Consider the following 144,179-nt stretch of genomic DNA (forward strand, 5'->3'; position numbering starts at 1 on the left):
AAGCATTGTGTTATCTGTCTGAGCTGGATTTAAATCAATTTCCTCTTAAGAATATAATATTAGCATTTGCAAATAGACTTGTTAGCATTTGAAGCAAGGATTTCACGCTACAATCTATATTGTAACTGATGTTCCTTATTTAGCCAGTGGGAAATTGTCTTGTGGTGAACTGAGGAAATTTAGCCATTCCCTCCTTCAAATAAAATATCCTAAGTCACTGCCTGTGGACAATTTTGTGGCATTATCTTTTCTGCCAAGCCAGTAGATTAAAGATGGGCAGTAACCAAAAAAAAAATCAAGAAACAAATGTGGAACAGATGTTTATGGATCATTAAGCGAGACAGAGCTAGACATTTAAATATAAATATATCTTTGATTGCTTGTTCCATGTTCAGTTAATATTTCTTTTGAGTAAAAGAGCTCATTGTCTTTCATGTTCAAGTACGAGTATACTCCATCAAATGATCACAACATGCCTCCTACTAGGTGTTCAATTTGGTGGGAAAAGCTGAACTAGATACCAGGCCGCAAATTCTAAAATTACATAGCCAAATTAGAAACAAACATGTTCAAATAATTATGTAACTATGCCAACAGATTATAACTAAGATACCAATACTTATGAATCAATCCAGTTTCTGAAAATAGATGTGGTTTTTAATATTGACCTTATTATAATCTTTCCATTCATTTGAAATCACCTGCATAGAATGAGCAAAGTAAGGAAAACACATACGGTTTGTGTAGAATTTTCAAATGTGATAAATGACTTTTTTCAATAACAAATTTCCTCTTGAATGTGGCCTGTATGTGCTCCACATTTGTAATGGGTCAAAGGGGCTGACCTGCTGACCTGAGCCACAGTAACACCGAGAGTAATTAAATACACACACACACACACATCTCCACATTAAATAATACACTATACATGTATACTTACCTTTACAAACGCATACACAAAACAGCATGACACACAGGCATACTGATATTTCTACAGTATGCCTACAGACAAGCTAGCATATGCACTAACCAATAAGCAATTATACGTCAATCAATGCACATGATAGACCATGTGATCTGCAATCTTATGAATGTTGTTCATTCACTAACATGCATAATACATACAAGACTCATATGCTTGTTCTTTTGAATATATTCCCAGTACCCACCTGAGGGTTATTACTGGGAGGCAGTTGACCCAAGTTCATCCTTGTAGAGTCAGGCAGTTGCCTATGGATAAAAACAAAACCTGATTGACATCTGCAGCAATATGCTGATTATGCCTGAGCCCAATCTCAGCTGAACCACAGGCCTCTGGCTTCTGGCACGCACTCTCAATGGGTGACCTATTTCAGGCCTAAATATAGGCCAAATGAATTTCCACTGATATAACTTAAGTTCAGGATTTTTTCTATGTCACTCATAATCATCACTGTATAAAGTGGAGTGATAAAAGAACAAGTGGAGAAATTTAAGGTTTCCATTGGGCTGCCTATTTTTTGCATTTTACAAATTATTTCTGTTGTCCAAATCATATGAGCCCATGCAGTCTTGTGAAAAATAATTACACTGCTATGCCAGCTCTTCACTCTTGAAAGAGCTTACTCAAGCTTGAAAATAGCTCCAGTGGCATTGTCAGTCCACAGAGATCCTCTTAAGTGGCCATTTTTTATGTTAGTAGGCTATCCAACCATAACAGAAACACAGGCAAGTTGAATTCCAATCTCACCCAATATCCATTTACCTACACATTTTCCACAAGGTTGAATAGTGATCGTCGCAGGCATTGCCGTTCTCTAGCAAAGGGACACTAAGGTCAATTGTACTGCTCTTATCATTTCCTTGGCCCAGTTAGATCATCATATCTTAGGTCTGATCAAACCTGGCATCTTCTTGGTCTACATGGCTCAGTTCTAATGGAAGTACCTATCTTCATTTGGTTAATGTCTTAATATTTCAGCATGCTTATCACATGAAGATATCCTGTGAATTGTTTTACTATTTGCAGCGACACAACTAAGTGTGCAGCTGAAGGGAACCATGACAGGGACACATGGCATAAAGAATTGTGTTGGTTACCAAACTGCAGACACTTCCCCTAATGGATGATTTAGTAATCCTGGTTAACCAACAACTTACTGTTACTTCTACTTTACAGTCTCAGCACAGAAAGCAAAAGAGCAACAGACTGATACGCACATACATACACTATGAGTATTTTTCAACCATAGTATAATGAGAGCAGGCATTCATGATCATAATAATGATTTCAATATGTTCAAATCACTAAAAGTGGGGGTAGTCTAGCCAGTCTGAAAATACTTGAAATGTATTATATCATTATATTCTTGTAAACTGGGGATACTGTGATACTGTGGGTTTTTTTCTCACCTGTTCCCCAGTCCTCCAATTTTCTCCCCTCCTCCTGAAGATAGAAATTTACATGAGCATTTTGACCATGAAGGACATCAGAACCAAACCTAACCTTGTGTCTGATATGTACACACAGTCACTTTGGGTTAGGATGCTGAACAGTAATCAGAACACAGTACTTGGTATTTTCACAACCAAAGAACATTAAGCTGTCTGTAATACGTAACTGCCACTCTGGATGAGATGAACCAACCAAGGAAAGAATATGGATTGAAGTTAAATGCTCTACCCTTACATAGAAACATAGAAACTTGGAAACTAGGAGTAGGAGTAGGCCATTCGACCCTTCAACTTGCTCCGCCATTCATCATGATCATGGCTGATCATTCAGCCCAACAGCCTGCTCCCGCTTTCTCCCCATATCCTTTGATCCCTTTCGCCCCAAGAGCTCTATCTAACTCCTTCTTGAATGTTTTGGCCTCAACTACTTTCTATGGCAGCAAATTCCGCAGGCTCACCACTCTCTGGGTGAAGAAATTTCTCCTCATCTCAGTCCTAAATGGTCTACCCCATATCCTCAGACTGTGAACCCTAATTCTGGACTCCCCCAACCTTGGGAACATCCTTCCTGCATCCACCCTGTCTAGTCCTGTTAGAATTCTATAGGTTTCTATGAGACCTCCCTCATTCTTCTGAACCCCAGCGAATATAATCCTAACCGACTCAATCTTTCCTCATATGTCAGTCCCGCCATCCCAGGAATCAGTCTGGTAAACCTTCGCTGCACTCCCTCTATAGCAACAACATCCTTCCACAGATAAGGAGACCAAAACTGCGCACAATATAATTGCAGCAAGACATCCCTGCTCCTGTACTCGAATCCTCTCGCTATGAAGGCCAACATACCATTTGCCTTCTTTGCCGCCTGTTGTACCTGCATGCTTACCTTCAGTGACTGGAGTACGAGGACACCCAGGTCTCGTTGTACATTCCCTGCTCTCAATTTATAGCCATTCAGATAATAATCTGCCTTCCTATTTTTGCTACCAAAGTGGATAACCTCACATTTATCCATATTATACTGCATTTGCCCACTCACTCAGCTTGTCCAAATCACACTGAAGCATCTCTGCATCCTCCTCACAGCTCACCCTCCCACCCAGCTTTGTGTCATCTGCAAATTTGGAGATATAAGACCATAAGACATAAGAGCAGAAATTAGGCCATTTGGCCCATCGAGTCTGCTCTGCCATTCAATCATGGCTGATAAGTTTCTCAACCCCATTCTCCCACCTTCTCCCTGTAACCTTTGATCCCCTTACCAATCAAGAATCTATCTATTTCGATCTTAAATACACTCAATGACCTGGCCTCCACAGCCTTCTGTGGCAATGAATTCCATAGATTCACCACTCTCTGGCTAAAGAAGTTTCTCCTCATCTCTGTTCTAAAAGGTCTTCCCTTTACTCTGAGGCTGTGCCCTCGGGTCCTAGTCTCTCCTACTAATGGAAACATCTTCTCCACGTCCACTCTATCCAGGCCTTTCAGTATTCTGTAAGTTTCAATCAGATCCCCCCTCATCCTTCTAAACTCCATCGAGTATAGACCCAGAGTCCGCAAACGTTCCTCATATGTTAAGCCTTTCATTCCTGGGATCGTTCTCGTGAACCTCCTCTGGACCCTCTCCAGGGCCAGCACATCCTTCCTGAGATACGGGGCCCAAAATTGCTCACAATATTCTAAATGTGGTCTGACCAGAGCCTTATAAAGCCTCAACAGCACATCCCTACTTTTATATTCTAGTCCTCTCGAAATAAATGCCAACATTGCATTTGCCTTCCTAGCTACCGACTCAACCTGCAAGTTAACCTTAAGAGAATCCTGGACTAGGACTCCCAAGTCCCTCTGCACTCCAGATTTCTGAATTCTCTCCCCATTTAGAAAATAGTCTATGCCTCTATTCTTCCTACCAAAGTGCATGACCTCACACTTCCCCACGTTGTATTCCATCTGCCACTTCTTTGCCCATTCTCCTAAACTGTCTAAATCCTTCTGCAGCTTCCCCGCCTCCTCAATACTACCTGTCCCTCCACCTATCTTTGTATCATCTGCAAACTTAGCCAGAATGCCCTCAGTTCCTTCATCTAGATCATTAATGTATAAAGTGAAAAGTTGTGGTCCCAACACTGACCCCTGCGGAACTCCACTAGTCACCCGCCGCCATCCTGAGAAGGACCCCCTTATCCCCACTCTCTGCCTCCTGCCAGACAGCCAATCTTCTATCCATGCTAGTACCTTGACTCTAACACCATGGGCTCTTATCTTACTGAGCAGCCTCCTGTGTGGCACCTTGTCAAAGGCCTTCTGGAAGTCCAAGTAGATAACATCCATTGGCTCTCCTTTGTTTAACCTACTCGTTACCTCCTCAAAGAATTCTAACAGATTTGTCAGGCATGACCTCTCCTTGATGAAACCATGCTGACTTTGCCCTATTTTACCATGCACTTCCAAGTATTCTGAAATCTCATCCTTAATAATGGACTCTAAAATCGTACCAACAACCGAGATCAGGCTAATCGGCCTGTAATTTCCCGTCTTTTGCCTCACTCCCTTCTTAAACAGGGGGGTTACATTAGCGATTTTCCAGTCCTCTGGGACCCTCCCTGACTCCAGTGATTCCTGAAAGATCACCACTAATGCCTCCACTATCTCTTCAGCTATCTCCTTCAGAACTCTGGGGTGTAATCCATCTGGTCCAGGTGATTTATCCACCTTCAGACCTTTCAGTTTTCCTAGCACCTTCTCCTTGGTAATGGCCACCATACTCACCTCTGCCCCCCAACTCTCTTGAACTTTGGGGATATTACTCGTGTCTTCCACCATGAAGACTGACGCAAAGTACCTATTCAGTTCCTCCGCCATTTCTTTGTTCCCCACTACTGCTTCTCCAGCGTCATTTTCCAGCGGCCCAATGTCCACTTTTGCCTCTCTCTTACCCTTTATATATCTAAAAAAACTCTTGCAATCTTCTTTTATATTACTGGCTAGTTTACCCTCAAATTTAATCTTCTCCCTCCTTATTTCTTTTTTAGTTGTCCTCTGTTGGTCTTTGTAGGCTTCCCAATGCCCTGGTTTCCCACTGCTCTTTGTCGCATTGTATGCTTTCTCTTTAGCTTTTATGCTGTCCCTGACTTCCCTTGTCAGCCATGGTTGCCTCGTCCTCCTCCTCGTATGCTTCTTCTTCCTAGGGATGAATTTTTGCTGTGTCTCCCAAATTACTCCCAGAAACTCCTGCCATTGCTGTTCCACTGTCTTTCCTGCTCATCCTCCCTACAGCCCTGTTCCTCATCCACACAGGGAGCAAGTACCTCGTACTTGTTGGGTAAGGTCAAGAGCTGAGGCTCCTCTTTTCCTGAACTTCCTCTGTTCATTTAGTTCCCTCATCTAAATCATTAATATATATTGTGAATAGCTGGGCTCCCAGCACTGATCCCTGTGGTATCCCACTAGTCATTGCCTACCATTCGGAAAAAGACCCTTTTATTCCTACTCTTCGTTTCCTGTCTGCCAACCAGTTTTATATCCATCTCAATACACTACCCCCAATCCCATGCGCTTTAATTTTATACGCTAATCTCTTATGTGGGACTTTGTCGAAAGCCTTCTGAAAGTCCAAATAAACCACATCCACTGGCTCCCCCTCATCAACTCTACTAGTTACATCCTCGAAAAATTCCAGTAGATTTGTCAAGCATGATTTCCCTTTTGTAAATCCATGCTGACTCTGTCCGATTCTGCCACTGTTTTCCAAGTGCTCAGCTAGTAAATCTTTTATAATGGACTCTAGGATTTTCCCCACTACCAACGTCAGGCTGACTGGTCTATAATTCCATTTCCTCTCTACCTCCCTTTTTAAATAGCGGGGTTACATTAGCTACCCTCCAATCTGTAGGAACTGTTCCAGAGTCTATAGAATCTCGGAAGATGACCACCAATGCATCCACTATTTCTACGGCCACTTCCTTAAGTACTCTGGGATGTAGATTATCAGGCCCTGGGGATTTATCGGCCTTCAATCCCATCAATTTCTCCAACACCATTTCCCTACTAATACTGATTTCTTTCAGTTATTCCCTCTCACTAAGCCCTGTGTTCCCCAACATTTCTTGCTATGTTATTTGTGTCCTCCTTTGTGAAGACAGAACCAAAGTATGTATTTAGTTGGTCAGCCATTTCTTTGTTCCCCATTATAAATTCCTCTGTTTCTGACTGTAAGGGACCTACATTTGTCTTCACCAATCTTTTTCTCTTCACATACCTATAGAAACTTTTACAGCCAGTTTTTATGTTCCCTACAAGCTTACTCTCATACTCTATTTTCCCCTTCTTAATCAATCCCTTGGTCCTCCTTCACTGAATTCTAAACTGCTCCCAATCCTCAGGCCTGTTGTTTTTTCCTGGCCAATTTGTATGCCTCTTCCTTGGACCTAATGCTATCTCTAATTTCCCTTGTAAGCCATGGTTTGGCCACCTTTCCTGTTTTACTTTTGCACCAGACAGGAATAAACAATTGTTGCAGTTCACCCATGCGCTCTTTGAATATTTGCCATTGCCTATCCACCGTCATCCCTTTAAGTAACGTTTCCCAATCCATCATAGCCAACTCGCGCCTCATACCATCGTAGTTTCCTTTATTAAGATTCAGGACCCTAGTCTCAGAATCAACTACGTCACTCTCCAGCTTGATGAAGAATTCTATCATATTATGGTCGCTCATCCCCAAGGGGCCTCGCACAACTTGATTGCCAATTATTCCTTTCTCATTACACAATACCCAGCCTAGGATGGCCTGTTCTCTAGTTAGTTCCTCAATGTAATGGTCCAGAAAACCATCCCGTATACATTCCAGGAATTCTTCCTCTACGGTATTGTTACTAATTTGATTTGCCCAATCTAAATGCAGATTAAAGTCACCCATAATTACAGATGTTTCTTTATTGCATGTGTCTCTAATTTCCTGTTTAATGCCATTCCCAACATCACCACTACAGTTTGGGGGTCTATGTACAACCCCCACTAATGTTTTTTGCCCCTTAATGTTTCTCAGTTATACTCATACAGATTCCACATCGTCAGAGCTAATATCTTTCCTCACTATTGTGTTAATTTCCTCTTTAACCAGCAATGTAACTTCACCACCTTTTCCTTTTTGTCTGTCCTTCCTAAATACTGAATACCCCTGGATGTTCAGTTCCCATCCCTGGTCACCCTGCAGCCATGCCTCTGTAGTCCCGACTATATCATACCTGTTTACACCTATTTGCGCAGTTAATTCATCCACTTTATTGCGAATGCTCCTCGCATTAAGGCACAAAGCCTTAAGACTTGTCTTTTTAACATTACTTGTCCCGCTCCTACTATTTTTCACTGAGGCCCTGTTTGATTCTTGCCCTTGATTTCTCTGCTTATCACTTTTCTTATTCCTCTTTCTGTCTTTTGTTCTTGTCCTTGATTCCCCCTCCTCTGACTCCTTGCATAGGTTCCCATCCCCTGCCATTTTAGTTTAAACCCTCCCCAACCACTCTAGCAAATATTCCCCGTAGGACATCAGTCCCGGTCCTGCCCAGGTGTAATCCATCCAGTTTGTACTGGCCCCACCTCTCACAGAACCGGTCCCAATGTCCCAGGAATCTGAAACCCGCCCCCTGACTCCACCTCTTCAGCCACGTATTCATCCGATATATCCTGCTATTTCTACACTGACTAGCACGTGGTACTGGTAGTAATCCTGAGATCACTACCTTTGAGGTCCTACTTTTCAACTTACTTCCTAACTCCCTATATTCTGCTTTTAGGGCCTCATCCCTGTTTTTACCTATGTCGTTTGTACCAATGTGTACCACGGCCACTAGCTGTTCACCCTCCCCCTTCAGAATGTCCTGTAGCCGCTCTGAGACATCCTTGACCCTAGCACCAGGGAGGCAACATACCATCCTGGAGTCTCGTTTGCAGCCACAGAAACACCTATCTATTCCCCTTACAATTGAATCCCCTATAACTATTGCTTTCCCACACTTTTTACTCCTCCCCTATGCAGCAGAGCCAACCATGGTGCTGTTGCTGCTTTCACCTGAGAGGCCATTCTCCTCAACAGTATCCAAAGTGGTATATTTGTTTTACAGGGGAATAGCCACAGGAGATTCCTACACTGCTTCCTCTTGCTCTTGCTCTTGCAAGTCCTCTTGCTCTGCCTGGTGGTCATCCATTCCCTTTCTGCCTGTGGACTTTTAGCCTGCAGTGTGACCACCTCTCTATGCGTGCTATCCATGATACTCTCCGCCTCGCGGATGCTCCACAGTGTCCCCAGCCGCCACTCCAGCTCCAAAACCCGAGCTTCCAGGAGCTGCAGCTGAAGATACTTCCTGCACACATGCTGGCCCCGGGCACTGGAAATGTTCCCAGCTTCCCACATAGAGCAGGAGGAACACACTATGGCTTTGAGCTCTCCTGCCATGACTTACCCCTTTAAATTAAATTAAATCTTTTGGAAGATACTTAATATCAAATAATATCAATTACTCTAGGGCCCTTCTTCCCCGATCCTCGTTGTTACAGAATATAGCCCTTGCAAACGATGAACCACAAAATAAGTCCTTAAAAACTATAAGCGATAAAAGTAGTAAATACTTACCCGACCGTACCCACCGTACTCAAAGGATCACCTTGTTCCCTCCTCACCGAACTTCCTCAGTCACCAAACTCCAACTTAAGCCTCTACTGCAGCCCAAAGCAGCACTCCACTGCAGACAATGTCAGCACTGTAAGATAGCCTGTTTTTATACTCTCTGAATCTAGCCTCTGAAAACCTGTTTAAGCCAGTTATCTAATTAACTAGTTGTAGCTGCAAGCAGAGCCTGTATAAACCCTCTTTTAAAGCTGGCCTAAAACTCGCCTTCTTCCAACCCAAACAGCAACTTTTGGTTAATTACTAATTAAAGAAAGACTAGACTTTAGATAGAAATTAACCCTTAAATTCCCTCAGTCACCAAACCCCAACTTAAGCACTCTACTGCAGCCCAAAGCAGCACTCCAATGCAGACCATACCCTTGTATGGTTGAAATAATACATTGTGCATTTTGCTCACTTAACTGAAAATTTCATTCTTTGCAATGGTTACATTCATAGTTACTGACAATGTTACTACCTCTTACTTATTATTATCCATCACAAAACTAGTTTCATGTCTCGTCTTAGTTTTGAATTTATTGATTAATTAATGAACAGAATTAGACAACATTGTAATTTCAGTTTCAATAGAGACTGTTCCTATGAAACATTCCCCAGCAGACATTCCCTTTCCAGCCACCTGACACCTTTAAAAGGATGGAGAGGAATCACTAATTCTGTGCTTGACAAGCATTACACAGAATACTAATGTTATTTTCGAACTTGTAGGCAAGGAAGGAAATACAATGCACGTGAGTTTCAAAATCTGAATCTTCCATTAAGCCATGGATCTATGCATTAGTCCAAAACTTGTTGGGATTTTAAAGTTTAGGAAATCTGTAAATTCCATTGGATAAAGACTTAAGTCTGAACTTTCACAAAGGTGGAGAGGGTCTCTGGCATAGCCAAAATGTACCAGAGCCCCGATTCCGGAGGTCCCTCTATTTTTGCACAAGGCGAGGATTTGAGAGCAGGTTGCACTTTGAACATAAAGGCAAAGTAGAGTGGATACTGGAAATCTGAAATAAAAACAGAAAATGCTGGAAAACCTCAGCAGGTCAGGCAGCATCTGTGGAGAGGGAAACAGAGTTAACGTTTTGAGTGCAAGTCTGAGGACTGTTAGCTCTGTTTCTCACTCCACAGATGCTGCCAGACCTACTGAATGTTTCCAGCATTTTCTGTTTTTATTGCACTTTGAACATGCACGGTTCACAGAGGCAGCTGCACGTATAAAACTGCAGCCACTTTCAGTCAAATGCAATTTTTCTCAGTATGGAGTGTGAAATATGACTTTACACTTTTCAGGGGAAGATCTAAAGTTTGCAGAGTTCTTTGGAGGGGTAGGGTATCCTGTTGGATAGGTCCAGGGACCCCTTTGGATCCCATTTAAAATTTGCAACAACTGCCACAAAAGTTCAAAAAAATTGGCCACAAGTGTATGGCTGACACCCAAGAAATTTGGAGGGTGGGGCTGGTGACCTTGGAAGGGCAAAAGCACTTTCCCCTAGTGACTTGGACACCCAGCTGGCAGGAAAGAAAGTGTGTCAGAGAAGGGAGGATTGCACATCATGCCAAAGAAGAGCCAAAATGGAGATCACACCTTCACACATTGGCACCTTAGGGGAAAGTGAATGTGACCAACATGAGGCCAGAGAGAGGGCACCAGGCCAGGAGGTAGAGGCAGTGCAACGTGCACAAGAGAGGAGAAGGACGAGGAGGAGGACAGCCAAGTTTTACTCTGAGGTAAGGGTTTACCGACAGCACAGGTCATATCTCAATATGACTAAAAACCAATGCAGAAGGCAGCTCAGGCAATGGTACAACAACATCTTGAATGACAATCTGCTGATCCTTATGCCCTGCCAGTGGCTCTCAAGGTTACCGTGGCTCTGAATGTTTATGCAGCTGGCTCTTTCCCTGGGTCAGCAGGAGAACTCTGCAGAATATCACAGCTGCATCAAGACAGCCACTGATGTCCTGTATGCTCGGGTCGGGGGAGCACATTCATTGCCCGCTAGATGTGGCTTCACATGCAGAGGGCTAGGAGGTTTTCATTATTAGCAAGCTTCACTCAGATGCTGGGATTATCAACTGCACCCACGCCACCATAAGGGCCCCAACTCATCAACCTGACACCTTCAAGAACAGGAAGTACTTCCACTCCATGACTGCGCAGGTGTTCATGCACGTCTGTGAACGCTACCCTGGTAGCTGCCACAACTCATTCACACTGGGGAATTCCCTGCTGCCTCAGCTTTTTTAAGCACTGACACAGATCCGTGATTGGCTTCTGGGAGACAAGAGGTACCCTCTTAGGGAGGTAGCTAACGGCCGTCTTTATGTTGCCACAAATGGAGCCCAAATGAAACTATAACAAAAGCCATGTGGTTACCTGGAGTACAGGCTACTGGCATTTTCAAAATGAGCTTTATGTGCCTTGACCACTCAGGAGGAGCTCTGGTTTTGTGACAGAGAAATCATGTCGAACCAATTTGTTGGAGTTCTTTGGTGGAGTAACATGCGCTGTGGATAATGGAGAACCTGTAGACATGCTGTACTTGGATTTCCAGAAGGCATTTGATAAGGTGCCAGATCAAAGGTTATTGCGGAAAATAAAAACTAATGGTGTAGGGGGTAATGTATTAGCCTGGATAGATGAATGGCTGGCTGGCAGAAAATAGAGAGTATGCATAAATGGGTCTTTTGATGATTGGCAGGATGTGATGAGTGGAGTCCCGCAGGGGTCTATGCTGGGGCCCCAAATTTTTACAGTTTATATCAATGACTTGGGTGAGGGGAGTGAAGGAATGGTAGCAAAATTTGCAGATGACACAAAGATAGGGCGGAAAGAATGTTGTGAAGAGGACATAAGGAGGTTGCAAATAGACAGATAGGCTGAGTAAGTGGGCAAAAATCTGGCAGATGGAATATAATGTGGGAAAATTTGAAGTTGTTCACTTTGACAGAGTAAAAAGAGAGTATTACTTAAACAGAGAATGGCTGCAGAATCCCGAGGTACAACGGGATCTAGGTGTTCTAGAACATGAGTCACAAAAAGTTAGTATGGAGGCACAGCAAGTAATTAAGAAGGCTAATGGAATGCTATCCTTTACTACGAGAGGAATTGAACATGATGTTTCCACTCGTGGGTGAGTCCAGATCTAGGGGGCACTGTTTTAAAATTAGGGGTCACCCTTTCAGGATAGAGATGAGGAGAAACTTTTTCTCTCAGAGGGTTGTGCAACTTTGGAACTCTCTGCCTCAGAAGGCAGTGGAGGTGGGGTCATTGAATATTTTTGAGGCGGAAGTAGATAGATTCTTGTTAGGCAAGGGAATCAAAGGTAGATGGGAATGTGGAATTCGAAACACATACAGATCAACCATGATCTTATTGAATGGCAGAGCAGGCTTGAGGGGCCGAATGGCCTACCTGTGCTCCTATTTCGTATATTCGTATGTACAGTATTCCCCTGCAACATTGTCCCAAATAGTAGTGTTGTGCTGCATGCTGCACAATATTGTGCAATGGAGGGGCCTACAACTAGAAGGGGAAGAAACCGAACCCAGAGCTACAACATCTGAGGAGGAGGACGATGATGATGATGATGAGGAGGTAACACCTATCCATTCTCAGGAATATGACACAGAGGAGGATAAAAGAGGGCAGCAATGGCAGAGCAGCTGAGGGACAGGCCCATTTAGCTATGGCTGATCCTTTGCAGGAGCGTTCTAATCCAAAATAGGTCCACCTAAAGAGCTGACACTTAGCAGCAGCCAGTCCCTGGTGAGCAGCTTCCACATAATAAACCTTTAACATTGAAGTCACAGTTCCTCATGGATATGCCCATCTCCAACAAGGGAGTAAGCCAACATCAAAGAATTTCAGTCAGTTATATAGATGTGGCTGAAACTATCTCCAGCATAAACCTTGGCCTCAAAATATTGCACAAACACAGCTTAAGACATTTTTCACAACCTGGACCCTTCACATTTGTGCCAATGGCTGTCAATGATACAGCAAAGACAACACCCTTTGCATACTCAAACCATGCCCACTATGCTGAGAGCACCAGTAGGAAGCATGACTTCACACCCAATAGGTGTGATTATGTGCCAACAGAAATGCAGATAATGTACATTGTGCAGGGTGAGGCCATAACTGTGCAAGCCTACCTCCTAAAATTTACTTCCGCATTATCCATGTGCCACCATGGTCCAGTTTTAGGAGCGTGCGACATCTGCAACATGCAATGCTGCCAGAAACCTCGGCACCCTTACAAACTACAGCCACTACCAACTGAAAGGCAAAGGCTTCCAATGTAGTGGAGAGAGCATACAAATACTCTTCTTCCCTTGAGCATACAAGGCATCTTGACCTGTGGAAGATCCACTTAGTTGACTGCATAGCACTCACGTGCAGATGATGTCCTTGCACCCATGCATGAAATGCACCTGTTATAACGTGGCAGGTGATGTGTGCCAGGCAGACCAAATCCACAAGGGAAATTTGGCCACGCTATCACAACAGTTTTGCAATTTGTATTTATTACAAGAAGATTTGTGCACTGAATCCAGAAGTAATGAGTCCACTAACACCTTTAAATATTCTAATGGACACAGCAGACTTGTGCACAAATGGCTGGAGGCTTCTCCAAGGCCCCACAACATAATCTTTCGACCTTTTTTGATCTGTAAATTCCATTGTTCTATGTGTCAATGGAAATTTATTTTTCCCATAATATAAAAATATTTCATGTTGCCAATGTGGTCAGTACCTTTGGTAAAGATAAACACACTGCTTGGCCTTGCTTATCTTGTTAGTTGTAAACATCCTTTCATCCCTTTGAAACCCAAATAACCTCTTTGCTTATCTAAAAGCACAAATTTCCTTCTCACCCTACATGCTAAGCACTCATCCATGTTTACTCATTAGCATTTCAAATGCCTTTTACCCCTAACTTCTTTTGATAATTTCAAGCTTGCAGTCTATCTGACTCTAATTCAATTAAATCACACAGACAGAAGCATCTACACTCATACCCAAAAAACCCAATTTACAATAAACCACAATAATATAATGAAAAAAATGTTAGTTTCATGACAGACTTGAAGAATCCATCTGATTGTTGAGTCAGATCATTGAGCCTGCTTTAAAATCAATTGTTGATGGACAATAACTGATGCAAGGATCATCTCCATCCACAACCATTGGTGTACTTCATCTAAAGGACTGGAGAAGGAAGAAGCCTTACAATGCCCGACATATGGTCACATTCTTACTCCTAATGATGTCATTGCAAGATTTCTTTATTTATTCGTTCATGAGGTGTGGGTGTCCCTGGCTCAGCCAGCTTTTATTGTCCATCCCCAATTGCCCTTGTTCAGAGGGCACTTTAAGAGTCAACCACATTGCTGTGGATCTGGAGTCACATGTAGGCCAGACAAAATAAGGATGGCAGATTTCCTTCCCCAATGGACATTAGTGAGCCGGATGGGTTTTTATAAAAATTGGCAATGGTTTCACGGTCATCATCAGACTTTCATTGGAATCTGGCATGGTGGGATTCAAACCTGTGTCTCCTGGGCTTCCAAATTACCAGGCTAGTGACAATACCACTACGCCACTAGCTCCCATGTTGAGATAAGACCTCAACATACAATCTTCAGTGTCACTGGTAAGAATGACCTTCATTCTGTTAACATTATCATTGAGGTTTTAAGAGTACAAAGGCAGAAAGAGATATCTTTGACTTTGAGGTACTGGAAGTTGGAAGAAGATGAGGGTGCTGAGATGCTCTTGATTACCTTCAACCCTTCTTACTAACCTCCACAGCCTTAGGTTGACCTTCAGGTGGTGTTGCTGGGGCTGTCCATTCAAGCAACTGCTGTGCCAACAGTGTGACTGTCCTGTAAAGGGAATGGAACTCCTCATATATTCCTTGGATGTCAGTGCTCATACACTGAGTGCACTGATCCAGGCTACTGAGTGAGCCGTGCACCCTTTGCAGACCGAGCCACTGCTCTTGCATCCACTCTGACTGTTTCTGCATGTGTCACTCCACGTGAGCAAGCATTCTCTTATAGTTGAAGCTCATGCGCTTGAGCCCCTGAGACAATGTGAGGTTCATCAGGGCGTTGGACTCCTCCAGTCGAAGTGCACGAGTTCGTATTGCTTCAGGGAACTTTGCCAGATGTCCATATATCTGCATCTGATTATCCAAATACCATGCCCCAAAAGGTGATTCCTGCCCAGTGGAGCATCATCCTCCCTCCTCCGAGGGGAACTGTGCACAGATGTCTCTGACACCTCCTCCTGCACTCCTGTGCTGTGACTTTCACCCTGTGCCACCAACCTGTACGCACGCATTATACCCTCTGATGTGTTGGGATCTGTGTGTGTTAATATGAGGTGACACTGCCCCCTCAGACATCTCTTCTTCCTTCTGATGCCCAAGGGATGAGGTGGGCTGGGGAGGAGTGGGGGGTTGGGGGTGAGGGGTGGGGGCAGGGTGGTGGTGGTGGGGATGAGTGAGCAGTGCTGAAACTTGTGTGAAATACAAAATGACATATTTAGGTATAGCCCTTCTTGCTATGAAAGCACCCTCTGATGCACACCATTGCTTTTAACAATGCTAGCACTGCCCTTATCATGCAACCCCACTCTTGCACTTCCTCTCATGTCAATGTCCCCTTGTGCTCAGTAAATTAACAGCATCACCTGCGCCATTAGTACCATGTTCCAAAGTGTGTTTATGGGCAATGCTCCATCCCTGGCAGCTAGCCAGACTGGCACCCTGGCTACCTCCATGGCTGTCTCCTCAACATTCTTAATCGTCCATAGACTCATGGCCCCATCCCCCAGTCCAGGCCATCTCCCTGGCATTCTGGGCCCTCTTAAACTGCAAAAATATGAAGAAATGTTAGCCTGATGGATAGCATTGCCAGGGAGAAAACTCTTGAACGTGTAGGTGCATCAGTGTATTCATTCACATCTCTACTGTGTGCACCTACAGGAGTAGCTTGGACATAACAAAGCCTCCATGCTGTAGCAGAGGTATGTGCCAACTCTACCTCCTTAGGTGCAGCATTCAGATGTGAACCGTCACTTGGACCTCTGTGTCCTCATGCCAAACAACTCACCTTGCCCTAAAACAGGAGGTCATGGAACTTCTTTCTGCACTGTATCCATGATTTTCTTTGGTCACCTGTTGCACTCATAGCAGCTGCTATTTCTTACCATGCCCTCTTTGTGGTTGCAGGCAGATTACATCGGCCAGCTGGGTGCAGTATCTCTCTCTGTCTCTGGTCCTGCTCCACCATGGAGGTCCTGGCTGTTGAAACAGAGCACAGAAGCTCCCGTTCGTTCATCATTCTTTCCTCAGTGATACATTCTGCCTTTAAAAATTTAAATCGAAAAGGCTCATAAGACATCCAGCTTCGAACGGTCTCACACACATATGTGTGCTTACATACACTAATCATGCTCTCCATGTCATCAAAGTATTCTGTTGGGGTGGGGGAGGGGAAATGGGTGTGCACAAATGGTAGAATGAATGGTGTTGCTTTCTCTTCCAGGCATCATGCTGTGCTCCCAACCAGTAACTACCCTACTTGGCTTACTCCCTCTGAGTATCACTGTTGTGTTATGACAGTGTGCAGCTGTGAGGGACCTGGTCAAAGGTCAATTGAATGGGTGCACCCTGATAGATGGGTGGCAAGAGGGTAGATGGATAGGCAAAGGATCATGGCGAATGTAGTATGAATCAATCATCCCCTGAGGCATTACAGTAACCTTTGTTAATGCAGAATATTGTTAGCAGCTAGTGGTGCCAAGATGCTGCCATCTCCACAGTTGTATCTTCTGACTCTTGTCCATGCTTAAAGTGGTTGAGCATACTCCTTCACTACAATTTGAATAGGTAGCAGCGATGACTTCTTTTTCTATGGAAAGTTCTTGATGGGCCACCTATTCCTGCGTCATCAACCATTGACAACTATTACAGTTTGAACTCACCTGACTGCTCAGTGACATCTCCTCCAAACCACAGCAGCAACATCATCGACTTCCTGCCTCAAAACTGGACCTCCTTACTGGCCCGCTTTTTATTTATGACTAAGTCGTCCAACCCATGCTGGACCTGCCTCCACCTCTCCTCTATTTCCCAACTGATGTTATACCCTCCTCCCAGAGTGAAAATCAGAAGGTCCGGGGCACTGTTTCAGGAGGCGGGTTCGCCCGACTCTGTGCTCCCGACGAGGGATTCTGGCCTTAATTGTAATTTATCTGTTTTATTTAAATTGAGATTCTGTGTAAACATTAAGATTACAAACTCAAATTAAAGGCATTTAATTATATATGTAAGGATCTTGTTTGGTTTCAAATCAGGTTTAACAAAAATCATTTTTGCTTAATTTTTATGGGTGGTTAATGAGAAATGCTACCAGTATTCATTGGAGTAGTGAGGGAAGTAACAAATCTTTAATAAGAAAATGACTATTTGAGCCTGTTAGAAATAGATTAGTTTTGCACATCATTAAAAAAAACATTGATGTGCATACAATCAGGACTATATATTTAATTAAGCCCATATCTGGGTCGGAGATCCAACAGAATATGAATTTGGGAAGTATCATTGATTTGAACCAGATTCAACTCTCAAACCCAAGCCAGATTTCGAAACAGGCTATGGTAAGCTTTGCCTTGCGGTATTGGTTGGCCAGCAATTGGAATGGTTCAGATCTAATTTCCAATTCAACATAAAGATCAAACCAAATCACACAAGGGATCCTAGGACAGTGTGGTCACCCTTACCACATCTGGAGCACTTATCATAGAAATGTGACATTGTTGGTGGTGCATCTGCAACAGATTTAAACTCTTTTTGTGCTTAATTTGTTGCAACATATAAAATGTGCATAATTTTAGGAGACTACAAATGATAAAATGGAAGGTGTTTTTTTGCAATTTACTGCACCCAATAAGGAAATTGGGAACATGGAGGTCTACGAGAGATGTAGTATTGACACCCAAATACATAGTTTATACAGAGAATGATGTTTGTGTGTAAGAAAATGAAAAGAAAGCATTTACATAACAGATTCACAATCAAAGTAAGCATTCCGGAATTATTTATTGAAACATTTCTCTGCTCTGTCACTATATACACAATTTTGTGTATAGGCTACTTCCCAACACCTTTTAAATATTACATACATCTGATTGATATGTTTCAGTATCTATATTTCTGATTTACCATTAATCATATAAATATGTATCTTTATAAACACATCACAAAACAGACTTATTTACTGCTATCATCAATAAAATCTGATTTTGTTACTTAAGGGTGACAATGTTAACTTCTGTGAAACTATACAATTGATATGACTTCCAGAATCTGTTAATAAACTTGATTTTAATACACATATTAGAATATCTACTATCCTGTTTCAAGTCCAGTTGAGCCAAACTGCAGGTGTCAGCCTCAGGAAGAAGCTCAGCTAGAACTTTGCATACAAAGAAGATGTCACTTTTTCTTCAGTCTTGTTGCTCTATATCAAATTCTGCTTCAAGAGTAGCCAACCAATTTAAAAGCTGTAGTTTGCCTTTCAACATGCTGCTTTTTGTTCCGGGATGATTTCCTAAATGATACATCATATAAGAATCATGGGGGGAATTGCTTGCCCTCGCATTTCCATTCAATGGAAGCAATACATAGTGACTTTCTAAGCACCACACTGAAGTGACGCAAAATGGTGTCTCCTTTGTATCCAAATTGGGAATGTCCTACATACAGGTTCCAAAACCAGCAGTGAGATGCTAAATTCTGTCTATCATTCCTTTTGTGGAGATCAACATTGATCATTACTGTTATCCAGAAAACTGCTCCATGAGGGTCATGGTCAATGACAGCAGATTATGAAATATTCAAACTTGAAGGACAAATTGCTGTAATAAGGTTCAGGTTGCAACCGATGCAGAACTTGTTGCAGTTGAACTGTTTATCAGTGGTTACATGATGACCCCTTGCCCTAACAGCATGACTATGACCTTCTAACAGCTTGGTTCAAATATCTTATTTTCCTTCTGCAGTTCAAAACCATGATTGTTGTTAGCAAATAATACTAGTATTGTCAAAAAATAGTTTTTTTTAAGGTTTCAGAAGTGAGCAGTTTAAGCAATACAATAAATAATTGTTAGACAATTGTGAAATATGTTACTGGGCTTTTATGCAGAATCTTACCCCTGCAGCATTTGTGGGTATGTATTATAAACAGTATTTACTAGCAAATTACCTTTCAGATGGTGTCCAGTATTTAGAAAGATAGATCTTTGAGTTGCTCATTATTTTAAAAGTTGCCTTTAGATAGGTTAAATGTTAAATTTTACTGAATATTCATAATCAGCAGAATTTCAATCCAGAGTAGATACAGTTTAAAATTTTGGTTGCGGTCATTCAATTTGCTCTGAAGTAGAATGTAGTTATCCAATGAATATGTAGTCTCATGTAGTTACAGAAATAAAACTAAGGTTTACAGGAAAATAATATGAGCAAAGCAAAACCTCAGCCTGAATGAAGTTTTTAACATTGCTTGCTTTGAACTGGTTTGGTACTAAATTGACTCAGATTCTGAGGCTATACAAATGTATCTTGTTCCTGAGTTTGTGCAAATGTGAGGCTGAGACATGGTGCTGAATGAACCTAAGCAAGAAATGACCAGTCCAGTGTTGGGGCAGTTTGTTTTATCAGAGAATTGTGAAATTCAGAGCATTCTATGATTTTGGGTTGGTTTAGTTCAAGAGCAGTAATGATATCTTCAAACCACGTAAGTCATCGACCAAAGATGGATATACAATGGAGTTGAATGTACAGAAGCTGATGTTTGGACTACCATTTATCACCATATTAAAATGGTTACTTATTGGCAAAATGTCTTTAGAGGACATATGGTAAAACGTGATGGTGGGGAAAGGGGAAGAATAAATGTAAATTAACAAAGAGTCCACTTGCCAACCAATCAGCACTCTCCTCATGAAGTATAAATTGTTCCCTTTACTGTTGGTTTATCTTGCAACCTGTCCTGATGAGTGCAAGATGAAAAATTTTGATAGCATGTCCCTTTCTCAGCAATATTCAAGTTTGTACTACCAAATGACTATTAAACTAACAAAATACTAAAGTTCTTATAACCACCAATGAAAAATGTTTAGTTATTTATTAAAGATTACACTCATAACTATGTATTTTGAAACCTTGTGAGCTCACGCCTATGTGTAAAGCACTGTTCAGCTTATTCTTCCCAACAAAATATATTATCCAGTCCATAAAGCTCTCCTGTGTAATGTACCATGCAATCAAAAGAACTTCCTTATAGCTGTTTATATTCCATATAACAATGATGTTGGGTCCACAGATCTCCCCAATGCAGCACATTATTTGATCTAAAGATCTACTTACTATAATGCTGTTTAATCTACAGAGGTCTAATCCAATAAATGTTGCTGTATAATACAGATTCATCCTCAGTATAATCTCTTGTCCACCATAGAGCGCCTCATTGAGATGCACAGTTCAATTCATAGAGTTCCTCTTAATGAATAATGCTGAGTTCGACCATCTCCCTAATGTAATGCAATAAGCAGATCATGTTTATCTGAAGATAGTGTTGAAAGGCGGACACCTTATACATGGGCACATATAAAAAGGAAAATGGAAATCTTGATCTTGTTTATAGATGCAGGCCTAATCTGTACTAGAAAAATCTATACCAAGATAATAAGTGACCACTCCTTAGCATTGGTTTAGACAAAGGCTTTCCTGGCAAGGATTTTGCTCATTCTTTTAGGAAACTATTGGACTTCTGGACAAATATTTTGGAAATCAGATCTGTCCACAAGGTTGTTTATCATGATAAAACTTTTCCTGTGAGTTTGCTGTTAAATTTGACCATCTGAGGGATTTTCAACTTTTTTTCAGGTGTACAATGGAAGGAATTATTTGGGGTAGAAAGAAGAATTTAAATTTCTTTCTGAGAATTTATAGGATTTAATCCTAAAGTCTATAAGTTTGTTCAGGTAGATGTTGGAAGCTCTGCAGAACAGTTTGGCTTTTCCCAGAAAGTGCATACTAATTATTTGTAACGCAGTTCCGTAACTGATCCACTTATCCCTCTTGTGGAAAGAGACAGCTTCACAAATGTTCTGGGGATGTGAAAGGACAATATTTGCAATCAAGGAATAATTGAATGTAGTATACAGGAAGCTATGATTGATTTAGTTATTATTGTAGAGCAGTGGTGGAAAAAAGTGGCTGTGCAGGGAAATGTTTATTCCCTTCAGAATTTTTGCAGAAAATTCCAAAGGGAATTTGGAAACCCTTGTAGAATGTTTAAACATACATCTGCACCTGAGCTCACTAATTGATTAAAAATAAGATGATCTAAACACACAAAGAAGGAATTTTAGAAAATGGCCCAAATTCACTATCATTTAGAACTTTTTAATAAATCTGATTTTTTTAAAAAAATTCATTCTAATTTCAAATAGAAGGGTTCAATCTAAATAATAGGGAAAGGGGATGCAGTTGAATGGAGTCAGCCCGATAACATATGGGGTCAGACATTTAGCCAGATTTCAGTCCCCAAACACGCAGTTAGTTGCTGCAGCTGTGTATTACATTGCTTCAACCTCTCGTGTTTCAATTAACAGACATAATGCTGCCTGAATGGCGCAGGTCTTAATTACGTCTGTTGCCAGCAATTAGTGAAGATGTGCTGAAAGTTGTCTTGAACTTTGCCTAATTCCAACACAAATGCATTAACCCTTCATTATTTTCCAATGCAGCACAACCCACTTCATAAGCACAATTGTATGGGAGCATTTGTTTATAAGGAACATTTTCACAAGCATTGTTTCATTCCCCACACATTTTTAATTTGATTTACAGATCAGTTTACAGGAGGTTGCTTCTTTACAGGCACAATTATTTGAACCAGAGAAAGTTCCCATATTAGATTAGCAAATCCAAACAGCACAAAAGAGTCAAGAGCTTCCTTGCATGTAGTTCGCCAAGTTCTGTGATCATCTTGATAAGTGCTGATTCTTCTTTTGGTGAAGGTATGTTGTCCTATACATCCAGAGACTGAGCAAATTTTGTGTGCCTTTCTGCTATTTCATATGGCACACCCAATGTGACAGCCTAATACACTTATCACCTAAAAGGGTTATTTAATGACTTTTGTTCTTTGCCACTTGCACAGCATTGTCCCCATCTGGATGAGTGCACAGTTGGTTGAGAGGAGCATTTTAGAAGTAACAAGGTTACTCCTAAATGTATATCTGTCTTCAGCATTGATTAGAAATGTTTGCATTTTCTTCACAGTGAACTCAAATAGATACACTGTACTTTCTACACTTTGTTCAAGTTAGGTATTGTAATCGCCAACATTACAGTTTTGCAAAATTGCAAAAGAAAAAGAAAAAAAAGACAAATGAGCTTGTTTCTCAGAAACTTAAAACAAAGTTCGTCTGTTAAGGGCCTATACACAAAGCGATGTTGGAATGGGCCATTCTTGAAATACTACAGTATGTCCAACTGCATGATGAGAAAATTCTGAACACATCAATATGGAACTCAGCACAGTAAGTATCCAAAAATGGGACATAATACTCCCAAGTATTGAGAAAGGTAAGCAATCTTTCCTCAAAACTGGACAACATATTTTGTCCACATTCATTGCAAATTATGTCTGTTGCTGCAAGGCATTTGTTCAGTTTCTGGAAAAAACAGGATTTTGTATTTGCTCTGTAACCTGTGTAAAAGGGCAAATATCAGCAATTCTAGACAATGATAGAGACCCAATTTCATTTTTATCTTCTGTGCTCTGTATAGTTTAGCTAAGGTTTTGCTTATCCCAATATCACTACAATTTCGGAGATTAGTGGTTTATGGCTGCTTGTAGGGCAGTTAACTTAGGAAGATTAGTAATAATATGCTTTGGAGACATAATTTTACTGTTGCTGGTGCTGACATCAATTTACTGTAGAGTGCCCAGTGCATAGTGCTGTATGTGTATGGACGACTCAGGTAAAGATTTTTTGTTAAATATTGCTTTTATACCATATGCACTGACATTTGTGAAGAACTCCCTGGGACAGTCCCATATTGTCTGGTGTCACACGCATTCTGAGGCTGCTGGGAAGGAGTGGAGCCAATCACATGCATCCCATCCATTCCCGTGGACAAGAACTGTCTCTCGCTGAAGGCCCCATTGGGAGAAGAGGAGCAGAGTAAAGTGCTTTGGGAGGCATTAAGTTTCTCAGGGCCAGCTGCCAGTCTGGGGGAGGCAGAGAAGTTGTAACCATAAAGGTTATATGGGTTGTGTAATGAGAAGGCATTGTAGGAGCTCTGTTGGACATGACTACCACTAAACATGTGAGATGAAGAGGTGTTAGAGGTAGGACTTCCTGTTTGCATGACGTATTGAAATTGGGAAGCAGTAAATGGTGGCAGTTGACTGCTGTAAGCATCCATCTTGTTGTTGCCTTGTAAAGAAGAAGGGGTGGGTACTGCAGAGATTAATGAAGAAGTCCTCTGTGGAACAAATGTTTCTGATGGTGGTTGAGAAGAAGCACTGGGACCTTGTAATCGATTGTATCCACCCTCAGCTAGAGCAGGATAACTCTGCAGGGTAGCCATGTTGCCTCGGGCACAGGCTGGATATTCAGAGAGGTTGAGATTGCAGAGTTGGCTCTCCCTGCAGCCAACATTAAAGGTGTTGGGGGCCAGATGGAAAGTAGGCGGGGAGCAGGATGGTGACAGGAGATGGGAAGATGCTGAAGGGGATGGAGTTCCTGGGCTAGAAGTTGTTGGAGATGTTCCTGTGCTACCTCCTGAAACCAAAACAGAAAACACCAGATATTGAAACAGTTTCCAATCTTTTGCAAGTTATCCCACAAGTAAGGATGACTTCATAGCCCCATAGGAAAGTGTCACTGATGTGCAAGGTTAATTAAAATTTTATTCACAAGTAAAATTTATTTATTTCATTGTTGAAATGTAAAACATAAGATATAAGAGACCAAGAATGAACAAAGGACATTTGATAAACCATTCTATTTGTATCCCAAAGATTATTCATCATAACATATCACACCTATAAATTTTCAATCTTCTTTGCAATCAGATCTGTTTTCAGTTTGTTTGCAGAAGTTAATCAACACACCATTAACTGTTCTTTCTGATATTGTTCCATATGCTCATTCCATGGTGGAAAAGATTTTTTTTCTGATTTCTCATCTCAGTTGAATCTGATAATTTTAACTACCTTCTAGTTCTACACTCAGAGCCCAAGTCTAATAGCTGAACATTACCCATACATTCATACTTCCCAGCTTTTTAAAAATCCAGTGTCATTTTGTTTTTCGTACAGCCCTGTTTCTGCTTGAAAACAGGGCCAGAGCAAGCAGGAAATAAAGGGACAGAAATTGGACCTCAATGTGCCCATTTTTATTGGCATAATACCAATGCAACAAGGCCCAATTTCGGGGATCAATGCACTGCAGCCACCTAAAACATGCATTCAGTCCCATCCATCTGGAAATGAGGAGTCTAATGTTTGTTTTAAGTGTTGAAATTGGTCTGCAAAATGAACAAGGTAGGAGCCAGGACTGCTCTGTTCAGGATTCTTCAGTATCCACCAACAAAAAGTGAACTTTTTAAAAACAACATAATGTAAGCATTTGTTTGGAGCCAGGAGGATAACACTGGACCCACAAAGTAGGTAGTAGACTCCACCACACTATCCATCATGTGGTGGGGACTCAGACAGTCCAAACTATTCAGCAATTGCTGGTGCACAGAAATCAACTCCCTCTTAAGTGAAAAGCAAAATACTGTGGATGCTGGAAATCTGAAACAAAAACAAAAATTGCTGGAAAAACTCAGCAGGTCTGACAGCATCTGTGGAGTGAAAGACAGAGTTAATGTTGGGTCCTTACTCGAAACGTTAACTCTGTCTTTCTCTCCACAGGTGCCGTCAGACCTGCTGAGTTTTTTGTTTTTGTCCCTTTTAAGTGATTTCTGCACCTCAGCCTCCTTCAGCAGTGCTAGAACATGTGTTGGATTTAGCTCATTCATTTGCTTCCCTAACCACCTCCACCTGCTCCTGCAGTAAACATTGTTGTGCTGGCTGCAGTTAGCTGTATGTCTTTTTGCAAGATGGAACACAACTCACATTGCTTCTCTAGAGAATCAAAGCTTTCTGACGGTACCATTACTCAGAGAACTGCAGATATATAGTTCTGGCATGTACGCTGCTATCGTTCTCCCGCTCGCTGTTTACTCCTCCCTCCTACTCCTCCTCCTCCTCTTCCTCTCAGAATGGGATTTCTACATAGACCCACATGAAGAAACAACTACAGTTCTAAAAACCCCTAGTTAGCAGCAACTACAAGGGCGTGCAAATCTTTTGTCAAAAGAACACAAAATGCTGTTTAAAAACATTGTCCTCATAAACCCTGTATAGTTGGACCTAGGAATAGCTGTGGACCCCTTGAAATACCATTGATGTCGGCATATAAGTCAACCTTTGAAGCCTCAAAAAATCCTTCCAAAAACAGTATTTGATTTATATGCCAAGTATAAAAGTGAACCGCTGGTGTGGGTGGTTGTCATCTTTGCCGTTCACCACACAGGGTCTGCTCTATATGAGTGTGTCTTAAACTCCTTGCATCTTTGCAACACAGCCCATATCACCTGCTCGATCCCTCTTGCGCCAGGTTATAAGATACCAGTGAGTAAAACATCCATTTGTGGGGTAAAAAATTGAGGCTGATTACTAATGCCTAATAGTAATAGATATTGTTATTATAAAATAATAATAGCATGTTGTAGCTGAAAAATGGGGCCTTCTCATACACTGGTCAACTTATATGCCACAATCTACAGTGGTCATTTGAAATGGTTGCCTGATGACCTGTAACGCCCATGATTAAACGGACGGAGCAGGAGGTGGTGTTAATCAAACAGTGAAGTTGTTAAATGGAATGGGTGAGTAATTGCATCACTTGATGCTGATTTGAATGTATTGGCCAATGGAAAGGAAAATTGGGCTGGGTTTATATATTGCAGCTGACTCGCTACTGTCCGCTTTGTGTCACTCCTGTATGGAATCATAGAATGCTTACAAGCATCAGGAGGCCATTTGGCCCAGTGTGTGTGCCGGCCCTGCAATTTTTTTTCTTCAAGTAATGATCCAATTGCCATTTGAAAGCCATGTTTGAATTTGTTCCTCTCACCTCTGACTTAGAAGATTGTAGGTTCAAGTCCTACTCCAAGACTTGAGCATAAAAATCACAAGTTACATTCCAGTGCAGTACTGAGAGAGTTGGAGGTCTTTAGGTTGAGATGATAGACCGAGGACCATCTGCCCTCTCAGGTGGATATAAAAATGCTATGGTGCTATTTTGAACAGCACGGGAGTTATGCCAGTGACCTGACCAATATTCATCCCTCAATCAACATCACAAAAACAGATTATATGGTAATTATCATATTTTTAAAAATTCATTGGATGTGGGCATCGCTGGCCAGGCCAATATTTATTGCCCATCCTAATTGCCCTTCAGAGGGCATTTAAGAGTCAACCACATTGCTGTGGGTCTGGAGTCACATGTAGGCCAGACCAGGTAAGGACAGCAGATTTCCTTCCCTAAAGGACATTAGTGAACCAGATGGGTTTCTTTTACAACAATTGACAATGGTTTCATGGTCATCATTAGACTTTTAGTTCCAGGTTTTTTATTGAATTCAAATTCCACCATCTGCTGTGGTTGGAATTTGAACCCAGGTCCCCAGAGCATTACCCTGGGTTTCTGGATTACTAGTCCAGCAACAATACCACTACGCCACCGCCTTCCCCATTGCTGTTTGTGGGAGCTTGCTAGGCACATATTGGCTGCTGTGTTTCCTACATTACAATGATGACTACACTTCAAAAGTACTCCATTGGCTGTAAAGCGCTATATGATGTCCTGTGGTAGTGAAAAATGCTACATAAATGTAAGCCTTTCTTTTCTTTTGTAATATAGTGCCAGTGAATGCAGCTTTGTGCTATGGGCTTGAACCTAGGAGACCAGATTGAGAAAAGACAGAATACTCTTGGCCAGACCAAATATTATGGATTGTTACTAAAATACAGCATCATCTAACAGAATAAAGTAACTATGTAAGATGAATCAAAATATAAAAATAAATCAATCTGCCAAACTTGGATCTACTCCAATCCATGGTTGAAAAGAAAACTGCATTTTATTCAGCTTTTGGCACTTGTACAACATTTTCCCAGTGACTTTTTTTCTGTCTTTTCTATGACATCATAAAAGACTGTCTTAAGCAACGAGGATTTATTACACATATAGAATGTGTCTCCAATTGAAAACAATGGGAGAGTGTGAGAGAAGTAAAACCATGCGTTGCTCTGGGCAGTATGAAATTGGCATACACAAGAATACTCAATTGGTTTTAAATGAGAGGAAAACACAAGTCATATCCATTGCCAATTAGGCCAAGGGACAAAATAGTCCACTATTATTAGAATTTGACTTGCTTATTCCTTTGCATTAATACAATGATTTCATATTGAATCAATTCAAAAGTATATATAATTGGTTTTAACACTACATTTAAGAATTTGGGAATATCATAGAAAGATATTTTGCTTATTCCATAATCTACACTGAATCTCAAATACAATATGCAACAATAATCTACCTGCAAATAAATATTGGAAAGAAAATACTAACAATGCACCACGGCATCTAATAGTAAGTTGGAAGTTCCTCCACCATTATTCTCCAAATGGTTAAAAGTATCAAAATGAGTTGTATTATCTGGGAGATGCACATTCCTAGGGAAAGGGGAAACAAGTGAAGAATACCGTCTTCATGCAGATCTAGAAGCAGATTTATTGCCTTCTCTCCCAGCCGGAAAATTGTGTGTGACTCAGAAAGGAAAAATAATTTCAAAGTAAAAAGGAAAAATATAATTAACATTTACAATGAAAGAAATGTTGAAATAAATTTTGCAAATTAGAATAGGCCAGTTCCGAACTACACAAACCAAGATAACACTGTATGGCATGCATTCAGTGTCTATACCATTAAAATTCATCTTAGTATGATCATGAATACAACCATAGCAGCCTAGCCTAGCAGATGCAATACATACTTCTCTGTCAGATGGACAAGATGTTGAGTTATTCAATCTGCCGCTCAAATTTGCTGGCCACAATAAGATTGAGCATTTAATTTTCATACTGTCTGCACAGCAACTTTCTAAAATTTTGGCAAAGAACCTCAAAGTAAGGAAAATATAGTATAAAAACAAATGGCTGGAAAAGCTCGGCAGGTCTGGCAAAATTTCTGGGGAGAGAAACAGAGTTAACGTTTCGAGTTGAATATGGCTCTCCTTCGGAACTGAAGGGAGGTAGAAATGTGATGGGTTTTGTACTCTTGGAAGAGGGGAGAGGGAGAAAGAACAAAAGGAAAGGTCTGGGATAGGTTAAAGGGCAAGAGAGATTTTATAACAAAGATGTCATGAACAAAAGACAAAGGGAGTGGTAATGGTTATAGTAAAGAAACAAATCATTGGTCCAGTGTACATGCTAATAGCAGAATAATGGGCAGCTCCATATGAAAGCAAAAAACATGATAACAAGATTCAGACTGGCCCTTCTGGCAAAATAAAAAATCAAAATGGAGGATGGAATTCATGGTCAGAAGTTACTGAACTCAATGTTGAGTCCAGAAAGCTGTTGGAAGATGAGATATTGCTCCTCCAGCTTGCGCCGGCCTAAACTGGAACATTGCAGCAAGTCGAGGGCAGAAGTGTGAGCATGAGAGCAAGATGGTGAATTAAAATGGTAAGTGACCAAAAGGTTGGGATCATCTTTGCAGACTGAGTGGAGATGTTCCAAGAAGAGGTCACCCAGTCTGAGTTTGACCACCCACTATAAAGGAGACCGCATTGTGAACAGGAAATACAGCATACTAAATTGAAAAAGTACATGTAAATTGCTGCTTCATCTTTTCATGCCTCGTCCCCTTCCCATGGCACCTTCCCATACATTTGCAGGAGGTGTAACACCAGCCCTTTTACCTCCTCTCTCCTCACTGCTCAAGGCCTCAAACCCTCCTTCCAGGTGAAGCAACAATTTACTTGTACTTTTTCTGAAGATCAGAATGAGGGAGGCACCTTCTAATAAACACACGTATAACCTGAAATGATTTTTTTAAGTGGTGGAGATTAATAAAACTGAGTGCTGTTATTTACCACTTTGTACACTTGGAAGACTCTATCTTGTTAAATTTGTCACAAGCTATTAATTCCAACTGGCAGTTGTGTTTCACAGTCCACTAGTTTCAATGCTCATTTGACAAGTTTCTGAATTTGGAATTCAAGGCCGAGGGCGATCTAATATTTGAAAACTCCAGCTTCTATTTTGAACTGTCTTCCAGTCTTGCAGGGGGACAGAAACAAGGGACATTACCACTATGCCACCACCTCCCTTAAATGAGTATTATGCATCTATCTTTACTGAAGTCACACTGAGATACTGGATGGGCTAAAAATTGATAAAGAGGAAGTTTTAGAAAGGCTGGCTGTATTTAAAGTGAATGAGTCGCCAGGGCCGGATGGGTGCATCCGACGATGCTGAGTGAATTATGGATAGAAGTTGCGGAGGCAATGGCCGTAATCTTCCAATATTCTTTAGATACAGGGGAGGTACCAGAGGACTGGAGAATTGCAAATGTTATATTCTTATTCATAGAAGGATAAACCCAACAACTACAGGCCAGTCAGTTTGATGTCCGTGGTGGGAAAGCTTTTAGAAACAATAATCGGGGGGGGGGGAATTAACAGTCACTTGGACAATTGAGGATTAATTAAGGAAAGCCAACACGGATTTGCTAAAGTCAAATCATGCTTAACTAACTTGATTGAATGTTTTGATGAGATAACAAAGGGTTGGTGAGAGTTGGTAAATTTAAAATTTGCAGATCACACAATTGTTTAAAGTATTGTGAACAATGAAGAGGATAGTGATAAAAGGACAGATAGGCTTGTGGAATGGGCGGACGCGTGGCAGATGAAATTTAATCCAGGGAAGTGTGAAGTGATACATTTTGGTAAAAACAACAGAGAGGGGCACTATTTTCTTCTTTCATGGGATGTGGACATCACTAGCAAGGCCAGCATTTGTTGCCCATCCCTAATTTCCCTTGAACTGAGTGGTTTACTAGGCCATTTCAGAGGGCAGTCAAGAGTCAACCACATTGCTGTGGGTCTGGAGTCACATGTAAGCCAGTACAGGTAAAGATGGCAGATTTCCTTCCCTAATGAATGTTCGTGAACCAGATGGATTTTTAAAACAATTGGTGATAGTTTCATGGTAGCCATGGTAGCCATCTACCATGGTGGGATTTGAATCCATATCCCCCAGAACATTAGCCTAGGCCTCTGAATTATTAATCCAGGGATATTCCCACTCAGCCACCAACTTCCCAATAGAAAGGGTACAATTCTAAAAAGGAGGCAGGAACAGAGAGACCTGAGGGTACATGTGCACAAATCATTGAAGGTAGCAAGGCAAATTGAGGAAGTGGTTAAAAAGGTATAGGGGATCCTGGGCTTTATAAATAGAGGCATAGATTACAAAAGCAAGGAAGTTATGATGAATCTTTATAAAACATTGGTTTGGTCTCAACTGAGTACTGCATCCGATTCTGAGTCCAACACTTTAGGAAGGATAACAAAACTTTAGGGAGAGTGCAGAAAAGATTTACAAGAATGGTTCCAGGGATGAGAAACTTCAACTATGTGGATAGATTGGAGGAGCTGGAGCTGTTCTCCTTGGAGAAGAGAAGATTAAGAGAAGATTTGATAGAAGTGTTCAAAATCTTGCGGGGTCTAGACAATGTAGACAGAAAGAAACTGTACACATTGGTGGAAGAGTTGAGAACCAGAGGATGCCAATTTAAGATGATTGGCAAAAGAACCAATGGCAACATGAGAGAAAAAGTGTTTTATGCAACGAGTGGTTAGGTTCTGGAATGGACTGGTTACTGGAAGCAGATTCAATTATGGCTTTCAAAAAGGAATTGGATAACCACCTGAGGAGAAAAAAATTTGCAGGCTCCAGGGAAGGCGGGGGAGTGGGACTAGCTAAATTGCTCTTGCAATGTGCTGGCAGGGATATGAAAGATCGAATGGCCTCTTTCTGTGCTGTAAGAATTCTATGAATCTTTGTTTCAATTGAGATACCAGTGAAAATTGTTGTGAGGTAATAGGACTTCAGTAGAAAAGTAATTGGAGACACATCCTGACAGACAACTTCTTACCAAAGTCACAAATGTCATCCTTTGTGACTGTGGCAAAGATAAAGCATCTCCTCACATCTTTCATAACCTATCTGCTGCTTTTGACCACACCATCCTCTTCCAAAGCCTCTTCTCCATTACCCAGCTGGGCAGAATTGCCCTTGCTTGGTTCTATTCTTTTTTACCTCTTCCTCCACCCACACAGTTACCTGTGTTTTCCACCAGGTATCTTGGTCCCCTTCCTAGTTTGCATCTACGTTCTTCCCCTTGCCAACACCATCCAAAAACACAGTGTCAGTTTCCATATGTATGCGGACTGCAACCAGCTCTAACTCAGCACCATCTCTCTTGGTCACTCTAAATAGTCAGACTGCTTGTCCAACATCCATGGATGAGAAGAAATTTTCTCCAACCACATCATGGGAAAATCAAAACCTTTGCCTTTGATCCCTGTAATAAATTTTATTCCCTAGGTACCAGCTCAATCCCTCTCCCTGGAAATTGTCTGAGACTGAAGCAGACTGTTTGCAACCTTAGTGTCATACTTGACCATGAGATGAGCTTCCAAATGCATGCTCATGCCACAGCTAAGTCCACATGTTCCCACCTTTATAACATTGTCTAACCCCACCCACTTCCTCAGCTCATTTTTGGCTGAAATCCTCATCAGTACCTTTACCTGTAGACTTGACTGTTCTAATGCATTTCTGGCCTCCCACATTCTGCCTTCCATATACTTGAGGTCATCTAAAACTCTGCTGCCCGTATCCTAACTCAACCAAATACTGTTCACCCTTCACCCCGGTGCTCACTGACCTATGTTGGCTCCCAGTCAAGTAACTTCTTGATTTTAAAATTCTATTTGTTGTTTTTAAATCCCTCCATGACCTCATCCCTCCCTATCCCCGTAACCTTCTACATCCCCACAATGGAGGGTACCTTCTTCCCTCCAATTCTGCTCCTTTGAGCATCCCCAATCTTAACTGCTCCTCCATTGGCGGCTGTTCTTTTAGCTGCCAAGACCCTAAGCTCTGGAATTCCCTCCCCGAACCTCTGCATCCCTCTTCCTCTTGTTCCTCCTTTAAGATGCTCCTTAAAACTTACCTCTTTAACCAAGCTTTAGGTCATCTGCTTTAGGTCATCTAATATCTACTTGTATGGCTCAGTGGCAAATTTTTAAACAAAATTTGTGAAGCACCTCGAGTTTCACAGGGCTTTCTAGTTTTATTACATTAACGGTGCTATAACACTACAAGTTGTTATTGTTAAGAGCTAATCAAAGAGTGACAATGGCCATTTGAAATTCTGTAGCCTGTATAGGCGAAAAAAAACCTAAAAATACAGGTAAACATTACCTTGTTGCTTCTGCATGTTGGTAAAATCCTCAAAGGTGAGGGTCCGAACAGGAGGTCTCCAGAAGGCATATGTCTCCATGATGGCTTCTAAGCCAGTTCTGCTCAAAAGAAAGCAAAGAGGAAATATAACTGTGTATGGCTTCAACACACATCAATCTCCCTATTGTCCTGTTTCCAGCTGGAGCATTTTTTTCTCACACTGTTCCAGTCAGATTTATGTTCCAGCGTTTTCCACAAAATATATTCTTAACCCCTTAACCAGCTCACTTTATAGAGCTGGAAATCGTAATTTTGAGTCTCAGCTCTTCTAAACCCTTAAGCTGCGAAGAGGTGTTGTTCAATTTTGCAATTTTTACCTTATAAGGCCCTTGTATTATAATTGGTCTTCCATAATTATTACACACATGTTCTAAGTACACTCCCTTATTTCTTAAAATAATTTCTTAAAATAATTTATTTAAATGTACATGGCTTACAGGCAGGTTTTATCAAGATATTTTAGCTGGTGTTTAATCCAAAGGCACAGCACTGTAAAATAGACAGGATTTTGGTTTAATGGTTCCACATCATTAAGTTCTGAAAGATAATTGATGTCAATCTAACTTTTCACACATTTACTGTCCATGAATTACTTCTGCCTTCCTATTTCTTTTGTATACCTCTGATCCTACAACAAAAGAAAATAATAAGTGCAGAAGTAACTTTTCTACTAAAAGGGTGTTGAGTACGTGGAATAGATTACAAGCGATGGAAGAAGAAACCTTAATGAGTTTCAAGAAAGAACTCGCAAGGTTCTGATCAGGATTTAGGATTATTAGAAAGGCACCAAGGGAATACAGTGGACAGGGGGGTTAGATAGGCCAAAGATCTTCTCCTGCCTGAGCTATTTTCCTATGTAGCTTACCTACATGAGTAGCTATTGTTTATAGAAGACTGTGGCCCAATAAGAGGGGCATGACTTTGAATTCCATTTCTTCTGACAGGAAAGGTGACTGGGTGAATCAGCTGCAGAAACTGGGAGAGTGAGGAAAAGAGGGAGGGTGGGACGCAGCACAAGATAAAGCATTGGGAGCAAGTTGTAAAATTGCATAGAGAGTATTCCGCAGAACCAAGGAGGTGTAAAAGATAATAAGAGTGCAAACTAAAGTAAGAGGACAGATGTAAAAAGGCAGGGTCACAAGCTTTACATTGGAGAGAGGTACAAAAGAGGACAGGCAAACAGAGGAGACTGTTCAGCACAAACGAAATCAGGTGATGAGGCCAGATGATTTTGTGGGAGAGGTTTAAATGAGGTTGAAAGAAGACTCTAGAGAAATAAGTCATTTGAAAGACTTTGCAATGCTTAGTTTGATTAATTTTGTATTGAGGAAGCAGGCTGACAACCAATGGGATTCTGTGTGGATATATCTAATCACAAGTGGGTGGGTAGGTGGTTCACGCTATAAGTAAACCTGATGCTGGCAGAAAAAGTGCCACTGCTAACCCACGCTTGTGATTACTCCGTTGCATCTGTTTCATGTACACCTCAACCACATAATCAAACCCAGCTGAAACACATTACGGTTATAACTCTTTCTGAGGCAATGTATCTAATAGTAAGCACGTACTGGAAATGTGTTTCCATGGAGGCGTAGTAGCAAAACAATTTCTTAGTAAACAAGCAAAACAGGAGAGGGAATAAGCAAATTTAAAGACTAAAACATTTTTACATCTGTCCTCATACTTCAGTTTGTCCCCTTATTATTCTTCACACCTCTCTGGTTCTGCAGAATACTCACTATGCATTCTTACACCTTTCTCCCAATCCTTTAACTTGTCCTCCTTCCCACTCTCTCTCTTTTCACCTGATTTCCACCTGAAACGGTGAGGTATAATAGAAGCATAATAGTGTGTGTTAATGGAAGGCCTCCAAGTGTAGGCTGTATATTTTTCTTATATGTAGTTGAAAATGTCAACTGCTGTGTATAACATTGAATTTCTACATGAAGTTATTTCAAGCCTGTCCAGATAGAAAACTGTTGCATTCCTGATTCCTGTTAATCTGTACCGTTAACCAAGTCTGCCTTTAATCTAACTCAGGCTAATTCATGTATTTCACCAGACCAGTCTCAGAGGATTTCTGTATTCCCTCTGCTGTCTCACACGTTTGCAAGTCCTCATTCAGCAAGTAGTTTTACTTCCATCACCATCTATCCTACTGAAGCTCTGTCTAATTAGAGAAGCCATCCATCACTGTGTTCCTATAGTATGTGTGTGTTGCTATTGCAAACACCTCAGGCCATATGGAATTGTAGTTGGGTTGGCTAGTAGTATGGCAATAGTAGTTGTACATTCCAGATATCCAGGTGATGTACTCAGAACTCCAAGTTTAAGCTGCAGACTTCATCTCAACAATTAATTTATATATATTCAATAATATAAACAATCACAATTGATTTCCACAGGCTGTAAAGTTTTTGAAGAAGTATTACATGACAGAAATCAAAAATTGAATACAATCATAATGAATCAACTATATCACACTACATGAAAGAGATAGCCAAATTTATATATACCCCTTTTACAGTGTGATGTTGCATAGTATCAAAGAAATTACAATGGTTTTAGTGGAATGAAATTATTATTTGTTAAAGATTATAAATAGCCTGCAGCTAATCATCACTGCACAAAATAGCAGAAATGGGAGTCATCAACACTGCAAAAAATTGTGAAACATGGCAAGGGTTACTAATACTGGACTTTGCAAGATGGTTATGTTTTAAAATGCCTCCTTTAACTTAAAGTGAAACAGAATGTCCTGGATTGGTGGATGGTGAGGTCATACTAAAAATCTCCACCCGTAAACTGGCCTATCTGGCTACCATGAAGAAGAAACTCAAACAGAAACCTATTGAAATATTAAATGACAGTTTCCACACTTTTCCACAATAACTCACAGTGAAGGGACAGATGCTTTGGAGACACAGGGAGAGGTGGGGGGCTACGGAGAGAGAGAGAGAGATAAAGCCTCAACTATTTACAATTTGTATCAATGACTTGGATGAAAGGACTGAAGGTGTGGTTGCTAAATTTGCTGATGACACAAAGTTTGGTAGGAAAGTAAGTTGTGAAGAGAACATAAGGAGTCTCTAAAGGGGCATAGATAGGTTAAGTGAGTGGGCAAAAATTAGGTAGATGGAGTATAATGTGGGAAAATGTGAACTTGTCCTTCTTAGCAGGAAGAATGGAAAGGCAGCATATTATTTAAATAGAGAGAGATTGCTGAACTCTGAGGTATGGAGGGATCTGGGTTTCCTGGTACATGAGTCACAAAAAGTTAGTATATAGGTACAGCAAGTAATTAGGAAGGCAAATGGAATGTTGTCATTTATTGCAAAGGGAGTGAAATATAAAAGTAGGGATGTTTTGCCACAGTTGTACGGGGCATTGCTGAGACCACATCTAGAGTACTGTGTCAAGTTTTGGTCCCCTTATTTAAGAAAGGATATAAATGCATTAGCAGTTCAGAGAAGTTTCACTCAGCTGATACCTGGGATGGTTCTTGTAATGCTACACATCTGCCAGAAGTGCATTGTAGGATAAGATGAGTTGTAAGACATATTCAATTTTGTTAATTAGTTAAGGTAAAAGTACATTTTCTTTAGTTTGGTGTATTAGTTGCCTGTTGAGTAATGTTTCAGCTAAATTTATTTTACTTTATTTGTTACAGTAAAAGTCTTAAACACATAAGATTTTGTCCTTCAGTAATTTCCATCGGTCACTGAGAAAACTTTTTAAAAGTTATCAGCCTCTGTGGGGACCTTAATGCAAGTTACTGTAGTTTTGGATTTTAGGAACCTTTCCACTCCACTAGGTCACTTTACTATACACAGTACTTCAACAACCGGAGCTGCAATCTCTTCAGTCAAAGATGTGGAAAAACAATGGCCTAAACCCCTAAAGCTTCCACTAATCTGTGGTGGTTTTGGTGGAAATTGGCTAAAGCAGTGTAAAAGATGAGGAATTTTAAGCACAAGTTACACTGAGCATAAATCCAGTTTCTGCTTTCTTTAACACTGGCTTAAGAAAACTTCAGGCCAAAGTTGCACCCACCCAATCTCCTCCATGAAACTGACCACATAACCGTTCAAGAAGGCTCTTAAAATTAAGGGGTTTTTAAAGCATAAAGGCACTAATTTTTAATGCACTAAGGTTCTTAAAGTTACTAAATACTTAAAATTTATGATGAAACTGACTACTGTACACCAGTGAAACTAGTAAATGTTTCAGTATAATTTATTTGAATAAAAACCTCAGTAATTGAAAATTAGGTTACCCTCAGACACATAAAAATGCTTACACCTTGTGATAAACCCATTTTCAGCTGTATTGATAGAACTGCACCAGCTTGCCACTCTTAAATACATCAACAAATATTTTTCAATGCAAGGAATAAAAATAAACAATTGTGTTCTATTAAACTGCCTAATTGTGGCTGAAATTAAATAATGTATTTCCATTACTTCATTAAATAACCACTGGAAAATTAAGTAATACTTTTATTAATACTGTTATACATTGCAACAATGGAATAACCTAAATTAGTTCATGCAAGATTATGCAAATGAGTTTCAGCAGAAACTTGAATCATAATTTTACTTCAGAAAACAAGCCTAATTTCAAGTGCAATTTTCCCCTGTATTGCCAGTTGTGCCCAAATCAGAAACTTTATCCCATTTTCTTATAAATATTGCAGAAATCCCACAGCCCTCAGATTTGTAACAGTTTCCCTTTGCCAACTTCTTGTTTACTTACATAATATTGCATGATTGAGTTGAACATTGCAACAAGTTCCAAACACAATTACTACTAGGTTGAATTTACCTTCTATGTTAAGTATTCAGTCTAGGCCTCCATGATATCATAGTATTTGTCAGTAAGCTTCATTCATCATTACACCTTTACTGAAAACTAAGAGACACCCATATAAACAGTTGTATTTTGTTGCTGAGGTGTAGGACAGTGGTAGAATTGCTTTTAATCTGTAACATGATTTATATATTGTCAGCGCTGGCAAATCCTTGCTTTGCAATTATTTGACTTTGTTTTTCATTATTATTTTTGTGTATGTTTTGTCTGCTGATGATAGATGATTGCAACTGATTTTTTTTTACACTGTTGATTTCATTGGGTTCTACATTGATCAAAGATCTCAGACTGAGAAGCAATGGGGTTCTTCTATATGGTAGAATTCCTCAAATCTCAAGGGGCTAGCAATGAAACCAATGTTCTTGCTCCATTTATTCATTTCATATCATGTATCAACAGAAAATGATTCCTGTCCACATATGTACGGCCATTGTCATAAACTCATGCATGTAAATTATAATTATTTAGGGAATTGACATGACTTTCATCTTGACACAGTGCACAGTTCTTCCATTCTTCAAACTCTAAACATAAACTGGGAACCTGAGGCCCAGGCTAATGCTTTAAGGGGGTGGGTTCAAATCCCAACATAGCAGCTGGTGGAATTTAAATTCAATTAATAAAAAATCTAGAATTGAAAGCTAGTCTCAGTAAACCATGACAACTATTACCAATTGCTGTAAAAACAAATTTGGTTCACAAATGTCCTTCTTATCCAGTCTGGCCTACATGTAACTCAAGAATAAACCACAATGTCCTCTGAATTGGCATAGCAAGCCATTCAGTTCAAGGGCAATTAGAGATAGGCAACAACTGCTGGCCTTGCCTGTGATGTGCATATCTCATGAAAAAATAAAAAAGGAAAATATGACACATTCTGAACCAGAACTGTTAAAAGTTGTATTTTTTTCATATAAATTAATGCCAGAGACGTAGGCGAGTTCCGGATTTCAGCATGCACCATTACACTCCATTTTTTTTAAATGACATGTATATTGGATTAAAACTGAGGGGAGGGTGGATCTGGTTAGAAAATGAGACGATAAAAAGATGATGGAGTAATTGGTACATCAGATTTCTGAGTGTAAAATCACAATTAAGGCGACTAATTTTGGATTGCAATTTCCTGCGCCCAATCCCTCCCGCTGTGTGTCGGTCACCAATAGACAGTCAGTCGGTGACTGCAGAATTCCCGGGGCACCGCCTAGAACAGGCGCCTTGATTATTCTAATCATAACTCTTGCCTGAGGTCACCAATTTGACTGGTTGCAACGGTGGCAACGTCCAAATTGGGGAATAACTGAGCCGTGCCCGTGCCGCGCATGCATGGTTCAGTTTTCCCTAACCAGTGATTCTTAAAGTTTTATACAGAAAACCCAGAAGCACTGTGGCCTGCTGGCGCCCGCAATGCCCCTGACCTGCTTCCCCAAGACCTACCATAGGACCGTTGCCAGCGTCGGCAGTAGCCCTGATTGATGACCTCCAAACTGGGAAGCGGATTCAGCGCCTGCATCTCGTTGGCTAAATGCATTTGAGGCCCGGCACCAGTCTGAAGCGACGGATCCGTTAACTTGCTGCACGTTTTCCGTGGCAAGTTCAGTTTTTCGTCCTAAGAATTAGATTAACTTCAATTTATCTTTATAAACAGAGAACCATTTTCAGCGCTGCAGAGTGTCAACTGAAGCTCAGCATAAAGAAGTTAACTCAAAGTCTTCATTTTGTAACAATGTTGCTCTCTCTGTGTTAGTTCTCGTCCCTTAAAAATCCTGCTTGGTGTAAATCATTTACAGAGTTTCATGAGAACAACAAAAGATTTCTTCAATATTGGCAGTTTAATTGGTTCCACATGCATCCTGTATTATGTATTAGGGTAATGTCTCTTTCCTTTTCCATCCTCAAATATTTTGGGCCTGAGAAGAGCTACAGACGTTTTATTAAGTGTTTTTTAATGTCATTCATTCTGACTCTGACATTTTCATTTTTTTTTGTTTGCTTTCCCCATGTGGAATGTTATTTCTGTCTGTGCTCAAGGAGCTAGTTAGGATTGATACAAATGAGCTGGGCGCTTGGGAGACACCCAGTATAAATCTGTAACCATGCGGGTAGGAAGATTCTGACTAATTTTCCAGGGTTTTTATGATTCAACCACTTCAACCCAGTTTTTCCACTTACAATGATCCAGTTTTTTAAAAAAAATCCTAACCCTTTTCACATCTCTTCCTGTTTACTCCAGGATTCTCAGGGTTTACTACGTTGCACAAAATTATTTCTTCTTTTTTACTTTCACTGCAGCAACCCAAAGGAGACATTGTCTAACATTTTAAAAATGGATCATCTGAGGACTGAGTAAATACTTTACTGTTTTGAGAAACTTGGGCTGCAAAATTCAGATGCGTTGCATCCCTATTTTCTACTGGTGCTGTTTCAGGTCCAAAATAGCGTCTACATATGCGTGCACACCACTGTCGCAGGCCGCACTGCATCTTACTTGAGGTCGTTCTCGCAGGAACTGAGAGCTAGCACCGGAAGAATGCAGACTAAGGAGACTGTGAAACAAAAACAAAAAATGCTGTAAAAACTCAGCAGGTCCGACAGCTGTTAACGGTTCGAGTCCGTATGACTTCTTCAGAGCGTGACGTTGGGTCAGCATTTCATGCTGATTTGATTCCAGTGTTGCCATTTTCAACCTCTGCTCCAGCTTATGCGCTATCTTAACCTCGCACAGCTCAACATGGTTTCAGCAGCTGGAAGAACCCAACCCCCACAACACCACCGTGCTATTTAAAGATATCATCAACTACTTTCAAGTTGGTTGCAAACTGATTTCTACAAGCCACTGCTTAGTTAGTGGACGTGCTTGGTGGTTTGTACTACTAGGTTAGTGGTCTACATGGAGGGGCACATGATGAAGGCCTTGCTTTCACTTCAAGGGCTCTACTCACACCACTTGCTCCCAGTCATGGGTGCTATAGCTTCTATCCCCCTTGGCCTGCAGCATGACAGAGAGAAAAAACAGGCGACACAGAAGAGGACAAGATGCTTGAAGAAGGGCTCTCAGCAGGAGGCTATATCCACCCAGGGTTTCAGAGAACATTTCTCCTCCCTAGCTTACACCAGGAACAGTGTGCGCTCCATCTCATTTTCACTAAAGAGGTGCTTTCTGAGTTTGCCATCTGTTGCAGACAGACCTGCAACTGCAGAGCAGGATGGGCAATGGCATTGCCAGTGACTGTGCAGGTGACTATGTCCTTTAACTACTTCACACTGGGCTTCTTTCAGGCTGCATAAGGGGAACGCCTTCAACATTTCCCAGTTTGATTTTCACCGCCATATATGGGAAGTCCATGCAAAGAGAAGAGAATACGTTACATTCTGTCTTTCCAGGTAAAAGCAGGAAGAGTAAGCCCATGCTTTTGCCAGGAGAGCTTGCTTCCCTGTGGTGCCAGGTGCTTCTGATTGCACACACATTGATTTGAGAGTGCCATATCTAAATTCAGAGATGTACTACAACCCCAAAAAGTTCCATTCCCTTAACATCCAGCTGGTGTGTGACCATACTCAGTACATCACCTAATATCCTGGCAACAGTCATTAGCCATAAGCATTTAACCCACAAGGATAGATCAGAGGATGACTACAGGGCAACAAGGGCTATCTGCTGACATCTTGGCTCATGACGTTGGTGCACAACCAGTGTGCACATGGACAGCATGAATACGATGAGAGCCATGTAGCCACAGGAAATATCATCAAGCAGACCATTGAGATGTTTAAGCAATACTTCCACTGCGCCAAAGGAGTCCCACAGTAAGAGCACAGGTCACACAATTTGTCGTGGTCTCCTGTATCCTGCACAATCTCACCATCATGAGTTCAAGGCCTTGTCACCAGGTATGCAGCTAGCAGATGAGGAGTAGGCAAAGGAGGAAGAGGAGGAGGAGAGATCACTCCAATGATGGTGAACACCGTTTCCTCTATGGTTGTAGGTACATGTATCTGTGCCTGTCCCTCACCTGTTAGGTGTTGTTGCTTGTAGTTATGTGACACCTTGCCATGCAAGAGAAGGGAAGTGTATTAGTGAGTTTGATGCAATGCATTTGAGTGATGTGACTGACATGGTTAAATAGCTGGCATTATGTGCAAGTTGTGATTGTGGGTGTGAGGCTTGTAGCAGTGCTAAGTATGTGAAACTATGAATATGAGGTGGGCATCATGATTGATGGAGATTGATAATATGGGAGTGAAGTTTTGGTTTGAGGGGGAGGGGGTCTGTGGTGAATTAAGTATTGTCTGAGGCTAGTGATTCAGGTCTAAGGATATGGTATTTGAAGGTGAATGCACTGACCTGATCACTCATGAGAGGTCATTGAACTTCTTGTGGCACTACATCCAGGTCCTCAGGACTACATTCCTGCATTAACCGCAATGGATGTCTGCTCCCGTTGCCCTCCGAAAGTTTGGAGGATTTCCTTGGCCAAAAGCATAAAGCATCCCAGTTCACCTATATACATAATTGCACGCTGTGTGGGCAGAATAATACGGAGAGGGTGGCCAGGCGACACACCCCTGCCGGAATCCACGTTAGCATGCAGCCGACATGCTCCATGCTGACCTGTCCTGCAGCCATAAAGTGCTTTGGAATTAATTAACAAGGGATGAGTGGGACTTCCACCCTTCAATGGGGCAGAAGTCCCATCCTTGGGTGCTGCCGGCCAATCTGATTGGCCAGCAGCACCAGGAAGGCATCAGCAACAGCTGCCAAGAAAAGAGGAAGATCGATGTCCATGGATCTTGGGCCGGGAGGGTTTGGGTAGGATAGGTAGAGGGGCGGAGGGAGCAGGTAGGAAGGAAAGGGATGTTCGACCTGAGGGCGGGTCATCCCACGATTGGCCAAAGGCAGCTCCCTTAGAGCAACCCCAGCCCCCTTCCTTTCAGCCCTTTTAAACATTTAAGTTTAAAAAGCAGGCTTCCCACTCCCACCCTGCTGCCCACACCAAACGTTGTATGGCGTGGGCAGCTTTTTATCAAGGTCAATTGGCATGAAATGAAGCCTAATTGACCCTTAGTTATTCATTTATAAATGGCAGGCGGCCTGCTGATTTCGGTGCCCACCCACCACACGTATTATGGAGGAGAGCTTGAGGGTGGGCAGGAAGGTGGTGGGATGGGTGCCCACCCCATTTTACATAATCCCCCCACGGGAAACACACCCACTAGGGGCATGTAAAATTCAGCCCTGTGATGTTGCTGATAAGGTCACATTGTTAGAAATGCTGGACTTTACAAGACAGTTATGTTTTAATTGTCTCCTTTAACTTAAGGCAAAATTGGGAATTTTGGGAGCACCCTAGCTCAGAGACATGCCTATGTGGTCTAGTTGCCATGGCGGTGAAACTTAAACCAAAACCTATTGAAATCAAGTAACAGTTTTCACACCTGTACAATAACTCACAGAAAGTGGACAACTGCTTTTTGAGACACAGAGAGTGGAGAAACAAAGCGGCTACTGCTGTGAAGAACACTGAAGGACTGTTTTGTGTTAACAACCAAGTAGGATGCTTGTGGGAATTAGTTTTCTGTTCAAAAGGAAGGGGGCAGAACCGATAGGACTTTGGTGATTTAAGGAACAAACTTGCTGGTGGAAGTCAGATTTGGGAGACTCGGATTGAGTGGGATGACTTTTGAAGGACACTGGAAGGAAGTTTTGACCTAGCACAGCAGAGAGAAGTGAACCTCCTGGAGAGCCAGGAGTAACTTTGTTCTTATAGTCCTTGTAATGCTACAGATATGCCAGAAGTGCAGTGCACGGCATAAAGGGCTGCAAGACCTTCTCAGTTGTGTTAGTTAATGCAAAAGTATCCTTTCTTTAGTTTGGTTTATTAGTTCCCTGTCAAGTAATGTTTGATTTACTTTGATTTTAGTTTGTTTGTTACATTAAAAGTCTTAAAACATGAAATCTTTTCCTTCAGTTACTTTTGTTGATCACTGGGAAATTAGTCTCTTTTACAATACTAATGGTCTCTACAGAGATCATAACAACACGCATTGCCATCCATAGTTGACGTGAGAAGGTGGCGGTGGGTTCTCTTTAAGTGCTACCGTTCTTGTCAGAGGCTGCTCCCAAAATGCTGTTAGGCAAGCAATCCCTTGATTTTGCCCCAGCATCAATGAAGTAGAGGTGATTTGACCAAGGTGGTGGTAGCACAGTGGTAATGTTACTAGACTAGTGATCCAGAGTCATGAGTTCAAATCTTACCATGGTAGCTGGGGGGATTTAAATTTAATTAATAAATCTGGAATAAAAAGCTCATCTCAGCAATGATGATCAGATTGTCATAAAAATGTCCTTCATGGAAGGAAATCTGCCATTCTTACCAAGTCTGGCCTACATGTAACTCCAGATCCGCAGCACTAAGGTTGAATCTTAACAGCCCTCTGAAATGGCCTAGCAAGCCACCCACTCATACCAAACTGTTAAAGATTAGTAGAAAAGAATAAAATTGGATGGATCACCCAGCATCAATGGAGGACACTGCCCTGTTGACCCTGTAAAATCTTCCTCATTAATTGGGAACTTGTGCAAAAATTGGGAAAGTTGGCCCACAGACCAGTCAAACAATAGCCTGACATAGTCATACTGCATCATACTGTACAACCAAAGTCCTAGACTCCTCCACCACCAGCACGGCGGTTGTCCTGTTCCACCAGTGATTCCACACACCAACAGATAAGGTCAAAGCTCTGCAGTCCTGTCTCCAGTCACGAATGCTGCTAACACTGGCATTTAACCAGCATTGTGGAAAATTGCCTGGTATGTCCTGTGCACAAAAAGCAGGGCAAATCGAATCCAGCCAATTACTGTCCCATCAGTCTACTCTCAATCATCAGCAAAGTCTTGGAAACTGTCAGCGACAGTCAAGCAAGTGGCACTTCTTCACAAATAATGTGCTCCCAATGCACAGTTTGGGTTCTGCCATGACCACGCACTCCTGACCTCATTAGTGCCTTGGTCCAAATATAGACAAAGGAGCTGAATTCTAGAGATGAGGTGAGAGTAACTGTCCTTGGCTCCAAGGTGGCATTTTACCACGTGTGGCATTGAGTAGCCTTACTAAAATTGAAGCCAATGGGAGTCAGGGGAAAACTGTCCACTGGTTGAACTAATGCCTAGCACAAAGGAAGATAGTTGGTTGGAGGCCAATCACCTGCTCTCCTCTGTCATTAGCTCGTGTCCATGTCTGAATCACGGTTGTCATAAGGTCTGAAGCTGAACAGTTCTAATGGAACCCGAATTGAGCATCAGTGAGCAGGTTATGGGTAAGTAGGTGCCACTTGATGGCACTATTTATGATTTGTTCCATAGGTTTACTGCTGATTGGGCCGGTAATTGAGTGGATCACTGTAAATCAACATGCAACTTACCTCAGTTGTAAATTTCATCAATACCATTTCATTCAGCTGAGAGTAAGTAGACTTGTGTGACTGAACCAGCTCCCTTCCAATGAAATGGAAGACCCATGTACCAAAAACAGCCCAAACTAACCAGCAGCAAATGGAATTCGTTCTTAACAGGAAACAGCCTTCAGACTGCACTTCGGCCCTCTGATTGGAAAGTAAAGGTCCTGTTGCCTCTTTTACAAGACTGCACAACAGCACAATTAATTCAGACTAAAGAATTTGCAAACAATATTGATGAAATTCATGGCTGAGGTAAGTTGCATGGTGGTTACAGTGGGCAAAGCCAGAATAAATATCCAAATAAAATTACAGAAGTAAAATCCTTTCATAACTTATTGTTTGATGTTAATCCACATATTGTTTTCTTTTTATTTGGTTCTTAAATGATTTTATTAAATGTTTTGGCAGTATCATAATCCATGAGTTTACTGTGAGCTTGTAGGATTTCTTTTATTCTGATTTACTTTTCCTTAATTCTTCCTGCCATTCTTCAATATTTGTGATTAGAAAAATGTGGTCCTTTATCTTTTGGAATGTCTGTTCCTAGTTTTTGAATAAAATAGTTTGGTAGATTTACTGTGATCCACCCAATTACCGCCCTATCAACAGTGAACCTATGGAAGGAATGGTCAATAGTGCCAATATGTGGCACCTACTCATCCATAGCCTGCTCACCAATGCTCAGTTCAGGTTCCATCAGAACTATTCAGCTTCAGACCTTGTGACAGCCCTGATTTCCTCATAGACACAAGAGCTAATGATGGAGGAGAGCAGGCGATTAGCCTCCAACAACCAACTATCTCACTTTGTGCTAGGCATAACTTCAGCCAGTGAACAATTTTCCCCCGACTCCCATTGGCTTCAATTTTAGAAGGGCCACTCGATGCCACACTTGGTCAAATGCTGCCTTGAAGTCAACGCAGTCAGTCTCACCTCAACTCTAGAATTCAGCTCCTTTGTCTGTGTTTGGACCAAGGCAGTAATGAGGTCAGGAGCGAGTGATCATGGCAGAACCCAAACTGAGCATTGGAAGCCCATTACTCGTGAATAAGTGCCACTTGCTTGACTGTCGCTGACAGCTTAGTTGAAAAAAAGACAGACACTTTTTATTTAAAAAATGATGACTAAATTTAGGAAGCAACATATTTTTAAAGGATCTTTAAGCCAGTTGTTTGTCAGAGTGGGCAGGGTAACATTTTGAAAATTAATTGCTTTTTACTTTTGAACCAAATAAATTTCAAATATTTCATAAATTGTTGCTTTCCCCCTTTTATGCGGTAATTTTTATGCTTAAAGCTTCCTGGTTTAGTTGAGTATATGATGCTGCCCGATATTTCAATCAGTAAAATGTGCAATCAGCAAATGTTTTCCAAGGACTGAAGAAACCGGATGAAGTAGCAGAGAGCAATGCTGTGATGTCACTACATAGAAATTCTAAATGAATACAATAATGAAATGCTGGCTGACAACAGTAATGAATGCACAAAAGCACTGGTCCCCCAAATGTAAATCAAAGTTTATCGATTATGTGCACATAAAAGTCAAAATTTGTTCTTTCCTGGGCAGAAAATTGAAAAAGAGAGATCTCATGGAATTTTTCCATATTAATACTATAGGTATTGGACGTGACTTAAATACCTCAACTGTTGACTTGGCAGCTCAAAGCAAATCGCCATGAATGATATTTATTATGCCCTTTTTAATTGGGAGCATTTCCTCCCACAGTTTCACCCTATTGAATATCCACCATTTACTTTCTGTCACTATAATTTCTGGCTGAGGTGGAAAATGGGGGAGTTGTGCCCATATAATCAATCTGGATCCATACATGTCTGAGAGTACAGCCATGTATATTTGAGGAGAGAGCGGTACTCACAACTTTACCCCCCTTACCCCACCCAGTGAAATGGGATAGTGTTGACTAATTGTATTCCATCCAGCAGTCTAGCCAACAATTCATGAAGCTCACAATGACAGTAAAATAATTCTAAGGTTTCATTTCAGTTGCAAACTGTTTTGAGAAATCCTACCATTTTTAAGATGTGGACACATGGTAATTTGCAACATAGCGCACTTTGCAACATAGCGCACCATCTGGTATAGGCATTATCCAATCGGTGCTAAATTAATACCAGCTTGTGTGTTGCAGAAATATTCTGTATACTGTACATCAATTACTGGGTATTTAAAGATATGAAACTGTTAAATCATTCTTTCAGATGTCCCTATATCATTAGACATACACTTCAGTACATTCGGTGCTGGTTATTTCAAATAGCTTTCAGCACATTAGAATCCATCCCTGAACAGTAGATTAGAAAAAGGTTTCTATCACAATCTATTATGACAGAACTATATAAGCAGAAAGTTTCCAAATTCAAAAAGTTATTAAAAACTGCTGTACAGTTTTCTTTTAACTGCATCTGTACAGTCTTCAAATGCATGTAGAGTTCTTTAGAACATCTGGACCTATATTTTGTAACTGTAACTCAGTTGTTAGCAACTAGCTATGGACCAGCACAAATCTAATAGTGTTTTCAATATGCCATTAATGCTAAAAAGATGGGGGTTACTTTTAGCTAGTCGTAAAGAATAAAATTTCTGCAGGGAACTATTGATTCACTTTTAAAGCCCAGTCATTGTAGCGCTTAGATGTAGAAACTCACACAAAGAAGCAATATTACCACCAAGATTCAGTTTAAAAATGAACTAGTTAAGGTCAACTAGGACCAACTGTGACATCTATTGTTTTTGTTTCATTCCACTCTAACTTTGTTTTGCCATACCATTGAGTTCATTAACTTCTCTAAGCCATTTCCTTGCTGATATCATTACCATTCCATGTTTAATCAGAAACTTTATGTGTACAAACATACATGGCCCTGAAGTTGCTGTTAACATAGAACTTTTGTCCCATTGCATGCAAAAATCTTCCATGTAACTAGGCAATAAAGCTGTTAATCTGATGACATCAAATTCTGGATGAGCTGTATAATCACCTAGAGGAACTGCTCTCACACTGCCTAGTTTCACACTGGTTGCAGTATAAATGAAACCACTGTGCAGACATCTATTTAAAAACATTATAAAGTTAACAACAATAACATATTTATACAGCACATTTGACATAAAATGCCCAAAGCAGTACACAGGAGCATTATAAAACAAAGTATGAAACCAAGCTACGTAAGATGATGTTGGGTCAAATGACCAAAAGCTTAGTTGAATAGGTAGGTTTTAAGGGGTGTCTTAAAGGAGGAAAATGAGGTAGAGAGACAAGAGAGGTTTAGGGGGCGAATTCCAGAGCTTAGGGCCTAGGCAACTTGGGACGTGCAAGAGGCCAGAGTTGAAGGGGTGCAGATATTTCAGAGGTTTATGAGGCTTGAAGATATCACAGAGACTCGAGGCCATGGAAAGATTTGAAAACAAGGATGAGATTTTAAAAATCAAGATGTTGCTTGACCGGGAGCCAAAGTAGGTCAATGAGCACAGGGGAGTTTAGTGAATTGGCAAGTTAATACACAGGTAGCAAAGTTTTGGATGATCTCAAGTTTATGGAGGGTTGATTGTGGTAAATCAGTCACGAGTGTGTTGGAATAGTCGACTAAAAATAACGAAGGCATGAATGAAGGTTTCAGCAGCAGATGAGCTGAGACAGGGACATAGTTGGGTGAAGTGACGGATGTGGAAATAGGCGGTCTTACTGATAGCGTGAATATGTGATCAGAATCTCATCTTGAGATCAAATATGATACCAAGATTGTGAACAGTTTTGTTGCTAAGGAAAGGGATGGAGTCAGTAACTAGGGACCAGATTTTGGAAAGGGGACAAAAAACAATATCTTCACGTCTTCTCAATATTTGAGATAGAGATTCCAGGTGATCCCTGTTCTTCACTTTAACTGTATGCAAATCCATTACCTTCTAAACAATTTCAGCTTTGTAATAACACTCAACTGACAGTATAAAACTGGAATCAGGATCCAAACTGACTCAGAGCAAAGTCGAGTGGAAGTGGAGCTTGATGGTCCAGCTGTCCTTATTCAGATCGATTTGTTAGTGAAAGAAGCTTGAATTATTTTTCAGCTCTGGATCAACACATACTCATCAATACTCATCATTACAGAAAGATAATTCAGTCAACCTAACATCTTCAAAGTCTGTCCACTGAAACCAACAAAAAATTCCCCAGATTTTGTGGTAATAATGACGACCAGGCCATCAGTGCTCACTGATATTATGCAGTAAATTAGATAACAACTTCTGGCATCCACACGTGCAGTTAAAAGCAGAAATCCAAAAGTTGCTGTCAGAGATACCCTGCTCCTTGGCAGGGTGTGCTGCTGCAGTTCTCATCTACAATGGTGTGAACACCCTGTCCTTGTCCACAAGTTCAGCACTAAAAGTGTCTGAAAGCATTCAGTGGTAAGTGAGACTTTAACAATGTGATAAGTCATAATGACTGATGACCAACCTTCCTGACCCTCAAAAAATAATTTTACAAATGGGGAGTTTCATTCCATCAAAAGAAAATTAATATTGGGCAGCAGATAGATGGGAACACCACCATCTGGAAGTTCCTCTCCAAGTCACTCACCACCCTGACTTGCAAACATATTGCCGATCCTTCACCGTCGCTGGGTCAAAATCCTGGAACTCCCTCCCTAACAGCACTGTGGCTGCAGCAGTTCAAGAAGTCAGCTCACCACCGCCTTCTCAAGGGCAACTAGGGATGGGCAATAAATGTTGGCTCAGCCAGCGAAGCCCACATCCCATGAATGAATAAATTAAATATAAAATTAATTTTGTTTTAATTTTCTGTCTGTTTCTTTCGTTCTTTCCCTCAATTCCATCTGTATTTCCAAAACTTCATTTCCCTTTCTGTACATCATTGAAATCTAATCAATATTTTCTGCTTTATATTTCCAGGTTTGGACTCTCATGCCTCAATGGGGATTTGTCAATCTGATTTGCTTCAGTGTTTCTTTTTCTGCACACACGTTACAAATGCCCTGTAGAGGACGTTGCTCTGGAACAACTGATTCAAGGTAGACTGCGCCTCTAAGGCCATTCCAAACTTTGTAGGCAACTATCACTGAGGTGAGTAGCATCACCACTGACTGCAAAATTGGACCTATTGTGAGAAATTAAGGACTTTATGATATTCAATTTCAATTTAATGTAAAATATAGATTGAGAGGCAAAATGTCAATAAAATTATAATATTGTTGCTATAAAAAGGGAACAAACTCAAATTAGCAATCTGTTCCAGAGGTTTATGGTGCCACGTTCAGGTCAATGCAAAATATTTCTGGATGAGCATTCATTCAAAGAAGGAGCATAACTTTAACAACGTGTATTCATATCATGCTTTAAATGTGGGAGAATGTCTCAAGGCATTTCTGAGGAGCATTATCAAAGAAAATTTGACACTGAGCCTTATTAGGGCAGATGACCAAAAACTTAGTCAAAGAGGTAGGTTTTAAGCAGCACCTTAAAAGAAGAAAGAGATGGAGAGACAGGTTTAGGAGGGAACAGCCACCAGTGTTGGAAAAATTAAAATAGGGGTGCACAAGAGGCCAGAATTCGATGAGGGCAGATATCTCAGATGGAGTGTAGTGCTAGATGAGGTTACAGAACTAGGCAGGAGAAGGCCAGGAAGGGATTTGAAAACAAGGATGGAAATTTTAAAATTGTGGTTTTGCTTAACCAGTAACCAGTGTAAGTCAGTGAGCACAAGGGTGATACATGAAAGGAACTTGGTGTGAGTTAGGAAAAGGGCAGCAGAGTTTTTGATGAGCTTAAGTTTATAGATTGTGGAAGATTTGAAGCCATCCAGGAGTGCACTGGGATCGACAAGTCTAGAATGAGTGAGTGAGTGAGTGTGTGTGTGGGAGAGAATGAGTGAGTGTGTGTGGGAGAGAGTGAGTAGGTGTGTGTGGGAGAGAGTGAGTGAGTGTGTGTGGGAGAGAGAGTGAGTGAGTGTGTGGGAGAGAGTGAGTGAGTGTGTGTGGGAGAGAGTGAGTAGGTGTGTGTGGGAGAGAGTGAGTGAGTGTGTGTGTGGGAGAGAGTGAGTGAGTGAGTGTGTGGGAGAGAATGAGTGAGTGTGTGTGTGGGAGAGAGTGAGTGAGTGTGTGTGGGAGAGAGTGAGTGAGTGTGTGTGGGAGAGAGTGAGTGAGTGTGTGTGGGAGAGAGAGTGAGTGAGTGTGTGGGAGAGAGAGAGTGAGTGTGTGTGGGAGAGAGTGAGTAGGTGTGTGTGGGAGAGAGTGAGTGAGTGTGTGTGTGGGAGAGAGTGAGTGAGTGAGTGTGTGGGAGACAGTGAGTGAGTGTGTGTGTGGGAGTGAGTGAGTGTGTGTGGGAGAGAGTGAGTGTGTGTGTGGGAGAGAGAGAGTGAGTGAGTGTGTGTGTGGGAGAGAGAGAGTGAGTGAGTGTGTGTGGGAGAGAGATAGTGAGTGAGTGTGTGTGTGGGAGAGAGAGAGTGAGTGAGTGTGTGTGGGAGAGAGAGAGTGAGTGAGTGTGTGGGAGAGAGTGAGTGAGTGTGTGTGTGGGAGAGAGAGTGTGTGTGGGAGAGAGTGAGTGAATGAGTGTGTGTGGAAGAGAGTGAGTGAGTGTGTGTGGGAGAGAGAGAGTGAGTGTGTGTGGGAGAGAGAGAGTGAGTGAGTGTGTGTGGGAGAGAGAGTGAGTGAGTGTGTGTGGGAGAGAGAGAGTGAGTGAGTGTGTGTGGGAGAGAGAGAGTGAGTGTGTGTGGGAGAGAGTGAGTGAGTGTGTGTGGGAGAGAGAGAGTGAGTGAGTGTGTGTGGGGGAGAGAGTGAGTGAGTGTGTGTGGGGGAGAGAGAGTGAGTGAGTGTGTGTGGGAGAGAGAGAGTGTGTGAGTGTGTGTGGGAGAGAGAGTGAGTGAGTGTGTGTGGGAGAGAGAGAGTGAGTGAGTGTGTGTGGGAGAGAGAGAGTGAGTGTGTGTGGGGGAGAGAGTGAGTGAGTGTGTGTGGGGGAGAGAGAGTGAGTGAGTGTGTGTGGGGGAGAGAGAGTGAGTGAGTGTGTGTGGGAGAGAGAGAGTGAGTGTGTGTGGGAGAGAGTGAGTGAGTGTGTGGGAGACAGTGAATGTGAGTGAGTGTGCGTGCCATGGGAGAGAGTGAGTGTGTGTGGGTGGGTAGGGGGGGGGGTGGGTAGGGGGCAGTGAGTGTTTGGGGGAGAGTGAGTGAGTCAGTCTGGGAAGTGTGGCTCACTCGCAGGATTCCCTTGCATCCTCACCCCCACATACCAACAACCACGTACAGGTGAGGGTGAGCATTGAGAGATTGGGATTGAACCAGACAAACAGACTCTGTCCCTCTCACTCTCTAATGGTGATCTTTATTAATCACTCTTTAATTATCAATGTATTGCTTTGACATTGCTCCATTTTTGCTCAGCAAGTTGCTTCTCTTGTTCATGCCATAGCTTTATTTTGAAATTCATATTTAACGTTGTGCCTTATCTTAAGTTAGCACATCGGCCCCTTCGATGAGAAGGAAATGGAAATGTGGCCCCCCCAGCACCCCCCTCTCCCCATCCTCCAGCGAAAAGGTTGAACAAGCCTAATGTAGATGATGGAATGTATTGAAACCAGGTTCGCTAGCAGTCTGTTTTATTTTGGTTTGTAATTGGATTGGCTGCTGTATAACTCCAAACTGGTGCAAAGTTGTGTTTTAAATGATCACCTTCCATTTTTTAAATAATTTTCCTAGACGGTAAATGCTCCCATCTGCACTCTCCGAACATTAGCCGCCCAAGAAGAGAGCTCTGAGTGTGTGTGTAAGCACACATGGACTTTGTGACTGACCTCACGGCGATTCACGCGGTGCAGCAGCTAACAACTCCTCTCGACTGATGGAGCTTTGCAACTCCGTAGCTACTGCTTAAATTGCTCGCTGCCAGTTGCTGAGACTGCGCCGAAGCCAGTGACAAAGGAGCTCTGTGCGTGTGCGGCGCCTGAATAGAAGCGGTGTTTATCCCCGGCCCCAGTTAGCAGCGCGGGGTGGGGAATGGCAACTTTCTCCTAACATTAAAATGTCCAGCATCTCTGACGAGGTGCGAGACTGCTGATTCAATGTGACATCACCGCAGGGCTGATACTATACCTGGTGCCAGACTATCCACTGGGCGTAGTGATGGTTCAGCTTATTAAGGTGAGTGTTGTTAGACAAGGGTTTGACTCCGGATTTATTCTGCCATTTCCACCTTTGTGTGCACCTGATGTGGATGTGACAATGTAACTGCAGCCTGAAACAGGGCTGCTAAAACTGCCCTCCAATGGAACTAGTATCACTACAGTATTACAGGTAAATCGGTAAAGATGTTGCAACGTTGTTTTAAAAGTAACTTTCTGTTTTATTTTTGCAATTATTTCGCACGCATCCAATTCTCCTCAGTGCCTCTGCAAACCCCCTGTGATTACAGTCCGGTAGGATGTGCTAGGAATGGTCAGCCGCAGACACCGCCGCTCCGATTTGGGAAGAGGCGATTAGTGGGCAGGACTGATAATTGGACTCATTCAGTCAGTGGAAAAAAGAAACTGTGATTCTGATTATTTCAAAACTGAACAAGCTGCTGACGATTAAATATTAAAGCTAAAAACAAAAAGCTAAAAGCTACTGCGGATGCTGGAAATCCAAAACAAAAACAGAATTACCTGGAAAAACTCAGCAGGTCTGGCAGCATCGGCGGAGAAGAAATCAGTTAACGTTTCGAGCCTTCACGGCCCTTCGGCAGAACTGAAGCATAGTTAGAAGAAGGGAGAAATATAAATTGGTTTAAGGTGGGGGGGGGGTGGTGTGGGGGGAGAGAGAGACATTGAGGGTGTGGTGATTGTGGAGATGAGCAGATAATCAAAAGATGTCACAGACAAAAGGGTCAAAGAGGTGTTTTGTCTGAGAAAAGTGCTAATTAAGAATGGAGGACAGGTTATTCAAAGTACAGCTCTAGTGGGGGTGGGGTGGAAAAGGTTTTAGTTTTAGATTTAACAATAATGGAAATAGGTGGGGAAAGAAGAATCTATATAAATTATTGAAAAAAAAGGGGGGTGGGGAGAAACAGGGTGGGGATGGGGGGAGGGGGAGTTTAAGATCTAAAGTTGTTGAATTCAATATTCAGCCCGGAAGGCTAAAAGTGCCTAGTCGGAAGATGAGGTGCTGTTCCTCCAGTTTGGATAATATTATTAAAGCTGTCTGACCATGTCTAAATGGACATCCCTCATCGGCACAGGCCGTTTATATTTCGGATTACAAGCACAACGCGCTTGCCCCGTCGGTTACATTTTGGATTATTCAGCTTTTGAAAGATTTTTAGGCGGTGACTCCTCACCTGTTTCTGCCCGAGTCCCGGAACCCTTTTGCGAACGGATTTCTGTCGATCTTCAGCCGGGTAATCTGGGAAATAAAGAAACGAATTCACCTTTTAAAAGCGCGGCGAGATGAGAAACGTTTGGGGAGCAGGTGGAGGGAAATATTGGTCTCCGTGTTAGAACACATGGGGACACGGCGGGGGTGTATTTACACAGCCTTTATACTGGAACCTGGTTTGGAAATGAAATAAGTTCACAAAGTCAAAAACCCATCAATTCACAAGTGGAGCAAAGGAAATGAGGATGTTCTGTGTTACAAATGATGTATTTATTAAAATAATGCCGAAGCCAACGGATTAATCGCCGTCAATAATTTAAGTAAAGCCCAACAATGAACGTGAATTTAGAGAAAGGGGATTTTTCGGGAAGTAATTATAGTTAAAATAGTTTACTCATACGCATCAATCAAACTATTCTTCTCAATAGCATTAATAGCATTCTCTGTTTCACTTAACCCGCGTAAACGATTCAAAATAGTCTCGCAGAAATGTTTCAGCTTCTCCACAGGTCGGCGGCTGATCTGCCGCATTGAAGAAAGGGATGTGGTCTGAAAAATATGCCCTTAAAAGTCTTCGTAATGGATTTTTAATGGTTACATTACCTTTAGTGGACTTTGCTTTACATTAAATAAGACTGTACAGAAAGTCCCTCTATCAGCTTTAAGAGTTTTCCAAAACTGCCACAGTGACTGGAGATGAACGCTACCATCCAATGTCAGCAGCATTGCCGGGCTAGCGTGGGCGCCCGAGCCTTCCTGTCAAATGGAGCCTCTGTGTCGGGGAAATAATACGGGCGCTATGGATAGTAAAATAGGCACATATTGCAATCCAGGATCGCACAGGATGTTCTGTTGTAGAAATCGCCATGTTTGCATTGCTGGGTGGCAAGTTTTCATAGAAGTAATAAAGTAACTCCTAATTCTGGCCCAGAGGCCAGCAATGTAAACAAAGCCTGGAAGAAGCAGCTCAAACCATTCGGTTCAACCTATAATTGAAGTCTGGTGTCAGACTTGCTTTCAGTAGTGCCCAGAGCGCCCTTCGACCTCCAATATTAACATATTGTGAACCTAACACCCCAGTGGTTACTGCTAAAAGATATAAGCCATTTACGGGGAGATGAAAAGACCTCGGCATTGGACCTTCCTGCTAGTTCTGAATACCGGAATTGTAGGGGAGCTTAGCCAAATTGGAATGAATGCGGTCTAAAAACAGCGTAACAAAATAGCAATCACTGTTGGTCTTAAACAAATTACTAACGCCGGTCAATCCGTTGTTTTACCATCACTCCTAACGTTCACTGATCCAGAGAACACGGATTCACGCCGTTTCATGATCCTTGTCGATGTTGTTTTAAAGGGAATATTTAAAAAAATCCTTTCGAAGCCAGGAACTATATTACAGATGTTAGAGCTGTAATCGAAACGGCAAAGCCTGTGGAGTTTCTCGATTCCAAGCAATGTAAATACCTTACATCACTCAAAATGCTTGATATCATCTTTTCAGTTTAAATGTTTTACCAACGGTTTTTCCCCCCCAAGAAGAAATTAAATGTTTGAATTAATTAAAAATCGGGTGGTTATTCTAAAGCTGGAACTGCAAAGCGAGCATCAGGACTTTCCATCTACTATAGCGGAGTTCCCAATATACTGAAACAGTATAAATCTGACACACTGACTTCCACACGCTTTCCTTATTCACGTAGCGGGCAAAATAATGAAGAATTTTGCTTATTTTCAGACATTAGAAATGGCCTTCTAATAAAGACGCGGTCTCGCTGGCTCCTGTCCCTTCTATCAAAGCCACTAAATGTGTTTTCACTATTGACTTAATTAGTTGGGGAAATAATTTGAAATTACTGCTCTCGGTATTAAAGAGATTATAAATAGTTGTTTCCTTTCTAGCGGCAAGCTATGTTGTGTTTGCTTAAACGTAGACCTGTTGGTGATATAAAGGCGTGACACTTGTTGGTCTGTCACATTAAGCTTTGTTCAGCTATCTTATACAGGCAAACCAAGAATGACGAGAAAAATCTCGCCTATAACAAACAGTTGCAAAGGATTGGGAAAGGAATCCAGTTGCGCAGTGAAAGAACTGAGATTGGAGAGAATTGCGCCTCTGTAAAGCTGCTGCAAGCGAAATTAGATTGGAGCCGTTATCTTTTTTACATTATGCAGAATTGTTCTGTTTTTGTTTCTAAATCTACCATGAGACGTTTTATTTTGATATGGAACGGCGTGCAGAAACGTCTTTTGTTAAAAAAATACGTCATGGAAATATTTACGTATAAACGTGTTTACTCGCTCTGTCATTTATTTAAAGAGCCTGCAGTTCCAGTAAAATCTAATGGAATATTTGAAGATTTCTAGACAGCATTTTCCAGCTACATTTGTAACATTCCAGTTGGTCTGGATTATCAGTCAAAGCCCTCTCTGTGATGAAGGTTGTGTCGATTATGAAACGTATTTATTCCCATTATTTCAGAGCTTAACTTGTAAGAATTAAATGTCTATAGAATTATAAATTTACTATAGAGTAAACCTTGTATATTGTGAAAATACCGAAATGCTCGTAAGAAAAATCGCTTTTTAGACAAATTTAAACCGAAGTGTAAGCAGTGAGAACAATGCACCAAGAAGTCAATGATTCCACAGCATTAATAGTTGACTTTGTTTGTTTGTTTGTGTAATTGGATAATTCTATGCAGTTTCTAGACGGGCGTTTACCAAAAAAAAACCCCTTAAAAATAAAGACGAACTATCATCATTTTCCTATTTTGATATAAACACGAAACACACCCCATTGTTCAGTTATGATTAATTGCAGCCATTTACTTTGAGGATAGACATATGTTAAAAATTAATCGCACGCATTCTCCTTTTTCGAAAGAATTCAGTACCAGACAGGGTGCATACCTGTCGGTTTCGATTCGGCTTCACTGCACTTCAAACGATAGATTTCTATAAATATTTTTTGCAGCGAATATTTAAAATTAGACATCCTTTTTTTTTTGCGCCGCAGTTGATAAGAAGAAGCCTACCTGCTGGTTCTGATATGCTGTTACTGTGGTGAAGACGGTCTCCGGGAAAGTGAACGTTTTCACACCCTCTCCCCCGGGCACTGGTTTGGTTGGGCAAAGCTCGCTGCTGAAGTCTTTCCGGATCACATGCACCCGTGGCTGGTACTTGTGCATGGAATGAAGAATTATCTGTAGGAATTAGGGGTTGGGATTAGGGGTGAGGAAGAATAAAGACAACCATTTTGTTATAGGCGAGCCAAATAAAAATAAAGACAAAAATGGTTTAAATTGTACTGTAATCGGATAGAAATGCAGCCAACAAAAACCATAACATGAGAAAGATCGTTGAAACATCACATCAAGACCCGTGTTACCGTTTCAAATTAAATCTCTTACCGACGGGCAAATAGCACATCGACCATTTGGCTGCAATTCACAAAGTCATTTTCTCCCATTAAATTAATAGGATAATCTAACAAAATAGATTATTATTAAAAGCGTGAAGAGGTAGAGGGACGAAGTCAAGGTCTATATTTTTATCAGAACTCTCAGGATCTAGGTAACCATATGGTTCAATGTGGGTAAACAGGAACATTTCAGTTTTTTACTAGTACCGATGGCTGCCAGTTCCTTCACTGAACTGGGCACCAATATTAATTACACAGCAAGATAAAATGCGCTTTCTCGGCGGATCTGGTGGGTGGGGGGCGCTCAAATCTCATCCATGCTTTATATAATGGGGACTGGGCGGAATGTGAAATTAATGAGTTGCTAAATTTTAATTGATGCAACCGATAGTAACCAATTTGACCTGATTTTACATCTGTTACTGTTTTGGCGAGCCCCTTATCACTGAGCAAGTGCTACCTAAATTCAACGGTTATTTGCTCAACTCGGCGTTTAAACAGAGTCTACTCAACGAATGGTCAAAAACTTCGGTACCAGATTATTAACGATCTTTTTTAATCAGACTGAAAAAAACTTACAGGGTCAATTCGGAGCACAGCCATAACTCTCGGTCTTTGGACCCCTCAACATTAGTGAATTGGTTAGATCATAACGTTATAAACTTTGTTCCCAGCTAGACTGTGATTCAATGAAACTGATTTGGATGTAAAAATAACATTTCTCTGCCATGATATTATTTCCATTGAGTTAACAGGACCTGGAATAACTAGTTGAATACGTGGCTGCTGGTGGATGTTGGGCCATGGGGGTATGTGACAGACTCTACCAGCTGCTCTTTTCCAATTAGTCATCTTGTTATGTTCCCATATATGTTCGTATGAATTCAAAATGAAACGTGCTTGTAAATGCCTTTGGAAATTATTATTTAATTGTAGTTAACTCGTTTCACTGATAAATACCGGCCTAAAAAACTTGAGGTTCCAAATTCACGTTGCATTTTTTCTTAGAACAAAGAGCAGACTCTTTGGCTTGACAAACCTTATGGCTCATTACCGAACAATTTAGTAGCGAGTCCAAGTATTAGATGACAGTCAACATAATTTTTTTAAAAAAGGCACAGTCCCTCTTTTAGGTCATTCTTGTTACCTCTTATGTTTGTTATTCTATTTTTAACAGCGACTGTTGAAAATGTGTCTCCTCTTTCACCCTCCTATCAGTACCACTACTAAAATCAGAAGGAAAAACGCCTCCTGAATAGGCAGCATTGCGGCAGAACAGAAAACGAGAAGCGTTTCCAATGAGCTCGGACTGAGACTCAACTCGGAGGCTAATCAATTCAGCAATAAGCCAGGCTGGCATAGGCTGTAGCAGTTGTTGGTATTATACTGTTTTCAGGCCAATGTATTAGCAGTGGAGGCTATTGCAACCATCATTAAATACAAATAAGTAATTCTCAATCATCTGTTGAAAGTAGACTTTGAATCAGGAAAAATGTTATATTCTAATTGGACAACATAATTAGTTGAAAATGGCGACCATCTGTAGCTTGTTGTACATAAAGAAAATTAAGCATATGTCCATATGCAGTTAATTATTAAAATAATTTACAGAGTGTCAAAATAATGACCTAATGTCTGGCCAAAATTATTGTACTGATATACTTAACTACCATGAAGTTTATATTTGAATTTCATTACATTTATTAAGTGACTCTGTAAATATTTATTCTTATGGCTTGGTGGCAAAGTGCATTAAAACATTACTGTTTCACCTCCATGAGTTGGTTTATAATTCAATCCAGGCAGAAATTAGGTTTGTTCACTTTTCTTGAGGGATCTAGTGTACAGTTGATTGGAATATGATCCTTTCACTTAAGGAACCTACATTTAGTACAGCCCAAAAATTGGGAAGCTCTCCTCCCTATGACAGTGCAAAGGACCTGGCAGTACAATTTATTGGAACACTGTCCTCTGGGGCACAATTTCAGGTCAAATCATGCCAGGTGGACAAATACACTGTTTCCACCATGAAGGGAGTGATGGTACCATTGAAAAAAAACTACAACCTCCATGATTTCAGAACTGGGGATGCAGTCCAGCCCAAACTGAAGGGAGATGAAGGTTTCCTTTCTCTGAAGGAAAAATAAAAATAATTACTCTGAAGAGTTATATCAAAGTCCTGTGAACTGAGATTGGTACATCACAGTCCAACTGCAAGTTGGCACGTGTCCAAAGTAATACTCACATTTAGAACTGGTAAAGCAGCTATAATATGTCTGTTATATATTTTGTGTTTATGCAAATAGGTTTTATTTTTGAGTCATTGTGAAATGTATAGCACAACTATGGTGAAAATTGGATTTTCGCAACTGTAATAAGACTACCACTTTAACCTCACATTGATGTTAACATAGCTGTAGCTGAAATAAAATGAATTTTAAAGTTTCAGACACTCATGGGTGTAATCTATCCTAGTGCAAAGCCATGTTTTAAAATTGCATGGCTGTCCTAGGAACTTCATAAACATGCTTAGATTATTTTTAATGTAATGAGAGATATCCTGAATGTGCTATCATAACATTCTGTTAAACAAGACCCAGGAGTAGAATCTATGCAAGTGCTCAAACACTCAAACATAGACCTCTGCTGTCAATAAGCTCTGTACAAACTTCAACAATGCTGAACTAGCAGTGTAACCTGAATCTGCCAACTGTGCTTTGTGTTCTACAAATAAGATATGACAACTAATTTTACTTTGAATTGTAACTGTCTGACAAAAAAATACGAACAAGAAGGACCACAATTTAATTCATATTTCAAAGAATACCTTTCCTTAACATAATCAAAGGTCTAGAACAGTATATCACCACGCATATCATGCACAAGCATGTTAATCTGTAGCTTTAGAAAAAGCTAAATAAAAACATTATGTGTGGATTGGGCAGTGCAGAAGGCTAGACATTGTCCTTTGACTTCTGGAAGTTGAATTGGAATGCACCTGACACACATGGTGTAGCGGCGTTTTTATAAAAACTGCTAGGGAATGAGGTTTGACTGCCAATCCAGTTCCTATTGGACATAAATCCACAGCATGCAAGTTCTCATTGAGTTAGCACCAATTTGGAGTACACAAGAATGGAAAGTATAGTGAATGGAAAGCATGGTGAATGGAAAGCACCGCTGAAGCAGTACAGAGTGTTCTTCAGAAGTGGAGTTGAGGCACAGATTCGGAGTGAAAGATTTGGATTACATCTGGTCTGTGCTATTTTTGACCTTAGACGGCATGATGCCATCATAGAGTGCAGAGCAGTTTAAGTTTGCAATTATTCCTTGACCGTCAGTTTTAATTTTAAAAATAGTTTTATGCTAAAACAATTAACAGTTTATTATATAATATATCCCATACATTTTATCATTACTGATTTATGCTTCATGAAAACTATTCCTATAATTTGAATCACACACTGCATCCAAGTAATTTGCTGAAATTTAGTTCTATGCAATAATCAGACATTTCCAAAAGTTTCTTGCAACTAGGCTTGCAAAAAGTAGGATTGGCCGTATGTATATTTATCAAGTTAGGAACAATTAGATCTTGGACAAATTATGCAAATGAGCAGGATTTTTATATATATTGGGCAGAATATTGAGCTCGGCGGGCGGACGCGTGCCTGACCTGGCGAGTGTAAAATGACACACTGATGTCGGGCAAGCATCCCAACGTCATCGCATAGTCCTGTGATATTTCGTTTGGTAGGCGCACACCAGAATTGGCAGCGCGCCCGCTGACAATTGAAAGGCTTAATAGGCCTTAAAACGGCCAATAGAAATAAATTCAAATTTACATTGCCCGTCCAATCTCAGGGTTGGTGGGGAGGCAAAAACACCAAGTGGCCTTTATACTTTTTAGGAAATCTCATCCACCATTGGGATGAGGTTTCCTAAAGCAAATAAAAATAAAATAAAAGTTTTACACTTGGATTAAAAAACATGTCCCTGCTTATGTGACAGAGTCATGTTTTATGACATTTTTATTTTGTTCATTGTTTTTTTAAACTGCGCTTCATCTCCCTGAGGCAGCTCCGGGCCTCAGGGAGATTGAAGCGCTCTTTCGTTTCGTACTAGGCCTGCTCGCCCTCCTCCCCCCGCCCGCACAGTCAGCGCTGAGCGCTGCCGATCGCATTCCACGCTGAACGGGCCAAACGTGAGATCGTGGTGTGGTGCCAATCGCGGCCTCCTGACTACCCCGTCTGTCCCCGCTGAGCACCCCCACCAAGAACAAAATGCTGCCCATTGTGTCAGGTTTGCACTGATTCAGGTTTGAATCTATTTATTAGTCTCTTAGTTAAAGTCTAATTTTTCGCAATCTGATTTGAAAACTTTGATCCAAAATCAGGTAAGAAAGGACAATATCTGGAAAATAAATCAGTAAAATGATATTCTGTCCAGAATTACTTGATGATAACAGAATCATAGAATGATTACAGCACAGAAGGGGATCATTCAGCCTGTAGTGTTCATAATGGCTCCCTGCAAGGACATCTCAGCTGGTCCTGCTTCCCCATCCTTTCTCCCATAGCACTGCAGATTTTTTTCTCTTCAGTTGCTTATCCAATTCCCTTTTGAAAGCCACAACTGAATCTTTCTCCACCACCCTCTCAGCAGTACCTTCCTGATCCTAACCACTCACTGCATAAAAAGAGTCCTTCCTCATGTTCTCTCCCTGAACAATTTCTCCTTAAACCTATCTCACTTCCTCCACATAAAAGGTGTGGCAATGGGTACCAGCATGGGCCCCAGTTATGCCTGCCTCTTTACGGGGTATGGGGAACATTCCTTGTTTCAGTCCTACTCAGGAACCCTTCCATAACTCTTTTTTTGGTACATCAATGACTGTATTAGTGCAACTTCATGCTCTCATCTGGGCCTGGAAAAAGTTTTGCTTCCAATTTCCACCCCTCTATCACTTTTATGGTCCATCTCCGATACTTCCCTTCCTTTCTTTGACCTCTCTGTCTCCGTTTCTGGTGATAGACTGTACACCAACATTCATTACAAGCCCACCGACTTACGCAGCTACCTCGACTACAGCTCCTCACACCCCGCTTCCTGAAAGGACTCCATCCCATTCTCTCAGTTCCTTCACCTCTGTTGCATCTGTTCTGATGATGCCACCTTCCAAAATGGCACTTCTGACATGTCTTCCTTCTTCTTGAACCAAGGCATCCCCCCCCACACTGTGGTTGACTGGGCCCTCAGCCGTGTCTGACCCATCTGCCCTTACCCCTTCCCCTGTCTCCCAGAACCATGATAGGGTCCCCCTTGTCCTCACTTTTCACCTCACCAGCCTCCGCATCCAAAGGATCATCCTCTGCCATTTCTGCCAACTCCAGCATGATGCCATCACCAAACACATCTTCCCTTCACCCATGCTCCTGTCAGCATTCTGTAGGGACCCCTGGTCCACTCCTCCATCACCTGCAATGCCTCATCCCCTTCCCATGGCACCTTCCCATGCAATCACTCAAGGTGCAACACCTGCCCCTTTACCTCCTCCCTCCTCACTGTCCAATGGCCCAAACACTCCTTCCAGATGAAGCAGCATTTCACTTGCACTTCCCTCAACTTGGTCTACTGCATTTGCTGTTCCCAATGCGGTCTCCTCTACATTGGGGAGAACAAACGCAGACTGGGTGACCACTTTGTGAAACACCTTTGGTCTGTCTTAAAGCGTGACCCAGACCTCCCTGTCTTGCCATTTAAACACATGATCCTGCTCTTAACGCCCACATGTCCATCCTTGGCCTGCTGCAATGTTCCCGCAAACTGGAAGAACAGCACCTCATCTTCCGATTAGGCACTTTACAGCCTTCTGGGCTTAATATTGAGTTCAGCAACTTCAGACCATGAGCTCTCTCCTCTATCTTCACCCCTTTTTAAATCCCTTTTTAAAAATTTATTTTTATTTTTTATTTAATTATTTTCATTTTTATTAATTTATTCATTATTTTATCCTTTTTTAATCCTTTTTCCTCAGCCCCCCCGAGACCCCCTCAAAAGGGCCATCTGTTACTTGTTCTATGTTGTTCTTTCACAGAGCTCTGACTCTTGTTCTGCTATTAACACATTGTGCTTTCTCACCTTTATGCTACCATCAGCACCTTCTTTAGTCTTTACCATTACCATTAGCACTCCCTTTGTCTTGTGCCCATGACATCTTGGTCAATCTCTCCTTAGCCCCCACCTATCACTGACCTTTTATCCTGCTTTACCTGCTCCACCCCACCTTAAACAGTATGAATTCCATCACATTTCTATTTCTCTGAAAAAGAGGCATACGAACTCTAAACATTAACTCTGTTTCTCTCTCCACAGATGCAGTCAGACCTGCTGAGTTTTTCCAGCATTTTCTGTTTTTACTTCCCCATGTCCTTTTGGTTCAATCATCTTAAACATGTGTCCTCTGTTTCTTTCCTCTGGTTCTTGACTTTTCCACCTGTGGGAACAATTTCTCTCTATCTACTCTGTCTAGGCACCTCTAGCAAATCTCCTCTCAGCCTTCACTTTTCTAAGGAGAACCTCAGCTTCTCCAATCTATCCACATAACTAAGTTCTTCATTCTTGGAATCAATTTCATAAATCTTTTCTGCACCCTCTTTAAAGCCTTCATATCCATCCTAAAGTGATGAGAACCATGGAATTGAAATGCAAAAATGTCAAAATATAAGTGAACTTTAAATTCAGAGGTACACGATTACAAAAGTAATCCACTAAAGAGTTTGGTGCTGTGCACCTGCTCATTAACTCATTACTTAATACCAGTGGCAATTAGTCTGAGGAAATTTGCTCAATGGCTGAACATTGTGCAGTTTTGTAACATTAATATGAAATGAGATATTTCAGCACCAGTCATTAAAATATAAATCTTTATCTACATACATGTCCTTGATCATCCAGCTCATTGTTTGTAAGCTTGAGTTTATCAAAGCTGATGACTTGTCGCATCCATGTGTCCCCAGAAGCTAGAGAATCTGGATGGATGTAAACCCGAGGAGGCACCGGTGAATCGGCATTCCCAGCCACCATCCATTTTGAACTGTGATAAACATATCTGCAGTCAGAAAGAAAACAAATCACAAAATCAGCAAACCCTCCTAAAACAGCTTGCTCCCGTTTACTTTTGTATTATTGGAATGGTAACTGAAACTAAAAAGAGTAATAAGATCTCACTTGTGACTGGTGGTGACTTGATAGTGAGCACAAACTAAAAGCTAGGTCAGAATGTGGACAAATTTTTATTTATTGAACATTCAAACTAAGAGGTTTAAATTTATGTAATTTACATGTTAAATTGTTTCTGATAGTTGGTTTTCACTCGTCATATATGTAAAAACTCATAATCAGAATCTTCTATGGCTATTAAAGTAAATACAGTAGTATAATATGAAATAAACTTATTGTGACATTCTCATATCAGCAACATACCCTATCACTTTGACTTGTTCTTTTTTTACCTCAGGTTGTCCTACTCTCCTGCACTTCAAACATGCACAATGAATGAAAAAATTTAATTGAGAAGCAACTTCAAAAGACTCATCCTCCATCTATTTTTCATTTATTTCAATGTGTAGAAAGGCAGGCCTGCATTTGTCTAAACCTGTCGGTCTCAATATAGAGCAGGCCACCACCTCAGAAAGGCTGCTACTTGCCATTGAGGGGGAGTTTGTTTTATTTATTTTGCCTTGCATTGAAAGGAGGTGTAAAGTACAGCTTTGGGGAGACTTCTTTTGCCAAGGAGGTTATGTTTAAGACTCCCACATTGGAGATCTTATGTAGGAGGAACAGGAAAGAATGGTGGCATTCTTTGGTACCAAAAGTCATCCAGCTATTGAAATTGAAGAACAAGATGCAAGGCTGGAGAAATGAGGGAATGTAATTTTGGAGATTGGCATGTCAAGGATAAAATGTGAAAAATGTTCAGTGACATCAGAGGAAGTGCCACGGTAAGTGCAATCACCTTTACATGCAAACACTTTGGGCAGAATTTTCTGCCTGTCGGGCAGGCCATGCGGGAACAGGCGCAGGTGGGCGCGGACCCAATCGCCACTCGCGATCGGGTCCGCACCGCCATTTTACACGGGTGGACCAATTAAGCTCAGCGTGAAACACGGCTCCCGAGGACAGCGAGAGTGGGTGGGCAGCGGCGGAACTGCTATAACCGCCGGGTCCAATGGCGACCCGGTGGCCTGTTTAAAAGTGCTCCTGCAGCCTTGCAAATGCTGTCAAACATGGCCAGCAGAAGGGCTCCCCAGAGCGCTGGTGGTGAGCTTGCCAGGCAGGAGGGTAGGGCAGAGGGGCACTGTGCCCCTTGTTTCTCAGACGATTGCCTTGCTGTCCTCCTCGAGGAGGTGGCAGCGCGGCGGGAGGTCCTCATTCCGAGGGTCAGGAGGAGGAGGCGCGCCCCCCCCCCAACCCCCACATGACCAAATGTGCCTGGGAGGAGGTGGCGGAGGTGGTGAGCTCCCGTGACGTGGTGCGGCGCTCCTGGATCCAGTGTCGCAAGCGCTTCAATGACCTTCTGCACTCTGAAAGGGTGAGTACCATGTTGGCATTGGTCACTTAACCCAGCAGGTCGGCTTTCCCCCCTGGGCGCACCCCCTACAACTCTGAGTGTGGTAACCGCATTGAATCATTGACAGCATGTGTCCTTCGCTGGGTGGGCCAGCAGGTATTGCCCATGCCAAGGTCACCCTGAGAGGCTGGTGAAGAGATGGGTTCTGCCCCCGCAGCATGTGGTGCACTGAGACCCACATGACTGTTTTGGGGGCAACCTGGAGGAGCTGCACTGTGGCGCAGAGCTGCAACTGCGAAACATGTCAAAGTCAGGGTGCTGACATGCTGGGAGGGGAGCTTCCAGATGGCAGGGCACTGATCCATCTGCTGCCCTTTGCTTTCCACATGCTTGCACCTCCTTGCTTTGCAAGGTTAGACCGTGTGGTGCCAAATGTGATGTAGGCAGCATTTGGCCAAGTGGCGGGAGGGAACAGGCCTGGCATCTTTGTGTGAGTGTGCGGCAGCTGTGGGGTGAGGAGGCACTGGAGCCCTGCAATGTTCCACTCTGGTTGGGGTGGGACGGCAGCGAAGAGATTCCAGGCACAAGTTGCACTAATCAATGCTCTTTTCTCCTTTTCAGAAGAAGAATGCTCATAATGCTGCCAAGTGGTTGAGGACTGGCAGAGGGCCGGCCCAGCTGGCCATCAATACCAGGTTCGAGCAGGAGGCCTTCGATCTGGAGAGGCGCCATGCACCAAGGTCCACCAGTGTCGATGAGGCTGAGGTGCCACGGGCAGGTATATTAGCCCAGCACTGAGGTCATCATTAGTGTCCCAGCAGCCATGGCACTGCTGAATGCTCAGTGATTGAAGTTAGCAACATGGGTTGACCATTGATTATGGCAGGATGAGTGCATAATGATCCTGGGGACAGGGATGCACATTGGCATTGTCTCCACGTTAACTAATCAAAGTCCTTGTTCTTCCTTTCAGCATCAGCGGATCAGGGCTGGGAGGAGATGGCACAGGGGCCACCTCTCACACCTGAGGGTATTGAAGTCTCTGACCCACCAGCATCACACCATCTCTGCCAGGCAGGCACCAGCACAGATACTAGCACCTCAGTGGGAATTAGACATTGGCTAGTGTCCCGGGGCACAGTGGTGAGGGCACTTCACAGTAGCTGGAGGAACTGGCAGAGACAGAAAGTGCCCATGGCACCAGCAGTTGGAGGAATGCAGAGGACCAGGCACATGCTCATGGCTGATGATGGGCCTCTGGAGTCATCCATGAGGCAGCAAATGCTGGAAGTCCAGCAGGGTGTGTGGGAGGATCTGGTGGAGATACATGAGGCTATGCTTGGCTTGGTCTCCGTGGTGGAGGAGTCAACGTGGACCATCGCCGATGCAATGAGCCTCATGGCCGAGCGCCATGCTCCCTCCATGGAGAGAGTGGTGACTCTCGTGGAGAGGGTCCTCCAGGAGACCAATCAGGCCTTCCTGAGGATGCGCTCGGAGCAGCAAGCCCTCACATCGGCATTGACCTCAGCTGGTCAGTGCCAGTGTGGGAGATGGGCTGGGCATCAAGTTTCCCAGCTTGATGCCCATCCATCTACAGTGAGCAGGGAGGTCCAAAGCGACCTCATGTCAGCGCAGCAGCTGCCTGTCATCTCTGCAGGCTCCTCTCAGGGCAGTTCAGATGAGGGCAGCAGCTCCTCCGCCCCTCTGCCAATGACCATGGGATCCATGAGGCTGCGACGACTGGGGAGATGCCAGCTGTGGAACTGGCCGCTACTTCCCAGGTGGGGCCAGCACAGGTTCCACGGGCCAGACGACGTCCGCCAAGGTCATGGAGGCCAACAGGACAGCACAGTGAGCAGGCTGTCTCAGATGTCAGTGCCAGAGAGGGGATAGCACCTAGATGTAGCACCCAAAAGTGTAAATTTAAGGCAACTTAGGCACACCACGGGTTTCTCATTGGTGCTTTTGTGTTGCCCCGCAATGAGGTCATGATTAGTTGGTGTGCTGTTTAACACCTTTGTCATTTCGTTTCCTTAAGTTCATTTTGTTATATCATTAAATTTAGACATGTGACCATGGCTGAGGGTAACTCTTTTCCTCTGCAGGTGGATGGTTACCCACGAGTGGGTTGTGTCACACTGAACTTTATTGACTTGGCCCTTAGTTAATATTCCTATCCAGGCAGATGAAGTATTCAGGTATCAAGTATGGAGCCTTCAGCACAGGCTTTTGTTGGAGGTCCATCTGTGGTGTTCTAGCTGAAGGTTCATTGGATTAAAGCCTCCCAGGTGTCCCTGCCTCCCTGGAGTATGCCCAGGTCAGTGTCTACCCCCTCAGCATTTCCCTGTGCATGCTCATCCTTGGACTCACCACTGGACTCATCATGTGCAGCCGCAGCCACTGCGTCAACATCTTCTTTGTCCATAGCGTTGCCTCTTTCCAGCGTAAGGTTGTGGAGAGCGCAGCATGCACCCACTATCAGTGACACACGATCTGGGGGGTACTGGAGTGCGCCCCCTGAACCGTCCAGGCATCAGAAGCGCATCTTGAGAAGACCGATGGTTCTCTCCACCACAGCCCTTGTGGAGCCGTGGCTGCTATTGTAGCGCTGCTCAGCTTCTGTTCTTGCATGGCGGAGAGGCGTCATAAGCCACCTTCTGAGGGGATAGCCCTTGTCACCCAGCAGCCATCCATCAAGCTGGGCTGGAGCACTGAAGAGCCCCAGCACCTGGGAGCATCTGAGGATGTACGCATCGTGGGAGCTGCCTGGGTATCTTGCACAGACTTGTAGAATCAGCATCCTGTGATCACACTCTATCTGCACATTCATGGAGTGGAAGCCCTTCCTGTTGATGAAGGCACCGGGCTCACCTGCTGGCGCCTTGATGGCCACATGTGTACAGTCTATAGCACCCTGGAGCGGGGGAAACCAGCAATGGCTGCGAAGCCTCTAGCTCGCTGTGTCTGGCTTGCCTGGTCCCAACGGTAGTGGATGAATGTCAATGCCCATCTGAATAGAGCGTCTGTCACCTGCTTGACACAAGTGTGGACAGCTGATTGGGAGACACTGCAAAGATCACCCACTGAGCCTGGAAAGAGCCAGAGGCATAGAAGTTGAGGGCAGATGTGGCCTTTAGAGCCACTGGCATTGGGTGCCCACCCACACAGTTAGCGGAGATCTTAGGGCCTATCATCTGACAGATATAGTTCACTGTCTTCCTTGAGAGATGGAGCCTCCTTCAGCACTGCACCTCAGACATATTGAGGTAGCTGCTTCACCGCCTGGCAGCAGGATAGTGGTGTCTTCTGCGGCCCCTTCTGCCTTGGACTTCCTGTTGGCCCTGGGCCCCTTGTGCCTCTCCTCCCAAAGGTGGCTCCCCTGGAGGTGAATGTGCACTCCTGGCCTCCTCCCTCTTCTGGCCCTCCCTTCCTCCTCAGAGGAGGTGCCTCCAGTGGAGAGTTCAGCTCCCATTCCTAGGCTAAGGGAAGGCTTCCTGAAACCTGCAGGCCCAGAAAAGGATCTTCACTGCGGAGTGCTGACCCAAAGGTTGTGAGTCCAGACCAAGCATCTGGTATGAGTTTGGAAGTATTTCTGCTCGCACAGGCAAGTATCAGCAACTTTCAAAAATAAATATCTGACTGAGCACACTTGCGACCCCAGTGACCCCTCTTATCCCGCCCATGGATGAGGTTTATACAAATGTGTCCTACCCACCTGCCCGTTGCGCCCGTGCACTGACCCGAAGATTGCATGGGCCCTGAAAAATCCCCAACAATTGGTGCCTCAAGGGCCCTAAGTGGCCCGTTAATTAATGAGGAGCGCGTGTTGGAGATCATCGCGCGCCTGCGCACTGAAATATTGTGATGGCGCGCCGTGACATCGGGACGCTCGCTCACCGTCACTGCACGTCATTTTACACATCGGCATGTGGGGCCCGCCCCCACACGCCAACAGGAAAATTCTGCACATATTCTTCATCGATAGAAATGTGGATTCAACGTGAACGTTTGTCTCCCTGCATCCTTATGCTGATAACGTGCAGAGAACATTTACTTCTTTTAGCAACATTCCTTTATACAACATAAAGCATTAGTGTAGTAAACACTGCAACATGTTACACTTGTAATTCACCATTTAGCTTGCAAAGAGTCACAGCAGCAACACCATTGAGCAACAGTCTAGGATAGGTAAGCAGATAGTTTGGAATGCTGTTTGGAGTGAACAGACAGTTGCTAATTTCTTCCTAAATGTGCTTTGCTTACAGATCAGGCTGGAACACAAAAAATGACCAGAACAGACAAAGAACAAAGTATACTGGCATGGTAAGGAGATGACCCTTTGAGCCATGGAGAGGTTTGGCAAGAGTGAGTTTGGAGACATGGTGCCACTGTCTAATAAATATTCTCCATTTATTATTTTTTCAATTTTACACTCCTCACAGCAACAAAAACTTGCATTTTTATAGTGTCTTTAATGTATGAAGATGTCCCAAGGTGTTTCACAGGAGCATAATCTATCAAAATTTGACACTGAGCCTAAGAGAGAGATATTAGGAAGGGTGACTTTGTCAAGGAGGTAGAATTCAAGAAGGCTTTTAAAGGATGAGAGCGAGGTGGAGAGGTCTATGAGAAGAATTCCAGAGCTTATTGTCTAGACTACTGAAGATAAATCCACTACTGGTGCAGTCAAGGGAGTGGGCCATGCATAAAGAGGCTAGAGTCTGAGGAACACAGAGTTCACACTGTGTTATAGAGATGGAGGAGTCTACAGGGATTGGGAGGGGTGTGATACTGGAATGACTTGAAGGCAAGGGTGAACATTTAACATTTTATGATTGTTGCTTGAACTTCCTCTCATTCACTTGACAGTAATTTGGGTGATAGCATGAGCCTCAATTTACCTGAGTTCGTCTGCAGGATAGGGGTTTCTAATTAGGGTCATGAGTCATGGTTGCATTGGACAGCCCTGATTCTCCAAACATCATCCATTCATTCCTGTGGACCTTCAAGTAAGGTAGGCATTATGGACTATTGCATAACAAAAGTTTCATGGCTGAAACATGCAGGTGGTGAAAACAGGTCTCCTTTGATATACTGAATAGGAGTCATACTGTCCATAAAGATGGCCATTGGGTATTAGCAACAGCCAATGTTGATGTTGAATATTTTTTCCTCGTGAATTGTTTCCATCCAATCATGCAGCAGTATGAAAATAGCCAAAGTTGTTTCCATTCTTTCAGGTTTGTTGAGTGTAATTTGTACTGCAATTGTCAGTACTTCAGGTAAGTTTTACTTAGCAAGCTGATGCCTTCAATAAAAAGACACAAATGCACAAGGGGAATAAAGGCAGCAAGAACTCCAAACGTAAAAGTAAATAAACGGTCACTACCGAAGAAAGCTGTACTCCACATTAACTGAAAGACTAGAAGCCTTGCTCTAAGCATTATGCTGAAGTAGGTCATGCAGATAGGCACCTATTTTATACGGACAAGATGCAAGCTAAGACAGTGCCTCGTCGACTGCTGTAAAATTCAGATTGGAACTTCAGCTGACCACTTTTCTGATTTAAATGTAGTCTGTGCTTGTTTGCTGTGCTGACTTCTTTCTATCCCAAAACTTCCCAGTCATAAAATACAGTGCAGAACTGATCAGGTGCATGATGTTACAACTTGCACAACCCAGAAGCAAGGCTCTGGCTGCCATTTACAGCTTGTAAAATTGGGGCTGAACTGTAAGTTTTTGAACCATGTGTAAAATGTTTTCATGGGCGTTTGAATTAGTTTAAGTATTTAAAAAATGCTGATGCTGCTGAACACATATGATAAATATTTCAACTTAAATTGCTAGAAGAGGAGCAATGCACATATATGCAGATCCTAATGCGGAGAACAATAGAGAGGTTTCAGCTAGACAATATAAATAGGAACTCCCTGGCTGAAAGTCAGAGCTGCTGAGCAATATTCGTTAACTATGTGTGTGATAGGGAACCTCAAGTACATCATGGGCAGGATTTTCGGGTTGTCGGGCGGGCCTGGGAGCGGCTGGGAAATGGCCCGCTTCCCGCAATCGGCCCCCGACCGTGATTTCACTCTGGCTGGCCAATTAACGGCCAGCCAGTGTGAAAGACGCCCTGAGAAGCTCAGCACTGCCAGGGTGGGGGCGGGAGGAATGCGAGCACAAAAGTCTGTGCATACACGGGGGAGCACTCACAGAAAGTTCTCTGAAGGCAGCGAGCTGCCTCAGGGAACTGAACGTTTTTAAACCACTGAATAAGGTTTTCAAAAATACGGAAAAAATGTACACACAGCGGACTCACTCACTTTTACATGCATATTTGAAAAAATTCTGCACCAAGATTTTTTTAAAATTTAACTACAGAAACATCACCCCACCTGTGGATGAGGTTTCCTAAAAAACTCAAAGGCTGCCTGGCAGATTCGCCCGCCCGCCAACCGTAAGGTTGGACAGACAGTAAAAAATAGCACTTAATTAATACTTTAATGGCCTTAATAGGCCTCTTAATTGTTGGCTGACGTGCTGCCGACTCTCGTGCATGCCCGCCGACCAAAATATCGCACGAGTACGCAATGACATCAGGATGCTCGCCCGACATCATCGTGTGCTATTTCACGCTTGGGCGAGTTGGGCGCGTGCCTACACACCGAGTGGAAAATCCTACCCCATAAGAAACCGAGCTAAACTTAGTTAAATAAGCCAAGCTAAAGTTAGTTATATAAAAAATGTTGAACTAATAACAAAATCAATTCAAAATTACAGCAGATCAGATACATTTGAAGTGATGCTTCATTTTGACGGTTACAATGAATTATTCAATGATTATGCACGTATTAGACATATTTTAATTTGACGATCATTTGGAAACATCTTTGAGGAGCAAACAAAAAGAAACAACCCTATCAAACAGAAATGCTTCATTAAGATATGTGGAAGTTAATTTAACTTAGACAATGTTCCTGTTGTAGTTCTTCTTCCAAAGTACACCTTCTCTCGCAAAGTTGGTATCTACGTTATTAAATGATAATGGAATAATCAGATTGGAGCTCATATTTTTGGACTGAAATTAAATATATACACACAGTTAAACAAAAGTGGCCCAATTGCTGTGGAACATACCGGTATCTCTTGTTGTCCACAGGGATGATATCCATTGCTATGTAATATTGCTGATGAGGATCCAGCCCTGTGATCTTCACTCTAATTGCCGGGAACATTCGCCTGTGAATAAAATTAACCATGTTTTCTAATTATAATGAGTTAGTTCATAGGTTTTATATTTCCCTCTACTCCACAAGCCATTATCATTCCCTGACTGAGAGTACAAACAGATTGTTAACTAGCAGAGCAGTGAGTGCTGAAGAGCAGTCTGGGAATTGACTCCCCCTCCAGTTTTCCTTCTTTTCTTTAGGCCTCAACATCCTGCTGAGAGGAAACATCATTTTTTTTTTGGTATATATTATGTTTCCCTCTTCCCCTAGTCAAATCTTAGAAATGCTCAATGTCCCCGCCAAACCTTCACACATAGTTTCCTCTCTGGCAGGAGAGAAATATCTCTTAGTTTCCTTCATCATATTCTTAGATTTTAAAACATGGGAACATTTTAAATGTTAGCTCATCCTCTAGTTTATAGTTTATGGAGTTTGGCTATTATACATAGCCTGAGGTGGAACATTCAGTAAAAATCAAAATTACATGCCATCACCACACGATTTCAAAGTTCTTTCATCAGGTTCACTGAGATTTTTTTTGGAGCAGCACCACTATGATATTATACAGAATGTATATATCAGTCTTGTATCAGTGATTCCTTATTTATTCCTAACTTCAGTTGGCAGTCTGGACAGGGCAGTAAAATCACGGGCCAAGGCAACTCAAAGTTCCCTGATACTTTTCCTAGCAGCTGGATGAAGAGCTCCATAAACAGTGAACAAATGTTTCTGTCCTGGAATAGTGCATCATGTTGGTGAGGATGACATTCTAGGAGAAGGACAGAGTGTGGATTGAGAGAGGGAGTTCACCTTATGAAAAAGCAAGTTTCAGAATAAAAAATAAAATGATGATGTTTAGTCAATGCTCATCAGCTGTTATTCAAAGCTCTGAACACCATAAAGGTTTGAATTCTATTAATAAATTCTTGATCAGTTCCACACCAATAGCACAGCACAATTTGAAGTTTTATGACGCTTGATCAAAATAGGAGGCTGTCAACTTTGCTAATTATTCCTAAGAAAAATTAATATTTCCACTTCAATGAGTCAACTTGTCTTGGTTCTGAACGTTTTGTTTTGATTTGTTCCGACTTGACACCAGGAACATTGGAAAACTGAAAATGGCCCCAGTGTTTTAGCATGCATCCCTTTTATTGCCCCATTTGACCTCTGTAAGTTACAACATAATCAACAACATAAACACAGTGTATTCTGGATGAAGGAAGCTATATGTGACAACAGATCCTGGGAGAGAAAGAATAGGGCAGGAATCAGGGATAAAACAACATCAAAAATGAAGAGCAAATTTTAATTTGCTCCAGATCATATAATAGGAAAGTCAGACTTATTTGGAATTTCATTGTATTCCGTAATAGCCAATTTCTGCACCTTAGGAAAGTAAACAAAGGGAAACTTGTTTCCACATAATTGAAAGTTGGCGAGTCCAAGAAGGGTTAATTCTATTTGAACCTGATTTGCAAGCTGCCCATTCTTGTACAGATTCAAATTTACTTTCAAAGGGATTTTGAGTACCAGTCATTTTACATATGGCCTGTTGAGCACAGAATAAGTGGTGACATGTATGCATAATGCAAGAGAGTTGTGTGCTCAGAATTCATTGCAATGAAATTTAATGCCACTTTGCATTTTCGCCTTTGCCCTCACTCAAAAAAATTTCAACAAGGGAATAACTGAAAGTGAAATTGTATGGCAGAAACAGTTTAGAGAAGGGAATTAAAGGCCTATTTTTATTAACTTTGACTGCCTCAGGGATTTCCTTCCTCTTTAAACTTTTCAATGTTATACACTTATATTTAGTTCTGAATGAAATCAGTGCAGGGTAAGATTCTGAAAACAATTCCTTGAAATAGTCAGCAGTATCTGTGTGGTTATTTCCCAATCCTTTTCACATTATATTTTCAATGACTCATTTGAAAACATTTTCAGAGTAATGCCCTGTTCAAGCTGTTTACTTGCAAGATGAAAGTTGTTTCATCAGGTTCACTGAGATTTTTTTTGGAGCAGCACCACTATGATATTATACAGAATGGTATCAGTCTTGTATCAATGATTCCTTATTTATTCCTAATTTCAGTTAACAGTCTGGACAGGGCAGTAAAATCATGGGCCAAGTCAACTCAAAGTTCCCTGATACTTTTCTTAGCAGCTGCATGAAGAGCTCCATAAACAAATGTTTGGAACAGTGCATCATGTTGGTGAGGATGACATTCTATGGAGGAGAAGGACAGAGTGTGGATTGAGAGAGGGAGTTCACTTTATGAAAAAACAAGTTCCAGAATGAAAAATAAAATGATATATAATCAATGGAAATGGTGAATGGGTTCAAATAGGCAACAGATTTATATCAGAATGCAGAAACGTGTATTACAGTGAGCACTTGCTAAATCAGTAGAATGCCGTGTTTGGACTGGGTTTAATCGTATAAGTTTTGCTGAGGAAAATACTGAAAAGGGCAATACTTGGGGGATTCTTATAACTAATCCACAAGAAATACACCCTGACTCTGGATTTCCACCAGACGCCTGGCTGGTATCACTCTGGCAGAACCTACCAGAAAATGGAAGGCACCCAGTTGTGCTTTGGTCCCTGCCAATTCTATAATTTTCCAGCTAGCCTTGTAAGGGTTAGAACCTCCACCCACCCTTTACAAGGGCGCTGTGTTGTGGTAGGATCTTACCTACCCTTGAAGTTCCCACATCCGCAGCTTAGTTGGAATTAGTACTGAACACCTGTATGCTGAGTGAGACACAAAAAACTTGGTATTAGTGCAAGTAGCCCCAGCAGGGTGAGGTTGTCAGTTTAGGCAAGGGAAACAGACTGAACTCCAGAATTGCTATTTTTTTGCCAATAATCTGTATCAAAAGCTTGCACGGGTTGGTGGGGCAGAGCTGAAGGGAAACTTGGCTTGTCATCCAATGGAAGGCAGGAGAGAGAATTTTTCAGGTGCACATGGGCACCAAAGCTTCACCCGTTGTGCCATGGACACCCACTGACCTAATTCAAGTGAAACTTGCTGCTGCAGACCCTGCCAACAATGCTGCTATCAGTGTTGGTGGGCACAGGCAGGCGCCATCCCTGAATAACAGTCAGAATTTCAGACTGTGTATTTTTAAATCACAGCTTCTAAAAGGCTTAAGCCAAAAAAAAAATCCATAAAGCTCAAATCAACATTTCTGTTAATAAATCATCTCCAAAAATGTAAATATTGAGGGAAAAGGTTAAGTAAATTATTTCAACTTTTTAATTCATGGGAACGGTGATTTGAATAGTTTCCTTTTCAATTCCTGTATTCCAAGCCAGCTGTTGGCAGCTTCAAGTTTCATGAATCCAAGTTTTGTTAATTCTTGGCTAGGTTGCAAAATCTTCCATGTAGAGTGGGTGCGGAGAATTAAGGGTGTTTCTTGAAAAATATATAATTTACTATAAATTTAAAAATGTAATAAGTGTAACAAGAGGTGAACATTTTTAACTGTTTGCCTTTGATTTTTTTTTCTGATCAATTTTCTCTTCTTCCCTTCTGCTCTGATGAAAATGTTTCTTTGCTGGGATTCAGCCCAAAAGCCACTGGGACCCTTCTGTGACCCTGCCCAATGAACATCATTTACATTCAGTGTTAGTATGTGCTTCCATTGTTGAGCAGATTGCAATCCAGCCTAATACTATCCTCACTTCCTATTTCCAGACATGTGAAATTACAACAGGGCTGACTGGATAGTTGGGAACTGTAGCTCCCTTACATGGGATGCTGAAGCTATTTGTTGCAACAACAGTGCACATTTATGTAGCGCTTCTACCAACATTCCAAATTACTTTACAGGAAATTGGGGTTCAGCAACCGGAAATTATAGGAACTAACCAAAAGAACAGTCAAAAGGATACACTTAATGGTGACTTTTGAAAGGAGGGAAACAAGTTACTAGGAAGAGTTTAGGGACTGAATTTCGGAGTGTAGCGATATGGTGACCAAAGATTCTGCTACTGACAGTGGAACAGAAGAAGGCAGGTGGAGGGGTGGGGTGCACAAAGAACGGCCCAGAGTCAGAAGAGCGAAGGCTGCAAGTTAGAAGATAAGGCTGCAGAGCTTGGTGAAGAATGATGAAGAAGGGACTAATTAAGAAAAAATATTTTAGCACCAATGCTCTGTGGGTTGGGGAGCCAGTGGTGATAGCAAACTTTGAGTGACAATTCTGGAAAAACTGGAGGAACTGGTAGTTTAGCATAAATATCATTGGAAAGAAATAAGCCTTGAAATAGTGCTTCAGGCTGAGTTCTACTAAAACAGCACAGATTCAAATGATCAAAAGGAAATCTTGTCTGATACCTTCCAGCTTTGGTAATAATCATTTCGGTGCCAATATCGTGAAATCTTTTCCAAAGATCGACACATTGCAATTCCATCTGAATCTCATCCATGGAGGAAGTTGGGAGAGATGTGGTGGAGTTGGGAGTGAGTTCTGGAGGAGAGCTGTATGAACAGGCTGTATGTTGGGTTGGGCTTTCGCCTTCTTCCCCCGGGCTCTGCTCCTGATCTGAGCTCAGCTGGGACTCTGCAAACACAACATAAGAAATTTCATTAGACGATAGGGATAAAAGAAACTAAGAACACAAAAAATAGGATGTAAAAATATACAAGTTTGGAAATTAGATAAAGTCAATCAGCACCAGAACGGGACAGATAGGTTAGCACTTCATGTGTGTTGCTTCATTACCACCCATATAGGCAGAAAGAAAATGTTAATAGAGGATACCAGACATCTCGTTCAAGCCATTATCCCCCACACAGAGAATAGAAACCCTAGATATCATTGTCTCCTTTATTATCTTAAATGCTTATAAAGCTACTCTGACACAATTAAACAACTGAATGTATGTTCTCTTACTGAAAGGGAGTTGGCAAGAAAACTCTTGAATCCCATCTCCCATTGCCAATATTTCTTGCCACAACCACATAAAAGTAAATGAGAAATGGAATTAAGGAAAAAAGACACCATTCCACCATCCTAAGGTATAGAATGAATAGACTAGAAGATAGCCCAGCTTTATAAATCTCAGAAGTAGCATGTAGATGATTGAGAATTTAATGAACTCAACCTGATAACATATGATTTATGGACGTTAACAGGAAATGCAGAGTGTAGCGGACCTTTCATTTTTAAAAATTCATTTACGGGACGTGGACGTTGGCGGCTGGGCCAGCGTTTATTGCCCATCCCTAATTTCCCTTGAGAAGGTGGTGGTGAGCTGCCTTCTTGAACCACTGCAGTCCCTGTGGTGCAGGTACACCCACAGTGCTGTTAGAACATAGGAACATAAGGGCCAGGATTTTCCATTCGTCGGGCGGGCTCGGCGGGGGCAGGCTCAGCAGGAGCGGGTGGGGCTCCGACCGCCGCCCATGGTTGGCTCAGCACCACGATTTCACGTGGGCAGGCCAATTAAGGCCCACCCCGCGTGGATGGTGAGCGGTAGCGCTGAGCGCTACCTGTGCAGGCGGGAGGAGGAGGGAGAGTCGGGTCCAGTGCTCTTTCATGCATGCGTGTGAAAGAGCTCTTCAATCTCCCTGAGGCACGAAGCTGCCTCACGGAGACTGAAGTGTTTTATAACCAAATAAATAAAGACATGAGAATTTTAATGAAACATGTCCCCTCATGTGACTGTGTCACATGAGATGGGACATGTTTTTATTTTTCAAAGAAAGTTTTTATTTCATTTGTATTGGTTTAGGAAACTTCATCCCGCTCGTGGATGAGGTTTCCTAAAAAACAAAAAGGCTGCTTGGCCTTTTCGCCTGCCCGCCAACCATTAGGTTGGTTGGGCAGTGTAAAATTCATGTTAATTACCTGTTTAATGGCCTTAATAAACCTATCAATTATTGGTGGGCATGCAGCCAACTCCGGTGCGTGCCCGCCGAACGAAATATCGCAAGACAGCATTATGACATCGGGGCGCACACCCAATATCATCGCATGTCATTTCACATTCAGGTGTCCCCGCACGCCGAATGTAAAATTCCGCCAAAGAGGTTAGGGAGGGAGTTCCAGGATTTTAACACAGTGAAGGATCAGTGATATAATCCCAAGTCAGGATGGCGAGCGGCTTGGAAGATGGTGGTGTTCCCATTTGTCTGTTGCCCTTGTCCTTCCAGGTGGTCATGGTTGTGGGTTTGGAAGGTGCTCTATAAAGAGCCTTGGTGAGTTTCTGCAGTGTATCTTGCAGATGGTACACACTGCTGCCACTGTTCATTGGTGGTGGAGGGAGTGAATGTTTATGGACGGGGTGCAAATCAAGCAGGATGCTTTGTCCTGGATGGTGTCAAGCTCCTTGAGTGCTGTTGGAGCTGTACTCATCCAGGCGAGTGGAGAGTATTCCATCACACTCCTGACTTGTGCCTTGTAGATGGTGGACAGGCTTTGGGGAGTCAGGAGGTGAGTTACTCACCACAGGATTCCTTGCCTCCGACCTGCTCTAGTAGCCACAGTATTTATATGGCTCATCCAGTTCAATTTCTGGTCAATGATAACCCCCAGGACATTGATAGTGGGGGAATTCAGCGATGGTAATGCCATTGAGGTCAAGGGGCGACATTATTCTGTAAATTAAGGAGACCTGCATTTTGAAACGCATTATTTGTATACTCAAATGTTCATAATTGTGCAATCCTTTTATTATTTTCTACTTTATTCTTATGTCTGCAACACTGGGTAGGATTTTTCACTTGATGTGTGGGGGCGGGCCTCACACAGATGCTTAAAATGACGCACGATGAAGTCGGACGTGTGTCCTGACATCATCGTGCTGTCCCGCGATATTTCATTTGGCGGGCGTGCGCCGGAGTCAGCTGCACACTCGCCGAAATGTAAACAGCCTATTAAGGCTTTAACAAAGTAATTATTGTAATTGTTAGCACTACCTGTCCAACTTAAGGTTGGTGGACAGGCGAAAAGCCCATGCGGCCTTTGCGTTTTTTAGGAAAATCTTATCATTGAGCAGGATGAAGTTTCCTAAAGCTTTTATTAAATAAATAAAAAAGCTTTCATAAATATAAAAACATGTCCCACCTCATGTGACATGGTCACATGAGGGGACATGTTTAAATAAATTTTTAAACCTTTCATTTAATAATTTGAAAAGCCCTTCAATCTCCCTGAAGCAGCTCCATGCCTCAGGGAGTTTGAAGCACTCTTTTGCACGTATACGTCTTATGCTGGCCTTAATTGGCCCGCCTGCGTAAAATGGCGGCGCGGAGCCAATCGCGGGCGCGGCCGTCCCTGCCCACTCCCACCGAGCCCGCCTGCCGCCTAAAAAATTCAGGCTTATGTTATGAGTTATGATTACTTGTTTTATTTATATCATCACCACAATTTGGTACCTGCCACCATGATGATTTTTCAATAAACCAATTATCTATCTAATGGTTCTTGATAATTATTAAATGTTAGAATTATTAAGTATTAGAATTAGGCTGGATTTCAATGTATTCCAAAATAGAATCACCTACTAACACTATATTTAATAATTTTTAAAGGTCATGCTCTTCACTTTACCATCACTGGGAGAGCCCTCAACCATCTTATCTCCAAAGTCGAGAACTAACAATGCTGCATTGCCTTGTTGCATCACTCTCCACTTTGAAATACTTCTTTGAATGCACCTTCAGCTACCTCCCATAACTCCCCTCCTACTCTTGCTGACTTCTCACGTCCAAATGTAAAGTGCTTTAATATGTTTAGCGAAGTTAAAGGTGTCAATAAGTGTGAGTCCTAGTGTAAAGACTCTTTTTGTCTTTTGAGGCATTTATTATTGAACTGCTTATGCAACGTATTTATCTCAGCATCCACGTCTTGTTCTATTCTAGTACATATAACTGTGCATTAGACAAATAACAGGTTTGACTTGAGCTTTGCCATACTGTATTGATAGGCTGGAGATTTACATCGCTATTGATAGCATATTTGCGCTATATTAACACGGTTAACCCTGTGAATCACAATTACATTTTCTGTATTAATTGTCAGATAAATTATTCAGCCTAATCTAGTCTATCCTTCTCAGAGCCCTGTGAAATTTTATAGTGTGCTGCTCAGTTTAAACTGGTAGTATTGCCAAATTATTTACAAAGTTGTTGAAACAGATCTGCAGAGAAGTGAATTGGTGACATTGGTATTTTTTAATTACAATTTAGCTTATTTATTACAAGAGACTTGTACAGGTCCATTGCCAGTTCTCAAGGCTTTAGTGTAAACCCTTGTTAAGCTAGTTCCAGTGTAAGATATAAAAAGGTGGCTCATCTGGATCCTGGTTCTGTACTAGTTTAAACCTCAACACAATGAGCAAATTAACATGTTATGCTTAATATGAATTATTTTTTCTCCACTGCTTCTGTGAACATAACAGGTCCCATTTTGCTGGTGGTTTGTGTTGCTATTACCTCTGCTGAGTACATAAAATGATTTGAGCTTAATAAATATTTATCTCAAGATAAATGCAAACATAGTGGTTAAACATCAGATTCAAGTAGTTAATGAACCATCTGTTAACACAACAGATATTACAGCAATACTATATCATAAACATTTATTGCATTTTAATACAGTTACATCCAATGTAATTAATAATAAGCGAATTGGCAAAAGAAGCAATGGCAACATGAGGAGAAACATTTTTATGCAGTGAGTGGTTAGGGCCTGGAATGGACTGCCTGACAGTGTGGTGGAGGTGGATTTAATAGAGGTCTTCAAAAGAGAGTTGGATACTTAATTGGAGAGGCTATGGGGAAAGATGGGGGAGTGGAACTAGGTGAGTTGCTCTTGCAGAGAGCTGACATGGACATGATGGGCCGAATGGTCTCCTGTGCTCTAACTATTCTATGATTCTATTCTATGGCCAGAATTTTGACATCAGCATGCGGGGCCGAGCCCGGCACGCCAACACGTAAAATGACATGCGGTGATGTCGGGCATGCGTCCCGACGTCAGCACGCGTCATTTAGATATTACGTTCGGTGGGCACGCGCCGGAGGCAGCTGCGCACCCACCGAACTGTCAACGGCCTATTAAGGCCATTAAAAACCCAATCAAAGTAGTTATCAACGCTGCCCGTCCAACCTTAAGGTTGGTGGGCAGGCGAAGAGACCAAGCACCCCTACACTCCAATGTCAGAATTCTGGCCATTAACTCGTTATTTTTCTTGCCACAGATGCTATTAGACCTGCTGAGTTTTTCCAGCATTTTCTGTTTTTGTTTCAGATTTCCAGCATCTGCAGTATTTTGCTTTTATCAACAAATTGCTTTTGTTTATGCTCTTTGGGGAATAAAAATAACTTCTATTATCATGTTAACCACCTACTACTCAGTGCCTTTTTAAACTTATGCAAATAAATAATGCTTTGAAATATTGGGCTTGAAAAGTAACTTATCTTCCAAAAAAAGTTTGTGGAGAAATAGTCTAAAAACCCCAAAACATGACATAAATAGTTACCATATCTTAAGTTTATTTAGATAGGAAAAGAAAACGTACAAAATCAGAAAGAATATGCATCTGGGTTAAATTTACCTAATGAAAAGATACTAAGTATAAAATCCACCATATCCAACATTGACTGTGAGAGGAGGCTTGATGCCACTCACAATGGTGCTCTGGATTCTTGAAGGGCAATGCTGATCAGTTACCTCATATCAGTGACTCTAATATGGTTAACAGTAGGCAAGTGTTTTTAAACTCCATTTATCTTAAGTTAATCATTTTTTTAGCCAAAATAATTTCACATCCAGGAAAACTGAAAATTCTAATTCGGAGGGAATGGTGAATGTACAGCTGAATCTTGATTAATGTATCATTAGACTGCCAAGAACATTTATGCTTCGATAAAAGTTATGCTTGGATAAGGATTTTTGTAAATTAAAGGTTAAATATAGCCAGTTGGCAGGGTATTTGCACCACAGCCTAATAAATAATTCAATCAATCTAAACAACACCAACAAAAAACACTTAACAAAAATATGTATTTTGCATTGAAGTAATTGTATTTTCGAAGCATGTTGATACCTCTCAATGAAACGTCTGCACTTATGATTATGTGCATGTCTGTAACAATAATTATAGTTATAACTATAACTAATGAATTTGAATCTGAATCCAGATTATGGGCAAGACTCAAAGGAGAGCTTTGTTGCTAAACATAGTGAAAGGAAGACTTGCATTTATATAGCAACTTTCATGACTTCAGGAAGTCCCAAAGTGCTTAACAGCCAATAAATACTTCCAAAATGTAGCCACTGTGTGGGAAATATGGCAGTTGACCTGTGCACTGCAAGATCCCTCAAACAGCAAAGTTATAATGACCAGATAACCTGCCATTAGTGATGCTGATTAAGGGATAACTATTGGCTGGGACACCAGGGTTAACTTCCCATTTGTTCTTCAAAATAGTATCATAAGATCTTTAAAGCCCATCTAAGAGAGCAGATGGGACCTTGGCTTAATGTCTCATCTGGAAAATGTCACCCCTGGTGTAGATTTTTGTGCTTAAGTCTCTGGGTCGAGGCTATAAACCCCAACTCTCTGAGTCAGAGGCAAGAGTGCCACCAGGTATCAGCCATTGATGGCTTCAATGAGGAATCTTATATAATAGGAATGACCACAAATGATTTTGTCAGTTTGAATTCCCTGCATGGAGTAGCAATTCAGATATCTAGAGTAGACTACATTTTGTAAGAATTCCAAATAAAGTTCCTCAATTTCAAATGCTGGGCCACAGCAGTTCTCAATGCATTTTGGAACTATTGCCATTGGGATTGGGTAATACAATTGCTTCATAAATAGGGCATAGTGCAAAGTCATATTTATACAAAACATTAGATAGACAACAGCAAGAATCTTATATACAATTCACAGAAAGTCATTAAAGGCATAAAATAGAGAGTATATTACATAGGTTCACTTTAGGTTGATGTAGCATTCACTTAAGCCAGAACTGTGTTATCAACACAGTTGTCAAATACTGAGGTGTGTCTCATAAACATTTGATTATAATTTGACCAGATTACAATGACTCACCAGTTAGGCTAGAATTAGAATATTGTACGTCGTTTTGGACACTCTGGGGAAGGAATAGCAGAAATGGCTTCTCTGCTGATTTTCTACCAAAGTTACGGCAGGCGATCTGAAAAACCCTTCAGAAATTCCCTCCAGGCTGTCCACACTACATTCAACATCAGGTTCCCTTACTGTCACAGCTTTCATGGAAAATTATTAGAAAATTGGGAGGAATGGCAGAAATGGCCATTCTATTTATCTTTTACCAAAGTTATAACAGGAGATTCAAGAAAAGCTCAATGGAAATTTCAGGTTCCCATCTGCAAAGAAAGATTGTTCGTTGGTGAACAGACTGAGAATAGCAGTGAGAATAATGCAAAGTATTGTGGCTTCAAGTTATGACAAGAAACTTACAGAAGTTGATTTGTTTTTACTATTAAAAAAGAGGTTGAACATGAACATGATCCAATATTTTAAAATACTGAGGGGAATGAATAATACATATGTAGGTGTGCAATTTAGCTTAGATTGTGATTGCAGAAATAGAGAATACGAACAAAAGAATGCATATGATACAAGCAAGATGTGAGATTCAAACAATGTTCCACCACAAGATAATGGATATATGGAACAAGTACAGAAATTTGGTATGATGGGTGTGAAGGCGAAGTGAAATGGTACATTGGAGTTGAATAGGATGGAACTAAACAAGATGTGGATAGGCACAAGTGCTGTACTAGAATTATATTTGAAGTTGCTTTCTATTTATCTTGATTTTGATGAAATGATATAGGTAAAGGCGGGAAGAATTTTACAGATTATGTTGTTGAAAATTAAAAAGTAACATTTTAACACAAGATAAGTTTAATATATACTACAATGTCACAGTGCCAGACTTGAAATATTGCTTGTACATGTCATAGGGTTTCCTAATCCTATAGAAAAATTATAAAAATAATTTGCTGAGCAATAAAATTTTGATGTTGCAAAGCACCAGCATTTAACATTTCTTGCTCAGAAAGCTGCTTTAGTTTATATGTAGTCACCATTCTTACCAGAATTAGTAATTTAAGCAGCAGCTCTCAAACAATCTAAATTTAGCAGCTCATAAGGCCAGCCACAATGGCACACGAAGTATAGTTGATAGATTAGAAGCAGGGCGTTTTACATTCCTGAGCAATACAATATTTAGAAATATTGTATCTAAGGTATTGAATAATGTCAATATACAAATGCAGCAATTTAGAGGAAGTACAATACATTATCTTGAATTATTCCCTTATACTATATAGTGTGCAATGCATTTCCCATTAATTCACTGCTGACCTCCCTTCCTTGTTGTATGATGTTGTGATGTAGGAGCTGAAAATACATTACTTATGCATTTAGATCTGTGTCATTATTACTTTTGTTACACATTCACCTTAACATGTTGCTTTAACTATAGGCAATGCAGCAATCATTTAATGGTGGAGAAATGTAACGAAAAAAAAATTACAGACTACACTATGTATAGAATATCAAACATCTGGTGGATCGAAAAGTATTAATTAAGAATTACAATCCTATTGAGATTTGTAAAATGCCTGGGGCTCTCTCATTGTTAATCAGGTTCTCAGAAATACTCAATTGAATTACAATCTTATAACTCATTGTCATTTGTCTATTGCTCCACATGCATCTGATCCCTCCATGTATGTTGTCAATACATGTAACTTTCCACTTTAAAAGTACACATCTTAAAAGATATTAATTCATTTGAGTTTAGATGTAGATTCAAGATAAGGCACTGTGGAGTGACAAAAGTTTTGTGTTGCCACAAAAGAGTGGGATGTGTATTAATTTCAAAGATCTCCTCCACCATGAAGTTAAAATGTTTACCCACATCACTGTGTGAAGTATAGAATAGAGGCCAGTAGTTCCCTCACAGGGAAGGAGGCAGGGAAAATTAAAGTGGAACAGGTTTCTAAGCCAGCCACTCTTTTGTCCCTCTGGGTTGATGCAGCATTTTCTTGTAAGGCTTTTTGGTTGTGAAATGCTCATGGGGCATGAATGTCCAATTGAGTAAAAGGAAAACACAACACAAAGAAGTAGATTCAAAGTACTGGTGTCAACATTAAATGTTCTCACTTTACATCTGTGATTCCCCTTGATATGGATAAATTAATCAAATGTTACAACTAAAAAGTCAGGAAATATATAAAATCATGCAACTACATTAGCTTTCTTAAACTACATAACAATTTGAATAGATTGAAAAGGCATTTCAAGTTGAATGGTGTAACTGGTTTAAGTCACAGATTTCTGCGACATATGGCTTTTCAGCCCAAATCCCTCTGATACTGAAAAATACTTTTGCAATTTCATCAGTTCTCATTCCAGCTGCCAGGTGGGAAGCAAAGAAGCTTGCCTTAAGGGTAAAAAAAAACTGATGGAAGTTCTGTTCACATTTCATATATTTAACAATCATCTTTGGGTTGAACAACAGTGTGACCCCAGGATGTCATGGAAGCAATTTCCAATGTGAACAATATTTTGCCTAAGGACATTGAGCAAAAGTCAACTAAATTAACCAGACTTAGCAAGCCACATTTAACTTGTGAGATTAGTTGATTGTATCTGCCTCCGTTCTGAATATACATTCTCTATATTCTGTACCTGTTATAGAATTTAGAGGCATCAGTTAATCCATTTTGTAATACACGCAAGGGAGCCAAGAGATTAAAATGAAGATAAGTACTTTAAAGTGTCTTGTAAAATGTTAAAATGTCAGAAATTTACTTGGAGACCTTTTGATGAGCAAACAAGCTTAATGTTTCTACTATGAACTTTTCCTGCCAATTTTCTAGCCTTTTTCTCATCCTTTCCTGAATGTAACAAGTCAGTCTTGGAATAGTTCTACTGCTCTCTAGTACCTTGTATGAGTGGACATTTTCATGAGTGAATCTAATTAGTGAATGGCAACAGGCTGTTTAATAACTGTGGCGTAGGGGGGGAGGGGGCATTGCATCTAAGCCTTGTGTGCCCTTGACATCCACAAACATGCTCCTTTCAGTGGGCACCATTGGATAACGATTGGGGGCAAAAACCACTGCTGATTTTCCTTTTATCAGCCCAGGGTCAATGGACATTATTAATTGCTAAGCAATCGGTTCCTGTGATGTTTACTCTCCTCCGAATGGATTATTCTAGCATCAAGTTATTAGCTCAATATACAGCAAATATTCAATTGTACAAAGAGATTTGCATGTGCTATACATGTCAATGATAATTTCTCCTCATAGTTGGTATAGCCATTTATAATGTATAATCAGGTTGTGAGAACTCACTTCTAACTTCATTACCTGCAATTAAAAAGTGATTTATGAAATAAATTCAGTAACATCTGAAAATCAGTTGGCTATACAGCTTGGAGAAAATAATGTTTATTTTTAAATTATTTTACTTTCAAACTCAATGGTAGCAGTATACATTAAAGGCATTGCTCACATTTTGATTCCTGCTTGTCACTCAGAACGACATGTGTGAACACTTACACTGGAAATTCCATCTGGCAGAAGTAACATTTGAATGGAAAAAATAGAAAAAAAATCAGAAATGTGATTTTAATAAAAATTCCTGTTTTATTATTCTTCATTTTAATCTTAGAGGGTAAGGGTGTTTTTTAATTGCACTACCACCTGAATTCTGCCTTATTTCCAGCTCTTTCATATATATTCTAATTTTACGAGATCTTGTGCTTAAAAAATACAGTTGTCCAGTCCAAAATCTTTGCAAAACAGAACATCTAAAGTCTTTGTTATATTTATGATTCTTTGTAAATAAAACTCAGATAAATCTTATGTGTGTTGTAAAATTGTGTGCTGTATACTTCATCAGAATCTTAAATGTCAAGAAAGTTAATTGTAAAAAGTACCCATATTATATATGTGTATTTACAATTACAATGTATATTATAGGTATGTATTGCTAATGTTGCAAAAATCTGGTTCATGATTCATATGTTTTAGAATATAACTCCTGGTTTTAGGAATATAACTTATAGGTTGGAGATTAAAGTGTTCGATGTAATATAAATGGAAAAGCCTGGTTAAGAAGCTGATAAGCAACCCTGAAATAAATGCAATTCAAACAAGCTTGGAGTTAATTATACTTAAAAGGTAAACCATGTTTATCTCATGGGGTCAGAGTTGATTGTGAAAAAAAACTTAAACAATAGGTGACCCATTTCTGGATTTCTTGGTAGAGCCAGTTTGTTTATTGTTACCTGAATGAAAAAAGTTAAAAGCTCATATGGGTTGCAGAATCAAGAGCTGTGTTGAAGGTAACATGATTCATTTGCATTTTAGTTTGAATTATCCCAAAACATGCCACATTGCCATAGAGATAGTGATTCAGGGTGGAGCTTTGGTTAGAAGGTTCTTTTGTTTAATTTATCTGTGTTTTTGCTGACAGAAGCAAGTAGTTCAGTTTGGGAACATACAGGGGCAGTTTCAGATTTGGTCATGTGTAGGCTGCAATTCACTAAGTGGGGAGAAATGAAGGAAATTAATGTTAGCCAAGCCAACCCTTAAGTAGAGAAAATACTAACTTTGTTTTTCACCGAATGGAATGTGGGTGGGGCTCTATCTCAGGTTGGATTGCGTGAGGGAAAAGCAGCTGGATGATTTGCTCTAGCTTGTAGCTAGTGGAAGAAATCTACAGAGGTCCTCACAGAGCACTGTGGCAGAAAGCAGTCAGCGGAGTTAGCTTGGGAAGGCATCTGAGTATGTGCTGGCAACTTGATCAAGGAGCTGAGGTGTCGACAGTACTGAGCTCGGTAAACAAAAGGTAAAGGGCCATGTAGCCAAACAACTAATGGAAGGACCCCGTAGAATCTTACCTCAGAGCATAGCTGGACACTGAGGAGAATTAAATTGAATTCCAAAGGTCTGGGAAAAGTGAATACACCTTTAAGATTTTGTAAGATAAGGAAAATCTTGGGGAAAGTAAAAAGTAGAACTGAGTTTATGGCTTAAGTCTTTATAAACTATAGTGTTGTTAATGGTGCTTGCTTTGTTTAACTTCTCTTTATATACGATAAAGTTTGGTTTTGTTTAAAAATGTGGTGTAGTTCTGTTGGTTACTCACAGGGTGTTCAGATTTTTCTTTAGATATTAATGGCCCCTAACCGGATTGTAACATTAAAATAAATTATATGGAGTCCATATATCACATGCTGCAGCACAGTATCACAAAAATATTGAAAGTCTATCTTCAAAGAATATGCATTTTTTAAAATCAATGTGCCTGCACTCAAAAGCATAGTGAATAAGAGCACTGGTCCCTGTAGTATTGAGTTCAATAAATAGGAATGGTCTCAGGTTTAATTCCTGCACCACAAGGTATTAACTAATGTAACCTAAACTGGCGGGGGAAGCATTGCTTTTACTCCTGGGCTAAAGAGGTGAAAAGAACCAATGAAAGACTCACTCCTAATTGTTATCCAGTTACTTGCGCTGAGACATGAAGTTAGGACAGAAATGGGTCTGGTTGTGATGTTCCTAAGGTTACCTGTTTTCGCGGATCCCTATTTGCCCTGAAATGCTCATGGTGAGCCACATTTTTGAACTGCTGGTAGTGATTTGCTATAAATTACTTGCTAGGTCACTTGAGAAGGGAATTAGGAGTCAGCTGGACTAGACCAGATAAGAACAAGGTTTCCATCCCTAAAGAACATTAGTGAATCATTTGGGTTTTTATAACAATCTGACAGCTTGATAAATTTTTAAAAACTAAATAAAAAATTTCAAACTGCTCTGTGGAATTTGCACCCATGAGATTGAATTTTTTCGGGGTGGTGGTGGCCCCATCAATGGGCTGGAAAGCTGGGGGCAATCACACCTCAGCCTTTAGGAGGAGCCCAAGCTGGATTCTATGCCAATTCTATGCTAATGAGCTGCTGTTGGGGCTCCCATCCATTTAAGGGGTGAAAGCCTGCCTTCAAGAGCTGCTGACTATCAGAGGTACAGCAGCACTTCATTCCCAGCAGCCCCACCAAGAGCGGAAACCACAGATGGGAGTACACCCAGCCGGGATTATAGCAATGAATGTCACCCTCCCAGCAGAGTGAGTGGGGTTGGTGGTCACCAGGGCCAGTTGGGCAGGCCCTGGCAAGGGGGGTGGTTTGGTTGGTGAGGGCAGGATGGGGTGTTGCCACTGGGAAGGCCATTGACAACAAGCCATAACATGCCCAATTAGGAGGGACTCCTCAAGCCCTCAGGGCTATCATGCCAGAATAGCAATATACACACTGAAGAAAAAACTATGGAACCGTACATAATCTTATTTTGATGATTATGAAGAAAATCCATAAGTTGGTTGCAGAAAGGTGTACTGTGTAAACTGGGATCAGAGACCAAAAACAGAACATTTAAGGCTAGAGAAGTCACAAGTTAAATACAATTTTAAGGAATAGCTTCTTCATGCTTAAAGTTATCAAACAGGCTGATACCATGGGATGATTATGTGATCAGGTTGCAACAGTACAGGAATTGCTGCTCTCCATGCACAGAGTCCACCTCTGCTGAGCTGTTATCAGGTTCTAATGCAAGGTGGGTTCATTTAAATGCATTTTTAGATTTAGAACATGAGGTACTGGAAGTTTGACTGTGAGTGTGTGTTATTTTCCAAGACCAGGTCTTAAAATGGAACTAATTGAAAAGGTAATAAAATGCTGAAGCAAGGCACAGACACTAAGCAGCACCATTCCAAGAGGCAAATTTGGAGGTGTTCCTGTAGGAAGTGTTGCAGAGAAGGATGAATATTTTGAAATGGAAGGGCACACTGCAGTCGAGGATACTGCCAAGAGACTCTAGATGTGATAGATAGAGTGAATCCTGCCTCATCTGTGTTCAAGGCTTAGGAGCAGGAGAAGGATAAATGTACTGGTCTATTCCAAATTGTCAAGGTAAGTTTTCTCATAGTTTCAATAGTTTTTTTTTTACAATGTATCATAACAACACAGTAATGTAAGTCTACTGCAGTACCAAAGATTTAAAAATAAAAGATTTGTATTTATGTTTTACCACCTCAGGACATCCCAAAGCACTTCACAACCAGATTTTGGAGTGCACTTTTGAAGTCGCTGTTGTAATGTCCAATGTACAGCTCTATATAGTTCATGTACTTTCCAAATGTACAAGAAAACTCATGTTATACCAAATCATTTCACTTTGCAGCCAGGAAGATGTAGCCCAAGAAATGTGGCAAACAATAAAGACCAAGCATGTTGCCACAAAGTTGCTGCAATTGCTTAAGGAGATTGCTCATTTGGGCCCTTAGATCACACATATCTCTCATATTGCTTTTTCCAACACATTTTTGGCATTAGGAAAAACAGATGGAAAGAAGGTCACAGATACTGCAACCATTGATTACTCATAGGAGAGCACACTGCAGATGCTGAAATTTTGACAATAGCTAGAAAATGGTAGGAAGCGTTTGCAAGCCATCCCCAAACCATGGATGACCATGGATATCATTCATGGAATATCATGTTTTGTCTCCTTATTTATTCACTCATTCACTCTTACACAGCCACATTACAAAGGGCACTTCAAACTCTGTTCCAGAGGGCGTCTTACTGCCAGCATTCCAAAATATATTCTTCTGTTCATCTAGAAAGTGTCAGAATACGACATGCAGTCTTAACCAAGCATTTCTCAGCACTAACTCTTTCAATGGCAATATATCCAGATATTTTCATGCTATGGTGGTTCCAGCAGGGAGCACTTGGGGAAGCACAAAACACAAAGAAAGTACAGGTACACTTGGAAGAATTGCAACATGCTGGCTGAAGGACCAAGGACTGCAGCTGACAAGTGTAGCTATTTGAGAGTGAACAAGAAACCAGTACAATTTGAGACCATCCATTGAAGAATGCAGAACATGCAGTGATGTATCTCCATGTAACAAAGTTGTGCAACACCCATGGAAAATGTGACCACTCTGACCATAGCACATTTGCCTGATCTTCCAAGTGCAGTCATAGGTTCCTTACTGAATACTATGAATGAGGGTCTACAGACCTTTGATTCCAATTTCAACATGTTTGGCAATCAATTTGTGATGGTCATAACATGTGTCTTCAACAACCTCATAAATCTCACACAGATCTCTGAGGAAGTATCCAGTTTCAGGTGAATTGTGGGACTTGCAAAGATTATGGGGATGATTCTCATGATGGCGCCATGTCCATCATACCCAGTTGCCCCACTAAAATAACTATAAATATCAGCTAACACATTGACACAGGCAGCCGTTGCATCAGTACCCACAGTGCCTATAGTTGCAGGGTCATCTACTGGCCCAGCACAGGAAGTAATTGGCCAATTTCATTCTTACAAACACTGACATACAATAAAACCTTGCTTCCTCTTGTCACAAGGAAACATTTAAAAAGAGCTTACAGTTAGGAAATAGAAAGTATATACCAAATACTTTCATAAGGGAGTAGTGATCAGGAAAACCACTTTGAATATATCCGTATTAGTTGGCTATTCAATGATGAAAGGCATTTAACATGCCCCATTCGAGCTTCACTTCACATCCATACCTGTGTGCTGCACAACAAGAGTTGGAAGCCTGACTGATTATTTAAATAACTCGGATTTCTGTATTTGGTACTGCCATTGAAAATAAGTAAATGATTTTTGCTGAAGATCCAGTACGCCAGATGTTGACACAACAGCTACATAATGGACGTCAAGTCATCCATTTAAAAAAAACTTCACACAGAAGCTCTACGCTTAATGAGATTGCAGCAAACAAGAATTGTGCAGCTGCTCTGATTTCTACAAGGAACATTCCCCAACAGTGTACTGATCCAATGATATGCGAGTGAACATTTTCTATCACTGCAGTGAGATACTAGACTTCTCTGATCTTTTTCTATTACTTTATCCACTGACTCATTCATACAAGACCTCCCCAAGGCTCTTCCCTATCTGCCACTCAGTTCCTTCTTCAAATCTGTCAATATTTTATATAAAGGTTTTGAGACAGTCTGTCTTTTTTTTCCAATTTAATACTCTAGAATTAACACATATGAACAAAATCACAAAAGAGTAATCTTAAAAAGGTATACAAAATGGAAAAGAAATCTAGTTATTTTCTGCTCCAAGCGGCTGCTGTTTTACAAAAACTTCCAACAACAACAGTAATTAGCTTCTAATTGACCTTAGGGACTACTTAGAGTACATTCCCCAGAGGAAGTGCCTGACATGTGGTCTTACAGGGGCAAACCGGGCTAGCAGCTGAACAATATGGTCTCCATTTTACTCACAGGAGATCAGCTAAGCCAAGTAAATCTTACAAATGATGACACTACAACCTATCAAAGATGCTATTAATCTACAATATAAGAATTTATAAATATATGTGCTGTAATAAATTTATGATATCAGGGAATGATTTAGAATCTGGAATCTAGTCTCAAGGCCTAGCTGACAACAAAACTATTCTGTACAATATCATGCATTGCAGATTAAATTCTCATAGTCCACTGCCAGAACAAAACCTAAGTTGTTCTATAGCACCTATCATGCTCCGCCACGCACATCCTGGTTCTTTGCCAGTACTGTTTTCACTCTTCAACTGTAATTATATTGTAGCGATGATCTCAGATTGATACATATGGTGTCCATTCGCAGCCAGCACCTCCCTGTTTATACCATCTGACTGCAAATTTGATGCTGTCAGCCAGGGTAATTTTGAGAGACCCAGGATAGATCTCTGTGCATAAGTGTGTCCTGACACATGCAGACCTCTACTCTTAACCAGAAAATGTTGAATCTATTGAGGCGGAGTGTTCTCAAACTCAAGTTAGTGAAATTAGTTCGGTTTCAGTTTATAATGGATATGATATGGTAGTGGACCAATAATCCAGAGCTTGTGAGTTCCTATCCCACCATGGTCAGTTGTGGCATTGAATTCAGTAAATTTGGTAAACTATGCCCGTCAACTGAGATTGCAAGCTGCTGGACTGTTGCAAAAACCTAACTGCATCATTAATGTACTTCAGGGAGGGAAATTTTCCATTTCTTCCTGGACTGGCTTACCATTCTGCACTACATAGTTGACACTTAACACCCTTGAGGAAACCAAGGGTGAGCAATAAATTCAGCCTTACCATCAAAGAGCAGGTTCGATGGAACTGAGCACATTTTTAAATGACCTTGACACCACACTTATGAGGTAGTCTCCTCCAGATGATCTCAGATTGCTATCCTGGCACACTAGCACTATTATGCCACTTTGAAGCAGAAGCTGCTTCACAGAGATGCTAAGCATAAATATAACTGAGACTCTTTAGCCTTGAGTCTTTGCACATTGATTTGATAACAATCTAAAAAAGAAAAAGCAGATTATTCCCTTAATCAAAGCTGCAGTCCAAAAATAATAATAGATAGCCGCCAAACTGTTTAAGACACTATTGAGCTACTTTTGAGATTCATAAGTCTCCCAGGCATCACTTATGCACAATCTTCCATCTTTGGACCCCATAACCTAGCTGGTACCACTACCATTGTGCACTATCCATTATATTACATAAACCAGACTCTTTGTGGAATGAGATAGGTATGACCAACAAGAGATCATGAAGAGAGCACTTCACAGATTTAAATAGCTCAATTTACAAAGCTCTTTAATAGGGTCCTAGGTACAATTTTTTAAGCAAGTGGCCTGTTAGGAAAATGCAACAAGTCTGCAGAGGATGTTTACCACCACTGTCCTCAGCCTTTTTAATGGTTATGGACTGACAATTGTTTTTTCAGTTTTCTATTAATATTTTAAAATTGTTTGGTATTGCCTCAAATGTTTACATGTGTACATATTGAGATCATTGAGGAGCTGTATAAATAGGAATATTCAAAACACTAAAATGTAATTTAAATAAAACTAAAACTAGTGAGGTGCTCTGTGAATATCATTGCTAGTAATTACCTGAAGAAGTTATCCTACAGTTAATGCATAATAATTCGTCTGCAGAACAGCAAATTATCTGTTTATTATGTTCGTCCTTGAGTTATATGATAATATTTTGCAACTGATTTTATAAGTATCGAAGTAAATTGAGGCGTACTTTTCACTGTTTAAATCTTTCTGACAATGCAGTCTAGGGAATAAAAAAAATCCATATGGTAAACTATGAGGACAAGATTCCAATTTAACCTAGAATTCATAATATTTCATAAGGGAACCTGTTCTCATTGCGATTTCAGTGTCCTCTGATTCCTAGAGAAAATTGCAGTGAATTATAACTTTTTTCTTGTCCAGACAGTTAGAATTGTATATATGGTTTCATATTTCATTGACTTTTATCCATCTATCAAACACAAGTCTAATCAGTGTTCAGTCTGGAATTACAGATCAAGCCAAGTCTCTCTAATGTCCGCCTACAGTGGGACCATTGGCTTTGCCAGTAATAACATAACAATCTATTAAATATAACTGATAATACCATAAAGACTCCTTCTAATCCATGCTTGCTGTATATTTGATATAGGGAATAAATGATAACACCTTTGAGTTATATTTTTTCAGTAGTTAATAAAAATTGAAATTTGACTCAAAGAGATTGTGTGTGTGTGTGTGTGTGTGTGTGTGTGTGGTTGAATACTTATTATACTTCAATAGTGCTTTAGTGGGCTGGTCTGAGGGTATCTGCAGAGCATGATTTGCAACTGCCAGCAACAGAGTTATGCTGCAGGTTGTCAGTCATGTTCTAACAACTACTAGAGAGCACCAGTCTTATACCCGTTTTCCCAAAATATTTCACCGAACCTCTGTTTAAGTTTAGAAAAGGTTGAGGAAGTCTAATTGCTTTGTAAACTTTTCCTGATCATGTGATTGAGTTATACCCAGCTGATGTCAAATTCAATATAAGTCAGAGTAGGAAAAAGCCCAAACACTATTCCGGAGTCTGATCAGTATCTGATTCCAGAGTTGGATGACTTTTAGGTCATCTTTTGCACTTTGCAGTGAAGTAAAGTGCCAGTATACTTGTATTCTTAATCTAAAGGTCTTCAATATAACTCTAATTCATCATAATCAGACAAAATGGTATATAAATATTGTATGTTGAATTTAAAATATTTCAATTACTAGGGGACATAGATTTAAGGTGAGAGGAGAAAACTATAGAGGAGATGTGCGGGGCAAGTTTTTTATGCAGAGGGTAGTGAGTGTCTGGAATTCGCTGCCAGAGGAGGTGGTGGAAGCAGGTACGATAGTGGTGTTTAAGAGGCAGCTTGACAAATACATGAATAGGATGGGAATAGAGGGATATGGACCGCAGAAGTGCAAAATGTTTTAGTTGACGGGCAATATGATCGGCGCAGGCTTGGAGGGCCGAAGGGCCTGTTCCTGTGCTGTACTTTTCTTTGTTCTTTGTTCTTTGTTCTAAAATATTTGAAGGAAAAAAGATGCAGGAATCTAAGGGAAGAGAGGGGTGGGAGGGACTCTGGATTGGTCTTGTAAAGTCCACATCCTCAATGATGGGGGAGCCCAGCATATCAGTGCAAAGGCAAGGCTGAAATGTTTGCAACCATTTTTAGCCAGAAGTATTAAGTGGATGATCCATATTGGCTGCCGTCTGAAGTCCCCAGCATCACAGATGCCAATTTTCAGCTAATTAGATTCACTCCCGGCAATATCAAGAAATGGCTAAAGGCACTGGATACTGCAAAAGCTATGGGCTCACACACCATCCAGGCAATAGTACTGAAGATTTGTGATCCAGAACTACCTGTGCCCCCAGCTACGATTTTCCAGTACAGCTACAATACTGGCATCTAACCGACAATGTGGAAAATGCCCAGGTATGCCCTGTCCACAAAAACCAGGACAATCCAATCCAACCAATTACTGCCCCATATTCTATTCTCAATCATCAGCGAAACGATGGAAGGTGTCATTGACAGTGCTATCAAGTGGCACTTACTCAGCAATATCCTGCTCATTGATGCTCAGTTTGGGTTCCAGCAGGGTCACTCGCTCCTGACCTCATTACAACCTTGGTTCAAACATGGACAAAAGAGCTGAGCTCAAGGGGTGAGGAAGGAATGAGTGTCCTTGACATCCAGGCAGCGTTTGAGCAAATATGGCATCAAAGAACCTTAGTGAAACTGAAGTTAATGGGAATCAGGGGAAAAACTCTCCACTGATTGGAGTCAAAATGACTGCAAAGGAGTGTTGGGGGCCAATCATCTCATTCCCAGGAATCCTCAGGGTAGTGTTCTAGGCCTGACTATCTTCAGCTGCCTCATCCTTCTTTCCATCATCAGGTCAGAAGTAGGGGTATATACTGATAATTGCACAGTGCGGAGTACCATTTGCGACTCCTCAGATACTGAAACATTTATGCAGAAATACCTGGAAAGCACTCAGGCTTGGGCTGATAAGTGACAAATGACATTTGCACCACACAAGCACCAGGCAATGACCATCTCCAGCAAGAGAGAATCTAACCATCTCCCCTTAACATCCAATGGTATTACTATTGCTGAAACAACAACCCCCCCCCCTCAGTATCAACATCCTGGTGGTTACCATTGACCAGAAGCTGAACTGGACCTGCCATATAAATACTGTGGGGAGAATTTTCTCCCTGTCGGGCGGGCTGGGCAGGAGTGCATGCGAGTGGACACGAAGCCGATCGCTGCCCGCGATCGGCTGCGCACTGCCATTTTAAGTGGGCAGGCTAATTAAGGTCTGCCCAGCGTGACACGCAGCCAGAAGTGCTCAGCGCTATCTGTGTGGGCGGGGGGAGGAGGGAGAGTCGGGGCCTGTGCTCTTTCGCGCATGTGCACGAAAGAGCGCAGAAAACTCCCTGAGGCAGCTCCATGCCTCAGGGAGATTAATTTGTTTGTGAAAAATGTTTTAAAAAGAGAAAAAATTATCAGACATGCCACCTCATGTGACAGTGTCACATGAGCTGGGACATGTCTATGAATTTTAATAAAACTTTTTACTAAAGTTATAAACCCTTCTTGAAATCTCATCCCGCCCATGGATGAAGTTCCACGAAAAATGTGAAGGTTGCCTGGGCTCTTCGCCTGCCCCCCAACCTTAAGGTTGGACAGGCATCCCTGACAAGTACTTCAACCAGTTGATAAATGGCCTTAACAGGCCCTTGACAGTTTTGTGGGCGCGCAGCCGACTCCGGTGCATGCCCACCGATCTGAAGATCGGAATGGTGCGCAGTGACGTCAGGACGCATGCCTGATATCACCGCGCGTCATTTTACGCAGGCCCCACATGCCGACATGAAGCTTCTGCCCTGTGCCTACAGGAGCAGGTCAGAGACTGGGAATTCTGAGGTGAGTAATTCACCTCCTGACCACCTAAAGCCTGTCCATCATCTACAAGGGACAAGTCAAGAGTGTGTTGGAATATTCTCCACTTGCCTGGATGAGTGCAGCTCCCATGACACTCAAGAAGCTCAACACCATCCAGAACAAAGCAGCCCACTTGATTGGCACCACATCCTCATTCACTCCTTCCACCACCCACGCACAGTAGCAGCAGTGAGCACCACATGCAAGATGCACTGCAGCACCTCATCAAGGCTCCTTCAACAGCACCTACCAAACCCACAATCTCTACCACCTAGAAGGACAAGGACAGCAGATATATGGGAACACCACCACCTGGAAGCTTCCCTCCAAGTCACTCACCATCCTGATTTGGAAATATATCGCTGGGTCAAAATCCTGGAACTCCCTTCCCAACAGCACCGTGGGTGTGCATATACCACATGGACTGCAGCGGTTCAAGAACATGGCTCACTACCACCTTCTCGAGGGCAATTAGGGATGCTGAACAAATATGGGCCTAGCCAGCGATGCCCACAACCCATTAAAAAAAAGTCGGCCCAAACCCCCTTAGCCAAATGGCCTCCTTCTACATTGCATTATTCTATGATTCTGTTCAGGTTTGAAGGCTATCAGGATAAGCAGGCATGAGGAAACGAGTATGTTTTTCCAAGTATACGGTAATATCTCTTCCACATATCCGCCTTGGGTTTGGCTATAAATATCACTAAACAGTGTCTTCTAAAAGCAGAATACAGATATGTAAATATGTTTAGCGTAATTTTAAAAAATGTTTCTGAATACTCTTCGCGATCTGAAATTCGGTGCAGTAAGTCAGTAACACTCAGTGAAGCAGAGCAAAGAAACGAGGCGACCGACCAAACCCAGGGCTCCAAGTGGACAAACTGTATTCACAAGGCTTGCTCAACACACAAGGGAAGGACTTCCCTTTAATACTGTTTATGTAGACTCAGTGCATCGGGATTGTACTGGGCACATAGCCTACCCAACAGTCTTGGATCTTTGCCCTGACGGGGCCCTGCAAGTTGCTGTGAATTGTATCACCTACCCATTTTGTCTGTTTTTTTAAACCAAACAGGTTGTCGGAATGCTGCCTTCTGTTTAATGAGATGTTATTGGGATGTAGAAAACAAAATATAGAAATACTGTAAGGTGTGTAACAGTGTTGGATGATTACTAAAGTATTGATGACTTTGGAAACTCCTGTTGAAGTTGATCCCTTTCGATGCTGTTTAATTTTTCAGATTGAATGTTATAATACAGGTACATTCATTCGCGCTGTCGTTTCAAGGATTTTTTTTTTCTCATTTCGGGTTAATTACATGACTATTAACTCAATTCCGGCGTCCTAATGCTTTAGAGAATCGAAACATTGACCTTTTCTCTCTGGTAGGGCGATGCGGTTGAATGATTTTTTTGGTTTGTTAGTTCGTTCTAATAGTCGACGTAGCAAGCAAGATGTTTGAAATAAAGCATTAAACAAATGGTTTACAATGACTCAATAGTGTGCCAGGATCGGAGGATATTTACACCAGTGTACCATAACTATACCTAACAACTGCAATATTCTGAGTTCAACACAAATCTCTAACTATGCAAATAGTCCGTACAACTGCTATATTGTTGCTGTCTGTTCGGCTGATTAATAAAAGTGCAACTTTCCTTCGATATACAGTACTGTTGAACGGAAAGGTTATTTACTGTGAAGGCTGTTATTGTCTTCAACTGATCATTTATCTTTAACATTGTGCCTGGAATCTCTCCTGTTTAGTTAATAGGTTTCTTGAAATAATTATTCAACTTTGGAAGAAAAAAACACGAACAAGCTTCGGTACTGCTAAAATCCACCCACCTGCTAAACCTCGTCTCGCTTTGTGCCGTTTCCTTTCTTTCTAATAAATAACACACCCATCTAAATAGTTTAGAATTACTTTGGCTCAGTGCAGGGTCCTTATTGATGAAAGCGGCATGAGGAGCGTTCCTGGGAGGATTCAATATAAACACACTTCTCATGCGAAAAAATCGGACTGGCGATTTAATTCGTGTCAGACATTATAAGAATCTCGTCACCTCCAGATTTCACCAAGCCGTTAACAAAAAAAACAAAACCAACACTAATTTAATATAATTATTTTCACCCAATTTCTAGGCGACCCTACAAGATTACAACACTCGAACCATCTATGTCTAACCATCTTCCTGCAACCCTGCAGCAACTATTAGATCTCTATCCTCGTTTTCAGTCAAACGCTGCATTTATAATTTTTAAAACTGAATTTCACTCCGTCTGAAATGAAATGTAAGGAGAGACAGAGAGGAATCGTCGGGGTTAAACGTATCTCCGGATTAGGGAAGTCTACGTTATTCTTACGACAAATAATTCGTATGATCTTCCAGACCAGGCAGAGGCCTCCAGGACACCTTTCAAATTTATTCATAGAAACGAGACATGTTCTAATATTTCTACCCGGTATTACCTCATTCATTTTCCAGTTGCGCTAAGCTTCAAAATTTTCAATACCCTGGGTCTCATTACCGGCCGCTAAAATAAAGACAGTACTGTCTGTTTATTGCGAGGATGATCAAAGCCTAATACAGATATTGTAAAGGGTTTCTCGGAAATATTAAACTTAATACATTTTTTAAAAAATACTGATTTTTAGATAAAGTTGGATGCCTTGGAGATTTCTTCAAACTGTGTTTAGAAAGGGAACCTTTTTTTTGGCTAAACGGTGAGTGCTCCTCTCTATCCACCACACAATGCTTCTAATAGCCACGTTCATGTCACATAACAAAACGTTTCTGCTTCATTTTAACTTTTTTTTTCAAAACGAGAATGTACATTCATTTACTTGCATTATAATATGCTAATTCTATAATTCAGGCAGGCTAGCTGGCTGAAGAAAGCAAATGTGAAAGTATCACTTGATGATACTGTTGATGGGCCTTCCACCACTTTATTGATGATTGGGATAAGGTTGGGTTATATGGTGTTGAAGGTCTCTGGAAGTGATATAGGTATACTCTGCACTTTTAGAACTTTACTCTAGTTCCATGCTCTACCATGATTCTGGATAGGAATGTTCATGAAAACTTTGAAGCCAGTTAGTTTCCTGATTTTCCATCATTATTATTAAATGGATGTGATAAGGCTAGAAATCTTTGCTCTGATCTGTTTTCTTTTGTGGGGTTACTCGGCTGTGTCTATAGTTTGACATGTTTGGTGTTTAGCATGCAGGTAACCCAATGTAGTAGCTTCACTAGGTTCATACATCATCTTATAAAATGCACAGTGCTGAGTATTGTATGTCCTTTCATGGGGTAGTTCACCTGGCTTGAAGCTAATGGAGGAGTTAGGGATGTGCTGGGCTATGAGGTTACAGATTATGGTGGAATACAATACTGCTGCTTTAATGGCCCAAGGCTCCGAATGGATGCTCAGCTTTGTGTTGCTAGATCTGCTTTTAGGCTGTCCCATCAAAATATTACATAGGAATTTCAACTGTATCTCTTCAAATGTACTTCATCCAAATGACATAACCAGTACATTTAAAATGTTACTATGAAATTATAACACCCGCCTTGGTTTTATATCTCAATATACTGTGTGAAGGAAGCTGTGTTACTGGGTTGTATGTTCACTCAACCCATGTCAATGCTGACCTTGGGCTTTGTGGGCAAGTTCAAAAACTGAATTCAATAAATCTGATAAATTTGTTTGCTAACCTCTCCCCAAAAAATACAATAGAAACTGCTGAGTGCTATAAAAACCCATGGGTTCACTAATGTACTTGTCAAGGGAACCTGTCACCCCAGACCTATATCTGACTCCAGTCCCATACTTTATTGTTGACTCTTAATGATCTCTGAGCAGCCAAGAATGGACAATAAATATTGCCTTACGAATGTTGTCCACATCAAAAATAATCTTTTTTAAAATTGCAACAGATACGTAGATGTGCACAGATATAAATGACTTCACAGGGTTACAGATGCCAAACCAGCAGGGATGGGCCCTATGACTACAGCTACACTGCTGCTAATGTAGTAAAAGGTCCCAGAGTGCTTCACAAGAGCTAGTTCAAAGAAACTTTGCCACAAACCACATAATGAGATATTAGTACAGGTGGTGGGGTAAGTTTTAAGGTACATTTTAAAGGAGGAGAGAATGGTAGAAAGGTCTGGGATTGTTGGGTGGGGGATGGATAGAAATCCCAGAACTTAGGGCCTTAACAGCTGAAGGCATGGCTGACAATGGAGCGATTAAAATTGGAGGCATGCAGGAGGCCAGAATTGGAAGAGCATAGAGGTCTTAGAAGGTTGAAAGGGTGGAAGAGGTTACAGGGATAGGGAGGGATAAGGCCATGGTGGTTTTTGAAAATAAGGATGAGAATCTTAAAATTGATGTGTTGCTGAAGGTGATGGGTGAATAGGACTTGGTGCAAGTTAAGAGAATTTTAGATGAGCTTAAGTTTATGGAATGTGCCAGGTGGGAGGTCAGCCAGAAGAGCATTGGAATAGTCAAGTCTAAATGTAACAAAGGCACGAATGAAGGTTTGAGCACCAGAGAAGCTGAGGCAAAGGCAGAGGTGGGTCTGTTATGGAGGTGGAAATGGGCAAGCATGGAGAGAATATGGGCCCTGAAGCTCAGCTGTGGACAAATAGGACTCCAAAGTTGCAAAAAGTCTGGTTGAACCTCAGACATTAGTCAGGAAGAGGGATGGAGTTGATGGCTTGGAAACAGAGTTTATGCTGGAGTCTGGGACAATATTTTACTGAGGAAATTTCTGCTCATCTAATACTGGATGTTCACTAAGCAGCACGACAAATCAGCACCAATGGAGGATTCAATAGAGGTGATGTGGGATATAGCCAGGTATCACCAGTGTACACGTGGAACACTATGTTGTGTTTCCAAACGACAACATGTAGACAAAAAAAAACAAAGATAGATCCTTGCGGGACCTTGGAGATAATGGTGCAAAAGTGAAGTAAAGTTGATTGCATGTGATTCTCTGAATACGAGTGGATAGATAGGATTGGAATCAAACAAGACAGTACCACTCAGCTGGACAATGCAGAAAACATGTTGGTGGTGCAGTTAACTGTGTCAAAGGCTGTAGACGGGTCAAGGAATATGCAAAAGGATTGTTTAACATGAACACAATCTCATAGGATGTCATGTATCATTATATGAAAGAAAACTATATTATAATGTAAACATAACTATCTAGCCTGGATGTGGATAATATGCAAACACTGTGCATAGCGATGAGAGACATAAAGGGATGGAAATTAACAATGGTCATCAGATGTAGACCACTACTGGGAAGGATTGGACCAAGGACTTTTTATATAAGAAAGAACAATGCACATGAACAGATGCAGTTGTTAGGAGTGATTTTAATTTAACAGGGGTAGTTTGGGAAATCTATGAAAGGTACAATAGGGTTGAAATCAAAATCCTTGGTACAATATTGGTTAGTCACATGGAACAGTTGGTCGAGGAAATCACAACGTTTGGACTGACTCTTGAGCTAAGTCCAAGAGCTGGGAACAAAGTCAGGTCAGCAAACACTTTGAGAACATTGATTACAGCAAGGTGAATTTTAAGGTTAAGAAAAGAAAATAGGTGCAATAGAAATACTCTTCTGTTGGATTTGATAGCTGATCTTTACTGATAACAATTTGACAGTAAATTAGGCAGATTCTGAGGGGCTGAGAAAGGAATTAAGGGCACTGTTAGAATGAAAATGAATTAGATCATTGTTTAGTAAAATAGAGATAGGATATGTATCATTAGGTAACCGAGGGAAAAGATCAATTTAATTAATAACAGAAGTAGTGCAGCAAATACCGATAAAAACAGAGAATGATGGTGAATTCCTGTCATGGTTCCCAACTTGCTGTAACTTTGGTGGAAGAGCTGAAAAAATGCCATAGAAATGGCATAAACAGTTCTTGCCAAGTTTTTTCCCCCAGCATTTCCATGACTCTACCACTAAAGCCATGTCCATGGTGTTTTCTTATGGGGATTATCAAAAACAGGAATAATGCCTGAAGATTGGAAAGTAGTTAATGTAAAACACATTTTTAAAAAGGCACATTGGGCATTGAAAATTTTTGTGTTTCCTGTAATCTCTCTGCTCTAGGTGTTTTTAGCTTCATAGTTCAAACGATTCTCATAGGTGAGCTCTATGTTCCCGAGAATGTTTTCACCTGAGGAAAATTTGAAGGAACCATGAGTAACAAATAAGAAAAGCCTTTAAAGAAAAATACTTGGCTACTTGTTCTACCCTGCGCCTTCAACTCTTCTTGTCTATGAAGAGGCAGGACAAGACCACAGTATCAACCTAATTTTTAGACTTTGACTGATAAATACACTTATGCAATAGTAATCGGATAATGAATAGTGGTATTAGCACAATATATATTTTTAGAGTAGTTATTAAGCTTAGTTGGTTCTTCTTCATAATAGAAAACAATATATTGTTTACAAATACTATGTGAACCTAAGTTATGCATTTTAGTTTTACAGAGCAATTCTTTTTCTTATCAATTGCAGAAGCTATCTGTCCTCATTAACTCCCTTTGAAAGCTCCAGACAATCTTTCTTCAGAGACTCTAGGCAGACTAATCCGTTTCAAAAAGACAAGCTAATAAATAACTTCTGATTAAAACTTAACAGAATTTAACTAATGGCTCAAAAATGTCCTTCAACAAACCACTAAGAATGCTTTCTGAGTTAAGTGACTTGGCCCCTCTCCTGGACACCTTCCTTTAGATAAAGTAAGCAAAGAACTACAATAAATGTATCAAAAATGAACTGGAGTACTTTTCGGTGAGTGAAGCTGGTTTTTAACTCATTAGGCACTGACAGAATTAAAGAAGCTTATACCAAGCTAAGTTATAGATGCATAAGTTTTACAAAAATTGTGAATTTTTTTGTCAAGGGTAAGTCAGGAAACTAAAGGCTCATGAAACTAACATTAGTTGTGGGTGAAATGTTAAAAGGCATCCTGAAAGAGAGGATAGCTAAATACATAGATGGTGATGACATGGTAAGTGAGTGTGAGCATCGATTTATGTGATGGGAGGTCTGCCAAAATTTAATGGAGTTCTCAGAGAAAATGGCAACAGAAATTCTGTTTTATGTTCAGATTTCGTGAAAACCTTTGATACTTTGTATGATACAAATGTTTTCTTTCATTTGTTCATGTGATGTGGGCTCTGCTGGCAAGGCCACTGCTATACAGCTGATGGCTTGCTAGGCTGTTTCAGAGACCAGCTAAAAATCAAACACATTGCTGACAGTCTGGCATCATGTATGGGCCATACTTCCTTTAAGGGCATCAGGGAACCAGATGGGTTTTTACAACAGCTTGATAGTTTCATGGTCACCAAAACTGCTATTACCTCTTTATTCCAAATTTTATTTAATCAGCTGAATTTATATTCCACAGCTGTCCATTCATCATGGACAAATGCTGGATAATGATTATAGGGAAGGGAATTAAACAATAAACTAAATGATTCACCACAAGTAGGAAAGCATGGAATAGGAAAAATGCTCCTGAGCTGGATAGGAATTTGGCAAAGTCAGATAAAGCAAACTAGGGTGAGGGAAGGTGTTCTGATTAGAGGTGTGCCAATATGGCAAGGGATCACTAGCAGGATGGCCCTAAGTGCTGAAGTGACTGTTGTATTCAGTGCATATATATGATTTGCATTTAGGAATTGGCAAAGGCGTTTGAGTGATGGTGGGCATTCAGACAATACAGAATAATTAGACTAAATACTGATTAGTTTGAAAAGATGAAACGATGAGTGGAAAATGCCATTCATCATGGACAAATGCACAATAATAATTCCAGGGACAGGAATTAAATAATAACTGAATGGAATTAGGCTACAGGATGCAGCACAGGAATTGGCCTGGGAGTATTGATGGAAATGAAATGAAACCTGCAGCACAGTGCATGGAAGTGGTGGAGAAGATTATCCAGATCTTGAGATACATAGGAGAGGGATAAAGCACAGAGCCCAGGGTTGACAATAAGCCTGCAAAAGGAACTTTATGTAACCCATGGCTTATTTGGCACAGCCTTGAGTTGGAGAGCTGTGGGTTCGAGTCCCACATCAGTGACTTGAGCAGAAAATCAAAGCTGACACTCCTGTGCAATGCTAAGGGAATGCTGCATTGTTGGAGGCATTAAACTCAGGCCCTGTCTGCCCTCTTGGGCAGATGTAAAAGATCTAATGACATTATTTGAAGCAGACAGGGGAGTTTCCACCCTCTCCATCTCCCCCAATCACCCCGTGTCCTAGTTAATGTTATTCCCTCAGCCAACACCTAATAACAGATTATCTGGTCTTATTGCTGCTTGGCGTTCATGAATTGGTTGTTGCATTTTGGGGCATCCTAATGCCATAACAGGCACTAAATGTAATCTCTTTCTTTTGATACACTAGATAATTCTGGTCACTACTACAGCAAGGATATCTGAGCATTGGAGGCCGTGGAGAAAAGGGATACAAAACTCACACCTACCTTAAAGCATAAGAGATATGCAAATCCTGAATTGCATACTATTGAGAAAAGTGTTCAAGTGTTAAAAATTCAAAGGCTGTGTATAGATTGGATTTGATATTATGTTCACGTTTTCCACTCTAGAACAAATCACATGTGTTCCTGCTTAGAAAAGGGAAGGTGCACAATTTAAATGCAACCACACAGAGGGTGGTGAATATGTCTAACAAATTGCTCAGGGAGCCCATGAGACAGATATTATAGAAAGTTTTAAGGAAGAATCAGATAGATTATAGAAGAACTGGGAAATCGATAGGTGTTGGGTTATTTTGGATTTGTTGGATGGCCATTTCTTAAAGTATTGTACTGAAAGTACACCACTGCCTCTTGTAAAATATTGCAACAAATTATAACAATGCATCTGCCAAAATATTACACTAAAATGACAACAAAACCTTTGTTTAGGTACTTTATCAAACAACACTTCTTTTCCTAAAACATTGCACTAAAATTACAACATTTCCATCATTCAAGCATCATACAGAATTTACAACACTTAAAAAATATTACACCAAAGCTATGATACCATCACTTTTACTATTTTGTGCAATACTAAATACAAAACTGCCAGTTCCAAAGTATTGATAATTCACTCAATTACAGCATTGCTGCTTCTTAGATGCTACACTAACATTGCAACACTGTGTCTTCTTGACTGTTAAAATGAAATTTCAATACGGCAACATTTAAAATCTCTAATATATTAAATTCAGTACATGGACAAACATTTGGTTAAAAGTTCCTAGTTACTCCTATTGGTGATTCTGCAATGTGTCTTTTTGATGTTAAAGTACCTGCACAACAGAATAGCTGCTATTTTATAGTAAGGATTTATATCACATTTGATTGCACAATTAGGTCCACACAAATTGATCAAAAGGCTTTCTGATATTTTTGGTGATTTCTTTTCTCAGTAACTGAAATTTCTAATGTCCAAAGTAAGGTTTAAATACAAATGCGAAGATTTTTTAAAAACTAAATATAAAATTGGTAATATTAGCTTTTGTATTTTCTCTTGTGTCTTTTAATGCCTGCAGCAAAGCTTTTATTTGAAGGCAACACTCTTACCAAAGCCTGTGTTTTGACACAATAGTTTTGCCTATAGCTATGATTCTCTAAGCTGAATTTGGACTCTGCAATCTGAACATGTGTGTAAAATTTCCTAGGGAGCATAAGCATCAGTCAATGCTATTTTTGGAACATTTTTCTTCAGATTCTATCCACTCAGTAGGTTCAAATAATAATTTTGAAAAGTAGGAAGACAATTTTCAAAAGCTTTATTGGGATAAAATTTATGCTTTTTTTTTTAAAAAAAAGAGAAGCTGTCTGTGTGTGTTGGGGGTGGGGGGCGGTGATAAAGTGTGAGGGGGAAAATACTGATTGCACAATATTGTAGTTTAGTTTTGTGCTTTCTATAAACTTCAGAAAGTGTATTAAGCTGAGAGGGTAAATGGAGAGTGAGAGAAGGTCTCTGGTTCTTAAAATTCCATGAGATTCAATCCCAGTAATTGCATCACTGTTGTTCTTCTCTTTCCTGGAACCAACCTTCTCCATGCAGACTTTTCTAAAATGTTGCACTGAAATTAGAACACCATCACTGCTTAAATATTGCACTGATGTTGCAACACTGAATCTTCAAAAATTCTTCACCACAATTAAGATACTACCAGTTCTAAAATATTAAACTTAACTTCCAACATTCTGTCTTTTAACAAACCACAGTGAAACTTAACCTCTTGTAAAACACTTTTACTGAATCACAGCAGCTCCATTCCAGTTAAATTACTATAATATATTTTCTAGATTATCACACTGGAGGTATATTACAGTCACTTTTAAAATATTGCAGTGAAATTAAAACATTACCTACTCCAACACATTACACTTAAATTACAACTGTTCGTCTTCTAACTTGTTATATTACATTTACAGTACTGTTCCATCGAAAATATTTAACATACATTATAACATTGTCACTTTCAAAATATTACACTGAGATTACAAAAGTGTTTCATCCAAACTATTGAATTCAGATTACAGAGCTGCTTCTTCCGTGACATTACATTGCAATTACCACACTGCCTTTTCAAATGTATTAAATTAGAACGACATCACGGCTGCTTCTAATTTTGCATTTACACCTCTCTGATGATATAGTGAAACTACAAAACTTTTAAAACATTGCACCCAAAATACAACACTCTTCCAATATATTAAATATATATTTCTAGTATATTGTTTAAAAATTACAAACCTGCATCGTGTAAAAAACTTACCCAAATTACATTTATCCATTCATAGGACACTGAAATTACACCACTGCCGTGTCTAAATTATTGCACTGAAATTGCAATAGTTCTTCTGAAGTATTACTGCCAAATTATAGGACTTCAGTCTCTAAAATATTACACTGAAATCACAGTATATCTGCTAAAATACCATTCTAAGTACATAATAATGGCAACTTTAAATATTACACCGAAACTACATCTTTTCCGCAGCTGAAACGCAGCAGCCAAATTAAAACAATGCCTTTTCTGCAGAACTACACTGAAAGGACAACACGGTCTTTTTCTGTCACATTCAAATAACAACACTCCGTCTTCTGAAGTGTTCCATTCAATTGTGCTGAAATAGTGTTGCCTCTTCTAAAATATCGCATTGAATTCGCAGTTTTGTTTTTATATAGAAAGTATTGTCCAGAAAGTACGCCAACCCTTCTACTAGAGAACCATTCTGAAATGGCCAACTTGCTTTTCTAAAAATATTGCACTGCAATTCCAGAATGTTTTTTTCACAAGTATTCTGTCAGAGCTTATAACAGTTTTTTCTCGTCCGAACTACAAGACCCGAAATATTTTTTAAAGAACATGGCATTGGCTGTTCTAAGGTACGATCCAAATACTAGCAGATTGAACGCATGATAAAGCTTATGTCTACATTGCTTCCATATAGAAATATTACATAGAAATTCTGTGCTTGTTAAAGTATTAAAAAAACAAATTCTGCTTTCGAATCATTAAATTTAAATTGCAGCAGGGCTGAAGCATTAACCGAAATTATCCTTTCCATAATTAGGGGTGGGGAACAGGGCGTCCAAAAATCATTAAACTTAAGTTTTGCAATTGCCTGAACTCACGCGTCCAATCAAAATTCCAATTTTCTGTCTACTAAAGTATTAAACAGCATCCGACGCCGTCCCTTCTAGAATTAAAGGCAAAACACAATGCATCTTCAAAGTATTCCACGCGCTGCAACGCCTCGCCTTTCAGTACACTTGGCGAGTGCAGAATGCACCTTCCAAAAGATTACCGCCGCCCAACACAGCCCCTTCTAGAACAATCGGCAGAATGCCGAACACTATCTGTTCTAAAGTAACTTTTAAATAACCTCCGCAGGCTTTTCGAATGTTTCTACCCCCGTGCTTTTACCTTTTTTTTTTACTTATTTGCCCATGCTAAAGAAGCCGCGAGATGTCAGCTTCCCTTGTACAAGCTTCCCTGATGTAACTTAATAAATCATTCGCCCAGCTCCAGATCAGCTGTTGGCTTCTTCAGAACTAATGCGGATGTCCTGAAAGAGAAACGCAGCCTAGCAAAGGACTCAGTTGCTGTGCAAGTGGGACAGAGTCCGGTCATTTACAGAACTCAGGCAATGTTGTTTCAGCATCATTCGGAAAGGAAACAGTTTTTTAAACTTATGCTTTGTGAAAAACTTCAAAAGCTGTATCTGGATTAAACAGACAAAACAAACGGTCCATAAGTAGAAACTAATGAATAAATGATTTCAAATACAGGAAACTGATGGGCGATAAATAAGAGAGGTTCGCTCGTGTGCACATCTGCGTTTCTTTCGCAGAGTCTGTTCCAGGACTGGCAAATAACCTCTCTCGAATCACGTTTGGAAAACGGACCGAAATCATTTGATCCAACCACAATTTCCTATTTGCAGTTATGGGGAGGGTGGGGTAAGTGTACATGAATAATAGTGAGAATCGGAATAATATACACCATTGCAGTTTAAAAACAAACCCTTTCTGATTTCACTTTCCAGGCTGGAACTGAAAGGATTTGAGTTTCTCTCCTGACAATCAATGCCGGAACATTGAAATATAAACTCTCAATAGGGACTCGAGCTAAAAAAGCTAACATTCCCCCACCCGCAGATGACGGCCTCTGTTCCCCATTTACTGGAATACTCTGCAATGGGACCTCTTTATTTTGGGGCTGCAGGTGGGATTTAGTTTTAATTTAAAAAAAACACGAGCGATTGTCAAAACGCACAGATTGAATTCCCCTCAATAAAGGATGAACCAGAGAATATTAACATGGCTTTGAAAGAAAGCCCGGTTCATATTGAAGTTAACACGAAGCGCTGACCAAATGCGCCGAGTGCGTGTTAGAGATTCCTCAACCACCAGGTGAAAGGGGTAAGAACCCAGCCGGTTGGCGCTGGGGAGATGAACTCTGTTCTAATTGTCTTCCTTCCACAAGAGAGGAGTGCTGAGCGAGGTTAGATTTGTTTCCATACTATATCTCGAATATATGAAAATAGTAGCGCCTGGTTTTTTCATTCCCCTGCAATGAGCAGCCCAGAGGAAACGTCCAAGTGTCCTCCGCAAACGCAAACAAGAGCCGGCTGAAGTAGCCGCTCCTATAGGCACCTGTCACTTAAATAATCCATTGGCATTATGTTCATCCTGCACATTACAAACTACCTGGAAACACGCGTTCCCTCTACACTACAGCTTCCCATTTTCTCCCTTATCCAAGGAGAAGGACCGAGAGTTGCACATGAGCTGACAGAACCATTACTGTTTTGAACGGGCCTGCGTATCACCAAGTATAATTGTAAAAAGAAACCCTTTTTCCAATTCGTATTCAAATCCAATTTAAAAAGTGGGCACCGGGAATGAGTGAAGGAGCTGCAGTGGCATTTTATGTGCACGCCCGCCGCACTAACTCTTCTTCCTCTTACCAACACGATTGGAGCCACGCGACTTTTTTTTATCGAAGCCCTACATTTTCTAATGTCAGGCCGTTTCTAACTCTCGCGTTTAAGGAAAGACAAGCAAATCTTATTTTGGGGAATTGTGAAGCGCTTCTCGCAGTGGCACTGAAAAGTTAAACGGGAGCGGGTGTTAAATGAAAGGTGTGTAGAGTGGGCGACTAGACTCTGGGCACAGGCAACCTTGAACAGTCTCACAATTACATTAAGCAGATTGTCAGGGCTTGTGTGAACTTTAAATTCCCCTAAATTGAAATGAGTTACACCGAGACTATTTTATCATCCTTTACAGCTATTGAAGACTACAAAGATAACTTAATGATACAGCATAAACTAGAAATCAGTTGTCCAGGGTGTAGGCTGAACACAACAAATAGAATCAAATGAAATTGGTAACTTCTCAATAATAAATGTCACGTTTTAAACGTGTTGGAGTTAGTGAGCAAATATCACTGCGGGTTGCGAAGTGGAAGTTTTTTTGGCAGTGTGGCACTATCACGTAACAGAACAAAATCTGTCACCAGGATTGGGAATAAATTGCGCGATAATTATCTGTTATTTATTCTGATTATTCTGTTTAAATATCACTCGGAGCTGTTACAATGTTTGTGCCGATGACTCAGGACCGGGCAGTGAAGGAATACTTGGATTCATCCACACGGACCAAAAGCAACAGAGGACACATCAGTCAGCCAGCCCTGGGTGACTCGCTGAACAATCTGTCAAACAGCGGGACATGTGCTCATGGTGCTGGGCAGAAAGGCGCAACTTCACTCACATTAAAGTCAGACATAGGGGAAAGTGAGCAACCTCTTATTGCGAGTTTAAGATCTTACCTTTCTCATTAAAAAAAAACTTAACGCGACCCAGTAAAACGGCAAACTTCACGGGCCGATTAGTGGGCCAGTGTTACCGGGCAGAGCGACTCCGCTAAACTGCACTCATGCCGCTTATTAAAATAAGCGAAAGGCGGGCAACACGTGCACTGCGGACTAGCGAATGAGTTGAGTTTGCTTTTGAAGCGATAAAATAATAATTAAAAAAATTTTTTTTGAGTGGGGCACACGCGGGATTTGATCTTTCTACCAGGAATTAGCATGCGATCCTTAAAACGGAAGAGGGGAAGTTTGCAAAAGGGCTCCGGAAAAGTAAATCGGAGAGGGTTTTTTTTAAACAAAGGGAAACAAAAAGGAAAGATGATTTTCTCAAGAAATGATCGGCCGCCACTCTTCCTTTTTTTTCACCTCTACCGCCTGCAGAGTGAAGTTGCAGTCAGGAAGATGTGCTGGAGAAAACCGGGTGTGCTTTTTTAGACTAACCGGAGTTGACCTCCATACACTGGCTTGAATCCACGTTGTCTGCAAGCTCCGACTCCGGGCTTATACTGTCCACACTCAGTTCCATGGTCTTCTCGCCCCATTCCTGGATTTTCCTCTTTTTATTTGTCCCGATCAGTGATTCTACGGAGAATGCGTGAGCCCTTGAACTGAGGGCAGCTGCAGACCTCCTCCTCTCACTCATCGCCCGCACAAGGATTGTCCAAGAATGAGCGAATACCAAACCTTCCTTCAAACACACCAATCTGGGAAGTTGCGAGCCGGCAGCGTATACAGCAGCAGATTCCAAATTTTAGAAACAGAATCAAAATAACGGCTGCAAGCTCAGGACTTCATGTAGGCAAGAACTACAGCAGTCCAGAGCTGATCACATCTCTCACAGTCCCAGTTAGCATGTTGCTGACTGAGTGAGAGCAGTAATTGAACTTAGTCCACTTTCTGCCTCTACTCTGTCATCTCCCCCCCTGGCTGATTGATGCAAACTTCTGCTGCATTTTACTGCAAGGGAGAGGTTTCAATGCCTGTCAAACTCCCTCGTCCAATAGATACACAGCCAGCAGCCAGTTATCCAATGACGCGCCAGCAGAATCCCAACCGCAAACTTGGACACTTCGTCCCCACCAGACACCTTGATGGTCGCAGCGACTGAGAAAGTGCTCAGCTTTAACCGTTTGGGGACCGTAAGGCGCCCCTTCTACCACGTTTGTGGCCAACTGCTTTAGAAGCGCTGCTATTTTCCTCCCACATGTTCCGTGTACTGTTTTAAAATGGACCAAGGGTATTTAGGATTAACCATTTGGCGGCTGCTGAACCCCTTATGTTGGGTGCTGTAAATTCTATTACTAACAAAATTAGAGCGCGTTTTCTTAAAGTTCCTCGTGTAGCTCTGACCCCGGTGCCTAGTGATAATGAATACCTTAGGAGCGATATTCATGCCAGCGCAACAGTTGAAGAAACACGAATTTTCTGTAGATTCGATCATTCTCCTCCTGCTACCAAATGGTTAACTTCCAACTCTGGTTCACTTTCCCTCGCCGTATTACGATGGAACAGGAGAGCGAACTAGAGACAACCACTGCAAAATACAGTTTCAGGAATAAAGCAGGAACGCTTTAAAGTTCCAGAAGTATTGAAGCACTACTCTAGCTTCAGATTCCTGTATTATATATATATATATATCAAACAACATTAAGAATTAATCTTAGCACTAAAACAGCTTTCTTTACTTTTTTGGCGGGATTTATTTTTGCTCTTGAAGAATCAAGATGTTCTAGTTACAGAAATTATTAAAACAAATAAAAAGGCAGGAACAGAGCGTGAAACAAACATCGCTATGTGCCACTGTTTCATGGCTTCCTTGAGCATTGCACACTGTTGGAAATTTGCAATTTAGATTTTCTTTAGGGAAACTATTGTTGGATGCTGTGTGCCGTGGTTATTTTACTATTCAGCATTATGAATGTATATCGCATTAATGAAATTCAATTTGCTTTTGGGACACGGGGTGGGTGTTTAAATATATAGCAATGTGAGTCTAGCGGGATTTAAAACCCGTGCGTTTAGCACCACACTGCTGGCTCCACGCGCCAACGAGGATGAACTTGAAACAAATATTCTGATTCAAAAATCTGTAAACAGCAACAAAAAGAAAACCGTTTCAAACTAATCCTCGCTAGGGATGCTTTGCAAGGTGTACAAATCAGCTCACAAATCGCTGGCTGATCTTGACGCCGAGAAAAAAAGCGGAATAAAATGGGAAAGGCTGGAAATACGCGCCAGCTCCATCAGAATCTGTACATTGCCAGGTTAACGGTTCGGGTGTAGACCTTTATTTATTACCCTTCCCACCCTGCGCACACGCACACACACACACACGGTGTGTATTTACTGAATTTTCTGTTTGTTTTCAAACTTGCATTTTTTTTGAAGACCTGCTCCTGAGAGTGAAGCAGGTTCTGGCCTCTTGCCTTTTGTAATATTATTGATGTCTTCATAAATTAATCAATAAATCATATTCGTTTCTGCTATTATTTAATTAGACCACTTTAATTCGGAAATAATCCTGAATAAGCTCATAAACCAAGTTCCTCATCATTCAAAACAGCAATTTAAATCAAGACTAGAGGGGAACTAATAAATACCGATAGCGAATATCGTATGTAACATCTGTATGTGTAATAGACATATGCATATGTAAATGCATATGTTGCATTTATGCACATATCGTGTAATAATAAAACATCGAATAAAGCCCAACAGAAAATATTAGTATCCAATAGGGACAATTTATTTCAGCGCTGTCCGTTACCTTCTTGCAAATTACAATTAATGTTTAGCACGTTTTGAATTCCACTTAATAAATATTTGTCCAACCCATAATCTTATTCTACTCTTCTCCAGCAGGTTAGATTGTTCCATTAATGTTTTGCTGGTCTCTCATCAAGCACCTTACCCGGGCTCTTCCCTCCCCACTCCGCCGGCAAACGTTGGTGTCACACTGTAAAAATCTTACCGGGCAGTAAAGATAAAGAAAAAGACAAAGTCCAGAAGCAACGGAAGGGAATTAAAATCCTCAGGATAGGGAGGGTGTCCCGAAGTCTACTTCCAATACCGCTAACTTTCATACTTCAATATACTACATTTCAACCGACGCTATGCTTTGCCAAATGGCCTACAAAGATAACGTGAAAATATTTTAGTTTATTTTTTCATTTTTTTGTTTTAAAATTGAGTTCAAGGGCTAAGAGAGCCAACCATTTTTTGCAGTTGAAGAGCTGCATAATTAGCCAGAAGAGTTCATAAATATGCTGTTTTGCCTCTCTTTCTTTGAGTGTGTCTTTAGAATAATTGTACAGACCAGGAGACTTAACAGTTCCAAAAATGATCCTTTCTCACGCACCCACCAGCGCGCGCGCGCGCGCGCACACACACACAGGCGCGCCTAAAAATGAGAATTAATTCTTGAGTCTAATTCAGGAATTAGAATTCTGATAAAGCTCACAGCTCTGCGAAATTTCGTATGAAATGCATCTATATATATGCAGACATATCTGACAGTATTGACATGGACAAGTAATCCAAACAGAAATACAGCACAGCCCAAGGATCTGAAGGTGTGAGATTATTTATTGTAAAAACACAGCAGCCGTGGTTACAAGTGGTCTGCGCCAGTGTTGTGTTATGTCTGATGTTATGGTTACATGAGTGCGTTAGTGCCTAGATCTGAAAATTCTGTTCATTAAATCATTGGAAATGTTTCAGATAGTTTTACAATTCAGCGCTTCACATTCCGAGGCTGAAGGAATGTATAAGTGTTTATATCTAATACATAGACATGCTGTATAAAACTGGATTCTGTATGTGCGGTTCGATATGTGCACACTATATGCAGCGATAGATGTATTCTTAATGTATTGCTCTATTAATACATGCATATTAATGCGTATGTAGTTAACTATCCTTTTATTATTGTATAGTTGTAATAAGAATTGGCTCTATTTTCGTTGTTAGCCGTTATCAAAGAGAAAATCACCCATAAGCATGACTAAAGAATTCCAGAATCTTATCACAAAGAGCAGCATTTGGATAAAGTTTGGTGGCGGGTGAGATCCGATATCTGTCTGTCCCGAAGACATGTAATTTTATTTTACAGGTTGGTGGTTACCCGCTTTCGACGCTATGACATTACGATCTTTAATACAGAAGTTTTATAGGACGTTTTATTTTCACTGACGTCAAGTCAATACCAGTTCTCTTCGTGTCTAAACACTACAGAGTAGATAATGGTCCGGAAATTATGGGGTAGTGAAAATAGTGAAATTGCCACAGAATTCAAGAGCGATGAAATTGTCGGCAGGGTTCATAATGACCTGACAGTCGTTGGGTAATTCCCGTTCCCATTGTCTCCTGAATTTGTTTAATTTCAAAAATATTGCGATTGTCGTCATCTTACAATATAAATTTAAAATAAAAGTGGAGACAGTTTCTGTGATGGTGGCGTCACATCTGACGATGCCAGTTATTAATGATATAGCTTGCATCTAGGCCCCTCACACTCGCCATAAAGAGCTACAGGGAATTCATATTCACAGGTGTGCCATTGACATGGTGTGGCACTGGGCACAAGGGCGATTACCGAGCGTAGTGTTGGGCCCCGGGCAAAGTTGAATCAAAAGTGCCATCGCTGAAGGTATGATACAGGGGTCTAGTAGTACGGTCAATGCCCTGTCATGACCACAGCATCATGTCAGCTTTCAACCAGCCCTGCCTGGTACTCAATGCTTTGGTGAAATATTTTATCACATTCTACGTGTATCTATAAAGAAAGATAAAGAAAGAATCTACGCCTATGTAATGCCTAAGGACGTCCCAAAGACCTTCACCAGCACTTTTTGTAGTCACTGCTACATTGTAAACGGCTCCGTTAACTTGGGCACAGAAGGGCTCATCCAAACAGTGCACGAGCCAACGAACTCATTTTTGTTGCTGTTGGTTGAAGGGGCAATGTTGGCATGGACCCTTGGAGAACTATGTGCCCTTCGAATCCTGCCAGTTACCCAGTTATCTCTGTTCATACAATCTAAACAAGTTATCAAGAGTTTAAAATTTTCTCTTGAGCTCTAAACCAACCCAGTGTTACTGTGGCACCAAGGAGAGTTTCAGCTCAGCTGCCTTGTTATTCTGACGTTAGGAACCTTGAGTCCGACTCCAGCCTTAAAACCTTTTTTTTCTCTCTCAGAAGCCTTTTATTCTACGCGCTGGGTATTTCTAATCTTAGGGAGGAGATTGTCAAATCAGCATTTAAGAATTCGGGAGTGAAGCTGCAGTCCAACTTTAATAACTGAAAGAAACATTAGCAGAACAAATTTCAACTGCATTTCTGTCAAATCTACTTGCCGAACATCAACAATGGCCAAGATGCCAGTTTTCCTAGGCCCTTGAAGACGTCAATCAAAATGCATCCCATATAAAAGTCACCTCTTCCCGGCGTTTTCTAATAATCGCTTCCTGATCGCGTGTGTTCCTGTTGTAAATTCATAAATGGTTTATTGCAGCTCCGGGTCTGTTGAAACGCCGGCCCTGGCAGACACAGCTCTGATTTCTCTTTCTGTTGGTCGCCTTTAACGCGGAGCAGCGGGAGAGTGAAGCGACCCGCCTGATTGAAGTTCAAAACTTGCGAAGAACCGTGAGTGAACGATTGCTCTTATAATTTGGGCTTTCAGGGGGGTTAAAAAAAAGTGGAATCGATTAAACCAAGAGTTGTGCAGGGTTTGTTTCTTTTGGCCTGGTTATGTAGTCTGTCCTATCAGATCAAGGGGATTAAAGTGTCCTGCCTCAGGTCAAAATGACCAGAGTTTCAGCAGGTTTATTTGGAACTGAATGAAACTAACTGCAATGTTTCCCCCCTGTCTGGGTAGTACCTGGGCCACGAAATCTTCGCCTCGCTAAAGCCCAAGTCACCATGAACACCACCATGTACATATTTCTAGCCCCCGGGTTAAAGAAATGATACGCAGAAATATGGCAGAAAGTCAGAGGTCCTTCATTCAGAGAAAAAAAATCAGGCTTCCTTTGGCTGGAACAACTTCACCTCAGATTGAATAGGAACCTCGATCTTGATCCGCTATCGACCCGAGATACCTAGTATATGCACAGGCCGAGTTTCAAAGTGAATGCGCGGCATAACTGGTTAGGATTTGCTTCGCCGTTTATCACATTGGGGTAATCCTTACAGAGCCCGGCTGCATCCTCAACTCAGGAATTGTGATACGGCATCTGACTCTAGGAATAAAATCATTAAGGAATCTTTTCTAAAGATGCCTGCTCGGACATACACCGTGTTCTGGACCAACATCAGAAATGCATAAATCGGACAAACAGATCCTTTCTTCATGCACTTTCTCGCGTGTTTTCAATTCCAAACCATACCCTTTCATCAGTCCACAACTGAATCAAAGAGATTATTTACAAGACAAACATGCCGCAAATGTGGTTTAGAATAATCTTCGTAAATTCAACCGAGTTTCTTTTTTTACAGCGATGGGCTCTACCTTCCCATGCTCTACCAATTAGTATTTTACAAATGAAACAAACTCAGTTTACTAAATAGCTTCGAAAGCCTAATCCATGCTTATGTTTGCAGATACAATAATTATCGATGGTGCTTCCGATTCTTTATTTTTGATTGCAGAGCCTCGCAGTGCCCTTTGTAGTGGTCGCCAATTTACTCCCCGCGGGAAGCGTTGTGCTACAAGAGAAAACTGCATTTTCCCACTTGTCGGTTCCTGGGAACACTCTGATCAACAGGGTCGTTACATCTTTGATCGGTGACGAACGCAGCTAATGGGAAACGTTCCAGTAAGGACACAATACGCTTCCTATATCGGTGTAAACGGAATCTCTCGATTGGTGAGAACGAATACATCATAGAGAGAGAGACTGAAGCATTAGAAAGCGGCTCGGCTAATGAATTTCCATCGTAATCAGGAGATTTTATTTACAACACTAATTGGGTGCTTATCTCGGTTTTACCAATGCAGTTTTGTTCCTTTAGTATCCATGCTCTTGGAATATTAAATATTAACAATCACGAAAACGTTTAAACAGGGATATTTCACCAGTTTTGTTTCCTTTTGTTACACTGAACATTCACGTTTCTCCGTCGCAGTTAATTAAAAAAAACACAGCTCAGGACGGCCAGAAACTATTATTATCAACTCTTTATCTTACAGAATTTGCAACGCGGGCATGTAACTACAGCTGCAATTATTAAAGTGTTTCTTTTTATGAAATATTAAACATGTAATTGTTCAGTACAGTTAGCGAGGGTCATTATTACTAATAGTAATTACAGAAGATTATACCTTTGACCGGCATTCAAGAAACACGTAACATATGTGGAATAAGCGAGTTCCTAACCCCAGCTGATTTGTCTGAGTTTACGTCCTCGAGTGAACTTTAATGTATTAACTAAAATGTATGAGACAAGAGGGGAACCGGCAGCATTCCCACCAATTTGTTTCAGGTATTGCAAGTCCCCAGATTTACTCGGACAGTACATTCAGACAGATTCAGTGCTACAGGTATACACAGACAATCTCCAGTACTACTGGTATACTCAGGCAATTTTCAGTATTACAGGCTGTAAAGCGATACAGTCTCCAGCATTACAAACATACTCAGTCTCTGCTATTAGATGCAGATACAGATTACAGATACTCAGGCAGTCTCCAATATTGCAGGTATATACAGGGGGTCTCCAGTCTTACAGGTATACAGACATTCTGCAATGTTACAGGTATACTCAGCTGTCTCCAGCTTTACAAGTATACTTTAGATAGTTTTTGGTGTTATAGGTACAGACTCCAGTATTAGAGGTATACACTGTGTTACAGATGTACACAGTCTCCAGTATCACAAGTACACACAGTCTCCAGTGTTAATGGTACACCCTACCTAGACTTGCACATCCCAAGTATTATGTAGCTTCCTTATTCCTCCTACCAAAATGTACTACCTCACATTTATCTTCGTTGAACTTCATTTGCCAATTATTTGCCCATTCTACAAGTTTATTAATGTCCTGCTGTAATTTGTTGCAGTCCTTTTCAATATTGAGTATCCCTCCTCTGCCTCCCCCCACACCCCCAACCCAACCCCGGCAATTTGGAGCCATTTGCAAATTTAGAAATTGTGTTTTTCATTCTAAAGTAATTACCATTAATGTAAATTATGAACAACAGTGGTCCCAGCACCGATCCTTGTGGAAAACCACTTCCCACCTTTTGCCACTTTGAATAACTACCCTTTACTCCTACTCTTAGCTTTCTGTCTTGAAGTAACAATCTATTCTGGTACTTATCTCCTGATTCCACATGTTATAACCCTATTCATTCGTCTTTAATGGGGCCCCTTATGAAGGCCTTTCAAAGATCCAGATAATTTACATCTACTGCATAACCGTTGTCTACTCTCTTTGTCACCTCATCAAAAAATTCAATATGAGCATACGAACAAGGAGCAGGAGTAGGCCATTTGGCCCCTCAAGCCTGCTCTGCCATTTAATAAGATCTGATAGTTACCTCAACTCTGCATCACGCCCGATAATCTATCACCCCCTTGCTTACCAAGAATCTATCCACCTCTGCCATAAAAATATTCAAAGACTCTGCTTCCACCGCCTTTTCAAGAAGAGAGTTCCAAAGACTCATGACCTTCAGAGAGAATTTTTTTTTTTACCTCATCTCCATTTTAAATAAGTGTACACAGTATTCCAGATGTGGTCTCACTAGTGCTCTGTATAACTGAAGCATAACATCCCTATTTTGTATTCAATTCGCTTCACGATAAATTATAACATTCTATTAGCTTTCCTAATTACCTGCTGTACCTGCATACTAGCCTTTTGCGATTCACGCCCTAAGACACCCAGATCCCTCTGAATCTCAGAGCTCTGCAATCTCTCACCATTTAGATAATATGCCTCTCTTTTATTCTTCCTGCCAAAATGGACAATTTCACATTTCCCACATTATACACCATTTGCCAGGTCTTTGCCCACTCATTTAACCTATCTATATATTTTTGTAGCCTCCTTTTATCTTCTTTGCAACTTACTTTCTTACCTATCTTTGTGACATCAACAAATTTGGCAACCATCCCATCCACCCCTTCATCATCCAAGTCATTTATATAAATTGTAAACAGTTGAGGTCCCAGCACTGATTTCAGTGGCACACCACTTGTTACATCTTGCCAACCTGAAAAAGGCCCACTTATGCGTACTCTCTGCTTCTTGTTAGGCAGCCAATCTTCGATCCATGCCAATATGTTACCCCCTATACCATGAACTTTTATTTTACGCAATAACATTTGATGTGGCACTTTATCAAATGCCTTCTGGAAATCTAAGTACCAGATCCTCTTTATCCACACCACATGTTACTTCCTCAAAGAACTCCAATAAGTTGATTAAACGTGATTTCCCTTTCACAAAACCCATGTTGACTCTGCCTGATTAACTTGAACTTATCCAAATCCCCTGCTATAGCTTCTTTAATAATAGCTTCTAACATTTTCCTTATGACAGATGCTAAATTAACTGGCCTGTAGTTTTCTGCTTTCTGTCTCCCTCCCTTTTTGAATAATGGAGGTACATTTGCTATCTTCCAATATAATGGGACCTTCCCTGAATCAAGGGAGTTTCGGAAAATTAAAACCAATGCACAACTATCTCACTAGCCAATTCTTTTAAGATTCTAGGATGAAGTCCATCAGGACCCAGGCATTTGTCAGCCCACAGCTCCAACAATTTACTCAATACCACTTCTCTGGTGATTGTAATTTTCCCAAGTTCCTCCCTACCTTCCATTTCCTGATTTATAGCTGCGGTTGATCAAGCAAGATTTTCTCTTTTGAAATCCAGGCTGACTGGTCATTATTATATTTCTCATTTCTAGGCATTCTTCTATTCTCTGCTTTAGTAAGGGTTCCATTAATTTTCTTACCAGTGAGGTTAAGCTGATTGCTCTATAATTCCCCGGACATATTATATCCTTCTTAAATGTAGGAATTACATTAGTTATCTGCCAGGCACTACATCTTTTTCAAATTAATTATTAATTATGAGTCATAATGCCTCTCCTACCTCTTCCCTAGATTATTTTAAAATATGGATGCAATTGAATCAGACCAGAGGCTTTATCCTCTTTCAGTTTGTTTAGTTTATTCAATACATTCTCTTTTTTCTTAGTTTAAATGTATTTATCTCTTTACTCATCTCACCATTCAATATCAGGTCTACCTGGTCTATCTCCCTGGCTAATACCAAAGCAAAGCAATTATATAATATTTCTGCCATCTCTCTACCATTACCTGTTGTATCATCTTGTCTATCCCTTAATGGCCTTATTCCCACAGACAACTTTTTATTGATCTGCCTGTAACACATTTTACTGTTTTGTTTAATGTTCCTTGATAATTTCATACTCCATCTTTGCCTTCCTAATTTTTTTGACTCCTCTCCTAATTTCTTCACATTCCTCCATATCATGCATTCCCTTGCTGTTTATGTATTTTCTGTATTTCACTTTCTTAACCCTCAATTGTTCCCTTATGTTCTTTATTCATCCATGGAGTCCCACTGGTGTTTACTTTGTTTTTTCCTTTTAGTGGAATATATTTTCCTGCACTCTGTTGAACACCATTTTAAATGTTTTCTGTTGTTCTTCTATGTGGTTGTTTGTCAATATAGTTGCCCATTTTATTATCACAAGTTTTGTTCTCAGCCCCTCAAAATCAACTTTTCTCCAATCTTTTAACTTTTTTAGTCACATTTATGCCTGTCTCTATCATCAATTTATAGTGTATTATATTCTGGTCACTAAGTGCTAGATGTTGCTTTACTTATGCTTCTCTTGTCTCTTGTCTGCCCTGGTTCATTCCCTTTCACTGGATCCAATAGCAAATCTTCCCTTGGTGGGCTTTTTACATATTGAGTTAGGAAGGAGTTCTGCACAAATTGTAGTAACTCCACTCCTTTACCACCTTTATCTACCTTTTTTGTAGATGTAACATCAGGGCAGTTGAAATCCCTATGATTTTTTTTTATGCTTTTCACTCAATTCCCTTTGTCAATTTATTTCTTCCTTCACCTCTCTTCCACTATTAGGTAGTCTGCAGACTACACAATGATTATGATTGCTCTTTGATTGTATTTTATCTCTATTTATATGGATTCTACTTTTGTCCTGCTGATAGCTGGACCCTTTTTTCCACTGACATTGTTATCCTGAATAAGTACAACAACTACACCTCCCCGTGTTCTCTCTCTATCTTTTCTAAGTAATTATACCCTGCAATGTTTAATTCCCAGTCCTGATTTTTCTGTAGCCGTGTCTCAGCTTGATTACCTTCAATTCTTTTGTTTTATTAAGGACACTGTGTGCATTGCTGTACAGGCATTTGAACACATTTTTAATAGGATTTCCTCTCCCCATATGTTTAACCATCTTTTTTGAATCCTATTCTATAACTCTATTTATTCGTTTGCCATCAATGTCCTTCCTTACTTTATTCTTTTCTACGTTCTCCTGCGCTGTTTGTTTACATTCAGGCTGTTTATGTTTCCTGTGGATCCTTCGGCTCCTGTTACTAGTTTAAACCTTTGCCACGCCCCTATTTACCTTTACTGCTGGGACAGGGGTCCCAATTGGGTTCAAGTGGAGGATGTCCCTTTGGTACAGTTCTTTCCTGTCCCAGAACTGGTGGCCATGAAAAGGAACCCCTCTTTCCCACAACAGCCCTATAGTCACATGCAAAGTATCGTGACCTGTCTGCTCCAATTTGCATGTGGTTTGGGAAATAATCCAGAAATTATGTTGAGACCTGTTTTATAGTTTAGAGCATAACCAGTATTATAAATGTACACAGGCAGTTTCCAGTATGACAGACATATAGATACAGACACTGGTATTACAGGTATACCCAGGCAGTCTACAATGTTACACTATACACAGACAGTCTGCAATATTACAGGTGTATTCATACAATCCCCAGTCTTACGTATGAACATACAAATTAAGAGCAGGAGTTAGCCATTTGGCCTGCTCTGCCATTCAATAAGATCATGGCTGATTTAATTGTCACCTCAATTCCACATTTTGCCTCCCCCGAGGCATTCTGCCTTTGATTCCGAGTTACAGACTCAGACTCTTTCCAACATTAAAGGTATACAGTGTTTAGTAATACAGAAAGACACAGGCGTTCACCAGTGTTACAGGTATACTCTGACGGTTTCCAGTATTACAGGTATACTCATACTGTCTCCAGGATTGCAGGTATACTCAGACATCTCCAGTGTTACAGATATACTCGGGCAGTCTCCAGTCTCCCAGGCACAGTATTCTGAGTCTTCAGCACTACAGTTATCACAGACTGCCTCCCATTACCCGGCATTCAGGATTGTAAATCCATCTAATATTGTTGTCAGAACCGCTGTATGGATTAAGAGATTCACATTAATCTTGAACGGATTTCATAATTATTCTTGGATTCCCTAAAGGTCGTCTCAGAAAAAAAAAACGAGTTTATACATTCATAACAGAATAACAGCGTTCGAATCCTGTAAAAATCCCGTTCACTCCCAGGAAAGCAATACTGTTATAAATTAGGGGAAATAAATAATTGAATTAGCAAGATAAATATTACTTTCAATATTGTAATATAACCGAATGAACAGATACGGTTCAAATTCTTCCAGGAAATATATTTTACATTTGCAGTGTGAGTAAAGTATCTATTTAACGCTATTTGGCTCCATTTCCACTGGCTATGCATTCGAGCAGCTAATCACAGCTCAGGGGATATGTGGGTCCCAGTTACTCCGAACGGCCTTATTCCGTTGTTTTTTCCCCCGTGTTCTCCGGTGTGTAGACATTTGATGTATTAAAGACACTGTAGTGTCCTCTACTGGCAGAACGGAGTCACGCAGCAGTCATTCAAAAAAGGCCCTGAAAGGAAATGCTAACAAGCTCTAACAGTTCTGCTGAAGGGTCATGAGGACTCGAAACGTTAACTCTTTTCTTCTCCACCGATGCTGCCAGACCTGCTGAGTTTTTCCAGGTAATTCTGTTTTTGTCTAACATTGACTACCTTACCGGAAACTATAACACTTGTTAAGAAGTATTACAATAGGTTTCATAGGTCCAGAAACCTCCGCGCTCCTGAATTCAAACCTCAGATTGTGAAATTAAATTAGTAAATAAGTAATTGGTGAGCTAAAAGCTGCTAGATTGTTGTAAAACCCAACAGATTCATCAATGTGCTCTAATATCTTCAGGGGAAGGAATCTACTGTCTATACCCAGTGCCACATTTTTGGCTGATTGTTTAATACCTTCTCTCAGCACTAGGCAGAACAAGAAGTGAAATATCATTCAACGCACTGGCAATGACCCCAACATCTGATCAGGTCAAGACTTAAGAAATCCAACTCTCACTGACCCTGCGAAGTTCTCCTCATTAATATCTGGGACGGGTGCCCAAATTTGGAGATCTGTCCGACAGGCTAGTCAGGCATAGACCTGACATAGTTCTGTTCAGAGTCATATCTTACAGCCAACATCAGACTCTCCCATCACAATTCTTTGACATGTCTTGTTCTACTGGCAGATAGGCCCATCAGAAATTAGGACACAATCTTATACCAATAGAGAATACTCAACCTTTACTCAAAACCCCATAATGTCTCAGGGCTTCCAACCAAACAAGGCCAAGGAAGCCTCCTGATGTTTACCACCTACCACTCCCCTCCACTGAGCCACTGATGGTTCAGTATTCCTTCATATGGAATGGCAATTGGAAGGTGCACTCTGAAGAAAAGGCACCATCACCAAGAATTGCTTGGTGCTACCAGTAGTGATGGAGCTGGCTGAGTCATAACTTCAGAATGGGCCTGCATCAGGTGATGAGGAAACTAATACAGGGGTAAACTACTTGACCTCTTCCTCGCTATCCCACCTGTTGTACTGCTGAAAATAGATCTGATAACAATGATAACCACACAGTATTTGTAAAGTAAATACGTCATTCATTAACTTCTTTGGCACTACCTGTTGGGAATGGACTAAAAACAGGGGTAGCAGCCCGAACAGGGCATCCTTGAGGTGCTGAGGCCATCAGTAGCAAATGAATTGTATATCACAATCTGTAATCTCATGACTCCATCTCCATCAAGTCAGGAGACTAATGCAAGTTTAATGGGAAGTGTACAAAGGTGTGGCCAGGAGTAGCAGAAGCGTATGTGTGAACGAGGTGCCAAACCAGTGAAGCTACAACACAGGGCTATCAGGGTTCTGAGTGTTTGCAAAACAACTAAATGTTAGCTGGCTTCAAGTGGCAGTGCTGGGACCACTGCTGTTCACAATTTACATTAACAATTTGGACTTTGGAATCAAAAACACAATGTTTCAATTTGTGGATCACACCAAACTTGGGAGTTGGGGCTATAGTTAATATTAAGGAAGGCTGCAACAAATTACAGGATGACATTTATAAACTTGAAGAATGGGCAAATAATTAGTAAATGAAGCTCAAAACAGATAAATGCGTGATAGTACATTTTGATAGAAAGAATAGGGAGGACATCTATTACTTGGAGAGTGCCAGTCTTGGTGGGATAGAGGGAAAATCACTAAAAATTGCACAGGTTAACAGAGCCATATAAAAAAAAATGCACTTATTTCTATAGGGATAGAATTGAAAAGTAGGTAAGTTGTGATAAACTTCTGTATAGAGGCACTGGAGATGGTGATACCAGAAATGCATGGGTATACATGTCAGAAAAGGATTGACAGGCACATCTCTTTTCCCTTGCAAAAGGACTGAGGGGTGGCCTAATAGAGGTTTCTAAAATTATGAAATGTTTTGATAGAATCAATAGTGAGAGAATGTTTCCTCTTGCGGGGAAGAGCATAACTAGAGGTCATCAATATAAGATAGTCACCAAAAAAATCCAATAGTGCATTCAGAAGAAACGTCTTTACCTCGAGCGCTAAGAATGTGGAACTCATTACCACAGGGAGTAGTTGAAGCAAATAATTTGGAAGCATTTAAGAGGAAGCTAGACAAGCATATGATGGAGGAGGGAATAGAGGGTTACAATAATCAATTTAGATTAGGAAAGATGGGAGAAGGCTCGAGTGGAGCATAAACAATGGAATGGACTAGCTGGACTGAATTTCTTATGTGTGGTCTTACTCATCCTGCTAAGGTCTCCATCATTAGAGGAGCCATTGGCCAGTAAATTCAATTCACTGTTCATGACATTAATGTTGTTGAGCACACCGGACACAGCAAAGGGTATGTGCTCTTTTGAGACCTCAACTGCAGTGTGTGAAATGTGCACTAGTAAAGCTATCCCAGTACAGCTCTGACACACATCTATCTGACAATATGGAAATTTTCCCAGGTGGGTCCCATCCACAAAAAACACAATAAATCTATCTCCACCAATAATTACCACCCTTCAACCTTCTCCCAAGAAATGGCAAAATGATGGAAGGAGTCTTTAGTAGTGCAATCAAGCAAAACCTACTTCTCAATAATTTGCATGCCCATGTTTAGCTTGGCTTCCATCCAAAATTTACCTGTTGCAGACAAGGACACAAGAATGGAATGCATTGAGATCATTTACTCTCAATATCAAAGCAGCATTTGACCAAGGGGTGCATATATCAGTTACGTAAGCACAGATCTAGGTTAGACTTCAGGGAGATTTTCTTTTCAGAGAAGGGTAACTGAACTCTGGGGGAGCTGGAATCACTGCAAGTGTTCAAAGGGATCTGGATGTGTTCCTAGCTATATTCATTATTGTAGCTTACAAAAGAAAGGCGAGGCATTGGGCAATTTGTCTCGTGGTCATGAGTCCCCTATAAATTGTTCTATTCATCTTCAGGGCATCAGAGAAGAATTTTCCATATCTTCTTTCTCTCTAAAGGAGCTTCTCCCCCATTCTTCCAGGGGATCATGTGCATACTGGTGAGTTAGGGACAGTGGGAGTCATAATGTTCAGTTGCACCAAGGTGATACGGGACAAGCTTGCTGTACAAACTGGTCTTTATTTGTCTGCCATTTACATATGTTTGTATAGCACCAAATAGCCATAGCAAAGCTGAGGTCAATGGGGGTTCAATGGGAATATTACCAGTGGTGAAGTCAAGCCTGATACAAGGAAGATAGCCAAGGGTGTCAGAAGCTAATCACTACGATAATAGATCACCACAGAAAATCATAAGATCTCGGAATAGATGTAGGTCATTTGGCCATTTGAGCCTGCTCCGGCATTCAATAAGAACAAAGAACAAAGAACAAAGAAAAATACAGCACAGGAACAGGCCCTTCGGCCCTCCAAGCCTGCGCTGATCATATTGCCCGTCAACTAAAACATAAGAGCATGACTGATCTGATTATGGCCTTAATGCAACTTTCCTGCCTGTCCCTATAACTCCTAACTTCCTTGTTGATCAAAAATCTTTCTAACTCAGCCTTGAATACAATCAATGATCCAACACTACCGCTCTCTGTGGAAGAGAATTCCAAAGACTAATTACCCTCTGAGAGAATAAATTCCTCTTCATCTCCATCTTAAATGGGAGATGCCTTAATTTTAAATTGTGCCCCCAAGCTCTAGATTCCCCCATAAGAGAAAACATAATCTCAGCATCTACCCTATCAAGCCCCCCTCAGAATCTTATATGTTTCAATTAAATCATCTCTCATTCTTCCAAACTCCAAAGAGTATAGGCCGAACCTGCTCAACCTTTCCTCATAAGACAGCCCCTTCATCCCAGGAATCAGCCTCTTGAAGTTTCTCTGAACTGCTTCCCATGCAAGTATATCCCTCCTTAAGTGGGGAGACCAAAACCGTATACTGTCCTCAAGGTGCAATCTCACCAATGCCTGTACAGCTGTAGCAAGATATCCCTACTTTTACTACTTTTATATTCCATCCCCTCTGCAATTATTAAAATCCTTTTGAGTAGGTCCCACAATCATGAAACTCTTCCACACTGTTGTACTTGAGAGGGTAGAGAGATTATTGAACCAGGCAGGAAGGTTATTTGAAAAGCAGATCTTTCTTGATGAAACTTAATCTCGAAGAATTTTGATGAAAGTAGAGTAAATAATGAACAACGAGAATCACCACTTGCTGTTGGTTGTGTTCAGGGAAAAGGCTACAATCCTTGAGGGGTCTTGACAGGTTTTATGTGGAAAGGATGTTTCCTCTTGAGGGATAATCTAGAACAAGGGGGTCACTGTTTAAAAATAAGGGGTTGCCCATTTAAGACAGAGATGAGGAGAATCTTTTTCACTCAGAGGGTAGAGAGTCTTTGGAACTCTCTTCCTCAAAAGGCAGTGGAAGCAGAGTCTTTGAACATATTTAAGGCAGAGCTAAGTAGATTCTTGATAAGCAAGGGGAGGGTAGGGGTGTGGGGTGGGTGGTAAAATGTTATCAGGGGTAGGTGGGAATGTGGGGTTGAGGTTACAGTCAGATCAGCCATGATCTTATTAAATGGCTGAGCAGGCTCAAGGGGCCAAATGGCCTACTCTTGCTCCTAATTCGTTTGTTCGTATGCTTGTAGATGCAGGATAAATCAGTTCCTGACCTTGTTTGTACCCTTCCCTATAAGAACTTTTCACAGAAGTTTGATGTATGGATGAGGATATGCACCCATGGTATGGCTCACTGACTGATTATTATAATGTATTGGAAGTTTTTAATGCATATTTTAATTAAAGTTAGACCTCTGTGACAAGGTTTTTAAAACCTTAGTTTTATTATTGTTTATATGTAACTTTTAATGAACAGACAATTGCCCAAAATGAATTTCTGTATGGACAATAAAGTGAAATTAAATTGAATAAAGACCAACATTCCATTTCCCTTCCTAATTACTTGCTGTATCTTCATGTTTTCTGTGATTCATGTAAGGATACCCTGGTCCCTCTTAACTGCAGCAGTCTGCAGTCTCTCTACATTTAAATAATTTTCTGCTTTTCTATCCTTCCTGTTGAAGTGGATAACCTCATATTTCCCCACGTTATAATTTATCTGCCAATTTTTTGCCCACTCACAACCTATCTATATTCCTTTGCAGACATTTTCCATCCTCCTCACACCTGCTTTCCTAACTATCTTTGTATCATCGGCAAATTTGGCGACAATACACTCTGTTCCTTCATCCAATTCATTAATATAGATCATAAATAATTAAGGCCCCAGCATTGATCTCTGTGGCAATCCAGTAGTTACAGTTTGCCAGCTGAAAATGGCCCATTTATCCTGATTTGGTTTCCTGTTCACTGGCCAATCCTTTACTCATGCTAATATATCAATCCCCAGCACCAGTAACTGTGGCACCTTATCAAACGCCTTTTGGAAATCCAAATACACTACATCCACTGGTTTCCCTTTATCCATCCTGTTTGTTACATCATCAAAGAACTCTAACAAATTTGTCATACATAATTTCTCTTTCACAAAACCATATTGACTCTGCCTGATTTTATTATGATTTTCTAAATGCCCTGCTACTACTACCTTAATAATAGAACTTAACATGCTTCCAATGGCAGGTATTAGACCAAATGGCCTATAGTTTCCTGCTTTCTGCCTCCCTCCTTTCTTGTATAGTGGCATTTGCAGATTTCCAGTCTCCTGGGACTTATCCAGAGCCTAGGGAATTTCCAAAGATTGCAACCAATGCATCCACTATCTCTGCAGCCACTTCTTGCAAGGCCCTCAGGTCTAGGGAACATGTCAGCCTTTGAACAAAGAACAAAGAACAAAGAACAAAGAAAAGTACAGCACAGGAAGAGGCCCTTCGGCCCTCCAAGCCTGCGCCGATCATATTGCCCGTCAACTAAAACATTTTGCACTTCCGGGGTCCGTGTCCCTCTATTCCCATCCTATTCATGTATTTGTTAAGCTGCCTCTTAAACATCACTAACGTACCTGCTTCCACCACCTCCTCTGGCAGCGAATTCCAGACACTACCCTCTGTGTAAAAAACTTGCCCCGCACATCTCGTCTAAAGTTTTCTCCTCTCACCTTAAATCTATGTCCCCTAGTAATTGACTCTTCCACCCTGGGAAAAAGCTTCTGACTATCTACTCTGTCCATGCCACTCATAATTTTGTAAACTTCTATCAAGTCGCCCCTCAGTCTCCGTCGCTCTAGTGAGAACAATCCAAGTTTCTCCAACCTCTCCTCATAGCTAATAACCTCCAGACCAGGCAGCATCCTGGTAAACCTCCTCTGCACCCTCTCCAATGCCTCCATATCCTTCTGGTAATATGGCGACCAGAATTGCACGCAATATTCCAAGTGTGGCCTAACCAAGGTTCTATACAGCTGCGTCATGACTTCCCAGCTTTTATACTCAATACTCCTGCCAATGAAGGCAAGCATGCCATATGCCTTCCTGACTACCTTATCCACCTGCGTTGCCACTTTCCGTACCCTGTGGACCTGTACATCCAGATCCCTCTGCCCGTCGATGCACTTAAGGGTTCTGCCATTTACTGTATAATTCCTGCCTGTATTAGACCTTCCAAAATGCATCACCTCACATTTGTCTGGATGAAACTCCATCTGCCATTCCTGCGCCCAAGTCTCCAGCCGATCTATATCCTGTTGTATCATTTGACAATCCTCTTCTCTATCTGCAACTCCTCCAACCTTAGTGCCGTCTGAAAACTTACTAATTAGCCCAGTTACATTTTCCTCCAAATCATTTATGTATACTACAAACAGCGAAGGTCCCAGCACTGATCCCTGCGGAACTCCACTAGTCACAGCTCTCCATTCAGAAAAGCACCCTTCCACTGCTACCCTCTGTCTTCTATGACCAAGCCAATTCTGTTTCCATCTTGCCAGCTCACCTCTGATCCCATGTGACTTTACCTTCTGTACCAGTCTGCCATGAAGGACCTTGTCAAAGGCCTTACTGAAATTCAAATATATAACATCCACTACCCTTCCATCGTCGATCATCTTTGTCACTTCCTCGAAAAACTCGATCAAGTTAGTGAGACACTTGCTTCCAAATGGTAGTAAATCCTGTCACGAAGAATCTTCTCCAATAATTTCCCTACCACTGACGTAAGGCTCACCGGCCTGTAATTTCCTGGATTATCCCTGCTACCCTTCTTAAACAATGGAACAACATTGGCCATTCTCCAGTCCTCTGGGACCTCACCCGTGGCCAGTGAGGAATCAAAGATTTCTGTCAAGGCCCCAGCAATCTCCTCCCTGGCCTCCCTCAGTACTCTGGGGTGGTTCCCATCTGGCCATTTGGTCCCATTAGTTTTCCTAGTACTTTTCTCTAGTGATCATGATCATTTTAAGTTCCTCCCTCCCATTTGCTTTTTGATTTTCTACTATTCTTGGGCTGCTTCTAGTGTCTTCTACTGTGAAGACAGATACATAATACTTGCGCAAATTTTCTGTCATTTCCTCATTTCCCAATAGTAATTCCTCAGTCTCATCCTTTTTATATACTTATAAAGCTTTTACTGTCCATTTTATTTTTCTTGCTAGAGGAGTATCTTGGCCCATCCATCCTCTAGGAGATAAGCATGGTCTTGACAAATATCTTATAACATTTTTTTATTCATTTACGGGATGTGGGCTTCACTGGTTGGGCCAGCATTTATTGCCCATCCCTAGTTGCCCTTGAAGTGGTGATGGTGAGCTGCCTTCTTGAGCCATTGCAGTCCTTGTGGTGTAGGTACACCCACAGTACTTTTAGGAAGGGAGTTCCAGGATTTTGATCCAGCAACAGTGAAGGAACAGAGATATATTTCCAAGTGAGGATGGTGAGTGACTTGGAGGGGAACTTTCAGGTGGTGGTGTTCCCACTTATCTGCTGCTGTTGCCCTTCTAGATGGTAGTGGATGTAGGTTTGGAAGGTCCTGTAGAAGGAGCCTTGGTGAATTCCTGCAGTGCATCTTGTAGATGATACACATTGCTGCTACTGTGCATCAGTCGTGGAGAGATTGAATGTTTGTGGATGTGGCGCCAATCAAGCGGGCTCCTTTGTGCTGGACGGTGTCAAGTTTCTTGGAGTGTTGTGGGGGCTGCACTTACCCAGGCAAGTGGGGAGCATTCCATCACACTCTTGACTTGTGCCTTGTAGATGGTGGACAGGCTTTGGAGGGTCAGGAGGTGAGTTACTTATTGCAGGATTCCTAGCCTCTGACTTGCTCTTGTAGCCACAGTATTTATAAGGCTAGTCCAGTTCAGTGTATAAAATTTGTAACAATACAATGAAATATTAGTAATTTTGGTTACTCTCTAGGATATGATAATGCCACACAATACGGAAAGTAGAATATTCAACAGAAGACAGCAAGTCTGTCAGCATCAACACAGGCTATGACACTTTGGATGTGTTCCCTCCATTGGAATTATAGAATCATCTCCTGTGTATGTCCAATATTTTCTTCTTCTATTTCTGATTCTCACTATTTATTAGTTTCTTCACAATTTTATCAGATACATTTCATTATTGTAAAGACTCGGAGCATGGCCATAACTTGTCACATTAAAATTTCAGAAAAAAAATGAAAGAAACTACACACGTAAACAGCAAGACTCTTAATAAAAAGTTCTAGTGCACAGATCTTTAAAGGTGGGAGTGCAGAGAGAAAAGACCTTCAAAAGACAAAATGTTATTTGGACTATTTACAAAATGGTATTGAATATAAAAGCAAGAAAACAATGTTTACTGTGTACAGGACATTGGTTAGGTCACAGTTGGAATGTTGCCTACAGCACTTTTGGGACCCTCACTGTATAGGAAGGATATTAGAGTTCAGGGAGGAGCATTGAGAAGATTCATTAGAATAATATCTGAAATGAGGGATTATTACTGTGAAGAAGTGTTTGAAAACAATTTCATTTTTCACTGTGACAGAGAGGGTTAAAGGGAAAACTTACAAAGCTTTGCAACATTATAAGGTTTTGAGAGGACAAAAAAAATGACTGTTTCCACTGGGTGGCAAATTTTTTGCAAGCAAGGGAATCTCAGTTTGAGACAATTACTAGAAGAACAAAAGTGGAAGTTAGAAGAATGTTTTTTCTACAGAGGATTGTTAGAATATGGAATGCTTTATATGGCAAGTAGCCCTTGAGGCAGAAACTATATCATTTAAAAGGAAATTGGATAAATACTTGAAAAGGAAGAATATTAAAGGATAGCGAAATGGGAAGGAAATTGGATTAGACAGCTCCAGATGCATAGCTTGGATCAACCTATGCACAATGGGCCGAATAACCCCCTGCTGTGCTATACTTTCTGCAATATGAGAGTATTTTACATTGCTCAAGAACAGTAATAGTACCATACTTATTGGAATATTACTGTGACAGAATTCATGTATTTCAGTATAACATTTGAGTTGGTGCTACCGCTTTAAACTCAAGTCAATGTGCAGATAGAATTTAACAACCAGCTAAAACCAAAGTCAAAAATTGGGCTGGCCTGAAATAATGTTGAAAAGATTGTTTTGCTTTCTCCAGTAACAAGGTTGCGAGGAAGTCCAAGACCCAGTTTTCAAATACATATAGATTGGGACAGGTTGCACCTCACTTACAAAATGTATTTGAATTTTAATGACTAGTATAAAATCCATTGTGAGGAATTTTTACTTTGGGCTCAAGCTGAGTTTAACAGAAAGGAAATACATGCAGGATATATAGGGCTGATTTTCAACCACTGCATTTCCATTTGTGCCCAACTGAAAATGAGGCTCATTAAATCCAATTAACTCTTCTAGGGTATTAAAAAATCAGATCAATTATGTGCATTTGCAAAATTCCAATGAGAAAGACAGTTCTTTAAAACCTCAAAGAAACAAGAAAGAACAAAGAAAGAACAAAGAAAAGTACAGCACAGGAACAGGCCCTTCAGCCCTCCAAGCCTACGACGATCATATTGCCCGTCAACTAAAACATTTTGCACTTACAGGGTCCGTATCCCTCTATTCCCATCCTAGTCATGTATTTGTCAAGCTGCCTCTTAAACACCACTATTGTACCTGCTTCCACCACCTCCTCTGGCAGCAAATTCCAGACACTCACTACCCTCTGCATAAAAAACTTGCCCCACACATCACCTTTATAGTTTTCTCCTCTCACCTTAAATCTATGTCCCCTAGTAATTGACTGTTCCACCCTGGGAAAAAGCTTCTGACTATCTACTCTGTCCATGCCACTCATAATTTTGTAAACTTCTATCAAGTTGCCCCTCGATCTCCGAAACAACTGGTGGCTGCTTGAAACAGTTAGCTTGAAATTTCCTGGATGGGGACATTGTGTGTATTTAAAAGTTTTCTATGGCTGCTTAATTTGACTTACAGTTGCACATCTGGAATTTCAACAGAATTCTCCTGATTCCCCCATCACAAATTAAGTGGAAAATTGAAGAAACTCCTAGAAAAATTGCAGAAACACTTTCAACATTGTCAGGTAGATGCCATTATCACTGGACTAGCAAGGCTGGGGGAGTGATTAACTCTGCTGCACAGGTGTTTAGCACCATAGCAAGATGTTGTCAGGGCCAAAAGTCTTTGGTGGGTCTCATGCACTTACTTATGGAATGGGCAATTTTGGCTTACATTGGCATCTATGAAGGTAGGGACCTTGGAGACCAAATAGTACAAATGGTATCTTCCACTTGGCCTTTAGGCTAAATGTACTCGTGAAAGGCTGAAATTTTAGCATGTTGTTAATGCTATTATGTTAGCTGATGGGAATGTTCATGGAATTTACATATGAACATACGAATTTGGAGCAGGTGGCCACTCTGCCCCTCGAGCCTGCTCTGCCATTCAATAAGATCATGGCTGATCTGAATGCAACCTCAACCCCACATTCCTGCTTATCCCCGATTACCTTTCACACCCTTGTTAATCAAGAATCTATCTAGCTATGTCTTAAAAATATTCAAAGACTCTGCTTCCACTGCCTTTTGAGGAAGAGAGTTCCAAAGACTCACAGGCCTCTGAGAGAAAAAATTTCTCCTCATCTCTGTCTTAAATATTTTTAAACAGTGACCCCTAGTTCTAGATTATCCCACAAGGGGAAACATCCTCTCCACATCCAACCTGTCAAGACTCCTCAGGGTCTTAAAGGTTTCAGTTAAGTCACCTCTTACTCTTCTAAGTTCCAGTGGATACAAGCCCAACCTATCCAGCCTTTCCCCATAAGACAACCCGCCCATTCCTGGTATTAGTCTAGTAAACCTTCTCTGAACTGCTTCTAATGCATTTACATCTCTCTTTAAATAAGGAGATCACTACTGTACACAATACTCCAGATGTGGTTTCACCAATGCCCTGTACAACTGAAGTATAACCTCCCTACTTTTGTAATCAATTCCCCTCACAATAAATGATAACATTCTATTAGCTTTCCCAAGTTCCTGCTGAAATTGCATACTAACCTTTTGTGATTCATGCACTAGGACACCCAGATCCCTCAATCTCTGAGTTCTGCAATCTCTCACCATTTAGATGATAAGCTTCTTTTTTATTCTTCTTGCCAAAATGAACAATTTCACATTTGCCCACATTTTACTCCATTTGCCAGATCTTTGCCCACTCACTTAACCTATGTCACTTTGTAGCCTCCTTCCATCCTCTTCAGAATTTACTTCCCTACCTATCTTTGCGTCATCAGCAAAGTTAGACACCTTTGGATCCTTCATCTAAGTCATTTATATAAATTGTAATAAGTTGGGGCCCCAACACTGATCCCTGTGGCACATTCCATTCCCCTGTGGGAATGGAAGGCCTAGCCAGCGACACCCACATCCCACAAATTAATAAAAAAAATGTTACCCTCTATACCATGAGCTTTAATTTTCTGCAATAACCACTGAGAGGAGGTGGTGGCATAGTGATACTGTCCCCAGACTAGTACTCCAGATACCTAGGGTAATACCCCGGGGACCCGGATTTAAATCCCACCACAGGTGAATTTGAATTCAATAAAAGGTCTAAAAGTCTAATGATGACGATTGTTGTAAAAACCCATCTGGTTCACTAATGTCCTTTAGGGAAGGAAATCTGCCAACATGCGACTCCAGACTCTGAAATGGCCTAGCAAGCCGTTCAGTTCTCAAGGGCAATTAGGAATGGGCAATAAATGCAGGCCCAGCCAGCAATGCCTGCATCCTATGAATAAATAAAAGTGGCACTTAACCAAATGCCTTCTGGAAATCACTGGTTCCCCTTTATCCACAGCACATATGACTCTTTCAAAGAACTCCAATAAATTGGTTAAACATGATTTCCCTTTTACAAAACCATGTTGACTCTGCCTGATTGCCTTGAATTTTTCTAAGTGTCCTGCTATAACATCTTTAATAATAGCTTCTAACATTTTCCCAATGACAGACATTAGGCTAACTGGCCTATAGTTTCCTGCCTTCTGTCTCCCTCCCTTTTTGAATAAAGGAGTTACATCTGCTATTTTTCAATCCAATGGAACTTTCCCCGAATCTAGGGGATTTTGGAAAATTAAAACCAGGATCAACTATCTCAATAGTCACTTCTTTTAAGACCTTAGGGTGAAATCCATCCAGACCTAGGGATTTGTCAGCCCACAGCTCCAACAATTTGCTCAATACCACTTCCCCGATGATTGTAATTTTCCCAAGTTCCTTCCTCCCTTCCATTTCCTGATTTTCAGCTATTTCTGGGATGTTACTTGTGTCCCCTACAGTGCAGACCAAAGCAAAATAACTGTTAATTCATCCACCATCTCCCTACTTTCCACTATCAATTCTCCAGGCGCACACTCCATAGGACCAATGTTCACTTTGTTAATTCTTTTATTATCTAAATATATATAGAAACCCTTACTGCCTGTCTTCATACTACTAGCTAGCTTTCTCTTGTACTCTAATTTTTCCCTCCTCATTAATATTTTTGTCATTCTTTGCTGTTCTTTATATTCTTTCCAATCTTATGACCTGCCACCTGTCTTCATGTAATTATATGCTTTTTCTTTAAGTTTGAAAATGTTTTTAACTTTTTTAGTTAACCACGGATGGTGGGCCCTCCCTTTGGAATTTTTCTTTCTCATTGGAATGTATATATTGTGTATTCTGAAATATTCCTTTAACTGTCTGCCACTGAACCTCTATTGACATACCCCTGAACCTCATTTATTAGTTCATTTTATCTAGTTCTGTTTTCATAATTGCCCTTATTTAAGTTTAAAATACTGGTCTTGGACACACTTGGGTTTTTCCCTCAAAATGAATGTAAAATTCAATCATATTATGATCGCTGCTACCTAGGGGTGCCTTCACTAGGACGTTGTCAATTAATCCTATCTCGTTGCTCAATACCAGGTCAAGTATAGCCTGCTACAAAAACAGAAAATTCTGGAAAAACTCAGTAGGTCTAATAGCATCTGTGGAGAGGAAGACAGAATTAACATTTCGAGTATGTATGACTCTTCTTCAGAGCTAAAGAGAAGTAAAAATGTGATGAAATTTATACTGTTTAAAGGTGGGTGGAGCAGGTGAAGCTGGATAGAAGGATAGAAGGTGGAGGCAAAGGAGAGTGTTCATGAACAAATAGATAAAGGGGTGTTAATGGTAGTGGTACTGGCTAAAGGATGTGCTAACGGTGGCATTAAGAATAGAAAGCAAAATGTGATAATAGCCGGACAAGGATAAGCACGCTGGAAAGATCTTACTTTTGATCTTTTTTCCTAACACCATCCCCTCCCCCAAACCCACCCCACCCCCACTAGGGCCATCTGTCACTTGTTCATGTTGTTCTTTTGTTCATGACATCTCTCCTTTGCCTCCACCTATTGCTGGCCTTCTATCCTGCTCCACCCCCCTTAAACAGTATAAATTTCATCACATTTTTACTTCTCTTTAGTTCTGAGGAGTCATACGGACTCGAAACATTAACTCTGTCTTTCTATCCACAGATGCTGTTAGACCTGCTGAGTTTTTCCAGCATTTTCTGTTTTTATTTCAGATTTCCAACATCCGCAGTATTTTGCTTTTATCTTAGTATAGCCTGCTCTCTAGTTGGCTCCAGAACGTGCTGTTCAAAGAAACTAGCCCAAAAACATTCTATGAACTCCTCATCTATGTTACATTTGCTGATCTGATTTTTCCAGTCTATAAGTAGATTAGGATCCTCCATGATATTGCTGTATCTTTCTGGCAAGCTCCCATTATATCTTCTTTTATACTCTGTCCTTCTGTGCAGTTACAATTAAGAGGCCTGTACACCACTCCCACAAGTGACTTCTTGCCTTTATCATTCCTCATCTCAACACAAACAGCTTCTACATCCTACTTTCCTGAACTTAGGTCATCCCTCGCTAATGTGCTAATATCATCATCAATTAACAGAGCCACCCCTCCACCTTTTCCAAACTTTGTGTCCTTCCTAAAAGTTACGTACCCTTCAATATTCAGGTCCCAATCTATGTCATCCTGTAGCCATGTCTCTGTAATGGCTATCAGATCGTACTTATTTATTTCTATTTGCGCTATCAGTTCATGTTTTGTTTCGAATGCTATGTGCGTTTAGATACAGAGCCTTTAGTTTTGTCCTTTTATTATTTTTGTACCATCTAGCCTTATCTGTTGACTTACTATTAAAATTGTACTCTCTGTTCCTTCCTGTCACAGTCTGTTTATCATTTCCCATATTAATATTTGTCACTCTTGCCTTGTCTCTACTCTTTGGTTTACCACATCTTCCCAAATTTGATCTCTTGCCCACACTATTCAGTTTAAACCCTTCTCTACTTCCCTAGTTAGGCAGCTCATGAGGGCACCAGCCCCAGCATGGTTTAGGTGTAGACCATCCCAACAGTACAGGTCCCACTTTCCCCAATGCTGGTGCCAGTGCCCCACAAACCAGAACCCACTTCTCCCACATCAGTCTTTGAGCCACGCATTCATTTCTCTAATCCTATTTGTCCTATGCCAATTTGCATGTGGCTCAGGTAATAATCCAGAAATTATTACCTTTTGAGCTTCAGCTTCTTAATTTGGTGTCTAGCTCAACATACTGACTATGCAGTGCCTCCTTCTTCATCCTGCCTATGTCATTGGTACCTACATGGACCATTACCACTGGATCCTCCCCCTCCCACTGCAAGTTCCTCTCTAGCCCCTGTTAGTTTCTTGGTTATTCACCACCACTCAATTAAGATGTGGTAAGTCTAAAGAGTTCTGCTCTAACAGCACAGGCACAACAGGCTGAATGGCCTCCTTTTGTGTTGTAACAATTGTGTGATTCTCCGTGAATGTGTTGATTGCTGTATGGCCGAAGGTTACCTCAGTGCTTCAGGCAATGTAAATGCAGACTGAAGTAAACAAAGGTCAGATGAATTGTTGAGCTTGCAGAAAAAACTATTCTCAAAGGAGCTTTGTTTTTAGAAGTGAACATCTTAGTGGCTATACGAAACTTCCAGTCACCATACACAATTAATAGAAAGAAACACCACCCTCTACCATGGTAAAGCCAACATGTGAGTGAAAAGGGGGCAAGGCTGACATGTTTGCAATTATCCACAGCCATAAGGATCCAGTGGCCGATCGCACTTGGCCTCCTCTCAAAGCCCCTAGTCATTTTTGTACATAAGATAATGGCAGCCATTATACAACTGAAAATTGAATCAGCCTGAGAAGTCACACATCTAATGTGCAATAAAAGTTGTGGTTAGATTTCTCCAAGGTAGGATATTGTGCTTTTATTGCACTCTGTGAGGTCTATAAAGCAATAGCAATTAAACTTAGTGATGGCACAAGACAATGATTGAAACACTCCATGATCCATTAAATAACCAAACATTGGAATTCCTATCAAAAGTGAATTGTTTTAAAATGGCACACATAAAATGAAAGCAGTCATATAAAGACTGCAGACCACTGGATGCCTGCGGTAGAAGTGCTTTTTCACACATGGGTTCGACCTCCACATGAGGGAAGAGATGATTCATGGAAAAGATTTCACATATCACAAGCCACCCATATGTGTCCACACATGTGGTTTCTGGATCAGTGGTTACACTTGCACTTACTTTTAAATCGGATGTGATTTCAATCACGACAGTTTAACTTGGATCACATGAAGTGATAATTATATATAATTTTAGTACTTTTTCCTCTGGAGCCTTATAAAGCAATGGAACAAGTCAGAGAAAGGACTATGAGTGATTTCTGATAATAAATAACACACATTTTACTGGACAGTGTGGGTTACCTGGATGCTCATGTAACTGTGCTGATTTGCTTTGAGAAATCACCATATTTTATTAATTCTACATGCAATGTGTCCCAAAGACTTACTGTAGGCTATCCTCCTTCTCAACATTTTGTAGTGGCATTTTGCTGATCTGTAGTCTTGTTGGAACATATTAAAGTTGGAACTTAATGACATGACATTATAATGACTTTGGCGGCAGTTCATGTGCAGTTTTTCCATAGTTTCATTTTATTAATTTATAGTAGAAAAAGTTGTTTATTTTGTGAGCTGGGCATATGGCGCAAATATAAAATAAGTTACTGTATTTACTACACCACAGATCTTCTTGTATTGTGAAGCCAACTTGGCTAATGTTGAGAAGCTAAAGTCCAAAATTAATCATCTGTCTCCTGTTGACTTTCTTAACTGGGATTCACTAGCCAACTTGGATAAATAGTCACAGAAAATATTAGATGTAAAGAATTCTGCAGAAATAGACAAAGTCAGGAGCTGCTCCAAAATGCGACAGACTAGATCAATAAGATACAAACACGAAGAACCATTTGGTGTTATGATATTCCAAACAAAGCTCACATCCCTTGGATAGGTAGTAAGTTTTCATTCACTTTAAAAGCTGTAAAGTAAGTGACTGGAAGGAATAGATATTTAATACACAGGAAAATCTAACATTGACTATTCTCCAGCAGAACTGCAGCAGTTATTCTCAGTATTTGTCAGATTCAGGGTGTCAAAGTCTTTTGGCTTCAGAACATATTAAAAAGAAAGAAAGACTTGCATTTATATAACATCTTTCACAACCTCAGGACATCCCAAAGCTCACAATTAATTACAACAATGACTACATTTCAAAAGTAATGTGGGAAACTTCATCATGGAGTACACCCAAACAAACATTATATAAATGTTCCCATTAATATACATATATCCAAAGCTCCAGATGCTAATAAAACTTCTCATTGAAATTTATCCACTAATGATACACAGGTCCAAAGTCCCTATAATAATTTTACTATTTTATGTGCCATTGAGTGTTTCATTTATTGCCAAAAAAATCAATCAAATTCAATACTTCAGAAATTAAATGCACTGTGTAGCAGAGATGTAATATTAGAGAACAGGAAAATCACAGCTCTAACCCTTGGTCTGTGCTCTTCAAAGCTGTAAGGATGGTACAGTTGACTTCAACACCCAATAACC

The 144,179-nt window shown here is 40.9% G+C and overlaps 1 protein-coding gene across 1 annotated transcript; it reads right to left on the reverse strand.

The window, feature by feature from the left end:
• Positions 1-22,009: 22,009 nt before the first annotated feature.
• Positions 22,010-114,621, reverse strand: tbx15 (T-box transcription factor 15). Its single transcript, XM_078559612.1, has 8 exons — positions 114,148-114,621; positions 78,144-78,369; positions 73,710-73,811; positions 64,943-65,114; positions 57,618-57,785; positions 54,542-54,606; positions 32,837-32,934; positions 22,010-23,993 (listed from the first exon to the last, which is right to left on the reverse strand). The coding sequence occupies exons 1-8, from the start codon at positions 114,347-114,349 to the stop codon at positions 23,215-23,217; spliced, it is 1,812 nt and encodes a 603-aa protein (XP_078415738.1). The 5' UTR covers positions 114,350-114,621; the 3' UTR covers positions 22,010-23,214.
• Between the last annotated feature and the right edge of the window lie 29,558 nt (positions 114,622-144,179).

The sequence above is a fragment of the Cetorhinus maximus genome, chromosome 16 (assembly GCF_964194155.1).
Source record: "Cetorhinus maximus chromosome 16, sCetMax3.hap1.1, whole genome shotgun sequence".
NCBI lineage: Eukaryota > Metazoa > Chordata > Chondrichthyes > Lamniformes > Cetorhinidae > Cetorhinus > Cetorhinus maximus.

What these genes read in the sequence shown, in the direction of transcription:
- tbx15 (XM_078559612.1), bottom strand. Translation starts at nt 114,349, where the DNA reads ATGAGTGAGAGGAGGAGGTCTGCAGCTGCCCTCAGTTCAAGGGCTCAC. An exon ending in GTGTATGGAGGTCAACTCCG is followed by an intron (nt 78,370 to 114,147) that starts GTTAGTCTAAAA and finishes TTGTGTTTGCAG; the next exon opens with AGTCCCAGCTGAGCTCAGAT. An exon ending in ATTATTACCAAAGCTGGAAG is followed by an intron (nt 73,812 to 78,143) that starts GTATCAGACAAG and finishes TTTTATTCACAG; the next exon opens with GCGAATGTTCCCGGCAATTA.